The sequence below is a fragment of the Triticum aestivum genome, chromosome 2D, assembly GCF_018294505.1.
Source record: "Triticum aestivum cultivar Chinese Spring chromosome 2D, IWGSC CS RefSeq v2.1, whole genome shotgun sequence".
Classification (NCBI taxonomy): Eukaryota; Viridiplantae; Streptophyta; class Magnoliopsida; order Poales; family Poaceae; genus Triticum; species Triticum aestivum.
In genome coordinates, this window is record NC_057799.1 from 589,861,337 (window position 1) to 590,005,515 (window position 144,179).

The 144,179-nt window shown below is 45.6% G+C and overlaps 4 protein-coding genes and 2 pseudogenes across 4 annotated transcripts; 4 read left to right on the top strand and 2 right to left on the bottom strand.

Moving 5' to 3' along the window:
* Window positions 1–31,916: 31,916 nt before the first annotated feature.
* Window positions 31,917–33,859, top strand: LOC123050206 (transcription initiation factor IIB). The gene is made up of 6 exons (XM_044473031.1): window positions 31,917–32,418; window positions 32,703–32,857; window positions 32,938–33,068; window positions 33,219–33,307; window positions 33,488–33,573; window positions 33,664–33,859. The coding sequence occupies exons 1-6, from the start codon at window positions 32,060–32,062 to the stop codon at window positions 33,780–33,782; spliced, it is 939 nt and encodes a 312-aa protein (XP_044328966.1). The 5' UTR covers window positions 31,917–32,059; the 3' UTR covers window positions 33,783–33,859.
* A 2,908-nt stretch (window positions 33,860–36,767) lies between these two features.
* LOC123055993 (receptor-like serine/threonine-protein kinase SD1-8) lies at window positions 36,768–67,599 on the top strand (annotated as a pseudogene).
* A 991-nt stretch (window positions 67,600–68,590) lies between these two features.
* Window positions 68,591–76,132, bottom strand: LOC123055994 (receptor-like serine/threonine-protein kinase SD1-8). Its single transcript, XM_044479774.1, has 7 exons — window positions 74,765–76,132; window positions 70,000–70,224; window positions 69,675–69,888; window positions 69,335–69,560; window positions 69,115–69,247; window positions 68,816–69,028; window positions 68,591–68,614 (listed from the first exon to the last, which is right to left on the bottom strand). The coding sequence occupies exons 1-7, from the start codon at window positions 76,130–76,132 to the stop codon at window positions 68,591–68,593; spliced, it is 2,403 nt and encodes an 800-aa protein (XP_044335709.1).
* A 9,253-nt stretch (window positions 76,133–85,385) lies between these two features.
* On the bottom strand, window positions 85,386–90,177 carry LOC123050207 (receptor-like serine/threonine-protein kinase SD1-8). The gene is made up of 7 exons (XM_044473032.1): window positions 88,851–90,177; window positions 88,382–88,492; window positions 87,529–87,653; window positions 87,103–87,319; window positions 86,226–86,373; window positions 86,023–86,155; window positions 85,386–85,861 (listed from the first exon to the last, which is right to left on the bottom strand). The coding sequence occupies exons 1-7, from the start codon at window positions 90,175–90,177 to the stop codon at window positions 85,550–85,552; spliced, it is 2,373 nt and encodes a 790-aa protein (XP_044328967.1). The 3' UTR covers window positions 85,386–85,549.
* A 138-nt stretch (window positions 90,178–90,315) lies between these two features.
* Window positions 90,316–91,507, top strand: LOC123055995 (APETALA2-like protein 1; annotated as a pseudogene).
* A 32,957-nt stretch (window positions 91,508–124,464) lies between these two features.
* On the top strand, window positions 124,465–125,433 carry LOC123055996 (very-long-chain 3-oxoacyl-CoA reductase 1-like). Its single transcript, XM_044479775.1, has one exon. It carries the CDS (start codon window positions 124,477–124,479, stop codon window positions 125,431–125,433), a length of 957 nt encoding a protein of 318 aa, XP_044335710.1. The 5' UTR covers window positions 124,465–124,476.
* Window positions 125,434–144,179: the final 18,746 nt, after the last annotated feature.

Consider the following 144,179-nt stretch of genomic DNA (forward strand, 5'->3'; position numbering starts at 1 on the left):
ACTCCCCAATGAGCTCGGCAATATGCCAATCAAGCGGGTATCGACAGCTATGTTCTCTTTGGTTCGAATACGACCTATGTTTGAACAGGAAGCCCCCAAATGACCATATTTTTAGCGGCTAGATTCGAATACGATCATAAGCCGGATCAACCTCCAAGTGACCATGTAATATTACAATGAAAATAACAATGACACATTTACCTTTGGAGGAAAAAAGGACAGAGGTCCTGCTTTATTATTTATCACAATATATACATGGCTATAGAAGTATGTACATTATGAGAGCCGGTGGCTCAAGTGTAATAAGGCCGAAGCTGAGCTATATTCCACGGCCGGCGGGTCTCCTCCTCCGACTTACGTGAATCTTTATGCTCCCGAACATCGATGAGGTAGTATGACCCGTTGTGCAAGTTCTTGCTGACCACAAAGGGCCCTTCCCAAGGTGGGGATAGCTTGTGTGCATCTGTTTGATCCTGGATGAGCCGGAGCACCAAATCACCTTCCTGAAAGGCCCTGGACTTAACCCGGCGGCTGTGATAGCGGCGCAGGTCTTGTTGATAAATCGCCGAGCGAGCTGCTGCTACGTCACGCTGTTCGTCCAACAAGTCAAGAGCATCTTGACGCGCTCGCTCATTATCCGCCTCGACATAAGCCGCCACTCGAGGCGAATCATGACGGATGTCGCTAGGGAGAACCGCCTCAGCTCCGTAAACCATGAAGAAAGGCGTGTAACCCGTAGACCTGTTAGGAGTAGTATTGATGCTCCATAATACGGAGGGTAACTCCTCCACCCAACAACCCGGCGTCCGTTGCAAAGGGACCAAAAGCCGGGGCTTGATGCCCTTCAAGATTTCCTGATTGGCTCTCTCAGCTTGACCATTGGATTGAGGGTGAGCCACTGATGAAACATCAAGCCGAATATGCTCTCGTTGACAAAATTCCTCCATGGCGCCTTTAGACAGATTGGTACCATTGTCAGTTATAATGCTGTGTGGAAAACCAAAGCAAAATATCACCTTTTTCATGAACTGGACCGCCGTAGCTGCGTCACACTTACTAACTGGCTCTGCCTCAACCCACTTTGTGAACTTATCAACCGCCACCAAGAGGTGGGTCTTCTTATCCTTGGACCTTTTGAAAGGCCCAACCATATCAAGCCCCCAGACTGCAAACGGCCAAGTGATTGGAATCATCCTCAACTCTTGAGCCGGCACGTGAGCCCGTCTTGAGAACTTCTGACAACCGTCACACTTACTGACCAAGTCCTCTGCATCCGCGTGAGCCGTCGGGCAATACAAACCATGACGAAAAGCTTTGGCTACAAGGGATTTTGAGCCAGCATGATGACCACAATCCCCCTCGTGAATCTCACGTAGAATTTCTTGACCTTCCCCAGAGGAAACACAACGCTGAAAAGCTCCCATGACACTGCGATGATGCAGCTCCCCATTGACAACTACCATTGACTTAGACCGCCGGGTTATTTGTCTGGCCAAAGTTTCATCCTCAGGCAATTCTCCCCGGGTCATGTAAGCCAAGTATGCCACTGTCCAATCTGGGATAACGTGGAGAGCCGCCACCAACTGTGCTTCTGGGTCAGGAACAGCCAAGTCTTTCTCTGTAGGCAATTTGACAGAAGGGTTATGCAGAATATCCAAGAAAGTATTAGGCGGCACCGGCTTTCGCTGAGAGCCCAACCGGCTTAATGCATCACGCCTCATTCTTCCTGCGATCAATGTGCTCTACCTGGTAACCCTGAAAATGCCCAGCAATGGCATCAACCTCGCGGCGATAAGCTGCCATGAGGGGGTCCTTGGAATCCCACTTGCCTGATACTTGTTGGGCCACCAAATCTGAGTCACCAAAACATCTTACCCGGCTTAAGCTCATCTCCTTGGCTATCCGAAGTCCATGGAGCAAGGCTTCTTACTCAGCTGCATTGTTAGTATAGGGAAACATCAATCGTAGGACATAACAAAATTTGTCACCTTGAGGGGAAGCTAACACAACTCCAGCCCCCGAGCCCTCCAATTGCCTGGACCCGTCGAAGTGAATAGTCTAGTATGTATTATCCGGCTTTTCTTCAGGTATCTGCAGCTCTGTCCAATCGTTGATGAAATCTACCAATGCTTGTGATTTGATAGCCGTGCGTGGCACATACTTCAGACCATGAGGCCCAAGCTCAATGGCCCACTTAGCAACTCTTCTGTGGCTTCTCTGTTTTGGATGATATCTCCTAGGGGAGCAGAACTAACCACAGTGATAGGGTGGCCCTGGAAATAATGCTTAAGTTTCCGGCTTGCCATGAACACCCCATAAACAAGCATCTGCCAATGTGGATACCTTTGCTTGGACTCAATGAGTACTTCGCTGACGTAATAAACCGGCCGCTGAACCGGATGTTCCTTACCTGCCTCCTTACGCTCCACCACCATAGCCACACTGACGGCCCGTGTGTTAGCGGCTACGTACAACAATAAGGGCTCCTTATCGACAGGAGCAGCAAGGACTGGCGGCTCAGCCAGCTGTCTTTTCAAATCCTCAAAAGCAGCATTAGCAGCATCATTCCAGACAAAATTCTCTGTTTTCTTCATCATCTGATATAGTGGCATGGCCTTTTCGCCCAACCGGCTTATAAAACGACTCAAAGCAGCGATACGACCCGCCAAACGTTGGACGTCATTTATGCACGCCGGCTTAGCTAGAGAGGTGATTGCCTTGATCTTCTCTGTGTTAGCTTCAATGCCTCTGTGAGAAACCAGGAAACCCAAGAGTTTGCCTGCAGGAACACCAAAAACACATTTGTCCGGATTAAGCATCATCTTGTAGACCCGGAGATTATCAAAGGTCTCTTTCAGATCATCTACCAAGGTTTCCTTCTCTCTGGATTTTACCACAATATCATCCACATAAGCATGAACATTGCGCCCAATCTGATTATGGAGACAATTCTGCACGCACCGCTGGTAAGTCGCCTGTGCACTCTTGAGCCCAAAGGGCATAGACACATAACAGAAGGCTCCAAAGGGAGTGATGAACGCCATCTTCTCTTGGGCCTTAACTGCCATTTTGATCTGATGGTATCCAAAGTAAGCATCCAAAAAACTTAAACGCTCACAACCCGCCGTAGCATCAATAATTTGATCAATACGGGGGAGAGCAAAAGGATCAGCCGGACAAGCCTTGTTTAAATCCGTATAGTCCACACACATACGCCAGGTGCCGTTCTTCTTGAGCACGAGCACCAGGTTAGCTAACCATTCTGGATGAAAGACTTCAACGATGAACCCGGCCGCCAAGAGCCGGGCTACTTCCTCACCAATGGCCTTCCGCCTCTCCTCATTAAACCGCCGGAGGAATTGCCTGACTGGCTTAAATTTCGGATCAATATTGAGAGTGTGCTCAGCGAGTTCCCTTGGTACACCTGGCATGTCAGTAGGTTTCCATGCAAAGATGTCCCGGTTCTCACGGATGAACTCGATGAGCGCGCCTTCCTATTTAGGATCCAGATTAGCACTGATGCCGAACTGCTTAGATGAATCACCTGGAACAAAGTCAACAAGTTTAGTCTCATCGGCCGACTTAAATTTCATTACCGGCTCATGCTCCGTGGTTGGCTTTTTCAAAGACGTCATGTCTGCCGGGTCAACATTATCCTTGTAAAACGTCAACTCCTCTGTTGCACAAGCAGATTCAGCGTAAGCAGCGTCACCTTCCTCGCACTCCAAGGCTATCTTTCGGCTGCCATGAACCGTGATGGTCCCGTTGTGACCCGGCATCTTGAGCTGCAAGTATACATAACACGGCCGTGCCATGAACTTGGCGTAAGCCAGCCGCCCAAATAAAGCATGGTACGGGCTTCTTATTTTAACCACCTCAAAAGTCAGTTTTTCCGCCCTGTAGTTGTACTCATCTCCAAAGGCTACTTCCAACTCGATCTTACCAACTGGATACGCCGACTTACCAGGCACCACACCATGGAAAACAGTGTTGGACTGGTTGAGGTTTTTATCAGTTAATCCCATACGACGGAAGGTCTCATAATAGAGGATGTTGATGCTACTGCCTCCATCCATGAGCACCTTAGTGAATTTATACCCCCCAACCTGAGGAGCCACCACCAAGGCCAGGTGACCCGGATTATCAACCCGGGGAGGGTGATCTTCCCTACTCCATACAATAGGCTGCTCAGACCATCTCAAATAACGTGGAACCGCCGGCTCAACAGCATTCACAGCCCTCTTATGAAGCTTCTGGTCTCGCTTGCACAGACTGGTAGTAAACACATGATACTGTCCACTATTGAGCTGCTTTGGATTGGTCTGGTATCCCCCTGCTGCTGCTGATTACCCTGGCCAGATTGCTGATTAAAACCTCCTTGATTACCTTGAAAATTCTGAGAATTGGAATTTGAGCCGCCGCCCGGGCCATGAAAGCCGCCGCCGCCTGAGCCGCCGCCCTGCCCATTGTTGCCATTAAAAGCGTTGGAATTTTTGAAGGCTTTCATGATTGCGCAGTCCTTCCATAGATGAGTGGCCGGCTTCTCCCTAGAGCCATGCCTTGGACAGGGCTCATTCAACAATTGCTCAAGTGTCGGGCCTGACCCGCCGGATCAGGGAGGTGGTCTCCCCTTACGCCGGTGGCTATTGCCCTACGCATTGGTGTTGGCCACAAACTCCATATTGCCATCAGCCTTACGTTTGTTACCTCCCTGGTTCGCCGGGTTATGCTGCGGGCCCTTGTCGTTGCCATTCTTCTTTCCCTTCCCTGTCCTTTCATCATCAGACGTGGGATCCTTGGTACTGTCAGAGTCGGCGTACTTGACCAGAGCCGCCATCAGCATACCCATATCATTGCAATCGCGCTTGAGCCGCCCGAGCTTCATCTTCAGGGGCGCAAAATGGCAATTCTGCTCCAACATTAAGACTGCAGAACCGGCATCCATCTTATCAGACGAATGTATTATCTCTTTGACCCGGCGTACCCAATGGGTTGTAGATTCGCCCTCTTGTTGTTTGCAGTTAGTCAAATCCACAATTGACATAGATTGCCTGCATGTATCTTTAAAGTTCTGGATGAACCGGGCTTTTAGCTCTGCCCATGACCCGATGGAATTAGGTGGCAGGCTTTTCAACCAAGTGCGGGTAGTCCCATCCAACATCATGGTGAAGTATTTGGCCATCGCCGCTTCACTGACTTCCAGCAATTCCATAGCCATCTCGTAGCTCTCAATCCATGCTCCGGGCTGTAAATCCGCCGTGTAATTAGGTACCTTCCTAGGTCCTTTGAAATCCTTAGGTAGACGCTCGTTACGGAGAGCCGGCACTAGACAGGGGACACCTCCGGCCCTCGTAGCTACGCCTGCCTCGATAGGAGCCGTTGGATAGACCGGGAGGGGTTGGTAAGCCGTCAGCTGAGCCGCCTGCTCCACCTCTTGAAGTGCTCTGTCTTGGTCTACTGCATTAAAGGCTCCATTATGCGCCGGGCCATGGCCAACTGGCAAGTCATGGCGCCGGACGTTGCTTGAGCCGGTCGCTGAAACCATGTGTCTGCTATAACTTGGGCTCTGGCTCGGACGAGGGGTCGAATGAATCCTGTCCCGGCTGTATGAATATGCCTCCTGTTGCGCCAGAGCCGTCTGAAGAAGTTCTCTGACCCGACGGGTTTCGACCGCCGTCAGAGAGTCGCCCTCAACTGGGAGAGCCGCCAGTCGCGCCGCCGCAGCGATCATGTTCTCCAACGGGTTAGAATAATGACCCGGTGGTATTGGTACGTATTGGGGTGGGGTAGTAGTCACATGCGGAGGCCCCATCATTTGCGGCTGAACCGGCGTCCCAGCCCTGGGTACCGTGATCTCTGGCGGGTTACTGGGCCCTGCACCAGGCGTGTTGAAAAGGTTTCGAGGATCATAAACCGGAGGGAGTCGAGATTGAGCCTTCTGATGCCTCCTTCTCATGATCTCATTGGATGCGTTCTGATCCATCGTGAGCCGGAAAGACTGTGCCTGAACCAGCTGAGTCTAGGCGTCTAGAGCCGCCCGTTCTGCAGCCATCCTGATCCCCTCCGCTGCTAAGATCTTCCTTAGCTCGTGCTATATCCAGTTTTAACTGTGCCACCTCTGCATCATGTTGAGCTTGATCTGCCGGGACGATCGTGGCGGTTAGCAGGGCAGTCATCTTATCCATAAGATCCATCAGCACCTGAGCCGGCGAGTGCGCAGGGCCTCCTGCCCAAGCGGCAGAGTTTTGCACAGGTTGCGTGCCAGCCATGAAGATTCCAACCCAGCTTGGCGGCTCAAAAGCGTCCGGAATACTGCTGCCATCGGAACAACCCCCGGGCCTGCCATCTTGAAGTTGATATAACGAGTCCATCTCCCCTGTGGATGATTCTTCATCAGAGCCGATGGCCGTCTCATCGCTAGATCTAGATCCTTCGGAGAGTCCTTCGTGGATACATCCCACGAAAGCACGTTTCAAGGCGGGCAGAGTCCGGGCGGGTCTTGCACGCTGAGCTGTCTCGATGAGGTCGGTGCCGACGTCCGGCTCAGGGCCCGGCTCACCGATCTTGCCAATGAACACGTGGATTCCGCCGAAGGGGACCCGGTACCCGTACTCGATTGAGCCGGCGTCGGGGCCCCAGCCTGCGTCGTTGATGTAGAGTTTGCCATGACGACTCTTGGTCATCCGGCCCACAGCGTATCCCTTGAGCCCTTCGAAGCTGCCCTTCAAGAACTCAAATCCACCGTGCGCTGGCCCCACGGTGGGTGCCAACTATCGTGGAATTGTCACGGCAGATGTCCATGTGCAAGGACTTAGTCATGGAGCCATCGCAGCTAGGAAGCTTAAAGGGGTTAAACGGGACAAAAAGGACACGAGGGTTATACTGGTTCGGCCCCTTACGGTGAAGGTAAAAACCTACTCCAGTTGAGGTGGAATTACTTAGGGTTTCGATGACCAGGGAGCTAAACCGCTATGCCTGGTTATCGATCTGATGTTGCCTGTTCTGAACCGCCGCCGGGTCGTCCCTTTATATAGAGAGGTTAACGCCTAGCGGCTCTCAGAGTCCTGGCCGGCTCATAAACAATGTCCGGCTCAGACTCTTAACTATTCTTGCCTTACACTACAAGTCACGCCATAACGGCGGTTTAACACTACAGGCCTTAAGTCGTCTCTGGGCCTTGGGCTCATTACTAAGCCGCCATCTTTAATTTGTCCTTGGGCTTCTGAATGAAGAGCTGTCGCAACGTAACTCGGCCCATCCTGGGCGGGTTACACCAGTAGCTATATCCTCAACAGCTAGGGTTAGAGAGAAAGAAATTATTGAAACTGATAATATTGATGAAAGTGATGATGAAGACTCTCCTGTTATTCCTGAGGGTTATGTTTTTGAAAAAGAAGCTGCTTTAGCTATTTTAGCTTGCAAAGATAGATATGAGCTCAAGAGGTTATTAGCTAAATGGAAGCAGCAGTCTCTTAATGCTAGAATGAAACCTGACCCTGCTTTTGCTACTTCTCCTATATGTGTTACTGATAAGGATTATGAATTCTCTGTTGATCCTGATATAATTACTTTGGTTAAATCTGATCCTTTTCATAGCTATGAATCTGAAACTGTTGTGGTACATCTTACTAAATTAAATGATATAGCCACCCTGTTCACTAATGATGAGAGATCTCGCTACTTTTATATCCTTAAAATATTTCCGTTCTCATTAAAGGGTGATGCTAAGATATGGTTTAATTCTCTTGATCCTGGTTGTGTGCGTAGTCCCCAGGATATGATTTATTACTTCTCTGCTAAATATTTCCGTGCTCATAAGAAACAAGCTGCTTTAAGGGGAATATATAATTTTGTGCAAATTGAAAAAGAGAGTCTCCCACAAGCTTGGGGGAGGCTTCTCCAATTACTTAATGCTTTGCCTGATCATCCTCTTAAGAAAAATTAAATACTTGATATCTTCTATAATGGACTAACCGATGCTTCCAGAGATTACCTGGATAGTTGTGCCGGTTCTGTTTTCAGGGAAAGAACACCGGATGAAGCTGAAATTCTATTGAATAATATGTTGACAAATGAAAATAATTGGACACTTCCTGAGCCAGCTCCTGAGCCAATTCCTGAGCCTATTCCTAAACCAACTCCGAAGAAAAGAGGTGTTCTATTTCTCAGTCCTGAAGATATGCAAGAGGCAAAGAAATCTATGAAAGAAAAGGGTATTAAAGCTGAAGATGTTAAGAATTTACCTCCTATTGAAGAAATACATGGTCTTAATTTACCGCCTGTTGAAGAAACTTGTGATCTCAATCCTCCACCTATTGAAGAAACTCATGGTCTCGATAACCCGACACAGGTAGTAAAGGTAAATTCTCTATATAGCTTTGATGAAGGTGTTATTCCTCACTATAAGTCTGCTAGACAATGCTTAGAAGAGTTTGATAATTTTATTGTCAAACAAGAAAACTTCAATGCTTATTTTGGTAGACAATTGTAATACAATTCCGATACGCTTGAACACTTGGGTGATTATATGTCTAGAGTTAAAGGTGAACTTAAACTCATTACTAAACATGCTTCTATGGTTACCACTCAAGTAGAACAAGTACTTAAAGCTCAAAATGATTTGCTCAACGAATTGAATAGTAAGAAAAATGATTATGCTGTTAGAGTGGCTACTAGAACTGGTAAAATGACTCAGGAACCTTTGTATCCTGAAGGCCACCCTAGGAGAATTGAGCAAGATTCTCAGAGAAATAATATTGAGGCACCTAGTTCTTCTAAAAAGAAGAAAAAGAAAAAATGATAGGACTTTGCATGCTTCTAGTGAACCTATTGCTGAACCACCTGAGAATCCAAATGATATTTCTATTTCTGATGCTGAAACACAATCTGGTAATGAACATGAATCTAGTGATAATGTTAATGATGATGTTCATGATGATGCTCAACCTAGTAATGATAATGATGTAGAAATTGAACCTGCTGTTGATCTTGATAACCCACAATCAAAGAATCAACATTACGATAAGAGAGACTTTGTTGCTAGGAAACATGGTAAAGAATGGGAGCCATGGGTTCAGAAACCCATGCCTTTTCCTCCCAAACCATCCAAGAAAAAGGATGATGAGGATTTTGAGCACTTTGCTGAAATGATTAGACCTATCTTTTTGCGTATGCGTTTAACTGATATGCTCAAAATGAATCCTTATGCTAAGTATATGAAAGATATTGTTACTAATAAAAGAAAGATACCGGAAGCTGAAATTTCCACCATGCTTGCTAATTACACTTTTAAGGGTGGAATACCAAAGAAACTTGGAGAAGTACCCACTATACCATGCTCCATTAAAAGAAACTATGTTAAAACTGCTTTATGTGATCTTGGAGCCGGTGTTAGTGTTATGCCTCTCTCTTTATATCGTAGACTTGACTTGAATAAGTTGACACCTACTGAAATATCTTTGCAAATGGCTGATAAATCAACTGCTATACCTGTAGGTATTTGTGAAGATGTGCCTGTTGTGGTTGCAAACGTTACTATTTTAATGGACTTTGTTATTCTTGATATTCCCGAGGACGATAGTATGTCTATTATTCTTGGAAGACCTTTTTTGAATACTGCAGGGGCTGTTATTGATTGCAACAAAGGCAATGTCACTTTTCATGTTAATGGTAATGAGCATATGGTACACTTTCCGAGGAAACAACCTCAAGTCCACAGTATCAATTCTATTGGAAAAATTCCATCGATTATTTTTGGAGGTTTTGAATTTCCTCTACCTACTGTCAAGAAGAAATATGATATTCTTATTATTGGGGATGTGCATATCCCCGTTGAGGTAACATAGTGTTATTCGAGATTTCTCCGGTTTCATGTTATTCGGAATGAGTTTGTTAACAAGACTTGATCAACCTTGTTAGTGGATTCCTTTTGATGAGAATGAGATGGATGAAACTAGAAGGCACAACCTTCTATACCCTCCTTTCTACTTTCTGTTATTTAGATGAAATAAAGTAAAAATAGTATTTTCCTGTCTGTTTTCTGATTTATCCGTGCAATATAAAAATACCCCGAAAATAAAAGTTCTCCAAATGCCCTGAAAATGGAATATGATTTTTTCTAGAATTTTTGAGAATATCTGGCACTAAGAACACAGCAGGAGGGGCAAGCACCTGGCCACGAGGGTGGAGGGCGCGCCCTACCCCCCTGGGCGCCCCCTGCCTCGTGGGCCCATGGTGGCTCCCCTCCACTTATTCCTGCACCCACACACTTCTTCTTCCTCCCAAAAAAATCACCATCCAGCTCAAGCACGAGTTCTAGCTCATTTTGCTGCGATTTTCGATCTCCTTGCTCAAAGCACTTCTCACAAAACTGCTTGGGGAGATTGTTCCTTGGTATGTGACTCCTCCATTGGTCCAATTAGTTTTTGTTCTAGTGCTTTATTCATTGCAAATTTGTGCTGCCTAGGTGACCATGTTCTTGAGCTTGCATGTCAAATTTATATGGTTCCAAGTAGTTCTAATGCTTGATATAGGCTCTAGGCACTTGTAGGAGTAGTTGCTATCAATTTTATTGAGTTTGGTTCACTTTTATTAGATGTTACTAAAAATTTCAGAATTTTTCAGAAAATAATGAAGAGATTTTTGAGGGGCTCATCGAGCCGAAGCTCGAAGGAAAAGCAAAGTGAAGAAGCACAGAGGCCCAAATATAATTTGCCTCGCACCGCGGAGGTCCGACCGTGTGAATGGCCTTCCAATGATTTCTTGAGAGAAGCCGGGATTTATGATGATTTTTATGAATTGGCTGAGAATGCAGGCCTCACCGACTTCCTCCGCGACCAACGCAATCAGTATCTCTTACTCACCAATACTTTTGTGCAAAACTTCTACTATTTTCCTAAGGAATCACCTCCTTCAGTAGAGTTTCATTTATATGATGTTGTTAAGAAGATGCCACTAGATGAATTTTGCAAGGTTTGCAAAATACCTTTTGAGGGTAGTTTAGAGGAACCACATCGTAAAGATGTGGATGGGTTTATTGACACTATTGTTGGGGAACGTAGTAATTTCAAAAAAATTCCTACGCACACGCATGATCATCGTGATGCATAGCAACGAGAGGGGAGAGTGTTGTCCACATACCCTCGTAGACCGAAAGCGGAAGCGTTAGCACAACGCGGTTGATGTAGTCGTACATCTTCACGATCCGACCGATCAAGTACCGAACGCACGGCACCTCCGAGTTTAGCACACGTTCAGCCCGATGACGTCCCTCGAACTCCGATCCAGCCGAGTGTTGAGGGAGAGTTTCGTCAGCACGACGGCGTGGTGACGATGATGATGTTCTAGCGACGCAGGGCTTCGCCTAAGCACCGCACACGGCTAAAAGATCAAATCAATTGTTGTGTCTCTAGGGTGCCCCCTGCCCCCGTATATAAAGGAGCAAGGGGGGAGGTGCGGCCGGCCAGGAGGGGCGCGCGAGGAGGAGTCCTACTCCCACCGGGAGTAGGACTCCCTCCCTTCTCCTTGTTGGACTAGGAGAGGAGAGGGAAGGAGAGAGGGGGAAAGGAAAGGGGGGGGGGCGCTGCCCCCCCTCCTTGTCCAATTCAGACTTGGGGGGGGGGGAGGGGCGCGCGGCTGCCCCTTGGCCGCCTCTCCTCTTCCACCAATTGGGCCCATGAGGCCCAATAGCCTCCGGGGGGTTCCGGTACTCCGGTATATATCCGATAACCCCCGGAACCATTCCGGTGTCCGAATATAGTCATCCAATATATCAATCTTCATGTATCGACCATTTCTAGACTCCTTGCTATGTCCGTGATCACATCCGGGACTCCGAACAACCTTCGGTACATCAAAACTCATGAACTCATAATATAACTATCATCGAAACTTTAAGCGTGCGGACCCTACGGGTTCGAGAACTATGTAGACATGACCGAGACACGTCTCCGGTCAATAACCAATAGCCGAACCTGGATGCTCATATTGGCTCCCACATATTCTACGAAGATCTTATCGGTCAGACCGCATAACAACATATGTTGTTCCCTTTGTCATCGGTATGTTACTTGCCCGAGATTCGATCGTCGGTATCTCAATACCTAGTTCAATCTCGTTACCAGCAAGTCTCTTTACTCGTTCCGTAATACATCATCCTGCAACTAACTCATTAGTTACAATGCTTGCAAGGCTTATAGTGATGTGCATTACCGAGTGGGCCCAGAGATACCTCTCCGACAATCGGAGTGACAAATCCTAATCTCAAAATACGCCAACCTAACAAGTACCTTTGGAGACACCTGTAGAGCACCTTTATAATCACCCAGTTTTGTTGTGACGTTTGGTAGCACACAAATTGTTCCTCCGGTAAACGGGAGTTGCATAATCTCATAGTCATAGGAACATGTATAAGTCATGAAGAAAGCAATAGCAGAATACTAAACGATCATGTGCTAAGCTAACGGAATGGGTCAAGTCAATCACATCATTCTCCTAATGATGTGATCCCGTTAATCAAATGACAACTCATGTCAATGGCTAGGAAACATAACCATCTTTGATCAACGAGCTAGTCAAGTAGAGGCATACTAGTGACACTTTGTTTGTCTACGTATTCACACAAGTATTATGTTTCCGGTTAATACAATTCTAGCATGAATAATAAACATTTATCATGATATAAGGAAATAAATAATAACTTTATTATTGCCTCTACGGCATATTTCCTTGAGTCTCCCACTTGCACTAGAGTCAATAATCTAGTTCACATCGCCATGTGATTTAACACCAATAGTTCACATCACCATGTGATTAACACCCATAGTTCACATCGTTATGTGACCAACACCCAAAAGGTTTACAAGTCAATAATCTAGTTCACAGCGCTATGTGATTAACAACCAAGATTACTAAGGTGTGATCATGTTTTGCTTGTGAGAGAAATTTAGTCAATGGGTCTGCCACATTCAGATCCGTATGTATTTTGCAAATTTCTATGTCAACAATGCTCTGCACGGAGCTACTCTAGCTAATTTCTCCCACTTTAAATATGTATCTAGATCGAGACTTAGAGTCATCCAGATCTGTGTCAAAACTTGCATCAACGTAACTCTTTACGGCGAACCTTTTATCACCTCCATAACCGAGAAATATTTCCTTATTCCACTAAGGATAATTTTGACCGTTGTCCAGTGATCTACTCCTAGATCACTATTGTACCCTCTTGCCAAAATCATGGTGAGGTACACAATAGGTCTGGTACACAGCATAGCATACTTTATAGAACCTATGACTGAGGCATACGAAATGACTTTCATTCTCTTTTCTATTTTCTGCTGTGGTCAGGTTTTGAGTCTTTACTCAACTTTATACTTTGCAATATAGGCAAGAACTCTTTCTTTGACTGTTCCATTTTGAACTACTTCAAAATCTTGTCAAGGTATGTACTCATTGAAAAAACTTATCAAGCGTCTTGATTTATCTCTATAAATCTTGATGCTCAATATGTAAGCAGCTTCACCGAGGTCTTTCTTTGAAAAACTCCTTTCAAACACTCCTTTATGCTTTGCAGAACAATTCTACATTATTTCCGATCAACAATATGTCATTCACATATACTTATCAGAAATGATGTAGTGCTCCCACTCACTTTCTTGTAAATACAGGCTTCACCGCAAGTCTTGTATAAAACTATATGCTTTGATCAACTTATCAAAGCGTATATTCCAACTCCGAGATGCTTGCACCAGTCCATAGATGGATTGCTGGAGCTTGCATATTTTGTTAGCACCTTTAGTATTGACAAAACCTTCTGGTTGCATCATATACATCTCTTCTTTAATAAGTCCATTAAGGAATGTAGTTTCGACATCCATTTGCCAGATTTCATAAAATGTGGCAATTTGCTAACATGATTCGGACAGACTTAAGCATCGCTACAAGTGAGAAAATCTCATCGTAGTCAACACCTTGAACTTTGTCAAAAACCTTTTTCCGACAAGTCTAGCTTTGTAGATAGTAACACTACTATCAGCGTCCGTCTTCCTCTTGAAGATCCATTTATTTTCTATGGCTTGCCGATCGCCGGGCAAGTCAACCAAAGTCCACACTTTGTTCTCATACATGGATCTCATCTCAGATTTCATGGCCTCAAGCCATTTTGCGGAATCTGGGCTCATCATCGCTTCCTCATAGTTCGTAGGTTCATCATGGTCAAGTAACATGACCTCCAGAACTGGATTACCGTACCACTCTGGTGCGGATTTCATTCTGGTTGGCCTACGAGGTTCGGTAGTAACTTGATCTGAAGTTACATGATCATCATCATTAGCTTCCTCACTAATTGGTGTAGGAGTCACAGGAACAAATTTATGTGATGAACTACTTTCCAATAAGGGAGCAGGTACAGTTACCTCATCAAGTTCTACTTTCCTCCCACTCACTTCTTTCGAGAGAAACTTCTTCTCCAGAAAAATTCTGAATTTAGCAACAAAAGTCTTGCCTTCAAACCTATGATAGAAGGTGTACCCAATAGTCTCCTTTGGGTATCCTATGAAGACACATTTCTCCGATTTGGGTTCGAGCTTATCAGGTTGAAGCTTTTTCACATAAGCATCGCAGCCCCAAACTTTAAGAAACGACAAATTTGGTTTCTTGCCAAACCACAGGTCATAAGGTGTCGTCTCAACGGATTTTGATGGTGCCCTATTTAACGTGAATGCGGCCATCTCTAAAGCATAACCCCAAAATGATAGCGGTAAATCAGTAAGAGACATCATAGATCGCACCATATCTAGTTGAGTACGATTACGACGTTCAGACACACCATTACACTATGGTGTTCCGGGTGGCGTGAGTTGCGAAACTATTCCGCATTGTTTCAAATGAAGACCAAACTCATAACTCAAATATTCTCCTCCACGATCAGATCATAGAAACTTTATTTTCTTGTTACGATGATTTTCAACTTCACTCTGAAATTCTTTGAACTTTTCAAATGTTTCAGACTTATGTTTCATTAAGTAGATATACCCATATCTGCTCAAATCATCTGTGAAGGTGAGAAAATAACGATATCCGCCACGAGCCTCAATATTCATCGGACCACATACATCTGTATATATGATTTCCAACAAATCTGTTGCTCTCTCCATTGTTCCGGAGAACGGCGTTTTAGTCATCTTGCCCAAGAGGCATGGTTCGCAAGCATCAAGTGATTCTAAAATCCCATCAGCATGGAGTTTCTTCATGCGCTTTACACCAATATGACCTAAACGGCAGTGCCACAAATAAGTTGCACTATCATTATTAACTTTGCATCTTTTGGCTTCAATATTATGAATATGTGTATCACTACGATCGAGATCCAACAAACCATTTTCATTGGGTGTATGACCATAGAAGGTTTTATTCATGTAAATAGAACAACAATTACTCTCTAACTTAAATGAATAACCATATTGCAATAAACATGATCAAATCATATTCATGCTCAACGCAAACACCAAATAACACTTATTTAGGTTCAACACTAATCCCGAAAGTGTAGGGAGCGTGCGATGATGATCATATCAATCTTGGAACCACTTCCAACACACATCGTCACTTCACCCTTAACTAGTCTCTGTTCATTCTGCAACTCCTGTTTCGAGTTACTACTCTTAGTAACTGAACCAGTATCAAATACCGAGGGGTTGCTACGAACACTAGTAAAATACACATCAATAATCTGTATATCAAATATACCTTTGTTCACTTTGCCATCCTTCATATCCGCCAAATACTTGGGGCAGTTCCGCTTCCAGTGACCAGTCCCTTTGAAGTAGAAGCACTTAGTCTCAGGCTTAGGACCAGACTTGGGCTTCTTCACTTGAGCAGCAACTTGCTTGCCGTTCTTCTTGAAGTTCCCCTTCTTCCCTTTGTCGTTTTCTTGAAACTAGTGGTCTCGTCAACCATCAACACTTGATGTTTTTCTTGATTTCTACCTTCGTCGATTTCAGCATCACGAAGAGCTTGGGAATTGTTTTCGTTATCCCTTGCATATTATAGTTCATCACGAAGTTCTACTAACTTGGTGATGGTGACTAGAGAATTCTGCCAATCACTATCTTATCTGGAAGATTAACTCCCACTTGATTCAAGCGATTGTAGTACCCAGACAATCTGAGCACATGCTTACTGCTTGAGCTATTCTCCTCCATCTTTTAGCTATAGAATTTGTTGGAGACTTCATATCTCTCAACTCGGGTATTTGCTTGAAATATTAACTTCAACTCCTGGAACATCTCATATGGTCCATGACGTTCAAAACGTCTTTGAAGTCCCGATTCTAAGACGTTAAGCATGGTGCACTAAACTATCAAGTAGTCATCATATTGAGCTAGCCAAACGTTCATAACGTCTGCATTAGCTCCTGCAATAGGTCTGTCACCTAGCGGTGCATCAAGGACATAATTCTTCTGTGCAGCAATGAGGATAAACCTCAGATCACGGACCCAATCCGCATCATTGCTACTATCATCTTTCAACTTAGTTTTCTCTAGGAACATACATAAAACATAGGGAAGCAACAATGCGAGCTATTGATCTACAACATAGATATGCTAATACTACCAGGACTAAGTTCATGATAAATTAAAGTTCAATTAATCATATTACTTAAGAACTCCCACTTAGATAGACATCCCTCTAATCCTCTAAGTGATCACATGATCCAAATCAACTAAACCATGTCCGATCATCACGTGAGATGGAGTAGTTTCAATGGTGAACATCACTATGTTGATCATATCTACTATATAATTCATGCTCGACCTTTCGGTCTCCGTGTTCCGAGGCCATATCTGTTATATGCTAGGCTCGTCAAGCTTAACCTGAGTATTCCGCGTGGGCAACTGTTTTGCACCCGTTATATTTGAACGTAGAGCCTATCACACCCGATCATCACGTGGTGTCTCAGCACGAAGAACTTTCGCAACGGTGCATACTCAGGGAGAACACTTATACTTTGATAATTTAGTGAGGGATCATCTTATAATGCTACCGTCAATCAAAGCAAGACAAGATGCATAAGAGATAAACATCACATGCAATCAATATAAGTGTTATGATATGGCCATCATCATCTTGTGCTTGTGATCTCCATCTCCGAAGCACCGTCATGATCACCATCGTCACCGGCGCGACACCTTGATCTCCATCGTAGCATCGTTGTCGTCCCACCAATCTTATGCTTCTATGACTATCGCTACCGCTACTGATAAAGTAAAGCATTACAGGGCGATTGCATTGCATACAATAAAGCGACAACCATATGGCTCCTGCCAGTTGCCGATAACTCGGTTACAAAACATGATCATCTCATACAATAAAATTTAGCATCATGTCTTGACCATATCACATCACAACATGCCCTACAAAAACAAGTTAGACGTCCTCTACTTTGCTGTTGCAAATTTTACGTGGCTGCTACGGGCTTAGCAAGAACCGTTCTTACCTACGCATCAAAACCACAATGATAGTTTGTCAAGTTGGTGCTGTTTTAACCTTCGCAAGGACCGGGCGTAGCCACACTCGGTTCAACTAAAGTTGGAGAAACTGACACCCGCCAACCACCTATGTGCAAAGCACGTCGGTAGAACCAGTCTCGCATAGGCGTACGCGTAATGTCGGTCCGGGCCGCTTCATCCAGCAATACGGCCGAACCAAAGTATGACAAGCTGGCAAGCAGTATGACTTATATCGCCCACAACTCACTTGTGTTCTACTCATGCATATAACATCAACGCATAAAACCAGGCTCGGATGCCACTGTTGGGGAACGTAGTAATTTCAAAAAATTTCCTACGCACACGCAAGATCATGGTGATGCATAGCAACGAGAGGGGAGAGTGTTGTCCACGTACCCTCGTAGACCGAAAGCGGAAGCGTTAGCAAAACGCGGTTGATGTAGTCGTACGTCTTCACGATCCGACCGATCAAGTACCGAACGCATGGCACCTCCGAGTTCAGCACACGTTCAGCCCGATGACGTCCCTCGAACTCCGATCCAGCCGAGTGTTGAGGGAGAGTTTCGTTAGCACGACGGCGTGGTGACGATGATGATGTTCTACCGACGCAGGGCTTCGCCTAAGCACCGCTACAGTATTATCGAGGTGGACTATGGTGGAGGGGGGCACCGCACACGGCTAAAAGATCAAATCAATTGTTGTGTCTCTAGGGTGCCCCCCTGCCCCCGTATATAAAGGAGCAAGGGGGGCAGGTGCGGCCGGCCAGGAGGGGCGCGCCAGGAGGAGTCCTACTCCCACCGGGAGTAGGACTCCCTCCCTTTTCCTTGTTGGACTAGGAGAAGAGAGGGAGGAGAGAGGGGGAAAGGAAAGGGGGGGCGCCGCCCCTACTCCTTGTCCAATTCGGACTTGGAGTGGGGGGGGGGAGGGGCGCGCGGCTGCCCCTTGGCCGCCTCTCCTCTTCCACCAATTGGGCCCATGAGGCCCAATAGCCTCCGGGGGGTTCCGGTAACCCCCCCCGGTACTCCGGTATATATCCGATAACCCCCGGAACCATTTCGGTGTCCGAATATAGTCATCCAATATATCAATCTTCATGTATCGACCATTTCGAGACTCCTTGCTATGTCCGTGATCACATCCGGGACTCCGAACAACCTTTGGTACATCAAAACTCATAAACTCATAATATAACTATCATCGAAACTTTAAGCGTGCGGACCCTACGGGTTCGAGAACTATGTAGACATGACCGAGACACGTCTCCGGTCAATAACCAATCGCGGAACCTGGATGCTCATATTGGCTCCCACATATTCTACGAAGATCTTTATCGGTCAGACCGCATAACAACATACGTTGTTCCCTTTGTCATCGGTATGTTACTTGCCCGAGATTCGATCGTCGGTATCTCAATACCTAGTTCAATCTCGTTACCGGCAAGTCTCTTTAGTCGTTCCGTAATACATCATCCTGCAACTAACTCATTAGTTACAAGGCTTCCAAGGCTTATAGTGATGTGCATTACCGAGTGGGCCCAGAGATACCTCTCTGACAATCGGAGTGACAAATCCTAATCTTGAAATAAGCCAACCCAACAAGTACCTTTGGAGACACCTGTAGAGCACCTTTATAATCACCCAGTTACGTTGTGACGTTTGGTAGCACATGAAGTATTCCTCCGATAAAGGGGAGTTGCATAATCTCATAGTCATAGGAACATGTATAAGTCATGAAGAAAGCAATAGCAGAATACTAAACGATCGTGTGCTAAGCTAACGGAATGGGTCAAGTCAATCACATCATTCTCCTAATGATGTGATCCCGTTAATCAAATGACAACTCATGTCAATGGCTAGGAAACATAACCATCTTTGATCAACGAGCTAGTCAAGTAGAGGCATACTAGTGACACTTTGTTTGTCTATGTATTCACACAAGTATTATGTTTCCGGTTAATACAATTCTAGCATGAATTATAAACATTTATCATGATATAAGGAAATAAATAATAACTTTATTATTGGCTCTAGGGCATATTTCCTTCAACTATCAGTGTGGGGGAAACTAGGAAGGTTTCCGATACTAGAATCACTAGCATACATTTTCCTGTTTTACGCTACTTTGCCATATTTGCTAGTCGTTGCTTAATTGGTCGCGGAAACTGTGGAAACCTTAGTGTTCCTGATATTATCATTTTGTTCCATGGTTTATTCTGCGATAACACTGTTAGTTTGGGTGGTATTATTGCTAAACGGTTAAGTCTGAACCGTACAAAGGGCCCCATCTTTGGAGGTATTTATGCTTCACGCCTTGCTGCACATTATAACATACCTATTAGGCACTATGAAAAAGAAGAAAAATTGCTGCCCAATGCTTATTTAGATTATAAGAGTATGGTAGCGCATGACTTTATTGTTAAGAATAGGGAAGGAGCGCTTAAATACAAATTGTTCTTTCACCCTGAGACTATTACCTTGCCTGCTCCCTCCTTGTTTAATTTATCCGAAGGTCCTTATCTCGTTCGGTTGGCGGCCATTCATGCCTACGGGAACCCTACACCAGCCACGGAACCGGAACCACAATTTGAACCTACACGACAGTCGAACTACCAGTGGGATCCGGATATGATTGCCAACCAGTGGCAGTCAGAGTCTTCTTCATCTCAGTACGACCCCGGCTACAACTATGGATATCCGCCAGGCCATCCGTGGCAATAAACCAACTTAGGCCAAAAGCCTAAGCTTGGGGGAGTATGTATCTCTCACCGACATTACATTTATGTTCACACACTCATTGCTAGATGTCGGTGCTCATACTTTTTCATTGTACTATCCATGCTAGTTTATTTTCTTTTTCTTGCTTTCTTCTTGTGGGTTTCTTAAACCTTAAGAAAAACCAAAAAAATTAGTTGTAGCTTTTAGTTAGTTTATTTTTCTTGCTGTAGTAGTAATAATTAAAAAGAAAACCCAAAAAGATTTCATGTTCTTCTTTTGCTTGTTGGGAGCTTTCCCGTGTAAATAGTTTTATTTCTTTTCTTTTATTTGGGGGTTGTTAGGAGAAGACCATAATTAAAATTGTTGAAGTGGCTCTTATATGCATTATTTTTGATTTAACCAAGAGCCCATATTGCCTTGTCTTCTCCTGTTTATTGAATCGCAGATTCCAGCTTAGTCCAATGCACGTGCACTCTTATTATTTTCACATCGTTCGGTCGTTTAAGTGAAAGGCAATTATGACGATATATGATGGACTGACTAAGATGGGAGAAGCTGGTATGAACTCGTCCTCTCTTGTTTTTGTAAATATGATGAGTTCATCGTTCCCGATTCAGCCTATTATGAATAAACATGTTTGCAATGACAATTAGAGATCATAGTTGCTTATGCCATGCTTGATTAGCTATGAGTTATAATGGTTTACCTTGCGTGCCAACATGCTATTAAAATGGTTGTGATGTGGTATGGTGGGGTGGTATCCTCCTTTGAATGATTTAAGTGACTTGACTTGGCACATGTTCACACATGTAGTTGAAACAAATCAACATAGCCTTCACGATATTTATGTTCGTGGTGGATTATATCCTACTCATGCTCGTACTCAATGTCTATTAATTTTAATGCATGTTCATGACTGTTGTCGCTCTCTAGTTGGTCGCTTCCCAGTCTTTTGCTAGCCTTCACTTGTACTAAGCGGGAATACTGCTTGTGCATCCATCCCTTAAACCCCAAAGTTATTCCATATGAGTCCACTATACCTTCCTATATGCGGTATCTACCTGCCGTTCAAAGTAAATTTGTATGTGCCAAACTCTAAACCTTCAAATAAACATTCTGTTTTGTATGCTCGAATAGCTTATGTATCAACTAGGGCTGTCCGTATCTTCCATGCTAGGCGGGTTATTCTCAAGAGGAGTGGACTCCGCTCCTCATTCACGAGAAAATGGCTGGTCACCGGGATGCCCAGTCCCATGCTTTATGCAAACTAAATCAAAATAATTGCAAACAAAACTCCCCCTGGGACTGTTGTTAGTTGGAGGCACTCGTTGTTTCGAGCAAGCCATGGATTGATGCTTGTTGGTGGAGGGGGAGTATAAACTTTACCATTCTGTTTGGGAACCGCCTATAATGTGCGTAGCATGGAAGATATCGCCATCTCTTGGTTGTTATGTTGATAATGAAAGTATGCCGCTCAAAATATTATTTATCTCTATTTCAAAACCGAGCTCCGGCACCTCTACAAATCCCTGCTTCCCTCTGTGAAGGGCCTATCTATTTACTTTTATGTTGAGTCATCACCCTCTTATTAAAAGTACTAGCTGGAGAGCGTTGCTGTCATTTGCATCCATTACTATTAATTTATATTGGGTATGACTATGACTGGATCTCTTTTACCATGAATTACAATGTCTAGTCAGTCCTTGATCTTTAAAGGTGCTCTGCATTTATGTTTTGCGGTCTCAGAAAGGGCTAGCGAGATACCATCTTATTATATCATATCATGATTGTTTTGAGAAAGTGTTGTCATCCGAGATTTATTATTATCGCTCGCTAGTTGATTATGCCATTGATATGAGTAAACATGAGACTTAAGAGTTATTGCAAATGTGGTTAGTCATAATCTTTGCTGAAAACTTGAATGCTGGCTTTACATATTTACAACAACAAGAGCAAACAGAGTTTGTAAAAGTTTTTTTATCACTTTCAGTTTATCAACTGAATTGCTTGAGGACAAGCAAAGGTTTAAGCTTGGGGGAGTTGATACGTCTCCGTCGTATCTACTTTTCCAAACACTTTTGCCCTTGTTTTGGACTCTAACTTGCATGATTTGAATGGAACTAACTCGGACTGACGCTGTTTTCAGCAGACTTTCCATGGTGTTATTTATGTGCAGAAACAAAAGTTCTCGGAATGACCTGAAACTCCACGGAACATCTATTTGGAAAATAAGAAAAATACCGGAAGAAAAATCCACGTCAGGGGGCCCACACCCTGTCCACGAGGGTGGAGGGCGTGCCTGCCCCCCTAGGGCGCGCCCCCTACCTCGTGGCCCCCCTGACGCTCCACCGACCTCAACTCCAACTCCATATATTCACTTTCGGGGAGAAAAAAATAAGGGAGAAGGATTCATCGCGTTTTACGATACGGAGCCGCCGCCAAGCCCTAAAACCTCTCGGGAGGGCTGATCTGGAGTCCGTTCAGGGCTCCGGAGAGGGGAATCCGTCGCCGTCGTCATCATCAACCATCCTCCATCACCAATTTCATGATGCTCACCGCCGTGTGTGAGTAATTCCATCATAGTCTTGCTGGACGGTGATGGGTTGGATGAGATCTATCATGTAATCGAGTTAGGTTTCTTAGGGTTTGATCCCTAGTATCCACTATGTTCTGAGATTGATGTTGCTGTGACTTTGCTATGCTTAATGCTTGTCACTAGGGCCCGAGTGCCATGATTTCAGATCTGAACCTATTATGTTTTCATGAATATATGTGAGTTCTTGATCCTATCTTGCAAGTCTATAGTCACCTACTATGTGTTATGATCCGGCAACCCCGAAGTGACAATAATCGGGACCACTCCGGGTGATGACCATAGTTTGAGGAGTTCATGTATTCACTATGTGTTAATGCTTTGTTCCGGTACTCTATTAAAAGGAGGCCTTAATATCCCTTAGTTTCCATTAGGACCCCGCTGCCACGGGAGGGTAGGACAAAAGATGTCATGCAAGTTCTTTTCCATAAGCACGTATGACTATATTCGGAATACATGCCTACATTACATTGATGAATTGGAGCTAGTTCTGTGTCACCCTATGTTTTGATTGTTACATGATGAACCACATCCGGCATAATTCTCCATCACCGATCCAATGCCTACGAGCTTTTCACATATTGTTCTTCGCTTATTTACTTTTCCGTTACCACTACTATCATATTACTTTGCTACTAAATACTTTGCTGCAGATACTAAGTTATCTAGGTGTGGTTGAATTGACAACTCAACTGCTAATACTTGAGAATATTCTTTGGCTCCCCTTGTGTCGAATCAATAAATTTGGGTTGAATACTCTACCCTCGAAAACTGTTGCGATCCCCTATACTTGTTGGTTATCAGTTGATGACATGTTTGAACTTGAACAACTTACCGGCGGTACATCATAGGCGTGAGCTGGACGAGGACGATCGTAGGCATAGTTGGGACAAACAAAATATCTTCTTCCTTCCGTCCATGATTTCTTGCGGTCGGTGGATACCTTAACTTTGCAAACATCTCCACACCAACATGTTGGAGTTCTCATATCTTTGTCCTTCACCTTATCCAACTCGGCGTCTGTCCAGTTGTCCGGCATATCCTCGCGGTTAGCACACGGTGGCCTCGTCACGGAACCGGAAGAAGCCATGCCTATAAAGACAAATTTGGTAGTTAGTAAAGTCAAATAACATGTATGTATGCAAAAAAACAAATAAACAAGACCAAATAACAAGTACCATTCACCTTATTTCAACCATCTGGGTTAAGCAAGATGTCAATAGGCCTTCCTCTATCAACCCTTCTCGTCCTACGACCACGGCCACCGGTACCCGAGATCGTCCCCCGCGCCCTCTAATACTGTCTCCTCGTCCACTACCGCCAAGATTCGTCTGTCCTCCACGTGCACCACTCCTGCCTCCTCGTCCACTACCACTCCTACCTCCTCGTGTGCCACCGGTACCTCCTCTTCGGGCACCACTTTGACTAGGATCCGGAGTGTTGGCATTGGTCCGTGGCTTTTTGGTGCATTTCCTAACATTGTGTCCCGGCTCGTCACATTTACCACAACTGTTGATGCCCGGTGCCTCCATGAAATGGCCGCTACCAAATTGTTTCATTCCGGTGTATCCAGCTAGGTCATCCATGTCACCCCTAAACCTCTTCTTTCTTCTTCTTCCCTTTGTAGGCACCATGAGTTCGGGGTCGGGGACGATGTGTGGCCCATGATACTCAGGCCACTGTGACTGATCTAGGAAGGGATGAAACCTAGGAGCCCAGGTCAACCTCGTTCGTTCCAATGTGAACTCATGCAACCGCAAGGTGGTACCGTCGGATACTTTCAAGTTTCTGAACCTTGCGGCGGTCATCACATGCGAGCAAGGCCAATGATACTTGTGAGGTCTCTCGCACTGACACCACCGGGTCTTGAGGCGCACCTCATATGCTACTCCACCGTATGTCATGCCGTCCCTTGTTGTGCCACCCGGCTCATCGACTTGGTAGATTTGTTCTTTCTCATTGAAACTAATGATTTGTTGACGCCAAGACTTGCGCGCTTGATGCTTCAACCAATCCTCAACTTTGAAGGGAAATTCCATTTTCTCACCTATCCATTTAGCCGTCTCTTCGGAATGCCTCAGAAAATACTCGTTGAGCTTGAAGAAGGTATATTTCACTATTGCAGTGACCGGCAAAGAACGGACACCCTTGAGCACATTGTTGAAGCATTCCACCATGTTACTTGTCATGTCTCCGTATCGGAAACCTCCTTCGTCGTAAGCACGTGACCACTTATGCTTCTCTGGAAAATTCCTTGTCAAGAATTCTCTCCCTCCTTTGTTCTTCTCCAACGCCTTGAATAGCTTATCATAGCGGCTTTGGAATGTGTCGGTGTTGAATGCCACACAAACATGGGTAAGATCTTTGCAAAAATCCTTACTCTTGCATGCACGGTAAAAGTTTGCCACGAAATGCCTCATGCACCAACGGTGTTGGAGCTTTGGATAGCGTGGAATGTCAAGTTCTATTGCTTTGAGAATCCCATGATGGCGATCCGATATGATGCACACCTCTCTTTTGGGGCCAATCACCTTCGTCCTCACATGATCCATAAACCACTGCCAATTATCATTGTGCTCCGAAGGCACCAACGCAAATGCCACCGGCAACACATTGTCATTGGACGAGTGGGCCATTGCTACCATCAACGTGCCCTTGTACTTTCCGGTCAAGAACGTGCCATCAATTGACAACACGGGGCAGCAATGCCTAAATGCATCGATGCATTGCCCAAAGCTCCAAAAAGCTCGATGAAACACTCCCTCGATTGACTCGACCCTATGGCGCATGCCCGGGTTCCGATGAGCAATGGCTCCCAACATTCTCGGAAGAATGTTGTACGTGGCGACATAATCACCATGCAACATCCTTATAGCATTTGCCTTCGCCATCCATGCCTTTCCATACTTGACCGGGTACCCGAATCTTTCGAAGACCGAACTCATGAGGAACTTCACCTTCACGGTTGGATCATGGGATATCTCATTCAACAATTTATAGCCTAAATACTCAGATGTGAGTTGGCGGTGTCCCTTGCTTCGGTCCGCTTTCTCCGGCGGTATGCACTTGTGGGTGGCCACACAACTCTTCAACTCCCATTGCCCGGTTTCCTTGATCTTTCTTCCACGGACCTTCCATGGGCAACCTTCTTTGTCACATTTGATTGTCTAGCGCAATTTTTTGTTGGAATGACCAACAACCAACGGCCTATGGTTCTGAATGGCATAGTCACTCAACCATATCTTCAACTCTTGCAAACAACCAAACTTGATCCCTTTCTTCAAATGAGCATTCTCGTCCTCACCCGGTGGGCTTGGATCACCCATCCTCGAGCAAGGCGATGGTTCCATCAAGCCCAACCTCATGCCACCATCAACAACGGCCTTGTCGGCAAGGCTAAGATCACGAAACAAAGAGGGTCCTCTTTCCTTGCCATTGACCTTCTTGTAAATTTGATTTTCTTGCGGCGTGAATCCATCCTCATCCAATTCTTCCGGTGGACCCTCATCATCCGACTCATACCTACACATACGGCTATAAGGTAGGTTTCGGTCCATGTCTTGTTGATGCACAATGACATCCAAGTCACCAATGGGATTGTAATGAATCTCTTCTTCTTCTTCCGCATACACATCATCTTGAGCAATAGCATCTCCATCAACATGAGCAATGGCATCTTCATCAACATGAACATTTGCATGTTCATCAACATGAGCAACGGCCTCATCTCCAACATGATCATCACCTACAAGAACTATTGCTCTAGCATTGATGTCCTCTTCATTTGGTTGGCTACTTGGTGGTTGGCTAGCCACATTGTGATCATACGCCACGACAGCATCATGTATTGGGGAGGACACATTCCGGTTCAAGTCAAGTAGTGGTCGAGGAACTTCAACCTTTACTTGTCTTGTGGCAAATAACTCAAGTGACTTGTCTTGTGATCCCTCAACTTTCTCCTTATACACATCCCAATGCAATTGAGAGGTGATGGGCATACTCTTTAATCGGGATCTTACTCCGACTCCCACATCATACCGTCCAATAAGCTTCACACCATCACTTGGATTAATCCAATTGAGGACGTTTCTCACTTCCACGACAATATCATCATAGCTCGGGCTTGTGTCAAAAACCATGGCCTCCTCCCCTTTGTCGGCATTTCCATCCATGAAAGCCGCCTTGTCCAAATAATGCACATTCACTAGTTTATCCGTCTAAAAACAATGGAACAAAATTGAGTCATCCATGGACCGGTCATTTCATATGGATGAACTATCTAAAATATAAGATTTTGAATCTAACAACTAGTATACCTTAATCATAGCACTAACCCTAACTCTAACCCTAACCTAACTAAACCCCTAACCCTAACACTTAAGCTAGCTTGCCACAACAAAGAGTGACACATATTACTTAGATCAACCATAAATACACCATAAATGCCCCATAAATGTGCCATAAATGCACAATAAATGATAAACTAGAGGAAGAACTAGGGGGGTTGCAAAACTAGTTGATTCCAACAAAACTAGATGATTTGAACCAACCAAATCAAGGGGGGATGGGGGAGGTACCTTGGGCGATGCAAATGGCCTCGATCCACGGGACAAATCTCAAGCAATGGAGGGGGATCTAGTGGGTGCTTGGGTGGGGGAGAAAAGGGGGAGAGAGTGTGAGCTCGGGGAGGAAGAAGATGAGTGGAGTGGGTGGGTGGTGAGTGGACCCCACCAAACCTTATCTCCAGGACCCAACCGCCAGAGACCTCGGCGGTAGGGTGTTGGAGCCTACCGCCGAGGGGTGCGGCGGTAGGTCCCTTTGCCATGTCAGACCCCGTTAACGGCCAGACGGCCGTCAAAGCAACCTACCGCCAGGGAGGACGGTGGTAGCCTGTACATATCTACCGCTAAAGGTTCCGGCGGTAGCCAAAAGGGTCAAATGTCGAAAAAAATTCAAACCGAGGTCAGATCCTGATTTTATACGTGAAAAGGGTCAAAACACAAAATTTTGCCACATGCGGTTGGCTGAGATGGTTAACAGGTACTGTCAAACTCAGAAGTGTGTCTGCAGGTGCAGGGTTCGATTCCTCTCGTCAGAAGAAGTGTGTCTGCAGGTGCAGGGTTCGATTCCTGTTGGTGTATTTTTTCAGAAAATGAGACGGTGTCTTCATCCCGTACTTGGACGTACGTCCAGCCTGGGCGGCGTGCCAGCCTGGCAGTGCCAGAGTTGGAAAGGTGCTGACTGGCCCATGTATGAGGATTTTTCTTAAAACCTCATATTTTATTTAATCATGTAGGAAAACCCCACAAATTAAAAAAATGTGTTACTCGTGATTGTGGATTGAATTGCACTCATGGGTTGGTCACGATGCCATATTCTTGCTCAGTAGATATTGACGTGGTCGAACTCCATATACTGCATTGCTATGTGAAAAGTAATTTTGAAGCATGTGAACATTGTGTCCTTTTTTTTGAAGTTCAAAGAAAAGAATATTTAAAGCTAAAAAATTGTTTTTTTTGTACATGCACACATAGAAGTGGAATATATCTGTATGAATTTTCATCAAAATCTATGTTTGTACGTGAGAGATAAAAAAGACAAATACATTGAAAAATCAGCTTGTTTTTTTTTTGCCGGATTTTTGTCTTTCTTTGCAGGGTATAATATACCATAATTTTGAACGAAACTTGAAAGTCACTTAGAGCAGATTACGTTTTTGTGTCAAAACAAACAACTCTTTTTGAAACTTTTAGGTTCCAAGTTTTAGCCTTTCAGAAAAAGCATGGTCATTAGCTACCGTGCTCCAAAAGTCCGCTTTGGTTGCTACGTACCTCTTCAAGTGACTTTCATTTATATATGGTGCTTTTATGGACCCTCACAAGTTTTATTTTACTTTTTCAAGTTCTTCATTTTTATTTTTCATATTATTTTTATCATGAAAAAAGAAATGTAAGAAAAATAACAACTGCCATAAACTTAAAGAAAAGTGTTGGCGCATTTGAAAAATGTTCAACGTGTTTTTGGGAAATGTTTCAAATGTATTAAAAAATTAACAAGTGTTTTTGAAAAATGTTCATATTGCATTTAAAAATTGGCAATGTGTATTTTTTAAAAGTTCACTGTGTATTAAAAAATTTATTCTGTAGCATCTTGAAAATTTCTATTAAGAAGTTCAACACAATATTTTTTTAATGCATGTTGAGTAGTTTACAAAATATACAACTTTGTCAATTTGTTAATAATTGGGTATTGTAGAAATACAATGAAGATAAACAGTAATAGTGTGTGCTTGTTGTCCAGAATGAACATACATAAATTGACACAATAATTTATGATATAGGATGAACTAATTCAATCCCCATAAATTTTTGAAAAAGTTCATGTCTACCACTTCAAAGTTCTCAACAATGAAAATATAAAAAATATTTTCATATTGTATTTTTATATGGGAAATTTATGTGCCATGACACTAAACATGCACTTGGAAATAATAAGAGTAAAACCGATAGATAACACATTAGGAAAATTGCAGATAAATGCGTGGAAAGTGTCTACATAGTGTTGTAGCTAATAGGTAAATGCATGTCATATTTCAGCCGAGTGGACAAATCGAGCCGTATTTGGCCAGGAGCTGCCAGGTTTGAAACCCCTCCAATATGATTGCTTTTCCATGTTATTTCTCACTAGCATACACTATATTTCAGATCTTTCCTATGTGATTAAATAAAATACGAGTGGGTTTCTGTCCACTCGGCTAGTGGTCACCGCCACATGGGCTGGTGTTTGTTCGAATACGGAAGGAGGCACCGTATTTGCATGGCCGGACAAGTTCTAGCACCAGTTTTGTGTTAACTTTAGACACCAAACTGACCGTGCAAGCAAGTTGAGGCACCTCCAATGTATTTAACTCTTTTATGTTGGAAGTTTGAATCTTTTAGCCAATTGGTGTGCTAAAGTACTCTTTATATTGTTACAAGCTCTAATCGTCGTGAGAAAGAGACGGTCATATCTACGGCTTAATTGTCTTGAGAGTTTGCACTTCACACCACACATGGCAAGAATTTCTTTCCATGTTCTTTGTTTTTCGTTGGGTTATGAACTTGTTCTATTGTCTTTTCACACTATCATGTTGCCAATGAGGTAGAGATTACAAAGCAAACACAAAGAAGAAGAAACTACGAGAGCCCTTGGCTAAGGGAAGGATAGGAACTTTAGTTATCACTTACGCGGGGTCTTTCTCAAGTTGATCATCAGGTCAACAAACCATGCATTTTACCAAGCCAAATTATCGTACGCTTCAGCTCTTTATCAATTGCCTGAAAATAAAAAATTTGTAAGTCAATTCTGCTTGCGAGTAACAGTGCATAGCCGGAGGCCAAGACCAGGATGATGCAAGCAGTCGATGCATCTCAAAGAGGTCGAGCCAGGACCTTGTCGGAAATAGGGACAACGCGGTTAGCTGCGGTGTCGCCGATGTAGTCAACGATGAAGCTTATTTGGTGTGGATGGGGGTGGGGGCTATTCCTTTTGATTCCTTCTTTGATTAAACATCGCCTGATCTCGACCTGGTGACGCCATGGCCGGCAGCGGGGTCGCCGACGAGGGCTGGAACAGGGGTGAGGCATGTGGAGAGGAGGGAAGAGGCGGAGAAAAGAAACTCCGTATGTCGCGAGGTAGAAGATGAACAATAGCACTTGCCAGAGGATGAAGAAGAGGGGTGACCATTGGATTTCAATCCAACGAGATCTGTGTGGAGTCGCTAGGACTTCCCAAAAAATCAGTCGACAGATGCATAGGTGCATCCATTATTGTGTAACAACTAACAACCTATCTCTGAATTAATTGACGGACCTCCCGACTTACTTGTAGTAGCGTCGAGGTTGCAATATCTGAGAACCTATCACTGACATCAATTTTCTTAATTAAAACAAGAGAGATGTTGTTCTAATCAATCCACTAATGCATAGGCGCTTCTGTTATTTTGCGTAAAAGCCTATCGCTTTCATAGTTCTGTGCACACCTGGATCTCGATGCCATCAGAACGGTGAGGATAGAGGATACACCTACATGGGAGCTAAAAAGCCACACTCATAGCATTCTCAACCTCACTATGTCCAGCGTGGGAAGATGGTAGATTGACTTGGACCTTTGCAGCCATCACACCACTCGGACTACTGCACGATCCGGGTAGCATCCCAAATCAGACAAATCTTATATGCAAAGTAAAAAAGAAACAGAGAGAGTGCATTCTATTTAGTTACCGCCATGTAGATGTAATATGTATGATGTTTTAAGGTAAAGTTATGTAGAACTAAAAAATATGATCTGTTTCTATTTCACTTAGTCAGGTCTAATAAGAAAGTTTGTCCTATTTCAAAATACAACTCAAACGTGTGTTGTTATATGTTGATTATTGAGGGCTTGTACATCCCTCTTTCAGATACTTAACACGGTCTTTATGGCTACATGAAGACATAATAGATGACTACATGAATGAAGACATAATAGATCAAGTATTGTCCATCTACATTAACAAGAAAAGGAACAAAGTTGCAATCAAAGCTAAAGGGTGAGAGGCCTCTGTCCATGCAATAGACATATCTATAAAACCAATAGTCTTCAACTCATGCACACGTAAGCAAAACTACTGCTGATACATGGCAAACAACATGTACTCTTCTTTCGCACTAAATTTATTCAGTCCCTCTCAACTTCTTAAACAATATGTTAATTCCTTGCATGTGTATTTGAGTTAACAATGCTCAACTTTGCAAGGGTACAACGTGGAAGTTAAGCTGAAGTGCCGATAATACATGTTACATATTGGATTTCACTCAATTTCTTCTAGCAGAATCTTTGTTAAATTTTGATTTATAGCCAGAAAAATTGGTTACCCTTTGATATTATTGTCTTGTACCTTCATGCAATTTCTTCACTTAATTTACAACTTCAACTAAACTTCTACGTTAGCTAACTTGAAATATCTGACACAAACTTTCATAATCTACCAAACTGCATATAAACTTTTGTGTGTCAACGAGACAACCACCTTCTAGTTAAGTGGGTCTAACAAAATATCTACTATTCACAGTCATGCTTAAAACATTTTGGCTAAATGCCATATAAATGTGGAATAGCACACAAGCCATTAAAGCATTAGTGTAGTTGTTATTTGGTTATAGTCTTAGTGGTTTCCTAGCTATCTAACCTACTCAAACTGTGCCTCTTGATAACCACACATTCTAATGGAATCGTCATACTGTAAAGATTGTAACATTAGCACAGTGATAGTATTCGATCGCGCAACTGGAGACACCATATGCTCAGAGTGCGGCCTTGTATTGGATAGTCGTTACATTGATGAGAAAGATGATTGGCGTACATTCACCCCTTTAGCATCAAAAGATGATAATTATGACCCTATTTCTACAGTGAAATCCCCAAATAATCTGAAATCAAGGCATAATTCTACACCTGCTATGAGATTTGATAAAAACATATTTGATCACCACAACTCTTTCCGCGGCAATATACAGAAGTCTGTTGATTTTTCTTCCCATCAAGCCGACAATGCAATTCACTATATAGCTGATATGGCTGACAGGTGAATTCATATTCTTAATTATGTACATTTAGTTCAAATTTATTTTTTACTAATATGATTTTTTAATATTTCTTCACTAATATGATTGTCATATTAATATATTGGAATGAACTATTATATGTACATGTGAACTTTAAGATAATTAATTTTTTACTAATATATTTGTTATTTTGACTTGTCGAAAGTTCATTATAATATTTATAATATAGTGCACAAGAAAAATTAAGATAATTCAAACAAGAAGTGTAGCAAAAAACTAAGTGAACTAACCGCATTGTTTTTAGGTTGGGCATTGTGGATAACATAAAGCTTCAAGCAACAAATTTATACATGAAAGCTAATGATCTTAAGATATTTAATATAAGGAAGAAACATTCTCTTTGTGCTGCTTGCTTGTACATAGCATGCAGGCAAGCTAATAAGGCTCGAACTATAAAAGGTATGAAACTTATTATATTAATATATGAACGTTTTATCATACATTATCAATAAACTTCTTCATTTCTATCTAAAAAATAGAGATTTGCACCGTCACTAATGGAGTTACAAAAAAAGAAGTTTCTCGAGCAAAAGATTTACTAGTGCACCATATTGTGGAGAAGAAAGGCGAATGCATGGAAATCAGTAGTGTTCGTCCTAGGGATCTCGTGGTAAGTATTTTTCATAGTTACTTCATTACATCATAACATTTTTATGAAGTACGCCTAGTAGTTCATTTTTTGATAAATGGTAGCAGAATATAAATGTGTTCAAGTTAATAGTTTCAATCAAAAATTTACCCTATAATTCACACTTTGTAGCGACGTTTTTGTTCAACACTTGGAATGTCAAACAAAGCAATTCAAGCAGCAGAAGAAGCAGCAAATCGAGTGCAGAGACTTGATATAAGGTATATATTATCATATGTGTAATTACATTACTTAATCAATATATTCATACATGCACAAAAAAGTGAAACTAAAATTAATAATTGAAGGGTGTCAATTGTGGAATTACATAATTTAATATTTCCCAATAAACATGTTTACATTTTGCAATTGTATATTGAATAAATCTATTACTTGTGCAGAAGGAATGCTATATCAATAGCTGGAACTATAATATATTTAATATCTGAATCGTCCAAGGAACCATGTGACAAGGTTGCTATTAAAGGTAGTAGATTGTCATTGTATAGTATTTTGTTTGTATAGATTCTTTGCATGCGATGGATATTTTCTAACAAAAACAATTTTTGTTTTGTAGATATATGCTCTGTGGCTGGATTAACAGAAATTACCATTAGATATTGTCACAAGGAACTTTGTAATTATGCTCCATGGCTCTTAGAAATATACACAACACAACATGCAAAGGAAAAATAAGTATAGACTCCAACATGATGTCAAATATCACATCTCATATGAACTATGTTTTAACAAAATATATTATTATTATTTAACTGGTTGGGCCATCAATATATACAAAAATTGAATATGTACATTATTTATTGAAACCGAATTTATTTAATGCATCATTTGATATCTTAGTTCCTTTCATAAATATCGTTAACAAACAAAGAAGAACCCAGTCTCACCACTAAAGAGTAGACATATCGTTATCAAGAGGATACAAACACGATGAGCACACACTCGGCCTCTGCATGGTTAAAATGCACACACCAACACCAATACACACACACAAATACGCCAACAACTAGCAAAGTCATCTAAGACAAAGTTATGTGTAGACGAGAAAAAAAAGAAAAAAAACCAAAGCGATCAGATCCACGATTGCAAACTGCAAGAATGATCATATCCGCACCAATCATCTCATGACACCACACAGACAACAAGATTATTGAACAACAACATCTCCAGGATGGGAACACCAGTCAAGTGACGCCATCACCGGATCCAACCATAAGGCATGAATCTAGGTTTTCACCCTGAAGAGTTAGTCCTAACATATCCAAGCAAAACCTTCGACAAGGTAACATCGTAAAGAACGCGGCATTGTCAGGTATAACCAATTTGGGTCAGACCTAGGCTTCCTCCCCGGAGCTCGAGGCCGGGTCCATGACAACACCACCATTGAAGTCACTCGTGTGTTGTAGCCATCACTTTTTCATGATCCCAGCAACTACCTGTGATGTGTGACCATCGCCGATGCACAACCATCCTCATGCGTCGAGCCTTCATCCATCTCACCATCAAAGTCAACCACCGGATCTAGAGGGATAAACCTTCTTGAAGACCTTTCGGTGATCACGGCCGTCGTAGAGCCGCAGGAGGTCGTTACAGTACAGTTTGAAGCCACCACCATCCGGTTGACCAGATTTGGATGAACACCACCAAGCCGTCCTGACTTGAGTTAGTGTAACCACGTTGGGTCGACCATGGACGGCACTGATGTCACGGCCGCCCAACATATCAGACCCGATCGTCACGCCATCTGCATGGCCGTGGACAATCACTGCCACCTAGAAGCCCATGGGCCGCCATACAGGTTCCAAGACAGGGCCGGTCCTAAGATTATGGGGGCCCATGGCGAGACTAGAACAAGGGGCCCTTAGTATAATCTTTAAAATAATAGTCTACATATATAGAATGTTACTAGTGAACACTTAAGTGCCTCCAAGACGTTCCATCGCGCCCTATCGCTAGCACTCCCGAGCCGCGGCGGAGGAGAACCAGTGCCCCACGGCCGCCTTCTTTGGGGTCGGCCCAACCTTGCCAAGGAGCACCCTCCGACGGGGGCGAGACTAAGACAGGTTAGGGTTCTTGATCTTGTTTCCCTTGTTATATACAACACATAATCATAAGGGAGCAATGAAGTCAAACATTGGTGCATGCAAATATGCAATGCAAACTTTGTATAAAAGGTGGTTCTGTGGCTGCCTGCGCCGCTTCCATCTGTTGCCGACAACGACGTCTGGCCTCCGTAGCCGACTCCAAGCGGATGGAGTTTAGGATGGCGTGCTGCTCCGGCTACACGCCCACGTCCTCCTCCATCATCGGCGCCGCCTCCTCCCCCACATCCAGCAGCGGCGCCTCCTCCTCTTCCTCCGCCGGCTCCTGCTCCTCCTCCACCGGCTCCTGCTGCTCCTCCTCTTCGCCCCCTCCCCCCCGGCACCTCCTCCTCAACCTCCTCGTAATCCTCCTCCGGTTCCAGAGGTAGCGTCGCTTCCCTACAGATCCGGACCTGCTCAAGGAGGAAGAGACGGTGCTGGATCGTGTAGTAGCTGCGGCGTGGGGGCATGGCTAACGGGCTCGAGTGGCGGCGGAGGGAGGGAAGAGGCGGATGTGCTAGGGCTGGGGGCGCCGGCCGGTTTAAATGGCCCGCTACGGCCTGGGGCGGCGAGCCGGAGCGGCGCCACGCGACGGTCACACCGCAGCGACGGTCGAGGCGCCCGTCGGACCGTCTCGGGTTTCCCGGCGAGTCTGTGCGGGGCCACGCCGTCAGGTCGACGTGACGGGCGTGCCCGGGCACGCCCGGGCGCCCCATATCCGTCCCATATTTGGGCTGGATATTGGGGGTGCCGGTCAGCCCGGGCGTTTGAGGGGGGCCGTCTTGGTCAAAAAATCGTGACCAGACAGTGACCGGGAGGTCCGCCCGGGCAAATGAGGCGGGTTTGAGAGGTCCGGTTGTAGATGCTCTTACAACTAGTTGTCAAGAATATTGAACTGTTTTAAACCATTAGTTATGTAAATTTTTGATTGCATCTAGATTCATATTTGACTGTTATGAAATTTTGTTCATCGGACATGCATTTGTCAATAAAAAATTATACCTCAAATGTTTCGCCCGGCTAAGTTCAATTCCTTGATCCGCTAGTGATCCCAAGCACACATACATTACTGTCTACTGTGCCCTTTGTACCGCCGTATGCACATACTCTCTCCCTTCGAAAATACTTGTCATCAAAATGGATAAAAAGGATGTATCAAGAACGATGGATAAAAAAGATGTATCTAGAACTAAAATGCGTCTAGATACATCTTCTTTTATTTATTTTGATGACAAGTATTTCCGAACGGAGGGAGTACGTTTTACTGTGTTATATAGTTTATGTTAATCTAGGTACCGAACATTGCTAGTATCTTTCTCCCTCAGCAAACGAGGGCAGCGTGAAGTTGTCAACCGTTGAGTTGTTGCTGCCACTTGAAAACCATTAGAGAGCACCGATCTGAGCAGCAATCTCAGTTTGTGCAGTCGCGGGAGTGCTGCATGACCTTCGACTGCCAAAAACGAAGAAGCATCCACCACTCATGAGCTCAGCTGCAAGCCATGTCTGAGGCTCTCTCCTCCTCCTATTCTGCGTGTTCCTGTTTCACCTTCATCTCGGAACACCAGCCTACGGCGCAGACATGTTCGACAGCGGCGGCGACGTCACTGACGGCGAGACGCTTGTCTCTGCCGGTGGGGCGTTCACCATGGGATTCTTCTCCCTTGGGGTGCCAGCGCGGAGGTACCTCGGGATATGGTTCTCCGTGTCGGAGGACGCCGTGTGCTGGGTGGCCAACCGCGACAGCCCACTCACCGGCACCTCCGGCGTGCTGGTGCTCGGCAACGCCGGGAGGCTCCTCCTGATGGACCGCGGTCAGGTCGCGTGGTCGACGAACTCGACCGGCGCCGCTTCCGCGGTGGTGCAACTGCTGGACTCCGGGAACCTTGTCGTGCGCAACCAGGCCAGCGGCGCCCACCTGTAGCAGTCGTTCGACCATCCGTCGAACACCTTGCTGCCCGGCATGAAGACCGGCAAGAACCTGTGGACGGGGGCCGAGTGGTACATCACGTCGTGGCGCTCAGCCACCGACCCGTCTCCCGGCCCCTACCGAAGGCGCTGCCGGAGAACGCGCTTTGGCACGACGGCGTCAATAAGTACCGCACCGGGCCGTGGAACGGCGTGCACTTCAACGGCGTCGCGGAGATGGCGTCGTACGCCGACATGTTCTCGTACCAGGTGACGGTAAGCCCCGGCGAGGTCACCTACGCCTACCACGCCAAGGCCGGGGCGCCGTTCTCGCGCGTCGTGGTGACCGACGCCGGCGCGATCCAGCGCCTGGTGTGGGACACGAGCAGCCGGGCGTGGAAGACCTTCTATTTTTTTAAAAGGAGGATGACCTCAGGCCTCTGTATCTAGAAAATGCATGCGGCCACTTTGTTGATTATTCTCGATGACATTACAAAGTATTACAACAATATGGCTGTTAGAAGTATAAATATGATTAACTAGAGATAAGGAGAAAGAGATAGACTTTAGTTTAAACACACAATATCTTGCCTTGTACTCCAAGCCTCTTCTACCTTGTACTCTATATATACCCCTACGAAGGTCAGATCAATACAACATATAATTTTAGAGTTTCATATTTTCCACATGGTATCAGAGCGGTTAGTCTCACGACGCCGATTCTAGGACTTTCCATCACTTCCGCAGCGCGCCACCCCCGGGGAGATTAATCTCCTCTCCCCGGGGGGCGTGGCACCCGATCGTGTCAAAAATGAGATCAGTTCCATCGATTAGATCGATTCATAGGTTAGATTACACAAATTTCAAATTCCCAGTAGATTAGTTTTTTTTAGCCACAAATAAACCCGTAGCCAGATCAAATCCGGTGGAAAAAAGACGTGCAGATCAGAACATCGACGGCAGCTTCGCCCAGGCGCGTGCAAGTGCAACCGGCAGGCTCCATCCACGCATGCAAGCAGCGGCTCCGCCTCTCCACAAGCCTCGACGCGAGGTGGGTCACATGGACTCGATCGAATCCGACCTCTACCGGGCGACTTCCTCAATCTACATCAACACCAAGTTGACGTACACTCGTGGAACGACGACGTGCCCGGCGGCGGCGCGACACACCAGCAAGTCCGGCGCGTCTCCAGCTCCGTGGCCACGCGCCTGCAGCATCGATCCGGCGACAAACGGCAGCCACGAGCGATTCTGCATCCAGATCTCAAAGACCGATGCATCCATGGGGACCTGACCTGCAGGTCAGCGCCGCTGGAGGGCGTACGTACACGGATCTCCCGACGGCTGACATCAACTTGTATCTCCGACTACCCGTCTACGGCAGACTGAACACGCGACCGCGTGTTCCAGTAGCCGAGATGCAAGCCCAATGGCTACACCGCCCGGCCGCAGCTTTCTAGCACACGCCTCGACCCCAAGCAACAGGGACTTCATGCAGCAGATCGATCTATACTACAAGCAAGCACGGGCCATGCGCACGGTATGTACTTGCAAGTCCTAGGGCCATCCTGTATGTGCATGCATACTGCTGCACACCTGACTTTCCGAGGCCACATCCGAGCTCTTCAACGATACGTGCCACGCCCGCTCGACTCCAGCACTTGCGCGCGGGACATGAGCAACGACGCGCAAGACCTGCCTCATCTACACCGAGCCGCCGGCCCCGCGCCGAGGACGATCCACTTCTTCACCAAGCCGAACTACATCTGCATTAAGCTGTACGACTACGGTCAGGCTACGAACCACATACTTCGTCGAGTACATCCAGAAGAAGCATCAACCGCACGCAGATCGGTGTGGAACATGACTTCATCTCTGACAGCAAGGCATCGACACACGTTGCGAGTAAGGAACGCCTTCAAGCGATACACTATTTCACCCCTGCTGCCTCATCGCCGACACTTCAGTCTTCATCAACGTGGTCTTCATCAACGCGGTCTTCATCAACGCGGTCTTCATCAACATCTTCGTCAACACACCGCCGCTGCCTTGTCTACAACATGGACACCTAGCGTCCTCTGACAGGCTTTCTGCAAGACGCGACCACGACGACGACATCGACCGCGTCATCCACGACGGCACGACTGCATCGACACGGCGTCACTACACTGACGACCCTACATAGCCACACGGTTCTGGCGAAAACGATGTGTGCTCGATGGGCTTCCTCCGGTCTTGGCAAAACCGGCGAACTCATCGCCGACGACACCCTCTGAAATCCGCAAGGTGCATCGTCCACGTCTGCAGCTCCGTCATAGCGCATTTTTTTGCGCCTCCGGCTTTGTGCGGCTTCATCATCCACGACGACTACATCATCGACCACGACTACCTCGACCACGGCTACAACACCATGATCGGCTACCTCGACATCGACATTAATGGCTTGGTCTACAGCAACATAAAGGCAACAACTCCAGTCAACAGCGTCCGCGTCGTCACCAGCGTTCACGCCACTCCCGCTGTGACTGCGGGAGGGAAGAGAGAAGAGACAAGGAAGGCACTAGAAGGGGACGCAGTCACCGCCCTAGGTGCCGACCCATCAGAGATGCGGTTGATGATGGAGCAGCGGAGAAGACGACGGAAGCACAAGACTTCAAATTCAATCGTAATCGTCCGCTTCACTCCCGCTACGACTGAGGGGGAATGTTAGAAGTATAAACATGATTAGCTAGAGATAAGGAGAAAGAGATAGACTTTAGTTTAAACACACAATATCTTGCCTTGTACTCCAAGCCTCTTCTACCTTGTACTCTATATATACCCCTACGAGGGTCAGATCAATACAACATATAATTCTAGAGTTTCATATTTTCCACATTGGCAACGTATGCCACTACTCATATCCATATGATGAAGGGGTGCTAGGTGGGCCAAATACCCAGACCACTCACCTAAGTCTATCATCAAAAGCCAGAAGCCCGAGCCGAGCCATATACCGGGTCTGGGGCATAAACTGGTCTGACGTATTCACGTGTGTCGTCGCCGCCATCTTCCACAGGTCCATCTTCAGAGCAGATATTGAGGCTTCTACCTTGTCAGGCCACTCTGCCATCGACACTACCATGACGCGAGACAACTACCTCCTCCTGCACGAGTCCATCACCGTGCATCGGGCGCCGAGTCTCCACTGCACCACGCCGCCGAGATCCGCCATCGTCAATGTGTAGGATGAAGCACCGCTCCACCAAAAAAGACGCCCATTGGTCCCTCGATCCCGTGGACGCCTCCAAGAATGATGTCCCCAAGGAGGAAACGACACCAACGTGCCACCGTCATCCGATCTACTAATCTAGGGTTTTCCCTGAGATAGCGGATAGAGGCCTGAAGCTTCTTCACGACGATATCTTCAAGAATGTAATGACACAAAAGAGTGCCGCCAACGCCGGTCTTGGCATCAAGCCGAGAACGAGGTTTTCACCCGGATCCGCTCGAAGAACCTCCATCAAGCATCGTGTGCATGGGTCGCCGCCGATCTGAGCCGCCGCACATCGAGCAAGCCGCACCGGTCAGATCAGATCTGTTCGGAGGGCAAACCACGTATGACACCGACCCAACCACCAGGCCCTCCATGCCGTCACCGCCGATCCGAGTTCAGATGGTCCGTCGCGGCAGACCCGGCCGCCGCCGCCGAACGCAGCCAAGGCCGCTGCCCGAAGCAGGGCCGGCCGCCGCACCCGCCACCATGGCCGCCCTAGGCCGAGGCGGCCGCCGCGCCGCAACCGGTCAAGGCAGGCCCGCCACGGCACCAAGGCCAGATCGGCCGTGCCACCACACGCCACGGGGCTCCGCACCGCCCCCATTACGCAGGAGAGAGGGAAAGGCCCCCGCCACCGCCATCAGCCCCCGGGCTATAGGCCGGCGGCGTCCTTCGGCGGCGGCGGAGGGAGGGATGGAAGGACGGGGAGCCCCGGCGGCTATGGTTGCGATCCCGCCCGAGCGGGGGTGACGGGGGGGAGTGAGATCAGGTTCTTTTCTTTGTGCTGTTTCACTAGGGGTGAGCGCGCTGAGGGACGTGTGCGAGGCGTACGCCCGGTGCGGCGCGTTCGGCCTGTGTGACGTCAACGCGGCGTCCATGTCGTTCTGCAGCTGCGTCAAGGGTTTCGACCCCGCGTCACCGTCGGCGTGGTACATGAGGGAGACCTCCGTCGGATGCCGGCGGAGAGTGCCTCTGGACTGCGCCGGCGACGGCAGCATGAGCACCACGGACGGGGTTGCGGTGGTGCGCGGCGTCAAGCTCCCGGACACGCACAACGTGTCGGTGGACGCGGGCATCGGGCTGGAGGAGTGCCGGGAGAGGTGCCTCGCTAACTGTTCGTGCGTGGCCTACGCCCGAGGAGGAGGTGTTCGCCGTGGGTGCATGATTTGGTCGTATAACATCGTAGATATCCGGTACATGGACAAAGGAGAAGATTTATACCTTAGACTGGTAAGGTCTGAACTAGGCGAGGCCTTGGAATTTTTTGACTCTGTATGATGTGTAAAAAACTCTGAATTTCACAGAAATTTCTCCCAGTTTTTGTTTGTTTTCGGCAATCTCAAAGGTTTAACTTTAAATTTGGTAACGGAAATGTTTTGGTCTTACGAGATATAAAATTTTTCAGAGATTTTGAAAATTCTTTCGGATTTTATCTATCAATGTTCTTACTAGCATAGTACATAGTATTTGTTTAAAATTGGTTTGATTCTGGCCTGAAGTTTTGAGGTCACAAACATTTCGGTACTAACCATCGTGGAAGTCTCATTGAAATATTGAACCTTACTCTCATTCAGCTGAGGTATCCACCATCGTGGAAATTCCATTGAAATACTGAACCTTATTTTCATTCAGCTGAAGATACGAGGACGAGGAAGATTGGTGTGGCAGTTACGGCAGCCATTATAACCATATGTATCGTGTGTGTGGCGGTGTTCATCATTCTCTTTGTGGTCTTGATAATTTGGAGGAAGAGGAGACGCAGATTGTTGCGGCTAGTCTAGAAGCAGCGAAACCCCTGGGTCCTACGAATGTCGCCTCCATTGATCTGGCCACCATCAAGACCGCAACAAGAAATTTCTCTACGAGGAATGTGATTGGTCGAGGTGCTTTTTTCGTCGTCTACCAGGTCACATCACAACTCAGTTCCCTTGTATATATTGTGACAGTAGCACAAATAACAAACACTGATTAAGTACCTGAAATATAGGTTAGGGCTATCCTTCTTTTCGTGTAAAAAACCCCGATGTCATCATGAAATTCATGTCCTATCATACAATTACAGGGTCAATTTCACGGACAACCTTTCTGTTCATCAGTTTATTCTCCCCCGTTGACGTCTCCCCCGGGGAAATAGCCCGTCCCCCGTGCCGCTCCCGCGAGCGGCCTGGGCGGAAACCTAGATCGCCGGCGCCGCTCCCCTTTCTCGCCTTCCTTCTCCCTCGCCGCCGCCAGGGGACGCCGCCGGGCAAAGCCCGCGCGTGCGTCGGCGGCGGCGGGGCTCCATCCCTCCTCGCGAGGCTCCTGGGCGGCGCGGGACGGCCGGCCCTCGCGGCGGCGCTCAGCTCGCGGCAGGTCGGGCCGTCGGCAGATCTGCGGGCTCCCCTTTGGTGGCGCTGCGGCGATGGCGGCGGCGTGGTCTGCGCGGGGCGGCGAGGCGCGGGCTCCTCCTCTGTGACGCCCGGGTAATCAAGCTACAGTAACCCTCTGGTAATGATGCCACATCACCACGATTACTGTTGCTAATCTCGTGCTAGTTTAGAACCGATCCAAATTCAAATTTAAGATCAAGTCGAATAGTTAAAGTTTTCAAAAGTGAAAACTGAAATGTTGTAAATGTGTTAAATTAATCCTGGGTAATAGTGGTGAAGAAACCTAAATTTAATAAAATGATTAAGTGTTCAAAATAATTAAAACTGTAGGTTAAATAATAAAATAAATGCCTTTTAAATTTTATAAAATGTTAAACTATTTTAGTTGGGATAAGAATTAATGTGGCAGTAGTTTATTTAGAAGTACCAATTTAGGTGTTAGTGATAATTTTTACTAAAACTAAAATAAAATGTAACTAAAATAAAATAGGAAAGAATAAATAAAAATAAAGGAAATAAAACAAAGTCAAAAAAAACAAACAAACCCCCCTGGCCCACAGGGCCACGACCCAACAGGCCGGCCCACCCCGGTCCACCTAACCCACTACTACCCTCCCCCACTACTCCGTAACCCTGACCCACGACCGCACAACCCCCCACCCCCCCCGATCCCCTCTCCCCCGACCCCCACCTCTCCTCTCTGCCCCCCCCCCCCCGATCGGATCTGGATCGGGGCGGTTGGCCCCGACGCCGGTGACGCCGCCTCGTCTCCCCCCTCTGCACCTCGGCAGCCCCGAGCCGGCCCCGACGCCCGTCTGCACCGCCCCATCCCCTCCGCCCCCGATCTGGAACTCGGGCTCGGCCCTGACGCCACCGCCGCGCGGAGCTCGCCGTCGTCCGCCCCTCCTCTCCCTCGCCGGCCTGCTTCCTCCTCCCCACCGGTCTGCCTCCACTCCGTCCACGTCGTCCCCGTCCCCCCACCTCGAGCACCACGACCCTTGACCCTGCGAACCCCGGTGAGGCCCCGGGCCTCTCCCCCCTCCACCTCTTCCCCTCCGTCGCCGTGCACACTCACCGACCGGCCCCGAACGTGCTCACCGCATCGGCCATGGCCTCGCTCACCGACGCCCGCACGCGCCGGCCGCCCTGGCCGCCCCGCGCACCCCTGCTTGACGACGGCCCGCGCGCGCTGCCCCCTGGCCAGCGCCGGCCTTCGCCAAGCCGCTCGCCCGCGGCGACCGCATTCCCCGCCGGCGCGCCCTCCACGGCTAGGGCCCCGGCGTCCCCCACCGGCGACTGCCTGCTTCGCCACGGCCTCGCCCTCCTCTGCACGCTCCGTCGCCCTTGCTCCCCGCGCCTCGCCACTGATTGCCGTGGCTCGCCCGCCGTCGCCCGCCTCTGTCACTAGCTCCGGCACCGCCGCCCCGTCGCCGTCCCTGGCCTCGCCCCGTCCCCCGCGGATGGCCCCCCACTGGCCGGCGTTCTGGCTGCCGGCGCCCACGCCGCGGGCTGCGTCCGGGGCCAGCCCCGTTCGGTCTCAGGCACGGGCACCACGCTCGCACCCAGCGCCCGAACCCACTATGGCCCCTAGGGCCAATGACAGGAGGGGCCCAGCCCCTGAACGTTAAAAAAAGGAATTTAAAATAATAATAATAATAACTAAATATTAATTATTTAACTTAATTAATCTAGTTAATTAAACCTAATTAACCTGCTAATAAATCTAACTACTGTCAATTAGATAACAGCCTATGACATGCGGGACCCACCCATTTAGTTGACTGGTCAACGGTCAACTTTGACCGCTTGCATCACGCTGATGTCATGATGACGTCATAAATGCCTTCTGATTTAATTAATTCTCCTAATCCTAATAATGATTTAAATCTTTTAAAATTAATATAAAATAAACCGTAGCTCGGATGAAAAAACTTTGTACATGAAAGTTGCTCAGAACGACGAGACGAATCCGGTTACGCAGCCCGTTCGTCCGCCACGCATCCCTAGAATAACAAACACACAACTTTTCCCCTCCGATTCATCTGTCCGAAAACGCGAAACACCGGGGATATTTTCCCGAATGTTTCCCCCCCTTCACCGGTACCACCTCATACCGCGTTAGAACACGTCTAGCTCTGCCTGTGTCCTGTTATGCACTTGCTTGCTATGTATTTACTGTTTCTCCCCCCTCTTCTCTTCGGTAGACCCCGTGACGATGCTGATGCCCCTGTGGTCGACTACGTCACCGACGACCCCTCCTTCTTGTCTGAGCAACCAGGCAAGCCCCCCCCTTGATCACCAGATATCGCCTATTCTTCTCTATACTGCTTGCATTAGAGTAGTGTAGCATGTTACTGCTTTCAGTTAATCCTATTCTGATGCATAGCCTATCATTGTTGCTACAGTTGTTACCCTTACCTGCTATCCTACTGCTTAGTATAGGATGCTAGTGTTCCATCAGTGGCCCTACACTCTTGTCCGTCTGCCATGCTATACTACTGGGCCATGATCACTTCGGGAGGTGATCACGGGTATATACTATATACTTTATATACATGACACATGTGGTGACTAAAGTCGGGTCGGCTCGTTGAGTACCCGCAAGTGATTCTGGTGAGGGGGCTGAAAGGACAGGTGGCTCCATCCCGTTAGAGGTGGGCCTGGGTTCCTGACGGCCCCCAACTGTTACTTTATGGCGGAGCGACAGGGCGGGTTGAGACCACCTAGGGGAGAGGTGGGCCTGGCCCTGGTCGGCGTTCGCGGATACTTAACACGCTTAACGAGATCTTGGTATTTGATCTGAGTCTGGCCATTTGGTCTATACGCACTAACCAGCTACGCGGGAACAGTTATGGGCACTCGACGTCGTGGTATCAGCCGAAGCTCTTTTTGACGTCAGCGACTGAGTGGCGCGCGCCGCATTGGACCGTAAGCTCGCGCTTGTATTAAGGGGGCTAGGTCTTCTTCCGGCCGCATACGCAACGTGCAGGTGTGCAATGGGCGATGGGCCCAGACCCCTGCGCGCATAGGGTTTAGACCGGCGTGCTAACCTCTTTGTTGAGCCTAGGTGGGGCTGCGACGTGTTGATCTTACGAGGCCGGGCATGACCCAGATAAGTGTGTCCGGCCAAATGGGATCGAGCGTGTTGGGTTATGTGGTGCACCCCTGCAGGGAAGTTTATCTATTCGAAGAGCCGTGTCCCTCGGTAAAAGGACGACCCGGAGTTGTACCTTGACCTTATGACAACTAGAACTGGATACTTAATAAAACACACGCTTCCAAGTGCCAGATACAACCCGGTGATCGCTCTCTAACAGGGCGACGAGGAGGGGATCGTCGGGTAGGTTTATGCTATGCGATGCTACTTGGTGAACTTACCATCTACTCTCTTCTACATGCTGCAAGATGGAGGCTGCCAGAAGCGTAGTCTTCGATAGGACTAGCTATCCCCCTCTTATTCTGGCATCCTGCAGTTCAGTCCACCGATATAGCCCCTTTACGCAGATACCCATGCATATGTAGTGTAGATCCTTGCTTGCGAGTACTTTGGATGAGTACTCACGGTTGCTTTTCTCCCTCTTTTCCCCCTTTCCATTCTACCTGGTTGTCGCAACCAGATGCTGGAGCCCAGGAGCCAGACGCCACCGTCGGCGACGACTCCTACTACACCGGAGGAGCCTACTACTACGTGCAGCCCGCTGACGACGGCCAGGAGTTAGTTAGGAGGATCCCAGGCAGGAGGCCTGCGCCTCGTTCGATCTGTATCCCAGTTTGTGCTAGCCTTCTTAAGGCAAACTTATTTAACTTATGTCTGTACTCAGATATTGTTGCTTCCGCTGACTCGTCTATGATCGAGCAATTGTATTCGAGCCCTCGAGGCCCCTGGCTTGTATTATGATGCTTGTATGACTTATTTATGTTGTAGAGTTGTGTTGTGATATCTTCCCGTGAGTCACTGATCTTGATCGTACACATTTGCGTGCATGATTAGTGTACGGTCTAATCGGGGGCTTCACAAGTTGGTATCAGAGCCAACTGCCTGTAGGAATCCCCCTTTCCAACTCCTTGGCAGAAGTTGAGTCTAGTCAGTGAAAACTGTTTTACTAACATGGCTGTGTGGCTTACGGGCCCACGTCGCCATTGGGTGGTACTAGGATCTTTTATTCCTCAACCTGTACTCTGGGACTCTGACATCTCTTCTATTCGGGTTAAACGATTTTACTAAATATAACATTAGGATCTCGTTATCACTTTCACCCGGAGAGCCCCTTATTACTGATGATCGTCTGCTGCACGTGAAGACCCTGAAGATACTCTCCGCTGATAACCCGAGAACTTGTGTTCATCGCTTTTGCAATTCCCTTTCATCGATGAACTCCTATGGATAACCATGTATACTCGCCATTCATACAATGTTTCCAAGTTGATCTTGTTATTACAAGATACCCCGAAATTCTCTCTGTTGTTCCGAGAATCCTTTGAGCTTACTGCCTTGCTGTTCTTTGTCACCTGAATACCCTTACGGATAATTCTCACACTTACCGAGTATCCGCTCATCCCCAGTTGATTCAAGTATTTCACAAAAGTGTTCAAAATACCATTCGATCTTCCGAAAATCCTCAGGAGCCTTTTGCTCTTGAAATTCTTGCTTACTTGCATTATGATTAATCTTAAGTCTCGTAATCTTATTGGCATCTCTTGTCATTATCATTTTGAGTCCGTTGATTCAATCTGTTTTGAATGCTCGCAATCCTCAATCAGAGCCTAGAATTCATCCTTCCGGCTCAGACATCATTTGAAACGTGAGCTGGTTCTCGCCAATCAAATTGTCGTCGATTTTGCCCCTATGTCTATTGAACTTATCCATCCTTGATCAAAGCGTTGCTCCTGATCCCCTGATTTGGAAATCATAATTCTTTTGCATTTGAACTTTGAATTAGTCAGTTGTTTCTATAATCAGATCTCCTTGCATTCTTCTTCCTCTGGTTGAGTACCGATGCGCACATCAGATCCCTTGTGGACCATCGGTTCCTTTGTTGGATTTTATCCGACAGTGTCTGTCATATTGAATAACCTTGTGAGCCTTTCCATGGGTATATAATGCCTTTGGTAAATTGTATCATCTGCTTTTGAACAATGCTCTACTTTCGAGCTTGTAATATTTACTATTGAAGCTTGTGGTATATGTTTCCACGATACCCTAACGGTTGAACCTACGCCTTCCCTAATCCGTGTGAACCTGAAAGATTACACGGTTCATACTTATCTGGTATTGCACCAGGTAAAAACTTTCAACAACTAATGTCATTTTCGAAATACTAGAGGTGAATGAAAGGTTATGCGTTGAACTAGTGGGAGTCGACCTTGAACCCTGAGTTCATGCCCATGGACACGATGTATACCTTATCATGGAAGCTTCTCTTAAAATAATTATCCCCTTGTTATAAGTTCATCTGGTATCCGCGGACGTGGTTCCGACCATGTTCTCCTTTAAATACCATTTCTCGTGCAAGTTTAAGCACTTGTCCTCTGCAGAGCAATACCCCGTCCAACCTCTACTTTGGTCTGTCATCGAGTATTACCCCCTGGTATCTCGAGAATGCCAAGGAACTACTTAACTTCTTATGAGTTCTTCATCAACTAATATTCTTGCCGATTCCATTTTTCCAACGGGTTCTGAGTTGTTAGAACCCCTCAAGGACACCGATAAGTGAATCAATTCCACACTCCGATTCAATAACTCTAAGTAATTTTCGTTGCTTATGAGTTTAATAATCATTTAAGTCATTCCTAGCCTGATCGGCTATATCATTAGCGTGCTAAATTTTAACTGTGCTACCTGGTCCTTAACCGTGGAGCACAACTTTCGATGATGAGCTAAGCTTATGTCGATCTTCCTCATCTTATCGTTTCACCTCCAACAACAAGCTTGGTTTGGAGTTTGTGTCGTACCCTTGGTTCCAATAACTTTTCGCTTCACCATTCCTTTGACTTGATGTCATTGCCGATCGATTACATCTTCAAGAAACCTCTCGACAAGTGTGTCGTGATCATCGTCAACATTTTAACTTCTTCCGAGATATCAATTGAATTCATGATGAGAAATTCCATGCTTGTCCCTCGATGATCTGTGTTATCATCGACCACATCCATGCCTTCCTTTCAAACACAGACTTGGTCTTGTTTTGAATGAACTTTAAGTTCCTTGCTATCCAGCAATTGTTCTTCTTTACCTTGGAACATTAACATCTCTTTTGTCCTCAATGTTGTGAGAATTTCACCACCTCTTAAGAAATCTTGGTATGGTGATACTTCTCACCATCACCATTCCTTCTTGGGTCCTCGTGTTGATTCCAACCGGGGTACCAACGAGTGAGCGGTGCTGTTTGGATCCTGCCCTTCTTGCAACCCTATTGCTTTGAAGTTAATGGTCGGCCGTTCATTCTTAGACTATTGATTATTGAATCACCATTCTGACGTTGGTCGTGCAACCCAGCCCATATTTCGGGTGCACCTTTCAACCAATGTTTAATTGTGTATGTTTTCCTCGAGCATACATCATTATACCATTTGATCTGACAAATGTTATCTCCTTGTTCACATGATTATGGAAATCCATCTTTTTGGAAATCTCGAGGAATTGTCGCTGAGTCCATCAGCCACCCCCTCATCCTCTCCTTGAATTAATGATGAACTCTTGTTTTGAAACTCGCTTCCATGGTTTAATTCCCGAGAATCATACAATGTCACCTCGACAATTTGTGTTGCACCTTTTCTTCTCAGGCATCCTGAATCTGAGTTATCCTGACACCAATCAGATCTGAATCTCGGTCAGATATGATGGTTGGAACATATTTCCAAGAGTTATAACATTGGTCTATTTATGACCCGATAAGGTGATGTCATGCCTAACACACCTGGCCGGAGGACCTATTGTTATAAGTTTTCCTTTTTAGCAAGGCTATCCTTTTCTTCCATGAGGAAATTGTAAGACTTATTCTACAAGCGGTTCCCGATGGACCCTTTTTGTTTCTAAAGTCTGATCTTCACCTGATAACCATGTCAAGGCTATCTTGATGCATGTCTATGGTACTCCGATTTTCAACAGGAACATTTGAAGCCCAATGCTAAATGTTTCCTGCTCAACTATCCAAACACTGATGTATGGGTAACATCTCGATTAATCCTTGCCTCTTATCTGAATGGTTGGGTACTTGCTCTCCTACCCTGTATGCCATGTTCTGCTTGTGCATGGGAAGGATATACTCCTAATAATTGTGTGTTTAAACACATTTTCCTTTCCCTTGTTCTATTTAATCTGATAATCATATTTTCCTTTCCATTGGTTGGTTTAACGTTTCTGGTGATCATTATGATCTAAGCAGTATTAATTCCCTGCTTGTGCAAACACCTCGGTGTACAACTCTGTCACTAAGACCCTGTTACTATTGTTGTGACATTCCGGTAACCACCCATGGACGAGAACTTTGCCTATTGGTCCGCCTCGTTTCAACGAGCAGGAAAATGGTTCTCTTCGTCCCTCGCCCTTGGTACCGACGATGTTGCTGACATATAACTGACAGGCTACCCTCTGACATGCCTTGCTATCATGATCGTGCAAGATGTCACCGCCCTTCCTACTTTAACCACATGGTGGGCCCATAACCCACAGTTCCATAGGATCAAAACCTGACTCTCCTGTGCACCCCCTGTTCCCAACTTTATTCATCGCGCGTGGCCTCGTATGTAATTCACGGACCACCGTCCTACTGATCTATTCTAGTATCAGACGCAATACTTACTCTCGCTGCTTGAACCCCTTTCACACTTTGTTTCGGGCATCGAACGATTCACCCGCTCGAAACTTCTCATGGTACCTACTTACCTTGCTCTCGATATTGTCTTAAGTTTCCACTCAAGAGTTACTTTCCGCCACCATCCCCGATGTTATCAACCAGATAGTCAACCTTTCAGAGGTCCGTTTTTCCGAAGTTACCCCTTGTCCTTCATATGTACAATGAAAATCCCGAAGAAAGGATGACGACTTGATCATGGTGACTTGAAGCAGAGTAATGAAGACATCAACGAAAGGGATCAACCTCTTTGAAAGGGGCAGCCAAGACCGACAAGACTCGTTAGGTTTTCGCTACCAGCACTTTTTCCCCCTTACTCCACCGCTTAAATCTCGGGACGAGATTTCTTGTAGTGGAGGAGAATTGTAACGCCCGGGTAATCAAGCTACAGTAACCCTCTGGTAATGATGCCACGTCCCCACGATTACTGTTGCTAATCTCGTGCTAGTTTAGAACCGATCCAAATTCAAATTTAAGATCAAGTCGAATAGTTAAAGTTTTCAAAAGTGAAAACTAAAATGTTGTAAATGTGTTATATAAATCCTGGGTAATAGTGGTGAAGAAACCTAAATTTAATAAAATGATTAAGTGTTCAAAATAATTAAAACTGTAGGTTAAATAATAAAATAAATGCCTTTTAAATTTTATAAAATGTTAAACTATTTTAGTTGGGATAAGAATTAATGTGGCAGTAGTTTATTTAGAAGTACCAATTTAGGTGTTAGTGATAATTTTTACTAAAACTAAAATAAAATGTAACTAAAATAAAATAGGAAAGAATAAATAAAAATAAAGGAAATAAAACGAAGTCAAAAAAAACCCTGGCCCACTGGGCCACGACCCAACAGGCCGGCCCACCCCGGTCCACCTAACCCACTACTACCCTCCCCCACTACTCCGTAACCCTAACATACGACCGCACAACCCCCCACCCCCCGATCCCCTCTCCCCCCGACCCCCACCTCTCCTCTCTGCCCCCCCCGATCGGATCTGGATCGGGGCGGTTGGCCCCGACGCCGGTAACGCCGCCTCGTCTCCCCCCTCTGCACCTCTGCAGCCCCGAGCCGGCCCCAACGCCCGTCTGCACCGCCCCATCCCCTCCGCCCCGATCTGGAACTCGGGCTCGGCCCTGACGCCACCGCCGCGCGGAGCTCGCCGTCGTCCGCCCCGTCCTCTCCCTCGCCGGCCTGCTTCCTCCTCCCCACCGGTCTGCCTCCACTCCGTCCACGTCGTCCCCGTCCCCCCAACTCGAGCACCATGGCCCTTGACCCTGCGAACCCCGGTGAGGCCCCGGGCCTCTCCCCCTCCACCTCTTCCCCTTCGTCGCCGTGCACACTCGCCGACCGGGCCCCGAACATGCTCACCGCATCGGCCATGGCCTCGCTCACCGACGCCCGCACGCGCCGGCCGCCCTGGCCGCGCCCGCGCACCCCTGCTTGACGACGGCCCGCGCGCGCTGCCCCCTGGCCAGCGCCGGCCTTCGCCAAGCCGCTCGCCCGCGGCGACCGCATTCCCCGCGGGCGCGCCCTCCACGGCTAGGGCCCCGGCGTCCCCCACCGGCGACTACCCGCTTCGCCACGGCCTCGCCCTCCTCTGCACGCTCCGTCGCCCTTGCTCCCCGCGCCTCGCCACTGATTGCCGTGGCTCGCCCGCCGTCACCCACCTCTGTCACTAGCTCCGACACCGCCGCCCCATCGCCGTCCCTGGCCTCGCCCCGTCCACCGCGGATCGCCCCCCCACTGGCCGGCGTTCTGGCTGCTGGCGCCCACGCCGCGGGCTGCGTCCGGGGCCAGCCCCGTTCGGTCTCGGGCACGGGCACCACGCTCGCACCCAGCGCCCGAACCCAGCCCCTGAACGTTAAAAAAAGGAATTTAAAATAATAATAATAACTAAATATTAATTATTTAACTTAATTAATCTAGTTAATTAAACCTAATTAACCTGCTAATAAATCTAACTACGGTCAATTAGATAACAGCCTATGACATGCGGGACCCACCCATTTAGTTGACTGGTCAACGGTCAACTTTGACCGCTTGCATCACGCTGATGTCATGATGACGTCATAAATGCCTTTTGATTTAATTAATTCTGCTAATCCTAATAATGATTTAAATCTTTTAAAATTAATATAAAATAAACCGTAGCTCGGATGAAAAAACTTTGTACATGAAAGTTGCTCGGAACGACGAGACGAATCCGGTTACGCAGCCCGTTCGTCCGCCACGCATCCCTAGCATAATGAACACACAACTTTTCCCCTCCGATTCATCTGTCCGAAAACGCGAAACACCGGGGATATTTTCCCGGATGTTCCCCCCCTTCACCGGTATCACCTCATACCGCGTTAGAACACGTCTAGCTTTGCCTGTGTACTGTTATGCACTTGCTTGCTATGTATTTACTGTTTCTCCCCCCCTCTTCTCTTTGGTAGACCCCGTGACGATGCTGATGCCCCTGTGGTCGTCTACGTCACCGACGACCCCTCCTTCTTGTCTGAGCAACCAGGAAAGCCCCCCCTTGATCAACAGATATCGCCTATTCTTCTCTATACTGCTTGCATTAGAGTAGTGTAGCATGTTACTGCTTTCGGTTAATCCTATTCTGATGCATAGCCTATCATTGTTGCTACAGTTGTTACCCTTACCTGCTATCCTACAGCTTAGTATAGGATGCTAGTGTTCCATCAGTGGCCCTACACTCTTGTCCGTCTGCCATGCTATACTACTGGGCCGTGATCACTTCGGGAGGTGATCACGGGTATATACTATATACTTTATATACATGACACATGTGGTGACTAAAGTCGGGTCGGCTCGTTGAGTACCCGCAAGTGATTCTGGTGAGGGGGCTGAAAGGACAGGTGGCTCCATCCCGGTAGAGGTGGGCCTGGGTTCCTGACGGCCCCCAACTGTTACTTTATGGCGGAGCGACAGGGCAGGTTGAGACCACCTAGGGGAGAGGTGGGCCTGGCCCTGGTCGGCGTTCGCGGATACTTAACACGCTTAACGAGATCTTGGTATTTGATCTGAGTCTGGCCATTTGATCTATACGCACTAACCAGCTACGCGGGAACAGTTATGGGCACTCGACGTCGTGGTATCAGCCGAAGCTCTTTTTGACGTCAGCGACTGAGTGGCGCGCGCCGCATTGGACCGTAAGCTCGCGCTTGTATTAAGGGGGCTAGGGCTGCTTCCGGCCGCGTATGCAACGTGCAGGTGTGCAATGGGCGATGGGCCCAGACCCCTGCGCGCATAGCGTTTAGACCGGCGTGATGACCTCTCTGTTGAGCCTAGGTGGGGCTGCGACGTGTTGATCTTACGAGGCCGGGCATGACCCAGATAAGTGTGTCCGGCCAAATGGGATCGAGCGTGTTGGGTAAAAGGATGTTTATCTATTCGAATAGCCGTGTCCCTCGGTAAAAGGATGACCCGGAGTTGTACCTTGACCTTATGACAACTAGAACTGGATACTTAATAAAACACACCCTTCCAAGTGCCAGATACAACCCGGTGATCGCTCTCTAACAGGGCGACGAGGAGGGGATCGCCGGGTAGGTTTATGCTATGCGATGCTACTTGGTGAACTTACCATCTACTCTCTTCTACATGCTGCAAGATGGAGGTTGCCAGAAGCGTAGTCTTCGATAGGACTAGCTAGCCCCCTCTTATTCTGGCATTCTGCAGTTCAGTCCACCGATATAGCCCCTTTACGCAGATACCCATGCATATGTAGTGTAGATCCTTGCTTGCGAGTACTTTGGATGAGTACTCACAGTTGCTTTTCTCCCTCTTTGCCCCCTTTCCATTCTACCTGGTTGTCGCAACCAGATGCAGGAGCCCAGGAGCCAGACGCCACCGTCGGCGACGACTCCTACTACACCGGAGGAGCCTCCTACTACGTGCAGCCCGCTGACGACGGCCAGGAGTTAGTTAGGAGGATCCCAGGCAGGAGGCCTGCGCCTCGTTCGATCTGTATCCCAGTTTGTGCTAGCCTTCTTAAGGCAAACTTGTTTAACTTATGTTTGTACTCAGATATTGTTGCTTCCGCTGACTCGTCTATGATCGAGCAATTGTATTCGAGCCCTCGAGGCCCCTGGCTTGTATTATGATGCTTGTATGACTTATTTATGTTGTAGGGTTGTGTTGTGATATCTTCCCGTGAGTCCCTGATCTTGATCGTACACATTTGCGTGCATGATTAGTGTACGGTCAAATCGGGGGCGTCACATCCTCCTCCCGATCTGATGGCTCCGCGGTGGCGCCAGCGCTCGAGCGTGCGGCGGGGTCCGCGAGGGTGGTCGGTGCGCGACGTCTTCCTCCCCGATCTGATGGCTCCACGGTGGCGCCAGTGCTCGGGCGGCGGTTGGCTTCGGCAAGCGGTGGCGGGCGCTGGGCTCTCGGCGGCGCTCCGGCGTGTGTAGGCGGCGGCGGTCCCTGTGCACGGTCAGCGGCTCCGTCTCTGACCCGGACGGCGCGAGGGATGGCGGCGGCCCGGCGTGGCCGGCGATCTGGATGCGGTGGTGCTAGCGGCTCGCTGATCTGCCGGTACTCCAGGGTCTGCCTGGTGGTGCTGGTGGTGACGGCGGCCCGTGCACGAGAGTTGGATCCCCTCGAACTGATCTGGGTGAAAGCTTGCCTTCGGCTTTTGCTAAGGCCGGCGGTGGCGGCGCTATCTGCGTCGTTCCCTTCTTGAAGGCATCGCCATGGAGAAGTTCAAGGCCACTCTCTGCTACCTCCGGGGGAAACCCTAGATCGGATGATCGGATGACGGCGGCGCTCTGGTGTCGTTCCTCCCTTGGGGGCGTCATTCTTGGAGGTACACACGTGATCGAGGGACCAGAGGACGGATTCTTTGGTGGAGCGGTGCTTCATCCTACACACTGATGGCGACGGATCTTGACGGCATGGCGCAGTGCAGATTCGGAGTTTGCTGTGGGAGGATGGACTCGCGCAGGAGGACGACGCTGTCGGGCGTCATGGTGGCATTGATGGCAGAGAGACCTGGCACGGTACAGGCAACAGTACAGCTCTGAAGATGGATTGGTGGCAGGTGGCTGCGGCGGCCTCATACCCGGCAGGCGTCCCGGTTGAGGAGTGCACCGGACTGGTAGGTGCCCCATACCCGGCAGGCGTCCTGGTTAGGACCTCAGGTCTTAGATGTTTAGGTTTGGCTGCGATGTCTGTTTGGTATTAGGCCCAGACTATCTGCACCCCTTCATCAATTGGATAGGTGTAGCGACAGTTGTTGCTTAAACGGTGGCTTTAGTCTTGCTGTTGTATGGCTTTGTAAGGTCTTATGAGAATAATTAATAAAGTGACCATATGCATCGCCCAGATGCAGAGGCCGGGGATCATCCTCCTTTTCTAAAAAAACTACCGAGTGATCATTCTGTAAAAGGATTTCCCGGGAGAAAAGTCGCGGTCAAGAGGCTCAAAGTCTCTTCTCTACCCAACAGAGTCCTAAATGATTTCACAAGGGAAGTGGAGCTCGTGTCGGAGCTCCGGCATGACAATCTTGTCCGTCTACTCGCATATTTTTTAGAGGAAAGGCATACGCCCGACTTTATAAATAAAGCCAAAAGGCAGGAAGGTAGCAACAACCACACAGAAAAGTGTCAAAAACACCCAAGCCCCAACGACGGGCGAGACGACAGGGGAGAAAGTCAAGTACATGGCACCCTCGCCAGTACACGGCACGCAGGCCGGAATAGAAAGATCCAGCTAAAACTAAAGCATCCGGCCCAAAAGAAGCAATTAAGCATCCTGCTCTTGTCTGCATAACTGAGACGCCGTCGCCCGGATTTTGTAGATCAGCATAGAGAGCGCCTCTTGGTCGTCGACCTTAGTCAATGATTTCCACTGCTGCAGGAAAGCACACGATTTAAATAAGCAGTCAGCCGGTTTAGCCGGGAACACGTGCTCGATAGTAAATTTGTTCCTAGTCGTCCACAGGGACCAGCATAAAGCTCCCAAGCCCACCCAAAAGATGCGCCTGGATACACCGGAAAGGTTGGATGCCAAGTTGCGCAACTCGGCAAAGGAGGCAGGGGCCCAAGAAACACGTAGCCAGTCCCGCACGCAACTCCAAATGAGCTTAGCCAGGTGACAGTGAAAAAAAATATGTTCCATGTCTTCCACATCACCGCAAAGGGCACAAAACTGGGAGCCCGGTCCATTTCTCTTACGAATTTGACCAGCCGAGGGCAACCGGCCTCGGAAAGCTTGCCACAAGAAAATTTTAATCTTAGGGGGAATACGGGCCTTCCAAATTTGGGAGAAACGATTGGTAGGCGTGCCACCAACAAGCTTAGAATAAAGAGATTTAACAGAAAAGCGTCCAGAGGCAGACAACGGCCAAAGCACCGAATCCCTGACCGTCGAGAGCGTAGGGAAGAGGGCAGTAAGACGTTGCCAATCTTCAAACTCTACAGGCGACAGGGAGCGGCGAAAGGCCAGGTTCCACCCCTGGGAAGGTAGCTTCGCAATAGAAATATTTGGATCAGAGCAATAAGAGAAAAGGGTAGGGAAGGTCACCGAGAGAGGTGATTCTCCACACGACCAATCTAGCCAAAACCTAATCGAGGATCCGTCCCCAACAACAAACTTAACGAAAGATTGAAAACAGGTCTAACTTTGACCAGAGACTTCCAAAACTGAGAACCACCACGCGCCAGAGCAAACATCAGGCTAGAGGACGGAAAATATTTAGCCTTAAGGATCGTCAGCCAGAGGGGCTGATCCTCAGCGCTCATAATCTTCCACCACCATTTAATCATCAAGCATTGATTCATGATGGAAGTGTTAAGAATCCCTAACCCCCAAGGTTTCTGGGCCTACACATCAATTTCCATTTAACAAAGCGATATTTGTGACGATTGTCCGCCGCATTCCAGTAAAACGCCCCACGGTGTTTATCAAAACCAGCATGAATCCCAGCCGACAAGAGATAGAAGCCCATCAGGAACATGGGAGGGAGGAGAGGCAAGCATTAATTAGAGCCACTTTACCCGCATTCGTATTATATCTACCCCGCCAGGGAAGGACCCTGTTGCCCACCTTTGTGACCCGGGGCAAAATCTTTGGCATGAAGCACGTCCAGGGAAATTGGTAAACCCAAGTATTTGAACGGAAATGAGCCCAGCTTACAGTTGAGAAGGTGGGCCACTCGCACGGCTTCCGACTCGTCCACACCAGTAAAAACCACTTCGCTTTTGGCGAAGTTAATCTTAAGCCCCGACATCACCTCGAAGCATAATAAAATAAACTTGAGGTGGGCAAGGCAGGCCTCATTCAGCTCAACCATAATAATAGTGTCGTCCGCGTATTGGAGGTGGGTCAGACCATGGGGAATAAGATTAGAACTAACCGGAGTAATGTGCCCGCAAGTAGCTGCCCTGGAGAGCAGGCGGGATAAAGCATCCGCAACGAAATTGAATAGAATGGGAGAGGCAGGGTCGCCTTGCCGCAGGCCCCTACCATTGGCAAAGAATTTGCTAACCTGACCATTAACATTGATGGCAGTGTGGCCTCCCGAGACCAACTGCATAATTCTATGGACAAGGGGCCCCTCAAACCCTTTGGCCAATAGAACTCTACGTAAAAAAGGCCAACTCACCGAATCATAGGCCTTCTCAAAGTCTAGTTTAAGAATCACCGCTTTCGACTTGCGAATCTTAAGGTCATGCACGATTTCATGCAAGCAAAGAACCCCGTCCAGAATGAAACGACCCTTAATGAAAGCCGACTGAAAAGGGCTGATGATACGGTGGGCAATGGGGGAGAGGCGAGTGGCTAACCCTTTGGCCGGAAACTTGGCGAAGTTATTAATAAGGGCAATCGGCCTAAATTGCGAGATCAAGTCCGCGCCCTTGACTTTAGGAATAAGGGTAATGACAGCGTAGTTAAGGCGAGAGATATCCACCGTACCCAACCAGAACCCTTGGATAATTGTACAAATGAGAACCCGCAACTGCGGCCAAATTTTTTAAAGAAGGGGATAGAAAAACCATCAGGGCCGGAAGCAGCATTCGGGTTAGCCGAGCTAATCACCTGCCAGATCTCTTCGTCAGATAAAGGGACCATCAGGCCCAAATTTTCGCCCGGAGAAATCTTAGAACCCTCATCCCAGAAGCCAGAGCAGAGGTCAAGCCCAGGATCCGGCTTAGAGCCGAGTAGATTGGAATAGAAGCTAACAATGTGATTCATGATGAGGGACTGGTCCAAAATTCTGACGCCGTCAATCAACAGAGTGTCAATGAAACATCTGCGGCATCTGCCATTCGCGATCGCAAAGAAATATGCCGTCATAGCATCAGCCTTCAAGGTCCAATTGAGGGCACCTCGCATATTGTAACGAAGGCAATGAGCGAATACTAACATACGAGTATGTACAGAACAAGAGCCTGAATCTATATATATTCGGTATGTATTTCTTGCTAATCAAATTGGTAGAAGTGCAATTGCAAACATAATGATGATCTGATACCATAAACTGAACTATCTGTGAATGGTGGAACCGACAGGCACGCCCAGCGTACGGGCTTCACTCAATTGGATGAAGAGATTGGAGATAATTCGTGGGATAGCCCAGGGCGTCCGGTACCTTCACGACGGCTCAGAAAAAAATGTAGCTCATAGAGATCTCAAGCCATCCAATGTGCTGCTGGACCACCAGTGTAGACCAAACATAGCAGATTTCGGCACCGCGAAGCTGTTCCGCGACGATCAGACGGGAACACAGACAGTAGTGATTACACCGTGAGAAACCTCACACATTCAGTCTATTTCATGCCCCGTATATCCTTATCTATCACTTGATTATATTATACTCCCTCCATTCCTAAATATAAGTCTTTTTAGAGCCTTCAATATGAATTACATACGGATGTATATAGACACAGTAGAGTGTAGATTCACTTATTTTGCTCCGTATGTAGTCCATATTGCAATCTTTAAAAAGACTTATATTTAGAAACGGAGGGAGTATGTTCTTCAACATCCGAATGGTGAATTAATGAGAGCACTGAATATGCTAGCATTTTTTTTAGTCGGACTGAATTTGCTAACATGACTGAGTTATGTGTAGGGGATATGTGCCGCCGGAGCACGCCAGGGATGGGGATATGACGCTGAAGTGCGACGTTTTTGTTAGGTTGATCTCTCTCCCGTTCGAGCCCAACGGGTCGAACGGGCCCTTGACTCGCGCCCTGATCGGGGGCGCCCAACCAAACCATGGTTGGTGGGCCCCTGTGACCCGCGCTATATAAACAGAGGTGGGGCCGGGGCGCAATTCACGAGGTTGAACGCTGCCACAAACCCTACCTACACGCCCTACCGATCTAGGGTTAGCGCGGTGCTCACGGGAAGCACACCACCGTCACCTACTCTCCGCCATCGCCGTGCGCACTAGCACCACGATGGCCTCCAGCTCGAGTTCATCCTCTGCTGCACAAGGTAGGTTTACCGGATCTAATCCAGCCTAGTGATCCAGAGGATCTATCAATGGTATCAGAGCCATCTTGGCTAGATGATTTTCGGTAAAAAGATGAAAAAGAGAAAGAAAAAGAACTCCCTCCCCTCCCCCAAGAACCCTAGACAGGGCAAAGTAAACCACCAAATTTTGGCCTTGGGCCTCGACGGCAAAGAGTGCCGCCGCATCGGCCGCGCCTGTTCCTCTCGATCCCCACACGCATCGGCATGCCGAGGTGCGGGGACGAAGAACCACCGGAGCTACCAACCTCGCCGGAAAAGAAAGTCAAAAAGTCAAAAGAAAGGGGGGGCAGCGCCGCGGCCAAGTCCCTCGACAGCGGCGCGCCCGCCGCAAGGGAGGACGCGCGACCGGCGAGGAGGATGGCAACGGCGCGTCCTGGCCGAGCTCCGCTTCCTCTCGCTGAACCTCTCTATCTCTCTTGTGAAAACCGAAAAGGGAGGAAAAGGAAGAGACGGTGGCCGGGCTCGCGCGGCGCGGTGGTGGAGCCGTCGCCGGCGGCCGGCGGTCGGCGCTCTCGCGCGGTGGCTGGACGGCCGGAGGCGCAACGCTGCGGACCGGAGAAAAGAAAGGGAAAAAGGGGGAAGGAGAGCAGGCGCGCGCGGCGCGGTGGCTTTCGCCGCCGCCGCCGGCGGCCGGACCGGGCGGCCGGGGTGCAGCTCCTGCCTCCGCCGTCGAGAGAGAGAGCGAGAGCGAGAGAGCAGAGGAGAGCGGCGCGCGTGGAAGAGAATGGCCTAGGGTTTGTCCCGTGCGGCACGGTTGGTCGTTTTGTTCGACCGCAACGCGTGCGCGACCGTCGGATCTCTGCAGACGGTGCAGATTGAAAACCTAGCTCCGCCCGGGGCCTTTTGGGCCGAAAGTGGACGAGGCCGGCAGCGGCGCGCGCGCTGGCGCTGGGCCGAGGCCACAGCCGCGGGCGGCGCGCAGGCCAGGCCGCGGACAGGGGTTTTTCCGTTTCGGGCTGCGCGTGCTGGGCTCTGCGGCAGTTAATTTTTGTTTTTTCAGAGAACAAAAATTTTCTGAAAAGAAAAGTTCATGAATTTTATAAAGAAAATTAAAAAGCTCATGATTTATTATTTTGTCAAAGAAAAGTTTCTGTAAAGCATAAAAAGTTCATGAATTTTTATTCATGTTTTTCCGCTGCGTAAACAATTAATAGTGCTCTTTTACAAAGAAATAAAAGTTTAGATAGAATTAAGTTTTTAAGAGCATGTTAAAGTGATTATTAAAATGAATATGGTTATTTTATTTTTATGACCAACGTTGTTAATAACATGATCATGTTTATTATTGAAAATAAAAGTGCTCTTTTAAAAGTGAATAGAACTAAAGTAAAAGATTAAATTGTTGCTTCTGTAATGCATTTTTTAACCAACCGGTTAAAATTCCTTAAAGAGTAAAAGAGTACAGATTGTTTTTGAGTAGAATATTGTAAAGTTTCCGCTGCAAAGTAAAAGTTTTATCCTCCAATTAAATTGGAACCAACGGGAAAGTTTAATTGGAAGAAATGCTCTAAGCAATGTTTTTCCCCTGTGGGTGAAATAAGATGCAGATAGTTTCCGCTATGACAAAGGAAAAGATATTTGTTTTAAAGTTAAAAATATGGTATTGTTATTTTCTGACCAACGTTGATGATAACAATGCTATAATTCTATGAGTCTTATGTTTAAAGTTTAAATCTCTGATAAATTTGGTATCAAAGTGATCAATTTTTTAGAGAACGGATAAAGTTCAAGAAATGCTCTTGAACTAGAGAAATGTATATTGCTATGTTCCCGCTGCAATAAAGTTGATGATGATGATTAATTCTTAGCAAAGTTGTTTAATACAAATACTATCATCACATTGTTTATGAGTTATATGCATTATTTCCATTTCCGCCCAACGGTGATATGGGATTAATGTAGAAAGATGATGTTTATTCTAATTCTACCACAATGGTGATTTAGAATATAAAAGAAAGTTTCAAAATTTTAATGTGCATTTCTTTTAACTAGACCAACGTAGGGTTATTTTTATGCCCATTGTTGTTGATTATTGACTAAGTTTTCTCAGACTAAAAGTTTTCATGCTTTCATTCGTGAAAGCGAATGGCTGGGTACTTGTGACCCGAAAGATGAAAGAAAGGTCATAACGTGAGGGAGTATGTTCTCTCTAAAGAATGGCATCAAAAGGAAAGAAATATATCATTGAGAGTCTTGGTTGATGAATGTCTTTCATGTACTCTCTATGAAGAAGTTTCTTCAGTCAACATGATTTGAGATGAAACAAGTAACATGCGTGTTTAATTTGACCAACGTCGGATCAAGCATGTGTGTCAAAGAGCATTCGGATTTATTCCTAAATTTGATGATTGAATATGCAGTCAAAAGAGCCAATTCTGTCATTTATGTTCCCTTACAGGGAATTACCCGCATGGCGGGAAAAGATGATTATGATAAAACCTGCATGGCGGGAAAAGTTTGGGAAAATACCTGCGTAACGGGGTAAAGCTGACATAATATTATGTCAAAAATCCCGTATGGCGGGAGAAATTCTGGCAAGAGAAAGATATGATAACTCGTGTCCTTTTAATGTATCCCACTCTGGGAGAAAAGAATGGAGTAGCTGAAAGGTGCAACCGTACACTTATGGATATGGTGCGCAGCATGATGAGTTATTCCAACTTGCCATTGGGATTATGGATGGAGGTGCTTGAAACCGCCATTCACATTCTCAATAGAGTACCAAGCAAGTCGGTGCCCAAAACACCGTACGAGCTATGGACAGGAAGGATGCCCTCCCTACAACACTTCAGGGTGTGGGGGTGCCCTGCTGAGGCCAAAATGTTTAATCCAAACATTGCAAAGTTAGATCCCAAAACAGTAAGTTGCCACTTCATTGGCTATCCAGACAGATCAAAAGGTTTTCGTTTCTACTGCCCTGACAGATATACAAAGTTTGTAGAAACGAGACATGCAGTCTTCTTAGAGGACGAAATGATGAGGGGGAGCTTGGTAGCTCGGAAAATTGATCTTGAGGAGAAGAGGGTGCATGCACCTAATCCGATGATTCAGGAGCCATTTTTCTCACTACCAGTTGCAACTCCACCCATGACAGCTATGGGGAAGATCCGGAACCTGTCCGTCAGGAGCCGACTGAACCCGTTGTTGAGCATGAAAGGGAGGTGCAACAGCAAATTTAGAAGAAGTGCCAGAAGTTGAGGCACAAAATGTGCCAGAAACTGAGGCCCTTAGAAGGTCTACAAGACCAAGAAAGTCAGCTATTTCTACTGACTTTAAAGTTTATAACACAGAAATGCTTCATATGGAAAAAGATCCCACCTCATATGAAGAAGCCATGAGAAGCCCTCATTCATCGAAGTGGATGAAGGCAATGGAAGATGAGATGAAATCGATGAGTTCCAAAGATGTTTGGGACTTAGAGGAAATTCCCAAAGGAGCCAAAACAGTAGGCTGTAAATGGGTCTACAAAATTAAGTATGACTCTAAAGGGAATATAGAAAAGTATAAAGCACGACTCGTGGCAAAAGGATTTACACAAAGAGAAGGGATAGATTACAATGAGACATTTTCTCCAGTCTCATGTAAGGATTCCTTCAGAATCATAATGGCATTAGTTGCTCATTTTGATTTAGAGTTACATCAAATGGATGTTAAGACGGCATTTCTGAATGGTGATTTAAAAGAAAAGGTCTACATGAAACAACCCAAGGGTTTTATCATGGAAGGCAAGGAAAATATGGGGTGCCGCCTGAAGAAATCCATTTATGGATTAAGACAAGCCTCTCGGCAGTGGTATCTAAAGTTTAATCAAACGATTAAAAGTTTTGGATTTAAAGAAAATATTGAGGATAATTGCATTTATGCAATGTTTAAAAATGGGAAATATATTTTCCTAATCTTGTATGTGGATGATATCCTGCTTGCTAGTAGTGATGTTAGTCTACTACAAGAAACAAAGAAATTCTTATCCTCAAATTTTGACATAACAGATCTTGATGAAGCATCATATGTTTTTGGCATAGAAATTTACCGAGATAGGAACAATGGAGTCTTAGGACTATCTCAGCAAGCATATTTAGAAAAGGTTCTTAAAAAGTATAATATGCATGCGAGTAAAGCCACACCTGCTCCAATAGTTAAGGGCGATAGTTTTGGGAAATTTCAATGTCCCAAGAACCAGTATGAGATCGATCAAATGAAAGCAGTACCATATGCTTCGGCAGTTGGCAGCTTACAGTATGCACAAGTGTGCACTCGCCCTGACTTAGCTTTTATCACCGGGGTACTCGGTAGATATCAAGAGAATCCAGGCCTAGAGCACTGGAAGATGGTAAAGAAAGCATTACGTTATGCGCAAGGCACGAAGGACTACATGCTAATATACAGGAGAAGTGATTCCCTAGAGATAAAAGGGTATTCAGACGCAGATTTTGCGGGGGACAGAGATGATAGAAAATCCACGTCAGGATACATATTCACCCTCGCTGGGGGAGCTATTTCGTGAAAAAGCTCCAAACAGTCGATAGTTGCATCATCCACGATGTATGCAGAATTCATAGCATGCTTCGAAGCCACGGGGCAGGCGATATGGCTAAAGAAATTTGTACCCGACTTGAAAGTGGTAGATTGTATTCACAAACCACTAAAGATGTACTGCGACAACCAGCCCGCGGTATTTTACGCTCACAACAACAAGTCGAGTAATGCTGCCAAAACAATAGAGATAAGGTATTATGTTGTGAAAGATAAAATCCAGGATCAAACTATAAGTCTCGAGCATATAAGGACAAAGGATATGCTTGCGGATCCGCTAACGAAAGGCTTACCACCCAATGTGTTCAAGGAACACTTAGCCGGCATGGGTTTAAGGGAAAGCCTTATGATTCCTGGATAGGCCCAAAAGGAACAGAATTTGTTTCTGAACATAAAGTATGTTGTAGCTGTATGATTCTAACGGCAATTAAGCCGTGACGATGAAACATGCTCTATGTACCAATATGTAATGAAACAGATAAACTAGAAAGTATAAAGTTAAAGGTAAAGTTGAGATCAAGGGGGAGAATGTTAGGTTGATCTCTCTCCCGTTCGAGCCCAACGGGTCGAACGGGCCCTTGACTCGCGCCCTGATCGGGGGCGCCCAACCAAACCATGGTTGGTGGGCCCCTGTGACCCGCGCTATATAAACAGAGGTGGGGGCCGGGGCGCAATTCACGAGGTTGAACGCTGCCACAAACCCTACCTACACGCCCTACCGATCTAGGGTTAGCGCGGTGCTCACGGGAAGCACACCACCGTCACCTACTCTCCGCCATCGCCGTGCGCACTAGCACCACGATGGCCTCCAGCTCGAGTTCATCCTCTGCTGCACAAGGTAGGTTTACCGGATCTAATCTAGCCTAGTGATCCAGAGGATCTATCAGTTTTCAGCTTCGGCGTCGTATTGCTGGAGATAATGAGTGGTCGCAGAAATAGTGATGTGCCAAGCCTTATTACGTACGTTGGTAACTACACTAGACTACACCGAAACCATATTACTCGTGTTGCCTTATCAAGGAGATGAACCCATTCAGATAAAGCATCGCATTGTATCATGCTATTTTTTCATGGTCGGGTTGGTTGAGTTTTGAAGGCCTGGAAACTATGGGAGGAGCGCAGGATGATGGGATCTTCTGGACGTGAGGGTGGTGCCGGCAAGGCATCGCTTGGATCCCGAGCTCTCGGGTGAGTCGCGGAGGTGCATTCAAATCGGCCTCCTTTTTTTTTGAGCAACTAAAATCGGCCTCCTATGAGTGCAACGGCTACCTGGTGATAGGCCTGCTGCATATGACTGCAATTTGTTTGGTAGCATGTGCATATTTTGACATGCTGAGCTAAGATCTTGTATGGTGTGTTGTATCTACTGAGGCATGTTGTGTTGACACATTGTTTGGTAGTCCGTACCCGAGGTAGATGTGGTTACCACAATATTTATGATATATGAAGAAATATTATTTTTGTGCACAATTGAATGCATGTTTTGCGGTAAAACAACATTGTACCAATATTTAAACAATATTTGGACATGAAAAAAATATTTTGGCAATACATAATGCTCTGTTTCAATGTAGGCATTCAAAAACTTGTCGTTCAATTGGCTGCAATGCCAATTATCCCAGACATTGATATTGAGCTTCAATGCCAATTCAAATTTTTGGATATGATGTATTTGGAATTTGGAATCAAAAAGGATGCCAAAATAAATTGCTACCTACAATATAATTGTCATGGTAAGTCTAGTATATCTGCCATGGTAAGGCCGTGGTAAGTCTAGTATATTTGCCATGCTAAGTCTAGTAAATTTGCCATGTTAAGTCTACTAAAAATTTGCCATGATCAAAAAATGAAATAAAAAATTGTAATTTCTGGAGAATTGCCATCATGCATAAATACTACTTGCCATGATGCTCTAATAACAAATCATGTAGCATATTTGCCAAGGTGTCTACGAAAATGCACACAATATAATTAATAAAAAATGCCATGATCTAAAAAAGAATAAATTTGATATGGTACCTAAATTGAAATTGTAATTATCTGAATAAATAAAACTTGCCATTGGTAAAATAAATAAAATTGCCATGGAACCTACAAAGATAAACTACCATGGTGTAGTTTAGAAATTGGCGTGGTGTAACTAATAAATTTGCCATGGCCGAACTAATATAATTGCCATGGTCTAAGTAGTAAACTTGCCATGGTATTTTTTGACAAAAACCTTTCCATATATTAATTAAGTAAAATATTATTAAAATCATCCATTACAGCAATAGCCATGTAGGCCGAACAACTATTAAAAAGAAGACCGTCTTATCTATAACTTGCCATGGTACTGAAATTGCCATGTAACTATTACGGAAACAACAAACTAAGGCGTAGCCTAGTGGTGGAAAGGAAATGATGCCTTCCTACTCACCTAGGTTCAAGGAATGATACTTGTAATTTGAGCTTGTTGCACCAATTATACTGTAGAGGACTCCTTTACAGTCTTTGTGTCAAAAATATTATTAGAGAAACAATTTTTTTCTAAATTTCAATATCTTTATGAAAATGGCATGTACCTAGAATATATTTGCTTCGGAAAATGCCATGTATTTAGAATAAATTTGTTTATAAAAATGTCAGGTACCTAGAATAAATTTGTTTATAAAAATGGTTATGCATTGAAACAGTTAGCATGTGAAAATGCCATGTACCTAGAATAAATATGTTCCATAGTTTTATGAATATTGCCATGGATGTATAACATTTGAATGAATCTACACAAGAATGTTCAACTTCGTAGCTTTTGAATCAATGCATTGGAGAATGGAACCAGGAAAAAAGGAGCAGAGGCAGCATACTCGACATGCCGCTAAAAATGGCCGTGCCGCTGCGCGCCCCATGCCCGAGACGCCTCCGGCCGCTCCCGCCCCAACTCGCCTGCCGCGCCACCGAGGCCACCTCCATCAGCGTCGCTCCTTCGAGCTCTGACACTGCCGAGCTCCCCGTTGCCTAGCAGAGAGAGCGGCGCACGGTGTCGACGGAGCCGACGAGCAATGGGTGTGATGGAGTTGCGACTATGCATTTGAGAAAGAGGACCGACGGGTGGGGAATTGTGGCAGGTGTGGTGGACAAGGTGAGCGAGTGAGCCGTTCGCACTCGAGTTGTTCCGAGCGAACTCTCCTAAAACCGTCATGTGGCAATTTTTCTCACATCAAGATTAGGAATTCCAAACATCTGGTAAACCAAAAACAGTCTAAACAAGAAAGGATTTTCAAAATTGATCATAGATAATTCTAGCAATTGCCAATAAATCGAGGCCTTTTACCAATTCGATGGTAAGAAATACGGGGACTACTCACAATAAAATGGTGATTGAGTGGATATTTCTGCGGCAGGCTTTTGACTCATACTTCAAATTTCTTGCCCTCCTACTGCACTGACACCCGCTTGCTAGGAGTCGGGACTGCAACCGCCTTGGGCTTCTGCTGGACGCACATCTAGCTGCTCCGCGACGTACGGATGCTTGTTAGGTTGACACTCGGTGGCTTTGTTTTCTCTTTCTTTTTTGCTTCTTGGGCACGATTGTGATGTTGCTCCAGCAGTCTTCTTAGTGTGGGTGCTTGGAACTTGCTTGTGTGGATTCATGCTTTATCTATGAAGCGGGGCGGAAGCTTATTGAGAGAAAGAGAGAGAGAGAGAGAGAGAGAGAGAGAGAGAGAGAGAGAGAGAGAGATTCATTTCGTACAATTGAACCTTTTCAAACTGTTTCTTTTTTAGAACAAAAAAACTGGTGCAAAAATAACAGATGTGAAGAAGAACAAAAGGCCTCGGACGCGTAAATGATCCTGAAGCATGATCAGCAGGCGCAAAGTTCGCTAGATATCATTTCCCTTTCTTTTTCGGTCCAGGAGAGGTGAGACAGGTAAAACCTTTCTTAAAAATAGGTTGATTCGTCCCGAGCGCTCGCGAGCAAGATGCGTGCTAGAGGTATGTACAGACCACTGTCATTGTGACATATAGCCATTAAACTGAAATGGACAGTATGTTTAAACAAGAATTCAATCTGAAAGGATCCAGTCCAAAAAAAAATCACAAAAACTTGTTCTTGCAATGTTTGCCCGGGGTGCTTCTAGACCTCCCTCCCCTATTTATCTCTGTTCTAAACAGAGACAGTGTGCAAGAGAATAGTTCGATGTCTGTGGGTATCCGGTTGCTTGACCAGGGCCGACCTCGTGCTTCTTGGGCCTAGCGAGCCATGAACTGCTGTCGGTTAGCATTACGACCACCTCTGGCATGGTAGGCCTGTCATTGGGCATTGGTTGAACGCAGAGAAGCCCGATCTGGATAACCCTGGATAGATCCAACGAGAGCTGATGGTTAGGTTCAGCCACCTGCGAATCAAGAAGGGCCTTGATTTTTCCTTTGTTCCAATACCTCCATGCCTGCAACAAACGCACATGAGATATTTTTTAGATAAAGGAAATTTCATTCAACAATGTGGTGTGATACTGTACAGTACAGTACTTACATCAAGAAGAAACGTTTTTGCGGAAGTGATCTTTTTGCCAGAGACTATCTCTAGCAAGACCACTCCAAAACTGTATACGTCACACTTGAGCGTCAGGTTGCCTTCCCTTGCGTACTCTGGAGCAATGTATCCCCTTCATAAATCACAGACATGTCAGTCGGCTGAAATCTTAAATGCAGAAAAATAAGGGAGCATTTGAAATTTTAGGTTTAAACCATACGGTGTTTGTACTAATGTTGGGTTCGTCTGATCATCAATAAATAGCTTTGCGGTGCCGAAGTCCGCTATCTTAGGCTTTAGCTCGTGATCCAAGAGTATGTTCGGCAACTTAAGATCTCTGTGGATGACTTCCTTGTTGTGAAGGTACTCAACACCTATCGCAATACCACGGATTATCTCTAGCCTTTGAAACCAAGTCAACGATGGACGGGGTGATGAGTTTTCTCCTGTCAAGTAGTACAAATTAATAGGTCCATGTGCCAACGCACAGATGAGAGAATTAGCAAATAAATATATTTAGTCTAGCACAATTGTGTGTTCAAGTGAGTATTGAGTAGTACCAAATATGTAGGGGCTCAAACTTTTGTTGGGCATGTACTCGTAGACTAGTATCCACTCGTCCTCTTCCTGGCAGTAGGAAACTAGTTTCACAAGATTTATATGCGTGACCCTTGACATCACTTTCACTTCTCTTGTGAAGTCATTCTTGCCTTTTTCCGTTCGGCCAGATGGTCTAAGTCTTTTTACAGCGACGATATCACCATTTAGTCGGGCCTGATGATTGTGCAACAAAAATACAGTCAAGTCAACCAACAAAAATTATCCCAACTTACATTGGAGGAGTAATAGTAGTATATATAGAGAGGAATTAAAGAAAGAACATACTTTGTAAACCACGCCAAATCCGCCTTTGCCAATGATATTGCTATCAGAAAAATCGTCTGTGGCCGCCTTTATAGAAGGCAGATCTACTGCAGGGACACATATGCCGGCTTGGGAAAATTCTTCCGTGGCTTCAATCATAGTCGATGGATCAGCTGCAGGGACCGACCCGACAGTCGAAGCAGGATCTCGACGACTAGCAGCGGGGTCGGTAGCATCTGAAAGACTCTGACCATATGAGATGTAGTACAAAACTAGACAGTTTCCACGCGACATGTAGGTATGAAATATTATTACTGCATCATAACAGTCGTTTTGATAAGTTAGCAATTTAATGGTTCAAGGGATTTTCTAAAAAAATATTTTTTTCTAATGAAAAAACATCTCAAGTCAGACTGTCAGATTTGATATTCCTTTTTATTAATTTCCATAAACATATCTTCGAGAAGTCTAGTAGCATTGTAGTTATAAGAAAAAATATTTTAGTATTTACAAATGGACGACACACCATCGAATAATTGTATGCACGTATTGCCTTCCACATTTCATATTTTCACTCTTTAATCCATCATAACGATCAATTGCTACCACCAATTCTAGTTAATTTTGTATACCACATGAATAAGGTGGCATGCTAATGACAAATCATGATGTGGCAGACATGCATGACTTGGTGAGATGAGAGAGTGGATGTTGTAGGAATTAAATGTCATGGATGTGGTGCATGTCTCAAAAATAGTGCTAGTGGATGCGAACATGGCACACTTGGTGAGGCGGATCGCTACACGTTGAGAATTGCTTATAGTGGAGATGAACTTTTGAAGAATGTAGGATGCCCCGTGCAAAAGACAAAACAAATGGGACAACAAATTTTTGGCATTTCTCCATTGATGAAATTCTAATCTTGACAAGTTGGATGCTACATGAAGAAATGCTCCCGAGAGCCAAAACACCATGCCCATCTTCTATTCAACTATATAGTAGGTTGTCCTTCTTTAAGGCATGTGATGTCGTCGGCAGCTAGCGGGAAAACAGGAATCACAGTAGTGTTCTTATATACTCCGTATGTTTGTTTTTACTCAGTGTTTTAGGTTTGTCTACAGTCAAACTTGTAATGTTTGATCAAGTTTATATTTGAAAATATCAACATCTACAATACAAAATAATTATGATATGAAAATATGTTCCCTCATAATCTAATGATATTGACATTGTATTATGAATGTTAATTGTTTTCTAGAAACTTGGTCAAACTTACAATGAGTTTGACTTGGCAAAGTCTAGATGCAGACAAAAAGAAACAGAAAGAATATAATATATATACACTTTGCAGTTGAGAGACACAGTAATATATTGATCTACATAAAACACACTGATCAATGGGTGTGTATAGATTGACTATTCATCACACAGGATGCAGAATAAGCTACTCTTCACCCGAGGTAATCTTATGATTATTTCATAAATAACCTATATTTGAAATACAGATAATTGCATTCATATTGATTAAATACGTAAAATTTGACATAAGAAAACAGAAATATAGGTCATAAGCCCATAAAAATTGTATTTTATGTATATTTTACACGTAATTTTTACGTTCGTAATTTTACGTAACATAAAACATTTTTTACAACAATTTTATATTTTCTTACATTCCCTTTTACGTAAGAAATAAGACAAAATTTACATAACACGTAAAATTATGGTGCATTCATGTGAAAATAGAGGGGGGTGAAGAATAATTATTCCTGACCCAGGGTGACGAAATAGTCAATCTTGTGTGTCTATATATATATATGAGAAGCATTTTAACTGTACCTATAGGTGAATTGTTTTGTCGCTGCCCGCCATATCTCCAGACCGCAACTATGATCAACAGACAAACAACAAGGAAGGCTAGAGCTCCACCAATAACCATCGCATATGGAAACGAATGATGTGGCGCATCACCTGTGAGCAAAGTAGTTTCGCATTAGAACGAGTATTAACAAAAGAGCCCATCTGTTGCATCGGAAAAAAGAATACCACACTCTCCTAACCTAGTAATCATGACTCAAGACTCCAGTAGGTCCACATCCTTTATTTTAACACATAGCTTTTCATCTGTATTGCCACTTATCCTCCTTCCCACCCTCGCCGATGGTGGTTCAGTGCTCACACAATTAGAACGTATTTGAATCTTGTCAATCTTAAGGCGTCTCTCTCTCGGCATAAGATGAGAAATCTGCTTTTTCAATGAGGTTTTTGCGATGCTTGCATGCATGGTTATATATGATTTCTTTCATCTTCAATCCTAGTTTTGCTAGTATGTTTTCTATCCAGGTCAGCACCGGTATGAAAGAAATACGTATCATGCACTATTTATTAAGGTTGCACCCTAAATAGCTTCTTTTAAATGGTTAGCAGGTAAAATAATATCATATTCAGATTCTATACATTTTGCTAATAAAATTCCATATATAATATGTTAAAGTTGTTGGAGTTTGGATTTAAAAAATATGGATATTTTTAAAAAGCATTTGATTTGCACTGTGGGTTGATTAACCCAAATACCAGGGGCTATCCTGCAAAAGCGAAAATCTGACTTAAATTTGACATGTGGCATGATTATCAGAAACATCACAGGGTTTTCTCCAAAAATGAAAATCTGACTTAAAACTAGCCTGCGGATTGATTAATAGAAACATCAGAGGGTTTTCTGTAAAATAACATGGCGGACAAAGAATACATATTCTTTTATTAACAGGTATAAATAATAAGATGATGTAAGTGGGTTAAAAAGATTTAAATACTTTTTTTTCTTAATTGAAAGAAAGAGAAGAGGTAATAGAAGAGAAGTGCATTTAGATTAAGAGCAACTCTAGCACATACCTCAAATTCTCATACCACAAAATCTATTTTCAGTATACTGCAAAATGTTTTACAGTATGGCATGTGTTCCGTGCCAGAGCAGATACCATAAAATTGCTTCGGTTCAGATGTGCAGCCCACTTGTTAGTAGCTAAATTTACATCATGGTCCTTGAAAAATAGCACAAAGCACCCTCAAAACAAAAACCAATTAACAATTGGGTCCCTGGCCATAGCCCACCGTGTCTCTCGCCGCCGCAAGGCCACTCGATGCTCAACGCGGTGGTCCTCCATGACACACGGCGGTCGACAGTCCACTCCACGCGCGCGGCAGGCCTCCACGACTACGCACCCAATGCTCGCCGTGTCCCTCAACGATGGCGCACTCCACGCGCGTGGTGACCCTCCAGGACGGCCAAGCCACGACAGACGACGGTCGGCGCGCGCACACACCACATCCTCCACACACACTCCAGTGTCACGGTTGTGGTCGTGGCTACGGGAGGCAGGGGCGGATGCAGACTCGATTCCGATGGCGCGACCTCGGAACTAGATGCAGGAGGCTCCGGCTGCTCCATGGCGACGCGTGGCCGGCCGAGGGAGGTGCTACGGTGAGCTGCCGGCGAGGCTAGCAGCGGCAGAGGCGCAGGGGCGAACGCGGTTTCTCCTAAAACTTCCCTCCCGCCAATCATTTTCTAGTTTAGTAGGAGCTGGAAGAAAAAGCCCTCGAAAACTGAATTCATGGCACGAGTGTTCCCTGATACGAGAGCCCAACTAAACTAGTTTCATTTTGGCAACCCAGTCATGGCATGGACCACCCGAGCTTGCTCTCGGGCAAGGGCACGAGTGTTCCTCCTCTTTGGGGCAGCCCAGTCATGGCATGGACCACCCGAGCTTGCTCTCGGGCAAGGGCACGAGTGTTCCTCCTCTGCCGCTTCTGAGGATGTGTGAACGGATGGCTTCCTCTTTCGTGACAGCGCATGCTCCGCCTCCGCCACATCGGCAGCGAGCTGGGCCTCGCGCTCCCGCGCCCTCTAATTGTTACGGCGAACACCAATCCCTGTAACACTCATATACCGGCAGACCGGAGGGTGTCGTAGACGGACCTCGAGCTTCCAGCACCGCCGGATCCGAGCGCCAGTTGCGCCGTCACAATGGTTTCGTGACAGACAAACTTCAACATCGGTCGGACGCACTCCTCCCGGGAGCGGCGGACGGCCATAGCCTCCTCTGGCACGCATGGGAGGACGCCCCAGACGACGGATCGGCAGTCGTCAGAGTCAAATCCACTGCCCGGCATGCCGGAGAGGGCCAGAAATCATCAGAGGGGAGCTTGCGCGCGAAGTGAAGTGGAGTGGAGTGGAGTTATTAGGGTTTGCTTCAAGGAGCGGATGACAAAGATCCTTGACATTGAGTTGGATCTCATTCTTCTTCCCGGTTAGCAACGGGGTTATCTAACTTCACTCGCTCATCTACTTCTATGTATGTGGGATGGGGGTGGTCCAGCATGGACCGGATTCGATGTGGCGGACGCATCCATGCCTCCTCATATCTACTCCAAATTTGGGCCGGATATGTGGGGTGCCGGTCAGCCCGGGCGTTTGGGGCCGGTATGAGGCGTTCATCTAGGTCAGGTTTTATTGACCGGTTAGTGATGGACTATCTGCCCGGACATTTGGGGCTGTTATTAGGCGTCTGTCTGGGTCGGATTTGGCTTGTCAATGACCGAGCCGTCCGCCCGGGAGTTGGGGGGGGGGGGGGGGGGGGGGGGGGGGGTATGAGGCGTCTGTTTAAGTCGGCTTTTTTTATCGGTCAGTGATCGGGTTGTTCGCCCATGGTGCTCTTACACAAATGTTGAGTCGGTGACCGACCACTGGCATTTCACTTATGTGAAGCAAAATTATTTAACCACCCACTGTAATTGAAATTGTTGTTTTCGGTGAAAATGGCAAGAGGAGGAGGTTGTACGCACCTAGTTCAGACTTTGGCAGCCTCATGTACAAAGCCTGCCCTCCATCCACGTAGCGTAGGTCGGTGATGTTTCCTGTCCAGATGATGCACCCAGCGACAGCGCCTACCTTAATATCAGCAGGGGCATAGGCCAAGCAGGAGCAGTTGGCGAAGCACCTTGCCCTGCACTCCTCCACCGTGGTGCTCGCATCCACCGATGCGTTGAACGTGTCGGGGAGCTTCACGCCCTGGAGCACCATGAACCCGTCCGTGCTGCTGGTGCTGGCGCCCTCGTTCCCTTGGGCGCAGTCTAGCGCGGCACTTCGCCGGCATCCACCCGAGTTCTCCCTCAGGTCCCACTCCGCGGGGAACGCGGGCGTGAAGCCCCTGGGACAGCTGCAGAAGGACGTGGAAGGAGCGTTGGCGTTGCAGAGGCCGAACGGCCCGCACATGGCGTAGGCGTCGCAGACGTCCCTCGGCCCCTGCAAGAAGGTCTCCCATCGTTTCCTGCTCTCCTCCCACACCAGCCGCTTGACAAAGCCGGTGGACGTCGCCACGATGCGGGAAGGGGGCGTGCCGGGTGTCGCCGTGTACCCGAAGGTTACCTCCCCGTCGTTGATGGTGACGACGAACTTGAACATGTCGGTGTACGTCGCGTCCTCCGTGGTGCCGCTGAACCGTAGTCCGTTCCAGGGCCCTGTGCGGTAGACCTTGGTGCTCCCGTCCCAGAGGGTGTTGTCCGGTAGCCCGTTCGCCTCCGTGACGAACCGATAGGCCGGAGACGGGTCGTCGGCTGAACGCCACGACGAGAGGTACCACTCGGACCCTGTCCATCGGTTCTTGCCCATCTTCATACCAGGAAGCAGCGTGTCAGACAGATAATCGAAGGATTGCCACACGGTGGTGTGGCCGGCTTGTTCACGGATGACCAGGTTGCCGGATTCAAGAAGCTGCGCAACCCCAGGAGCTGCCCTTGTGGTGGAGTTGGATGTCCATACGGTCTGGCCTGAGCCATCGAGCAGGAGAAGGTTTCCGGTGTCGCTGAACACCAGAACCCCCGCCGTGCTGTTCACGGGCCTTTCACGGTTCGCCACCCAGCAGACGGTGGTGTTGGACACGGAGAACCATATCACGAGGTATCTGTTGGTGGACACCCCGGGAGAGAAGAAGCCCAGGATGAACGACCCATCGGCTGAGACCAGCGTGTTGCCGTCGGTGATGTTATTGCCCTCGTTGAGCAGATCGGATACGCCGGTTACCAAGGCTCCCGGAGAGAGGAGCAGGAAGAGGAACAGGGGAAGAGTAAGACCGAGATGGTCTCTGGTTACTTCCATTACGACTTACGAGTATGATTGACGGCAAAGATAGGGGCTTTTCAAGGCTGGCGCCGGAAAGTGATGTCCGCAAACTGACAAGCAATCATTCCTTGCGAGATCCCCATCCATTCTGAGGTTGCAAGATGAGAGTGATAATATCAACACTAATCTTTTTTTTTGCGGGGGAATATAAACACTAATCTTAATCCGGAATAAAACGGGCATTACAATGCCAGAATTAGTGTTTAAAATACATGCTACAACTCAACCGGCAACTAGGCTGAGAAGCACCTGGTAGAGGTTTGAACTTGTCAAAGAACAAGATGTACTCCAAGGTTACAAAAAAAAAAGTACTCCAAGGAACAAGATGCATCTTCAATGCTGCCAGGAAGGTTCATTGTCGGCAGTGGCGCAGCTAGGATTGGTCCAAGCCCTGGGCCAAGCGATACAAAAACAGGCAAAAAAGAACATATCAGTGCACCGTCGCCACGGCGCCCCCACCCCCTCCCGCCATGTTTCTGAGTTCTGACCTACCTACTGACGTAATTGCCTCTGAGACAAGCGTGTTGCCGTCGGTAATATTGCTGCTCCCGTTCAACAGATCAGATACGCCCATTACTGAAAAAAAAATGGTCTTGTCGAGTTCTTCTCTATTTGCCGAGTTAGAAAAATGGCCGTTGACAAGTTCTTTCCTGCTGTGCGCCGGTTACAGAAGGCCTAGCTCTCGGAGAAAGGAGCAGGCAAAGGAACAACAGAAGACCGAGACGTTTTCTTGTTGAGAAAGGTGTGGTAGCTCCCGGGTGTCCCTACACCTCCATAATAGTAAATTCAAACAAAATAGAAAACAAGATAAAAAAATTCTGAAATTTTGCGTCATCGAATATGCTCAAACGTTTTAGGCACATGCAAATTTTCATCAAGAAATACCATATAGAAAACAGCTTTGCTAAGTCTCAGTCGACTGAGACTTCGTTATGTCTTAGTCCATGGTATATCCCTTTAATCTTGCATGGAGATTCCTACAATTTTTTTTTCTTTTTTCTTTTTTTTTTCTTATATGCTATGTCACCTGACTGAGACTAGGTTAAGTATCAGTCGACTGAGACCTAGCCACACCTTTTAGAGAAAGGTGTACACACAAAAAAAAATTTGTGCTTAAAACTGTGAGCACTCAAATCTCTTTCTTGTATAGAGCTTCTTGATTTTTTTTGCATGAAATCTTACAAGCGCCTACAAAGTTTGAGTGTATATGATGTCGCAAAGTTTGAGCGTATTGTGATTATATGTGCTAAGTCTACTATAATCTCTACTCCTAATGAAGCAGTTGGTAGGATTCCGTTCATGGTTTTTTTTCGTCCGGTTTTTTTCCGTCTCACCTCCCACCACCACCCCCTTCACATTGGTTTTTTCATCGTCTAAAAAAAACTTTCCTAACTAGCCACTTTTTAAATGGGTAGGAACCGGTAGCACGTTATCAAACAATGAAATCCAGTTTCATGACAATCAATGCTAAAATCTTGACTTTCCTAATGCATCTCCTTACCTTTCCTAACAACCAAATCTTCTACTATTAAAGAAAAATTGGTGAATGATGATTCATCATTCAACTCTTCCATATAATGGTACGTTGTGGCCTTCCCACACTTATCAAAATAATTAATTGCACTTACCAAATCTTCTACTCGTAATGTCTCAGTTGGTAGTCTTGCCTCACTCTCACCTTATCCCACCACTCCTATTTTTCACCCACCACTTCTATGTTTCACCCGTCTTTCATAGCGGCCAACTTGGGCCGGCCCATTAACTCGTTCCTTGATGCACCACCCCGATTCTGCCGCTCCTATCTCCTTGACGCCCTCACTCATAGGGTTCCTCCAATTGCATCGCCACCGCTCCACTCCTCCCTCCGCCGGCCATTCGCCGCCGCACACAACCCTAGAACATCAGGTGAGATCCGCCGCTGCCACCCACGCTCGCAAAACGCGTCCGGGGCACCAGGGGCCATGCAGACGGCTGGGAGCGGGAGAAATCCGCCGTTGTGGTCGTGACCTCGGCGTCCCTATCATCCTCGGCACCTCCTCCACCCTCAAGCGAGCGATGGGGCGCTGCGACCAGAGTTTTGGATTTCGTCCGAGATTTTTATTTTTGTCCGAAATCCGTCAATTTCGTCAAGGCCCGGTATAAATATAGGCCGGCCAAAAAATTCGGCCCTTTTCAAACTTCTGGCCCGTTCCATGGATCCACCGTAGGTCGCTGGTGTACCCGATGGTATAAAAGTCCGTACTGAAGCCTTCCAACCCTAATTTCATCCTTTCGTCCTCCACTTCTGTTTACAGCGCGGCAGCGGTTGTTGGCGACGGAAGCCGAGCGAAGCACGGTAGCGCCTCCTCCTCCCATCATTCTCCTCCGGCAGTCCACATCCTCCTCGTTCTCCTACTTCGCATCCACTTCTCCTCTGGCAGTCGACAGCCTCGTTCACTTCGCATCTACTCATCACCAAATGTCTGCTCAGGCGGTGATAGAGAACGAGATAAAGGCCGGCGTTGGAGCTGCAGCACTACAAAGCCAGGCCTTTATCATTTATACTGCTTCTTTTAGCTTGATGACAATGAAAGGCCTAGCTTGTTCACTACTTTTCAGATTGATAATTCTGGAATTCGTTGATTTTGCTTCAGTATTCCCCCGGTATACGTTTTTGTTCTGCTTGGTTCGGACCTTTTTGAGAAATTCCGTTCATTTTCGTTCAAAATTTCAAATTTTAGTTTATGCATTTCGTCCAAGTTTTTCAAAAAAATTAGCGAAAACCGGATTTTGCCCTTTTCGTTCGGCCCGATAAAAAACCAAAAAGAAATCCAAAATCTTGGCTGCGACTGGCCTCCACTCCAGATCCGTCCGCCTTTGATCCCGTATCCTCCCTGGCTCCCTCCTGACGGGATCCGGTCTCCACCACTATGCAGGGGTGCGCAGTGGCGGAGCTAGCATTTGACATCAGGGTGGTCCGCCCCAAAAAAATTGACAAGAAATATGACATGTGAACATTTTAACTAGGCAAAGTCATTACCTAGCAAATGAATTAGGGAAGGTGATACGAGGGCTGAAGAAACTTTAGCCACGCTGCTCACCAAGGAAGTCTCCTGGCAAAGTCATTACCTGGCAAAGTCATTATCTGTATGCATCTTTATAGTGGTCCTCGGCTTGTATGTAGTACGAATTTTTGTTGGTGGTCTATGAATCAAGTCATCAAGTGCTACAACAGAGCACTTCGGGTTCGTTGGGCTTGGTACGAGTGGAGCAAAAAAAAACCAGATACATTGGAAAGACACTGCCATCCGTTGCGATTCCTCGGGCCGACAACTATTCTCTCCTTGCAACTTTCCCCTATGCCTGGCGGCTAGGGTTTCTCTCCTCTTAGGCGATCACGATCGCCTCTGAGTCTTGCCCGCATACTTTCCGCCCGATCGCCCCCGATATACATCCGCCCTCGCCAACCTTGTCCCTGTTGTGCCCGCAACGAGACAGAACCGGTGATGGCGACTCTTTCCGACGCCCACTCCGCCACGGGTGGCGGCGGCGCCGCCGCGGCTGCACGTTCGGATCTGGGTGACTTCCTCGAACAACTGGATCTGAACGATGATGACTTTGCTGATGTGGAGATCGATGAGGATGATCCTGCGATTCAAGAAAGCGTCCGCTGGCTTGCCCTAGCCAGGGTCCATACAAGCAGGAACTTCAGCCCATCTGCCTTCTACAAGGATATGAGGGCGGCATGGAACCGCTCGCAGAACGTGAGATTTCGGCCGGTTGGCCCTAATCGTTTTGTCGTCCAAGCTTCTTGGGGGATTGGGAACGCATCATGATGCAAGGACCTTGGCTGTTCCGCAATATGGCTGTGCTCTTGTGCCCGTATGACAGCTTTAGTAAGGCTGAGGACGTGGAGTTCTTTCATATTCCATTTTGGCTGCAGATTCACAAGCTACCAGACCCATATTGCAAGCAAAATATTGTGGAGAAGCTGTTGAAAGATGCAGGAGAGATTATGGAGATGCGTCTGAATGGGAACACCCGAGGTGGTTATGTTAGGGTTAGGGTGAAACATGATATCCGACAGCCCCTCACAAAGTACGTCAGTTTTGTTCGGGCTAAGGAGCGCCAGGTATACCTGGTTCGACATGAAAAACTTGCTAGGTTTTGTAAGTTTTGTGGCCTTATTGGCCATGAGCACAAAGAATGTGGCCTAGGTATCCATGATGAGAAGGCTCTCAAGTTTGGGGACTGGATCTATGCATATGCCCCCAATAAGCCATGGCCAGAAGGACGACCCACTAAGGCGACATGCAACGAGTCTAATCAGGCTGAAACCCGGAAGGATGGCAGATCTGATCCGGAACACGCACCATATGATCCTGAGGTCATGGATATGGCTTCGAGCCCGGTCAAGAAATCTGGAGAGAGATTAGAAGTTGATAATGTACCCAGGAGGAGACTGAACATGGATGAGGCCCAGATTATCCCGCGGGATGCCTCTGGGGCCCCGAAGGCGTTGTTGGCTATAACTGATGGCAATGGCAATGATCTGAAAGGTGGTGCCTCACCCACAAATAGTAGTTCAAGCAGCAAGAGGTTGAAAGTAACCATGGACAGCGACAACAACGAGATATTGGCGGCCTCCCGCGAGGAGGACCGCCGGACGCAATGAATATTTTGTCTTGGAACTGCCGGGGGGGAACCGCCGGACAGTTCGTGAGGTTTTGGCCCTCTCAAAAGCCAATAACCCCAAGCTAGTCTTTCTCTGTGAGACTAGACAAGATGCAACTAAAGTGGAGAAGTTGAAGTGGAGGTTGGGCCTAAAGGGCTTTCACGGTGTTAGTACTGATGGACGAAGCGGCGGTCTTGCACTATTCTGGGAGGAGACGCTTACAGTGACAGTGTTCGATTCGTGTAAAAGGTTCATTGATGTTCGAGTTCTTGATGGTGGTTCCGGTATTTCATGGAGAGGAACCTTTGTTTATGGCGAGCCGCATCTGGAAAATCGTCAGCGTATGTGAGATCATCTCTGTCGGCTGCGGGCAATCTCGCAAGAACATTGGGTGGTTTGTGGCGACTTCAACGAAGCTCTCTGGCAGCACGAGCATCTCTCAAGGACGACTCGGTCGGAGACACAAATGGAAGTGTTCAGGGACTGTTTGGTGACTTGCGAGCTGCAGGACCTAGGGTTTTCCGGCCTCCCCTACACATATAATAACGGTCAGGATGGGAATCGCAATGTTCAGGTGCGCCTGGACAGGGCGTGTGCGGATGAGGCGCTGCGGGATCTCTTCCCCGCGGCTAGGGTGGTGCACTTAGCTACCTCCTGCTCGGATCACAGCCCACTGTTGGTCAACCTAGAAGGGGTGCAGGAGCAGAGGCGCAGGCCACCTGCGTCACGTTATGAGATCATGTGGGAGCAGGACGTCAAGCTCCCCACGATCATCTCTGAGGCCTGGGCGAAGCACCGCCAAGATGGCAACTTGGGATCAGTGGCCCTCTCACTGAAAGAAGTTATGAACGATTTGAGGCAATGGAGAAAAGCTACCTTTGGGAATGTTTTGAAAGAGATAGAAAGTTTGTGTGGTCAGCTAGCAGAACTCTAGCTGTCAGGTGCGGACCGCACACAAATCTGTGCAAAGATGAATCAACTGGATGAGTTGTTGTATAGAGAAGAGATGCTTTGGCTTCAACGATCTCGTATTACATGGTTGAAAGAGGGGGAACGCAATACTAAATATTTACACCGCCGGGCAGTTTGGCGGGCTCGGCGAAACTTTATCCAGAGACTTATGAAGGCTGATGGTTCATGGTGCGTGGCTCCATCAGAGATGGAATGGATGGCCAATTCATACTTCAAGGAGGTTTTTACTAAAGATCTGACCTTGGATACGAACGAAGTGCTGGACAGTATCGCCCCTAAGGTCTCCGCGGAGATGAATGAGGCCTTGTGTCAACAATACACGGAGGAGGAGATATCCAACGCGCTGTTTCAGATCGGTCCGTTGAAAGCACCGGGTTGTGATGGTTTTCCGGCCAGGTTTTATCAACGGAATTGGGCCGTTCTCAAGGATGAGATAGTGGCATTTGTGCAGGAGTTTTTTACCACTGGTGTCATGCCGGATGGGGTTAATGACACGTCCATTGTGCTAATTCCCAAAGTGCCACATCCGAGAGAGCTGAAGGATTTCCGGCCCATTAGTTTGTGTAATGTGGTGTATAAGATCGTGTCAAAGTGCATGGTAAATAGGCTTCGGCCTCTATTAACTGAGCTTATTTCTGAAAATCAGAGTGCCTTCATCCCCGGGAGGCTCATCTCTGATAACTCCATCATTGCGTTTGAGTGCATCCATCACATCCAAACCGCCAAGGCAAATTCACCATCATTGTGTGCTTATAAAGTGGATTTGTCAAAGCCTTATGACCGTGTTGATTGGAGCTTCCTGGAGAGGGCGCTTTCTAAGTGGGGATTCTCTTATCAATGGATCTCCCGCATTATGGCATGCGTTACATCAGTGAAGTACTCAGTGAAATTCAATGGGAAATTGTTGGAGCCCTTCTCCCCTTCAAGAGGGCTCCGCCAAGGTGATCCGTTATCCCCCTTCCTCTTCCTCTTTGTGGCTGATGCTCTTTCTATTCTGTTGAATAAGTCAATGAGAAAAGAAGGACTACAAGGGCTCAAGATATGCAGAAGTGCTCCGGTTATATCACATCTTTTGTTTGCGGACGACTCCCTTTTGTTTTTTCACGCATCAGAACAGCAAGCTCGTTTGGTTAAAGGTGTGTTGAACACGTATACGGCGGCGACTGGACAATTAATCAACCCGTTGAAGTGCTCCATCCTTTTCTTAGATAATTGCTTGCCAAGTGTGGTGCAAGAGGTCAAATCTGTTCTGGAGATTACACAAGAAGTTTTTGAACCAAAGTACTTGGGTCTTCCGGTCCCGGAAGGTAGAATACACAAAGGAAATTTTGAAACCATCCAGGATCGATTGCGCAAGAAACTCATTGATTGGAGTGAGCAATATGTTTCGTCTGGCAATAAGGAGATTTTGATCAAGGCTGTGGCACAAGCCCTGCCTACTTATGTCATGAGTGTCTTTAAGCTTCCTGCTTCGGTTTGTGACAAGTTGACTCGTATGATCCCTCAATATTGGTGGGGAGTTGAAAACGGGAAGAAGAAGATGGCCTGGATGAGTTGGGACAGATTGAGGCTACCTAAATCTCTGGGTGGCATGGGGTTTAAGGATATGAGGGCTTTTAACCAAGCTTTGTTGGCCAAACAAGCTTGACGCTTGATTGACACGCCGGACAGCCTCTGTGCACGACTAATGAAGGCCAGATACTACCCCTCGGGACAGCTGTTGGATACGTCCTTCTCAGGCAACGGTTCCTCAGTTTGGAAGGGTATTTTACATGGTCTTGACCTGCTAAAGAGAGGTGTTATTTGGAGGGTTGGCAATGGAGCAGATATTCGTACGTGGAGAGACCCTTGGATCCCTCGCCCGTCGACGTTTCGCCCTATTGCACCCAAGGGTAACTGTCGTCTAAACCGGGTGGCGGATTTTATCAATGACAACAGTGCTTGGCGTGAGGATCGCCTACGGGAATTCTTTTGGCCTATGGACGTGGATTACATACTGAAAATCAGAACATCTCCCCGCAATCGCGATGACTTCGTCTCTTGGTTCCCGAAGAAGTGTGGCGCTTTCATGGTAAGGAGCGCCTACAAGTTGGCCACATGCGATCATAACGTCGCTTTTGCTAATGGATCATCTAGCTCAAATCCGGAGGGTAACCGCTCAGTGTGGAACCGTATTTGGTCGGCAAATGTGCCTCAGAAGATGAAAATCAATGCCTGGTGAGTGGCAACCGGTACATTGGCAACTCAACAGTGCAAAAATCATAGGCACTTGGCTACACGTTCTCTCTGCCCTCTCTGTGGGGTAGAGGAGGAGACTACTTTTCATGCTCTGATTGCATGCACACAGGCGAGGACCTTGTGGATTAATATGCGTAGGAGATGGCCGCTACCTAATGATGATGTTCTCATTGATAATGGGAAGGAATGGCTCATGTTCCTTCTCAGCTCCTGTTCTGAGGCGGTTGCAGGCATGGTGGTTTTGCTGATTTGGAAGATATGGCAGATCCGTAATGATATATACCATGGCAAGGAAGCCCCTCCTGTGTTGGCCTCGGTAGAGTTCTTGGATAGCTACTATAAATCCATTAACCTAGCGGGCAGGTTCACAGTGGAGGAGATTGTTAAAGGCAAAATGCCCTCGGTATCCCTGGTGTCGCCGCGCCAAAAAGCTTCAGCGGCTGTCACGCCGTGGCCGGCACCACCGCAAGGCTCCGTGGCCCTGTCCGTCGATGGTTCATTCCATCCGGAGGACGGCACTGCGGCGGTTGGGATGGTCCTAAGGGACCACGGAGGGGTGATTCTATTTGCATCATACAGATATGTCTTTCACTGCAATGATTCTCTGGAGGCGGAACTACATGCGATGATGTAAGGTATGGCGCTGGCTATTGAACATTCCGATGCTCCGGTGATACTACAATTGGACTCTTCTGAAGCGTTGTCATGCCTATCTACGGATGCTCTCTAGCGTTCAACTTATGGCCACTTAGTGTTGGAGATCAAGTACTTAGCTGGTAGTAGGGAGTTTGTTCCTCAAAAACTTAGTCGTTCTCAAAATAGAGTTGCCGATCGTCTGGCAAACTATAGCCGTACGGAGCGAGCCACCGCTGTCTGGCTACGCTCAGTTCCTCCTTGTATTGAGGATGTGTGGCCTCTCGACTGTAACTCTGTGAATTTGCAATAAAACTTCCTTTACCCTCGAAAAAAAATCTATTCTCTCCTGGCACTCAAATATTCATTGGTATGGAGCTCGCGCAAAGTTCTGGGTCGACAGATGGCTGCATGGCAACGTGCTCGCGCTGCTTGCGCCGGGGTTATTTTTGCTCGCTCGCCGAAAAAACTTGACAGTCAAAGAGGACCTGGATAGGATTCACTGGATGAATGGGCTGCAGGGGATTAGTTGTGAGGAAAGAAAGGAAAGCACCTTTGCCCGTTACCTGCCAAAAAAAGAAAGACTGACAGACAAATCCATGTCTACATATAGTACAGTAAGTAACTGCGTGTACTCAAGAATAACCACATGAACAAAGACAACTCCTATATGCAACTTAGACTACGTTTTACACTGCGCTGGATTCTCATAATCACGATTGCCCAACCAATTTCCACCCCCCATTTTAGTGTTTGCTTCACCCACCTTTTTTCAAAGTTGAACAAATTTTTTTGAGGGACCACTTTTGAACCTAATTTTACAAACACAAACCGAGCCTTTAGTAAATCGCCTGCAAGCGAGGCTGCAGCAACAACTAGTCGCACCCAATAGAAATTTACGTCAAATCAATAGTAGTGGGGCTCAAAAGATCCGTCTCAAGCCCAAGTGACGAATTCGAAGGTTGCACAACTCCTCCGCTATCCAGCACCGGCCTTCTCGGCCGATCGATTTGCGATGCCGTGCTAGTCAGCATAGCGACAACTGTGGACATGGTTGGCCTTTCGCATGGCGTCTCCTGGACGCAGAGGAGCCCAATTTGGATGCATCGTTTTAACTCAGACAATAGCTCAGGCTCGGATTTGGCGAGTGGCACCACTGCGGTGTCAAGAAGCTCCGCAGTCCTGTTCTGCTTCCACAGTTCCCATGCCTGCCAAAAAGATTTTGCCAAGTTATGTCTTGCTTCATCTCATGAAGAGAAATATTAAAATAAGACTGAGTGCCGGAACACCAACATCAATATATATTGTACATGGATGCTCATGCCTTAGTTTGCGAATAAATATGAATTCCTTAAGTATCTGAGCTTACATGAGAAAGGAGCCTCTGCAAGCCACCATTCCTTTCCCCGCTGAGCGTCTCGAGGAGTACAACTCCGAAGCTATAGACATCACACTTCAGCGTCATATCCCCTCTCCGTGCATACTCTGGAGCTGCGTATCCCCTTTTTAAACAACTCAACAATGTTAGGTATATATCTGGTGGTGAAGATGCATATATATTTGACTACTTACGGTGAAACTACAATTGTTTGATCAGGCCCCGCCTGGTCGACGACAAACAACTTAGCGGTGCCAAAGTCGGCAATTTTAGGCTTCCACTCATCATCTAGGAGAATGTTCCCAGGCTTGAGGTCCCGGTGGATTACACTCTCACCCGATCCTCCATGTAGGTACGCAACACCATGCGCGATGCCATGCAGTAACTCCAACCTTCTTGCCCAGTTCAGTAAAGCACGTAGTTTAGGTATACCTGTGAGTGCCAAATATGTGTTATTAGATACCTACACGGCTACTATGATAATATTCATAAATAATGCATTTGAAAAGGTAGAAGTTCATTTTACTCCCCTAATTGCACACACTTAACTCTCTAGTTGTTTCTAGCTCACTTAAACCCTGACTGTCCATCCTAGAGCACATCACCCTTTAAATATTTTTGAGATGAATTTTTTTGTAAAAAGATTTTCAAAAGTCCGGAGAAAATCATATATGTTAGTTGAACATGAAGTACATAAGAGTAACCATTTGAAGAAAAAATGCTACGGCAACTTCTGACCTAACGGACCTACTTAATTATTATTATTTTTGCATAGATAGCTGTATTTTGTAACCAAATGACACGTATATACTGACCCCATGACCGAAAAAATATCTTGGATGTGATAGCTTATGGTGTTAGGTGCGCTCAAATATAATTTGAGAGGGTAAGTGAGTCAAGCTAATAAGTCAGGGGGACAATTCGGGGATAAGGGAAGAGTGGACTTAGGAGGTGCATGCATGTAGACAGAAGATTAATAAAACTTGAGACATGGTACACACACCAGAATTAGACGGTCTAGTTTTCATGATAAGTTTGAGAAAATTCTCAAGTTCTTGTAGCAGTGTGTACCGAATATGTAGACGTTCAGGCTCTTGTTCTGCATATGTTCATAGATGAGTATTCTCTCCTTGCCTTCGTTACAGTAAGCAAGGAGACGAACAAGATTGCCATGCCGGAGCCCGGCCATCACTTCCACTTCTCTCCCGAAATCCTTCTTGCCTTTCGTGGTTAGTGCTGACTGTTTAAGCCTCTTGACAGCGACCATTCTTCCTTCAGGCAGTAGCCCCTGTTGATTTTGAAATTTTAGATGATAAGAATTGAGCTGTAGAGTTTGCAATGGATGCTTCCATATATGAAAAATCATGTGAAGGATATAGTCATGCCATGCATGAGTTTCTCGAACAGTACAAGATAGACCCACACACATCACAAACCCCACATCACACTTATACACGAGGTTTTGCTCATATCTCTTTAGTAGAAAAAAGAACTTACCTTGTAAATGATACTAAATCCTCCCTGGCCTATAATGTTACTTTCAGAGAAGTTTCCAGTGACATCCTTTATAATGCTTAGATTAACTGAAGGAACGGCCATAGCAGGATTCTGAGGGATAGCACCTGCAACAAGAACATATTGATTATTATGCTCGAAATTGTGTTACAACATGTATAAGTCTGGCAAGGCATCAGTGGTATGAGATCTAAGAAAATCAAGTCACGATTAATAGTGAGTTGTTGGATCTCCATTGAACAATCACTGACAAAAGAAAACAAATTACATGGGATAAAAAAAAAAGGATTTTTACGAGACTAATCTAGCAGTGGCTAAGTTCACTAGACCAAGACTTGGAGAAATTCAGGCCCTGCCAGAAGTTTCATGGCAGCCTATGCAACTGTTCTAAGAGAAATTGTTCCATAGTCTGAACGGCAAGAACATGTTAGGGATGCGCATGCGCTAGTTAAGTTTGTGACCTCCCTCTCTGAGGGCGGGCATATTTGGTTTGCCACATATCTCTAGCCCGGTTTGTATCCCTAATAACATTGTATCTCTGTTCCCTAAAAAAAGCTCTTAACGAGGTTATGGACTTGAGTGTTAAAATTCTAGAAATGGGGATATTTTTCCCTTGCCAAAATGACCAAAAAAATCAAAGAAATCATGAATATACTTTAAATCTAGTCTAGAAAATTCAAAGCGTTTTATATGTCACCCACTGTAATTTTTGATTTTTTTTCAAAATATGAAATCATGTTTAAGTTTAAACCAGTGCAATTATCTTGCATTTTTTTTCCTTTTCTCCATGTGAAATAACAGTAACAGTGAGCCATCCCATCAGAGTAGAAATTACCTATGATTCTGCGTTTCCGTCTCCACCAAATCAGAGAGACGACCAGAAGAACAATGACACCAGAAGCTACAGGTGCGACAATAAGTAGAGTAGGAAACTCTTTCTGGTCATCTGTTATGGCAGCAAAACGGTGAACTGTGAGTTCAAACATGCATCAACTAAAAATCAAAACTCTTTTTTTTTTCAACATGCATGTATAAATCGAGTCAATATTTTTGTCAAGGTGTATGACTGTGACTTGATTTACATGCATGTGTAAATCGAGTCAACAAGCAGAGTAGGAAACTCTCTCTGGTCATCTGTTATGACAGCAACCAGTTCAAACATGAACTAAAAATATAGAAACTCTTTTTGGGTCCAGTAGGTGTAAATCAAGTCAATTTGCCTCTCAAAAAATTGAGTCAATTTGTGTCAAGACAAAGAAGAAAGGTGCATGGCAACGGTAGGTGGTTGGATAATCTGTACATACCGAATTCTGATTTTGACAACCTCAGGTAGAGATCTTGCCCCCTGTCGACGAGACGTAGATCGACGATGGCATCCGCCCACATGACGCAGCCGGTGCCGTCGCCGCCTCCCCGGATATCGGCCGCGGCATAGGCCAGGCACGAGCAGTCGGCGAAGCACCTCGCCCTGCACTCCTCTAGGGTGACGTGCATGTCCACCGACGCGTTCTGCGTGTCAGGAAGCTTCACGCGCCGCACCACCGCGAAGCCGTCCGTCGTCGCCCCGCCGGCACAGTCCAGGTCCGCGTCTCGTCGGCACCCGCCCGCCGCGGTCTCGTTCACCTCCTGAGCCGACTGCGACGGGGTCCCGGCGGCGGGGCGGCTGAACCCCACGACGCAGCCGCAGAACCCCGACGACGCCGCCTCGGGGTCGCAGAGGCCGAACGGTCCGCACCGCGCGTAGGTGTCGCACTGGTCCCTCGGCCCCTTGAACAAGGGCGTCCACGCCCGGGTGCCCGCGTCCCACATCAGCCGCTCCACGTCGCCGGTGTAGTTCACCACGACGCGGGTCAGCGGCGCGCCGGGCTTGGCGGTGTACCCGTAGGTTACCTCCCACGGGCTCGTCGTCGCCCGCAGCGTGTACTTGTCCGCGTACGCCGTCACCTCCGGGACGCCGTTGAAGTAGAGCCCGTTCCACGGGCCCGTACGGTACCTCTTGACGTCTCCTTGCCACAGGACGATGTCCGGTAGCCCCTTGGTCTCCAGCGTGCGGCGGTAGTCCCCCGGAGACGGGTCGTCGGCGGAGCGCCACGCCGTGAGCTGCCACTCGGCTCCGGTCCAGAGGTCCTTGCCCAGCTTCATGTCGGGCAGCAAGGTGTCCGACGGGTGGTCGAACGACTGCCACAGGGCGGCGTTGCTGCTGCCATTGTGCACGACCAGGTTGCCGGAGTCGAGAAGCTGGACCACCGCGGCGGAGGCGGCCATGAAGTTCGGTGACCACGCCGTCCGGCGAGAGCCGTCGACCAGGACGAGGCTGCTCAGGTCGTCGAACACCAGCATGCCGGACTTGTCGGGCAGAGGCTGGTCGCGGTTGGCGACCCAGCAGACGGTGTCGTTGGACACGGAGAACCATATGCCGAGGTACCTCTTGGTGGACGCCCCGGGAGAGAAGAACCCCAGGGTGAAGGAGCCGTCCGGCGAGACGAGCGTGTCGCCGTCGGTGAGGTTCTGGCCCTTCTCGAACCTGTCACGGACACCGGAGGCGGCGGGGGTTTGGACCGAAAGGAGGAAGAGAGTGATCAAGAGCAGCTGCAGTAGGAGGTGTACCAGAAGTTGGCTGGTTGCCCTCATTGCTTTGCACTGGCCTTGCACAGTAGAGCTCATGCATGGGCCATGGAATATATACAGTCGAATTGAGAGGATGGTCATGCACTGAAGTTGGTACTCGGCTTGGACCGAAAACATAACAGTTTTCATCGAAAATATAACATGTTAGTTACTTTGGCCAATTTAGTTGGTATAAGTAAGAACATCTTCGATAGGCGGTCCATATGTAAAAATAATCAACATTTGGACTTCTGAAACAAAAAACAGCTCTCCAACAAATGGTTCATATGCAAAAAAAATTACATCTCCGTTTTCCGGAGATGTAAAATAGAACACCTCGCGATGCAAATTTAGATCTCCAAAGCCAGGAGATGTAAAAACCGCGGCGGCGCTCCAACGCCCAACCGTCCTTGAGTTCAACCAACCCCCCCCCCCTTCCTCCCGCCCACCGCCGCCCCGCTGCAGCTCCCCGATGCCGCCCCACCGCCGATTCCACCCCACCTGGGCCGCCGCCCGCCGTCGTACGGGCGGATCGGGCAGTCGTCGCACAGCGCCGCCCCGACCCCGTCCGCCTCAGCCCCGCCTCGCCCCGTCCGCCTCCGCTCCGGCCTCCGCACGCCCGCACCGCATGCCGCCGCCCTGCCCCGTCCGCCTCCGCCACGCGCCGCACGCCGCCGCCCGCTCCCCGCTCGGCCGTCGCCCCGACCTCTCTCCACCCGCCGCCTCCCCGACTCGCTCCAGCCACCGCAGCCACCCAATGGCACCGAAGAAGACGCCAAAGGGCAAGTCGGGTTTCTTCGGCGTGAGGGCGAAGCCCTCCGGGAACTTCGGAGTGGAGTTCTCCGACGCCGGGCGGCGTTGGTGGCTTGGCACGTATCCTACTGCCGACGAGGCCGCGCGTGCCTACGACGTGGCTGTGTGGCGTGCCGTACGGCCGAAGACGGATCTCAACTTCCTGGAGATCGAGACCCGGGCGGTGGCGGAGTGGCTCGTACCGCAGGGCATCCGGATGGAGGAGATGGCGGCGAAGAAGAAGAAGAGACCGGCGGTTGTCGTCACTCCCGGCGAGAGCGAGAGGCGGCGATGGCTCGGTTTGCGCAGAAGCATCCCGAGTACGTCCAGACCGAGCAGGAGTTCTACTGAAAGCATGATGCCGAGGAGAAGAAGAAGGAGAAGGTGAAGAAGGAGGACGAGGCCGGCCCCTCGACGGCGATCCCCATCGAGTTATTGTCGGAGGAGGACGAGGAGTTCTGGGGGCTCTCGGATGACTCCGAAGAGTCGTACTGGATGCCCTCGGACGACGAGTAGTTCTGCTAGTTTAAATTTATGTCATCTATGTTTGAACTATGTTTGAATTTGATGTATGAACTATGTTGAGATGAAGTAGTAGTTGGTCATTTTTCAGAATTTTACATCTTCGTTTTGGACCATCTGTTGGAGTTGCTCTTTTACATCTCCGTTTTGAACCATCAGTTGGAGTTAAACCTTTTTCGGAGATGTAAAAAGTATTTTTTGGTGATGTAATTTTTTACATCATCGGTTTGAAGCACCAAAATATACATCATTTATTGGAGATGTTCTAATAATACGCACTACTACCTCTGTAAAATATAAGACGTTTGTAAAGAGAGTACTTGATAGAGATGGAAGCAAGCTTACTATGGAGCTGGTCAAGAGGCAGTAGCACTGCAATTTCACTATTAGAAGAAGGGAAACTTCCCGCATATGGACCGGAAACCAGTAAAATCCAAACAAATACTTTCCGCCGTTCAACAGAAAGCCAATTTTCCAGGAAGGTGCAGTCTCAGTTGATTTCCTTCAGTTGTTGATGTGACAGGGGATGCATATGATGGGGCAATCATGGAGCCAAGAAAACTACTCCATCTCAAACGAGTGGTTCAAGAACAATGTAAGTGTGCATCGTTCTAGAGTCATTAGACTAGACCTAAGTGATATGGCTATTACTCCAGTAAAATGCAGTGCTGTGTCATCGATCGCTACTGCTACTGGAATACCAAGGATTCCGGCGAGGTAAGTTTCAACGTGATGTAACTGAAGTACTCTCGTTCAAACCTTTGAAGAGGTTAATTGGTCATCCTGTGATCCCAGTCCAGTTCAAGTGGATTCGCGAGAGTCCTTGTCAGTTTTAAGGCTCTAAGCACATACTTTTGTCTCGATTCTTATTTCGTCATTGGTTGAATACTCTCCTTGGAGTGATTAAAGAATTCCATTCTTGCTAATAGATTATTCCTGTTTGTCATTCTAAGCTTGGAAGTCGTGGTTGTTGGAGGCTTGGAGCCTATAGTGTTTCAATCACAGTGAAAAGGAAAGGCTCTTGGTGAGTTGAACAAAGTTGTAATATCCTAAATTTGGAGTAGGTCTCATAGCAAGTTCCATGCATGTAGATGATGTGGCACCGTAGTTGAAGAAATAGAAAAGATACCGGTGTTAATATGATATCATGCCATAACTCATCGAATGAGGAAATTTAATGGCAAATGGATCTCGTACACAACTTCCCATTGAGATTCCACATATGAATAAATAAAGTGGCACTAATTAACATACTAGGCAATGACACTATGGAGTGGGTAGGTAGTAGTAGTAACTAAGATAATATCCTTCACTATGATGTGGAAGGGTGGGCTAGACCGAGTAGTTAGTGATAGTTTAGGGTGGAAGGGCGTGCATGAAAGCAAGCGGGACTACTAAAAGGTGACATGAACAACTTCTTCCGTGATGTGGAAGGGTGGGCTAGACCGAGTAGTTAGTGATAGTTTAGGGTAGATGGTGGTGTTGGTGTTCATGTACATATAGTTTGTAACACTAACGTGAAGGGGCTCTTTACCTCATTTTCTCTCTTTATAATATAGTACGCACACTCGTGCGTATTCAAAAAAAAATATATCCTTCACTATGATAGTACCCACCATGAGAGACGTAGAAGCATCTATTGACCATGGTTATCCCGTTGGTCAAAAGACAAGCTCTCCTCCATCAAAGCAGTGGTTTTAGCTCGAAAAATGATCATAGTGACATATATTTAAAATGTATATAACTATGAGATGCAATTACTTCTCTTGATATAGACATAAGGTTGCATTTTATGTACAAATTGAATGTAAGCTTGATATAACTATCAACAATGCAGTGGGGAGTAATCTGTTGACCTATTGCAGTGGTTTAAAGAAGATAGTGTACACATATATCAAGGGAAGTAATTGCACCGCACGTTGCAATCCAGTGTTGTGTGATTTGTAAGGTTGCATTCTATGTACAAATTTAGCATCAAATTCCAAGGCTTGCTGACCTCAAAGGATGCACTTAATTTCAGTGTTCCTCATAGGCTTTCAGGTTTTTTTTTCAAGCCGGGTTTGGTGAATATAACAAAACATATTATCATAGTTCACCATAAAGGGAAAAATCAGGATTGCACTTGTCTCTCAAGGTGACTCGGGTGGCACGTCTAGGCCACCGGCACGAGAGCCTCCTTTTCTGTATCTCCTCCTCTTGCCGCCACCATTGATTGAGATTACGACCTAGAGGGGAGGGGGTGAATAGGTCTCCACAAAACTTACTATTTTACTTTGCAATTTTGGTTTTACGAATAAATAAGTTCACCTAAATGAAATTACATTGAGTACACCCTATATGATGATATAATATAACAACAAGGTAAATAACACAAAGCAAAAGAAGTCGTATAGGAATAAACGGGGTATTCGGAGAGAAGAGATGTGTCCCAATGTTCACTTCCTTGGAGTGAAGCGGGTCACTGTTTGAGAGGTACCAAAGGTTTTCCGACGCCACAAAGGCTCACCTTCATCTCTTTAAGCCTCCATTGCAAAGTAGGAGCTCAATCACTAATGGACGACCTTGGCATGGCTTCCAAACCTTCACAAACTAGAAGGAATCCAAAAACTTGGATCCTCATTAGAGACTCCTACGTCCTAAGGGTCTTCGACCTCCAAGTGTATAACAAGATTGATGGATAAAGCTTGAAGCTTCCTCAACTCATGAAAGTGATTGGTCAAAGGATAGGGGAATCTTGGAGCTTGGCTAGGGTTAGCTCCTTCCGCAAATATCTCACCAAACTCTCCAAGAATCAATGGATTTGAGCTTGGGAGAGGTGGGGATGAAATATCTCAGGTTTGGAATAAGAGGCTGAAAGTGGCAACCCTATCCCAAAGTGGTATGGTGTCGTTTATAAGTAGAGGAGAACTATCTGTTTTTTGGACTGAATTACAAGCAAGGACGGTCCGACCATGTAAATAACTCACCGTCAAAAACATGTCCAAGCCAGTGCACAGCGGGCTCGACCCAAAAGCCAAATGGTATGACTCGAGATCGAACAATCCCGGGCAGCCCTGAACAACATGCATGGATGGTCCGACCTGTTAATCACCCCACGACTTCACTTGGTCGCTACTCCTGACCTGGATGGTTCAGCAAACTGGCCTTTATTTCTTACTCAAGGCTGATCGACCTGGATGAAATTCCTGGACTCCGATGTGATGTTGAGTGACCCTGAACACGCCTGACTTCTTTTCTCGGACAATCTAGTAGGAGCTTTGCCCACGCCAGCCCAAAGTGCTCAGCAGTACGATCCGTCCTAAATGGTTCGGACAGTCCGGTCTCCTAAAAGGAGCATTTTGATAAGTTTTAAGAAAATAAGAATTTCGGCCTATGACATTGGTCTTTTTGGTGGATTGGTAGGCTGTATGTTTATACCATGATATGAGCAAGCACTTCGCTAACCACAATCCTAGCTCTCTGGCTATAACTCAAGAACAGAAAATAAAGGCTAAAAAAACAACCCTCGTAGTCCTATTGAGTATTTTCACTTTTGGTGGGTCATTGATGCTTGACGACCTTCATACATGGAACTAAAATTTGCACATAGTTTTATCAATCTCACTATTCCCCTTAATTTCTCATCATAAATGCCAGAACATAGTTAGGAGCCTAGGTGCGCTTTCACATCGGGGCAAACCCCACGTCATTGGCGACACTGGGACTTCCCACAGATAGAGGGCATGGCAGGCCTTAGAGGGTTGGGTTCCAAGTGGGGCGGAGATGATATGAGTATTAGCCCACGGTGTTGCTTCTAGCCGGTGCCAAGGGGCTACCAGTGAGGGCTCTCGCTCCTCCAACACCCCCATCATTTAGCAGTAGTTGCGGTTTTGATCAGGGTGGCAGCGCGCCTATTTTCCCTAGTCATTCCTTGTGGCAGCATGTGGACTCATGGCGATACGGTACCGAATTTGCTATCCAACACGTAATGCATCGGCGGCACCCATTAACGACGTTCGTCAGTGGTGCTTTACATTCAGTAGCATCACGTCAATCTGGCTGGTGGAGCCCGCGACATGTAGATCCCTGCGCTGATAAGAACAAATTTCAGTGAAACTATTCCTATTTCGCTCATGGGGCAATGGGTGTTGAGCCAATGTGCACCCACTTCCTCACGGAAGCGGATCCTCTAACATCCTCAAGGGATGTCACGAAGCTACAGCGAAATGCGTGTGTAAAGCGAAGAAGGGATATCAGGGTTACTGTAGCAACAACTGTGCGGATTTACTGTAGCATGTACAAAAATAAATCAAAAATTAATTTTATTGCACCATAATTTTGTTTGTATGTAATATTTGTAAATGTATACAGTAGATTTGTAATTTGTAAATTAATTATAATCATTTTAGGCTTAACCATATGGATGTGAAGAAGGGATGTCACGGTTACTGTAGCTTACATGACATCCCTTGAGGATGTTAGAGGATCCGGTTCCCTTCCTCACCCCCACCCCTACGCCAACAGTAAGTGGATGGGCCCACTACGACACCCCATGGCTCACCTCATTTTTTCTTCATTTATTTTCCCTTCTTTTATTTCTTTTTTGCATTATTTACTTATTTTCCCATTTAATGAACATTTCTCATAAATTCAAGAATATTTCATTACAAAATTTGGCATTTTTTATAAAACCAAATCTCTTGATATTGTGGACATTTTAAATATTAATTAGTAACATTCTTCAAACTCATGAACATTTTTCTAAAATTTTAAATCCAAAATATTTTTGTTGAAATTCAGTAACATTTCTCTGGATTCGTCGACAAAATGAAAATCTGAAATATTTTTTCAAAATTTCTGCATAAGCCGGTTGTGTGACCAAAATAAACCCTAGCTCGTAACTGCTACCAAACCAGTCGGCCGAGTCTCTTATAGCAGTAGCACGTTATGTGACCAAAATGAATGAAAAAACCATCCAAATCGGGTCGGCCCACTATGCGACTGGGGTGGATGTTTTCCCTAGGAGGTCTTGGCCGTCGCAGCTATACCTCGCTTATAGTAAGACGGAAACCTACCCCTAGTGGGTCAACCCAGTAGCAGGTTTGTGCATTTTCTCACTATTTCGGTCTAATTTCACTTTTTATCTATTTTTATTTTATTCTTTTTTACTTTTAGTCTTTTTTTTCTAAAATGGATACATATATTCCACAAAGAATTATTTAATTTTTGAAAAAAAAATGTTTAGGCAGTGTTAAAAACATGTTTGTGCAACTTTTACAAAATGTTGATTGCTTTTGAAACAAAATATTTCAAAGCATATTTGAAAGATAATTAAAACATATTCAAAAACATACAAAAGCATATATTTGAAAAATAGGTTAAACATGTATTTGAAAAATGTTAAACGAACACAGAATAATTTTTTTGGATGTATACAAAATTATCGATGTGTATAAAAATAGCAGACATGAAACATGTATCTGAAAAAAAACATTAATCATTTGATTTGAAAAAGGTTTGTAGTATATTAATAAATGTTCTTTATGCATATGAAAAATGTACAATGTATATGAAAAACATAAACTTCAAAAATATATATTCAAAATATCATGTATTTGGAAGATGTTAGACATGTATACAAATAAAGTTCATGTGTGTACGAAAAATGTACAACACGTATGAGAACAAGTAGACTTAAATAATATATAACAGGGAAAAAGACTTTAAAATATATATTTAAAAAATGTTATTCACATTATATAAAATTGGTAAACATGTAAAAAATGGTATTAATGTATTAAAATGTAGACATGAATAACATATACTCCCTATGTCCCATAATATAAGTGCGTTTTTGACACTTCACTAGTGTAAAAACGTTCTTATATTATGGGACGGAGGGAATATTTGATAATATGTTAAAATACAAAAAATCTTTATGTATGCCAAACATTTACATTGTGTGTTGAAAAAGTACATGTGTCGACATAAATAAAAATAAATAAATAACCAGAGAAAATCATGGAACAAAGTGAAAACCGATGAAAGCATGAAGGAAGAAAACCGAAGAAAAAGAAAAAGAAAATCGAATAAACCCAAAAAATCAACTGAATCCAATGTAAAACAGTGAAAAATCAGTCAAACAAATGCTAGAGTACTGTGCTACCCTAATAACACCGCCCTATAGGCGAGACGTAATACGTCTTGGTACGGGTGCTCTCAACTAGGACCTTCCCACAGACGCGGACAATCACGAGAGGGGCTTCATCTGACTCGCAGCGAGCGCGGGCAACCCCTCATCTCAAGCGACGAGCTTCTCGGACGGCCCAGAAGCGTGCTTCTTCATTAGTTAGTTAGTTACTTACTTTTTCATTTTTTTATTATTGTTTATATTTCGTAATATTATATACATGTATTAAGATATTAAACTAGTGAATATTTAAAACTATTCATCGCAAATTAAATCATGCAGTGAAAACAATTTCTTAACGCAATTTTTAGAAAACATTGATAACATAAAGAAAAATGTTTCATGACATTTGGGGAAAATGTTTCTGGCATTTTCAAACAATGTAAAAATATGTTTCCGTAACTTTGAAAAACTCATGGTATTATAAAAAATTCAAGTATTTCGAAAATATGTTGGTCACATTTTAGAAAAATGAATGTACAATGTAAAAACATGTTCACATCTTTGAAATAAAAATGTTTCACACGGTTCAAAGAATTGTTTGAGACATTTAAGAAATTTTCATGCTTTCCACGAATACATTCGTGACATTTTATAAAAACAAAATATACAATATAAAAATGTTCATATATTTTCGAAACAACTGTTGCATACCTTTGAAAAAAATACTAAATATTTATTATACAATGCTTCAAATTTATTTGTAAAAAATCAAATATGTATCTGAAAAAATGTTCATCATGTATTTGAGAAATATGCAACTTGTATCAAAAGAAAGTAAGCATATAATGAAAATGTTAAATGTTTATTGAAATATTTGATGTGAATTCCAAAAAATTTAAAAGGAAACTAAAGAATAATCTGATAAGAAAAACACATAGAAAAAAAAAGAAACAAACTGCCCAAAAGCTTCTAGAACCGGACCGACTGGGTCTATAGAAGTTTCCCAAACCGGCAACAAAGAACTTCTCTGTGCGACTGAGGTACGTGTATCCACTTTCTCAGCTTAGTTTTCCAGCCCAACTTAAACTAGCGCAGCCCATTTTATTTGGGAGCTCCTAGACAGCACATGTTGCACTCGGAGATCCTATACGGCGCATACCGCGCCCGCGAGCGCCGTGGCGCGTACCCCCCCTCGCCCGCTGCTGTTTCTATGGGCCGGCCCATTTCGGGGTTTAACCCCAACTGGTTTTGGGAAGGTTCTAGAACCTTCCCTCAACCGGGTTTTTATGTTTTTCTTTTCATTTTTCTTTACTTTTATGTTTTCTTTTTTATTCTTGTTTTCCAATTTCCGAAAATGTATTAATTCGCGATTTGTTCCTAAAATGGTATTTTTTTAATGATGAACATTTTTTCCAAAACCCTGGTTTTATTTTTACTAAATCGTTACTCTTAAATCATGAACATATTCTTGAAACTGTGAACATTTTATAAAAACACATGAACATTTCTTTTAAATCATGAATTTTTTTTTAGAAATTTGTGAACATTCTCTTAAGTCATGAAAATGTTTTTCAAATAATGGACATTTGTTTTTGAAATAATGAACATTTTTAAATTAAAGACTACTTTTTCAAAATCATGAACATTTTCTCTCAAATTCGTGAACATTTTCTAGAATTAGCAAACATTTTTTGAATCGTGAACATTTTTTTCTAAATTCGTGAACATTTTTCAAATTAGCGAACATTTATTTGAATTTATTAAATTACGAACATTCTTTAAGTTTGTGAACATTTTTTTACAAATTCGTAAACAGTTTTGAATTCCCGAGCTTTTTTCTGTAATCATTATTTACTTATTTTGTGAACATTTTTCAATTTCACGATCATTTTTTTGAAATCATGAACATTGTTTTAAATTCATGATCATTTTTTAAAATTGTGAACATTTTTTGGCAAATTCATGAACAATTTTTGAATTACCGAGCATCTTTTTGGAAATCATGATTTTTTTAAATCATGATTGTTTTATTCAAAATTAGCAACTTTTCTGAAATTTAGGATCTTTTGATATCCCGAATTATTGAAAAAAAGGAAAAGAAAAGAAAAAGAAAACATCCGCAAAAACAAATAACAGGCAGCGTCCCGGCCACACATGGGCTGGCCCAGAACGGGAGCGGGGGGTGCACGCCCGCTTCCTTCGCAGCGCGTGCTGGCCAGACCATCTACACGAGCGATCAGCCACTCGTCAAGAGAATAGGTCGGATCGCTTCTCTGTTGTTCGACTTAAAAAACTTCTTCATGGTTCACCTACATGTTTGACCTTTGACAGTTGACTTTTAAAAAATGGTACAACTTTTTGGAAAAATTCATGGATTTAAAAAATGCTTGCAGATTTGCAAAATGTTTACAAATATAAAAAGAAATCATAAATTGAGAAAAAATCATGAATTTGAAATAAGTTCAAGGATTTTGGTAAAACAAAGTTCAAGGATTCGAAAATTCTTATCAATTTTGCAAAGATATATCGAATTTGGAAAATGTGCATGAATTTTAAAAAAGTTAATTGACTTTGAAAAAAGTCATCGATTTTGAAAGTAAGTTCAATGATATGGAAAAGTTCATGTCTTTTTAAAAAAGTTCATGTATTTGAAAAAACTTCATCCATTTTAAACAAGTATGCAAAATTGAAAGGAGTTTGCACATTTAGCAAAACAAAACGGAAAATGAAAATGAAAATTCCAAACAATACTTTTCAAAAAAAAGAACAAGAAAAAAAAGAAATGAATGAAAAGGAGGTAATTAATCACATCAATTGAGAGAGGCTGGTTGGTTCTTGCGGCAAACTCTGAACTAGGAAGTCGTTGATTCGTATCCCACCACGCTCACAGTTTTGGCGGGTTAAAAATCAGAAGAAGAAAAAAGATTGATGGGTCGGACCAGCTCGCAGGAGGGGGTGTGCGCCCTTTTGCAAAATGACCTATAACGGCCGTGTGAAGCACCAAATAGGAAATGCCGGTTTTTATGGGTCTAGGTCTTTGGAAGAAGTTGTATGTATCGAACGCAAATATCACAAGAGGGTCGAGAGTTCCTCAAAGAACCGCAACAGCCACCACCGTCCCTAGTGAAAATTTGGTGCCCTCGCCTACGGCTGTCATTTTGGTTCTCAAAGGTGAGGGGACCTTGAATCTTTAAGAGTTATATGTTCTTTGCCAGTGTTTAGTGTGATCGTGGCTTTGTCAAAATAAAGTTAGTCTCGTTCTTTTTTACGGTGCCATGAAGCTAGAGAGTTTTATGTCCTCGCAGATCTGATTATTCAAATATGATGAGTTTATGTTATTGTGTCAAGCTTCTTTTGTTGGTTTGATTCTATCTGGGGTTGAAATATTTCGTATACGCCATGGTGAAGATATTGTGATTCGATGGTCTGCACGTCTAGGGGATACTCATTGATCCAAGTACGTTAATCGCTCAAAGCTTTTCATATTTGGATGGGCGACTCAAGACTCTTTCAGAAACCTTTACTAGTAATCAAGTTCGTTTTTGGATCTTAGATTCAAATAAGTGTATCTGTAATAGTTATGAGTATGAAAAAAAATTACTTCTGTTCTAAAAAAAGAACTAAAGTTTTCTCCCATCTCATCCCATTTCAACTAAAAAGTAAAATGAAAGACTAAACTTTTTTTTCTTTTGCAAAAGAAAAACAGAGGACCAGACTTGAATACCCAGTTTACGACCAAACCATTATGGGATCCTGCACTGCCCGTCAATATCCAGCGCCTAATGTATTTTTTCCAAAGATTCTGACATCTAATATTTGAAGTTATTGTCACATTATATTTATATAAATATATGTTGAACAAATTACTTTGAATATCAACATTGTATGAAGCCAATCTGACAGTACAGAGGTGGAAAATTTGAACACTATTGGCCGTTGGATATCATATTTACTCCACTGAATTTTGCCATGTGTATTATCTAGAAAATTCCATGGTTGAGTTTAATCACAATTCCCAAACACCAAAACACAAGCACTTCTCATTTGTTCTACAATCTTTCACTTTTATTATCCAAAAGAGTCTCCTAAATGAATCCCTTTTTTTTTACTTTGTGATTTCGAGCGCACAATATGCACAAACCGCAAAAATTAAGGCCTCCTCTTTGTTCTATAATCTTCCATACTAAAATCATCCCCAAAAAAATCTTCTAACTAAATTATCATGCCTTTTTTCTTAATTTATGATTTACAGTGCATAAATATGCACAAACCTCATCACAGACACTTCGCATATGTTCTAGACTCTTCTAGTCATTAATTCCCATGTTTTTTTTCCTTCTAAAGAATTGCCATTTACTTTTACTTTATGTGATGTTCAAGGCTATGACACGACTTCATCAATTTCATTTGTCTTTGAAGATTGAATATACTAGCTACTCAAAACTTGAATACGAGGTACCTAAAGACAATTGTGATGGGTATATTTCATACGAGGTTTGTATAGAATTATACCATGCAGTCTTCCAATATTTTTGTAGCTATAATTTAGTTTTCAACGCGATGAACTAAGGGAAATAAATCTACGTTTACGCCATGCATATACGATACTAAACTTATATGTTTTTTCTGTTATAAGGGCATCTCCAAGCCGACCCCCAAACCGCCCGTTTACGTCTGCAAGTCATCAGCGCCGACCCCATCGGTCTGCAGAGCTCTCCGGACCACAATTTCCCCGCAAATCGAAACCGAACGAGGGGGGCTTTGCGGGACTCCGAACCCGAACAACGTAGGACTCCGACACCCCCGGCCCACCTAAAATTGAGGCAGAGCCCGTGCTTTTATAGCTGGCCGCGCTATTACCGCGGCAAAATCCCCACTCTTCTCTTTCATCCCACCTCTTTCCACCTAGTTCTTGCCCTTTTTCCCATAAACCGGAACCAAATGACGCAAGAATGATTGTGCAAGCCATCCGTTTCAAGATGTTGAAGCGGCGGAAGGAAGAGTTGAAAGCAGAGGAGAAGGCAGCAGCGGACAAGGAGGCGGCCCAGATGGCGGAGAAGGAGGCAAATGTAGCGACGACAAATTGAGTGTGGAGGCTCGGATTGCATGTCTGGCAAGGCATGAAAATGCAATCTTTTGTCACCAGGCATATAAAAACTATGCATATTGCCCCTTTTTTGGTTGTGACCCGGTACGCGCTATGTAGCCGAACACTACTAGGGAAAAGCCTAGTAGTAGCACGGGATAAATAGCTAGTAGTAGCGCGGGTGCCCGCGCTACTACTACGGCGCTATAGCTAACTTGTAGTAGTAGCGCTGGTGCCACCCGCGCTACTACTACGTCTGTTAGTAGTAAGACCCGCTACAAATAATTAGTAGTAGCGCGGGTGCCACCCGCGCTACTACTAATTATTTGTAGCGGGTCTTATACCCGGCGCTACTACTATTACTTTCAAAAACAAAACAAAAATCTCGATCTCACGCGTGTTGTCAATGGCAGCAGTGGTTCGATCCAGCGATGGTTGAGGTCGCCGGAGGCATGAACGGCAGTGACAGACCAGATCCGGTGGTGGCTGTTGGAGAGGGCCCGTTTCTATGGAAGAGCAAGGCAGCGGCGTGGGGCTCCTCTTCCCGACCATGCCAAATAGCTCCTGGTCATCCATGGTGATGACCTGCACTGGCAGGACATGGGAGGGTGAATCATGTTGGGGAACGTAGTATTTCAAAAATTTCCTACGATCACGCAAGATCTATCTACGAAAAGCATAGCAACGAGCGGGGAGAGTGTGTTCACGTACCCTCGTAGACCGAAAGCGGAAGCGTTTAGTAACGTGGTTGATGTAGTCGAACGTCTTCATGATCCAACCAATCCAAGTACCGAACGTACGGCACCTCCGCTTTCAGCACACGTTCAGCTTGATGACGTCCCTCAAGCTCTTGATCCAGTTGAGGCCGAGGGAGAGTTCCGCCTGCACGATGGCATGGCGACGGTGATGATGAAGTCACCAGCGCAGGGCTTCGCCTAAGCACTACGACGATATAACCGAGGTGTGTAACTGTGGAGGGGGGAAACGCACACGGCTAAGAGATTGTCTGTTGTGCCTTTGGGGTGCCCCTGCCCCCATATATAAACGAGGGGAGGAGGAGGCCGACCAACAAGGGGCGCGCCAGGGAGAGGGGCGTCCTACTAGGATTCCATTCCTAGTAGGATTTGGCCCCACCCATTTTTCCTTCTACCGGAGGGGGAAAAGGGGCAGGAGAGGGAGTAGGAGAAGGAAAGGGGGGTGGCGCCCCCTTCCCAAGTCCAATTCGGCCTCCTCCCTTGTGGGGGGCACACCAGCCCCTTGTGGGCTGGTTAGACTCCCTCCTATGGCCCATAAGGCCCATATCTTCCCCCGGGGGTTCCGGTAACCCCTCCGGTACTCCGGTATGTACCCGATACACTCCGTAGCCCTTCCGGTGTTCGAATACTACCTTACAATATATCAATCTTTACCTCTCGACCATTTCGAGACTCCTCGTCATGTCCGTGATCTCATCCGGGACTCCGAACAACCTTTGGTCATCAAATCACATAAACTCATAATACAAATCGTCATCGAATGTTAAGCGTGCGGACCCTACGGGTTCGAGAACTATGTAGACATGACCGAGACACATCTCTGGTCAATAACCAATAGCCGAACCGGGATGCTCATATTGGCTCCTACATATTCTACGAAGATCTTTATCGGTCAAACCGCATAACAACATACGTTATTCCCTTTGTCATCGGTATGTTACTTGCCCGAGATTCGATCGTCGGTATCATCATACCTAGTTCAATCTCGTTACCAGCAAGTCTCTTTACTCGTTCCGTAATGAATCATCCCGTAACTAACTCATTACTCACATTGCTTGCAAGGCTTATAGTGATGTGCATTACCGAGAGGGCCCAGAGATACCTCTGCGATACACGGAGTGACCAATCCTAATCTTGATCTATGCCAACCCAACAAACACCTTCGGAGACACCAGTAGAGTATCTTTATAATCACCCAGTTACGTTGTGATGTTTGATAGCACACAAGGTGTTCCTCCGGTATTCGGGAGTTGCATAATATCATAGTCAGAGGAACATGTATAAGTCATGATGAAAGCAATAGCAATAAAACTAAACGATCATTATGCTAAGCTAACGGATGGGTCTTGTCCATCACATCATTAGAGCATCACATCATTCTCTAATGATGTGATCCCGTTGATCAAATGACAACACATGTCTATGGTCAGGAACTTAACCATCTTTGATTAACGAGCTAGTCAAGTAGAGGCATACTAGGGACACTCTGTTTTGTCTATGTATTCACACATGTACTAAGTTTCCGGTTAATACAATTCTAACATGAATAATAAACATTTATCATGATATAAAAATATAAATAACAACTTTATTATTGCCTCTAGGGCATATTTCCTTCAGTCTCCCACTTGCACTAGAGTCAATAATCTAGTTCACATCGTCATGTGATTTAACACCAATAGTTCACATCTTCATGTGATTAGTTCACATCGTCATGTGATTTAACACCAATAGTTCACATCTTCATGTGATTAGTTCACATCTCCATGTGACTAACACCCAAAGGGTTTACTAGAGTCAATAATCTAGTTCACATCTCTATGTGATTAACACCCAAAGAGTACTAAGGTGTGATCATGTTTTTGCTTGAGAGAAGTTTAGTCAACGGGTCTGCCATATTCAGAGCCGTATGTATTTTGCAAATTTCGATGTCTACAATGCTCTACACGGAGCTACTCTAGCTAATTGCTCCCACTTTCAATATGTATCTAGATCGAGACACAGAGTCGTCCAGATCGGTGTCAAAGCTTGCATCGACGTAACTCTTTCCGATGAACTCTTTATCACCTCCATAACCGAGAAATATCTCCTTAGTCTTCTAAGGATAATTTTGACCGTTGTCAAGTGATCCACTCCTGGATCAATATCGTACCCCCTTGCCAAACTCATGGCAAGGTACACAATAGGTTTGGTACACAGCATAGCATACTTTATAGAACCTATGGCTGAGGCATAGGGATGACTTTCATTCTCTTTCTATTTTCTGCCGTGGTCGTGTTTTGAGTCTTACTCAACTTTACACCTTGCAATACAGGCAAGAACTCCTTCTTTGACTGTTTCATTTTGAACTACTTCAAAATCTTGTCAAGGTATGTACTCATTGAAAAAACTTATCAAGCATCTTAATCTATCTCTATAGATCTTGATTCCCAATATGTAAGCAGCTTCACCGAGTTCTTTCTTTGAAAAACTCCTTTCAAACACTCCTTTATGCTTTACAGAAAATTTTACATCATTTCCGATCAACAATATGTCATTCACATATACTTATCAGAAAGGTTGTAGTGCTCCCACTCACTTTCTTGTAAATACAGGCTTCACCGCAAGTCTGTATAAAACTATATGCTTTGATCAACTTATCAAAGCGTATATTCCAACTCCGAGATGCTTGCACCAGTCCATAGATGGATCGCTGGAGCTTGTCCATTTTGTTAGCACCTTTAGGATTGACAAAACCTTCTGGTTGTATCATATACAACTCTTCTTTAATAAATCCATTAAGGAATGCAGTTTTGATATCCATTTGTTAGATTTCATAAAATGTGGCAATTGCTAACATGATTCAGACAGACTTTAAGCATCGATACGAGTGAGAAAATCTCATCGTAGTCAACATCTTTAATTTGTCAAAAACCCTTTTTGACAAGTCGAGATTTGTAGATAGTAACACTACTATCAGCGCCCGTCTTCCTCTTGAAAATCCATTTATTCTCAATGGCTTGCCGATCATCGGGCAAGTCCACCAAAGTCCACACTTTGTTCTCATACATGGATTCTATCTCAGATTTCATGACCTCAAGCCATCTGTCGGAATCTGGGCTCATCATTGCTTCCTTATAGTTCGTAGGTTCATCTTGGTCTTAGCAACATGACTTCCAGAACAGGATTGCCGTACCACTCTGGTGCGGATCGTACTCTGGTTGACTTACGAGGTTCGGTAGTAACTTGATCTGAAGTTTCATGATCGTCATCATTAACTTCCTCACTAATTGGTGTAGGCATCACTAGAACTGATTTCAGTGATGAGCTACTTTCCAATTCGATAGAAGGTACAATTACCTCATCAAGTTCTACTTTCCTCCCACTCACTTCTTTTGAGATAAACTCCTTCTCTAGAAAGGATCCACTCTTACCAACAAAGATCTTGCCTTCGGATCTGTGATAGAAGGTGTACCCAACAGTTTCTTTTGGGTATCCTATGAAGACACACTTCTTCGATTTGGGTTTGAGCTTATCAGGCTGAAACTTTGTCACATAAGCATTGCAACCCAAAACTTTAAGAAACGACAGCTTAGGTTTCTTGCTAAACCACAGTTCATGCGGTGTCGTCTCAACGGATTTTTTGACCATGCCCTATTTAACGTGAATGTAGCTGTCTCTCATGCATAACCCCAAAACGATAGTGGTAAATCGGTAAGAGGCATCATAGATTGCACCATATTTAATAAAGTACGGTTACGACGTTCAGACACACCATTTCGCTGTGGTGTTCCAGGTGGCATGAGTAGTGAAACTATTCCACATTGTTTTAAATGAAGGCCAAACTCGTAACTCAAGTATTCGCCTCCGCGATCAGATCGTAGAAACTTTATTTTCTTGTTATGATGATTCTCCACTTCACTCTGAAATTCTTTAAACTTTTCAAATGTTTCATACTTATGTTTCATTAAGTAGATATACCCATATCTGCTCAAATCATCTGTGAAGGTTAGAAAATGATGATACCCGCCGCGAGCCTCAACACTCATCGGACCGCATACATCGGTATGTATTATTTCCAATAAGTCAGTTGCTCGCTCCATTGTTCCGGAGAACGAAGTCTTAGCCATCTTGCCCATGAGGCATGGTTCACAAGTATCAAATGATTCATAATCAAGTGATTCCAAAAGCCCATCTGCATGCAGTTTCTTCATGCGCTTTACACCAATATGACCTAAACGGCAGTGCCACAAACAAGTTGCACTATCATTATCAACTTTACATCTTTTGGCATCAATATTATGAATATGTGTATCACTATGATCGAGATTCAATAAACCATCACCTTGGGTGTATGACCACAGAAGGTTTTATTCATGTAAACAGAATAACAATTATTCTTTGACTTATATGAATAACTGTATTGCAATAAACATGATCCAATCATACTATGCTCAACGCAAACACCAAATAACATTTATTTTAGGTTCAGCACTAATCCCAAAGGTAAAGGGAGTGTGCGATGGTGATCTTATCAACCTTGGAATCACTTCCAACACACATCGTCACCTTGCCCTCAACTAGTCTCTGTTCATTTTATAACTCCTGTTTCAAGTTACTAATCATAGCAACTGAACCAGTATCAAATACCCAGGGGCTACTATGAATATTAGTAAAGTACACATCAATAACATGTATATCATATATACTTTTGTTCACTTTGCCATCCTTCTTATCCGCCAAGTATTTGGGGCAGTTCCGCTTCCAGTGACCATTTCCTTTGCAGTAGAAGCACTCGGTTTTAGGCTTGGGTCTAGCTTTGGGCTTCTTCATGGGAGTGGCAACTTGCTTGTCTTTCTTTTCGAAGTCCCTTTCTTTCCCTTGCCCTTTTACTTGAAACTAGTGGTCTTGTCAACCATCAACACTTGATGCTTTTCTTGATTTCTACCTTCACCGATTTCAGCATCGCGAAGAGCTCGGGGAATCGTTTTCGTCATCCCTTGCATATTATAGTTCATCATGAAGTTCTAGTAACTTGGTGATAGTGACAAGAGAACTCTGTCAATCACTATATTATCTAGAAGATTAACTCCCACTTGATTCAAGCGATTGTAGTACTCAGACATTCTGAGCACATGCTCACTGATTGAGCTATTCTCCTCCATCTTGTAGGCAAAAATACTTGTCAGAGGTCTCATACCTCTCGACTCGGGCATGAGTCTGAAATACCAATTTCAAATCTTGAAACATCTCATATGCTCCATGGCGTTTCAAAACATTTTTGAAGTCCCGGTCCTAAGCCGTAAAGCATGGTGCACTAAACTATCAAGTAGTCATCATACCGAGCTTGTCAAACGTTCATAACATCTGCATTTGCTCCTGCAATAGTTGTGTACCTAGCGGTGCATCAAGGACATAATTCTTCTGTGCAACAATGAGGATAATCCTCAGATCACGGACCTAGTCCGCGTCATTGCTACTATCAACTTTCAACTTAGTTTTCTCTAGGAACATATCATAAATAAAACGGGGAAGCTATACGCGAGCAATTGATCTACAACATAGATATGCAAATACTATTAGGACTAAGTTCATGATAAATTTAAGTTCAATTAATCATATTACTTAAGAACTCCCACTTAGATAGACATCCCTCTAGTCATCTAAATGATCACGTGATCCATATCAACTAAACCATGTCTGATCATCACGTGAGATGGAGTAGCTTTCAATGGTGAACATCACTATGTTGATCATATCTACTTATGATTCACATTCGACCTTTCGGCCTCAGAGTTCTGAGGCCATATCTGCATATGCTAGGCTCGTCAAGTTTAACCCGAGTATTCTGCATGTGCAAAACTGGCTTGCACCCGTTGTATGTGAACTAGAGCTTATCACACCCGATCATCACGTGGTGTCTCAGCACGAAGAACTATCGCAACGGTGCATACTCAGGGAGAACACTTATACCTTGAAATTTTAGTAAGGGATCATCTCATAATGCTACCGTCGTACTAAGAAAAATAAGATGCATAAAAGATAAACATCACATGCAGTCAAAATATGTGACATGATATGGCCATCATCATCTTGTGCCTTTGATCTCCATCTCCAAAGTACCGTCATGATCTCCCATCGTCACAGGCATGACACCATGATCTCCATCATCTTGATCTTTATCAACGTGTCGTCACATGGTCGTCTCACCAACTCTTGCTTTTGCAACTATTGCTATCGCATAGTGATAAAGTAAATCAATTATATGGCGCTTGCATCTTATGCAATATAGAGACAACCATTAGGCTCCTGCCAGTTGCCGATAACTTTAACAAAACATGATCATCTCATACAACAATTTATATCTCATCACGTCTTGACCATATCACATCACAACATGCCATGCAAAAACAAGTTAGACGTCCTCTACTTTGTTGTTGCAAGTTTTACGTGGCTACTACGGGCTTCTAGCAAGAACCGTTCTTACCTACGCATCAAAACCACAACGATTTTTTGTCAAGTGTGCTATTTTAACCTTCAACAAGGACCAGACGTAGTCAAACTCGATTCAACTAAAGTTGGAGAAATAGACACCCACTAGCCACCTGTGTGCGAAGCACGTCGGTAGAACCAGTCTCATGAACGTGGTCACGTAATTTCGGTCTGGGCCGCTTCATCCAACAATGCCGCCGAATCAAAGTAAGACATGCTGGTAAGCAGTATGACTATTATCGCCCACAACTCATTCTGTTCTACTCGTGCATATAACATCTATGCATAGACCTAGCTCAGATGCCACTGTTGGGGAACGTAGTATTTCAAAAATTTCCTACGATCACGCAAGATCTATCTAGGAGAAGCATAGCAACGAGCGGGGAGAGTGTGTCCATGTACCCTCGTAGACCAAAAGCAGAACCGTTTAGTAACGCAGTTGATGTAGTCGAACGTCTTCGCGATCCATGTACCGAACGTACGACACCTCCGCGTTCAGCACACGTTCAGCTCGATGACGTCCCTCAAGCTCTTGATCCAGTTGAGGCTGAGGGAGAGTTCCGTCAGCACGACGGCATGGCGATGGTGATGATGAAGTTACCGGCGCAGGGCTTCGCCTAAGCACTACGACGATATGACCGAGGTGTGTAACTGTGGAGGGGGGCACCGTACACGGCTAAGAGATTGTCTGTTGTGCCTTTGGGGTGCCCCCTGCCCCCGTATATAAAGGAGGGGAGGAGGAGGCCGGCCAACAATGGGCGCGCCAGGGAGAGGGGAGTCCTACTAGGACTCCAGTCCTAGTAGGATTCGGCCCCACCCTTTTTCCCTTCTACCAGAGGGGGAAAAGGGGAAGGAGAGGGAGTAGGAGAAGGAAATGGGGGTGGCGCCCCCTTCCCAAGTCCAATTCAGCCTCCTCCCTTGAGGGGGGCGCACCAGCCCCATGTGGGCTGGTTAGCCTCCCTCCTATGGCCCATAAGGCCCATATCTTTCCCTGGGGGTTCCGGTAACCCCTCCGGTACTCCGGTATGTACCCGATACACTCTGGAACCCTTCCGGTGTCCGAATACTACCTTCCAATATATCAATCTTTACCTCTCAACCATTTCGATACTTCTCGTCATGTCCGTGATCTCATCCGGGACTCCGAACAACCTTCGGTAATCAAATCACATAAACTCATAATACAAATCGTCATCGAACGTTAAGCGTGCGGACCCTACGGGTTCGAGAACTATGTAGACATGACCGAGACACATCTCTGGTCAATAACCAATAGCGGAACCTGGATGCTCATATTGGTTCCTACATATTCTACGAAGATCTTTATCGGTCAAACCGCATAACAACATACGTTATTCCCTCTGTCATCGGTATGTTACTTGCCCGAGATTCGATCGTCGGTATCATCATACCTAGTTCAATCTCGTTACCGGCAAGTCTCTTTACTTGTACCGTAATGCATCATCCTGCAACTATCTCATTAGTCACATTGCTTGCAAGGCTTATAGTGATGTGCATTACCGAGAGGGCCCAGAGATACCTCTCCGGTACTTGGAGTGACAAATCCTAATCTCGATTTATGCCAACTTAACAAACACCATTGGAGACACTTGTAGAGCATCTTTATAATCACCCAGTTACGTTGTGACGTTTGATAGCACACAAAAGTGTTCCTCCGGTATTCGGGAGTTGCATAGTCTCATAGTCGGAGGAATATGTATAAGTCATGAAGAAAGCAATAGCAACAAAACTAAACGATCATTATGCTAAGCTAACGGATGGGTCTTGTCCATCACATCATTCTCTAATGATGTGACCCCGTTGATCAAATGACAACACGTGTCCATGGTTAGGAAACCTAACCATCTTTGATTAACGAGCTAGTCAAGTAGAGGCATACTAGGGACACTCTATTTGTCTATGTATTCACACATGTACTAGGTTTCCGGTTAATACAATTCTAGCATGAATAATAAACATTTATCATGATATAAGGAAATATAAATAACAACTTTATTATTGCCTCTAGGGCATATTTCTTTCATTATCCTATGGTGTCTTGCAGAAAAATTTGCTAGGTATCGCATCATAATCAACATAACTTCATAAAGAAGGTAGAATGAGTAAAAATGATACGCTTTGTACTACTTAGAGTGTTATAAGGGTAGGGTGTGCGTGTGCGCGTCATAGGGGTGAGTATAACTAAGCATCTGTGTTGTACTCTGTTGACAATGGTGCTTGCATTTTCGTGTATTTATCATGTAAACCTTAGTCGTGAAAAATAGCATGCGTGAGCATTTGAATTAGAGATGCATTATCAATTAAAATCAAACCTAATTCTCACAGTCTAAATGCTACTAACCTGGATACTCTAAGGCACATAATTTTATTTGATTTGCTTATCCTATGGTGTCACGCAGAAAAAGTTGCTAGGTATCGCGACATAATTAATCTAACTTTATATAGAAGGTAGAATTAGCAAAAAAATTGATATACTTTGTACTACTCATAGGGTCATAGGGGTAAGGTGCGTGTACGTGAGTTCATATGGGTTCGTGAAATTGAGCATATGTGTTGTGCTGTGTTGGCAATGGTGTTCGCATTTTTTCCTGAATTTATTTCAGGCTCTCTGATGATATTCGTTCAAAGGCGGAAGACGTTTCCGTCAACTATGAAGGTATCTACTGAGACTTTGTCAATCTTAGGATATTATACCAGTTTAGTATCTAAGCCGTTTAGGTAGGGTGCATGTGTATGCATTCTTAAGGGTGAGTAAATGTGTGTATATGTAAGCATCTGCAATGTACTGCGTTAAATAACGGTGGTAAACAAAAAAAAACATAGCAGTACATAATGTAGTGCTCACCCCTAAAAAACCAAGTACTACAAAGCGTTGTATTGTGTTCATCCATAAAAAATCTAATAGCATAAAGTGTAGTAGAACACGTGTCAACTTAGAATGTACTCACACCAAAGTGCTTCAAATGCATGGGAGCAGGGATAGCTTAGTAGCTTTAATTCTTTTATATATTTCGAGAGAGAAGTTTTCTACCCAAGCGCAGCTACAGTTTGTTTCCTTTTCGTTTGCGTGTAATAATGTGAGAGACACTCTCTTGAGCCATGGTTGCAAAGGTGGCGTACGTGCACAAGCTGTGTGGCTGTGGACAATGCCCCAACGGAGTCCATGCAATGTTCTTTCTTCCTGACGCCACCCCTTCCACAGCCCTCGTGTTCGCCGGCGAAGAGTCGAGAATTTCTTGTTCTGCCTCTTGAAACAACCGAGACTGAAATGTGACGTTGCCACGTTGGGTGTTTTTTTTAGGGTGCGTTGCCACGTTGGTTTAAGTGAATGGTTGGTGGTTATAAGCTGCCTTCTGTGAGTCAGAATCCACCTTACACGTACGCACACCATCTCACACGTCGCTTGTCTTGCTCTCTCTTTCTGCGTGTATCATCCGTCTATATTTATAGCGTGACAGGCCCTGCGTACACATATAGCCAAAGCTTGCAGTCTGCGGCTGGTCATTTTGAGAATGATGCCTTGGTCCATACACAGGCCAATTTGGACGACACATCAATAGGCTTAATTGACTCCGAACCAACTTGACGGCACTATGAGGTATCCACATGTGTGTCCTAAGTCCTAATCATCTGGAGTACTAGCTAGCCAGAATGGCATTTTGTAACGGACATGTTCGTTCACTTTGATTTTTTCTTTTTTTTGAAAAAGGAGGAAGATCCCGGCCGGCCTCTGCATCGAGCTATGCACATATTGGTCTTTATTATGTTATTTAACAAAGTCTTACAAAATAAATACATGATTCACTTTGTGTTTGTTCTATACTTGAACAAATTGAGTGGTTGGCATAAATTTTCACCGACATGTTAATCAATAGTTTACTTGAAATACTTTTAGTTTTGTCGAGGCAGATTTTTTCAAAACCAACATCGCGCACCTTATTATGCTTCGCCCTCGTCTGTCCCAATGTGGTTGTCACCTTTCCTCCACTCATGCTCCATTTCTTGAAAAAAGGCACCACCCCATATATTAATTAATTAAAAAGCTATTACAATCATTCAATACAGCATACATCATGTAGGGCGGAGCAGCACCACACTAATGCTCCATTTCAATCGCTGCAACCCTCAAAGCGTCGACAACGTGGGGTTTGGAGGTTGTTGGTGTTGGGGAACGTAGTAATTTCAAAAAAATTCCTACGAACACGCAAGATCATGATGATGCATAGCAACGAGAGGGGAGAGTGTTGTCCACGTACCCTCGTAGACCGAAAGCGGAAGCGTTAACACAACGCGGTTGATGTAGTCGTACGTCTTCACGATCCGACCGATCAAGTACCGAACGTACGGCACCTCCGAGTTCAGCACACGTTCAGCTCGATGACATCCCTCGAACTCCGATCCAGCTGAGTGTTGAGGGAGAGTTTCGTCAGCACGACGGCGTGGTGACGATGATGATGTTCTACCGACGCAGGGCTTCGCCTAAGCACCGCTACGATATTATCGAGGTGTAATATGGTTGAGGGGGGCACCGCACACGGCTAAGAGATCAATAGATCAATTGTTGTGTCTATGGGGTGCCCCCTGCCCCCGTATATAAAGGAGCAAGGGGGAGGCCGGCCGGCCCTTGTTGGCGCGCCAGGAGGAGGAGTCCTCCTCCTAGTAGGAGTAGGAGTAGGACTCCCCTCTTTCCTACTCCTACTAGGAGGGGGAAAGGAAGGGGGAGAGGGAGAAGGAAAGGGGGGCGCCGCCCCCCCTCTCCTAGTCCAATTCGGACCAGAGGGGGAGGGGGCGCGCGGCCCCTCCTGGCTGCCCCTCTCTCTCTCCACTAAGGCCCATAAGGCCCATTACTTCTCCCGGGGGGGGGGGGGGTTCCGGTAACCCTCCGGCACTCCGGTTTTCTTCGAAATCACCCGGAACACTTCCGGTGTCCGAATATAGTCGTCCAATATATCAATCTTTATGTCTCGACCATTTCGAGACTCCTCGTCATGTCCGTGATCACATCCGGGACTCCAAACAACCTTCGGTACATCAAAACATATAAACTCATAATATAACTGTCATCGTAACGTTAAGCGTGCGGACCCTACGGGTTCGAGAACTATGTAGACATGACCGAGACACGTCTCCAGTCAATAACCAATAGCGGAACCTGGATGCTCATATTGGCTCCCACATATTCTACGAAGATCTTTATCGGTCAGACCGCATAACAACATACGTTGTTCCCTTTGTCATCGGTATGTTACTTGCCCGAGATTCGATCGTCGGTATCTCAATACCTAGTTCAATCTCGTTACCGGCAAGTCTCTTTACTCGTTCCGTAATACATCATCTTGCAACAAACTCTTTAGTTGCAATGCTTGCAAGGCTTAAGTGATGTGCATTACTGAGAGGGCCCAGAGATACCTCTCCGACAATCGGAGTGACAAATCCTAATCTCGAAATACGCCAACCCAACAAGTACCTTTGGAGACACCTGTAGAGCACCTTTATAATCACCCAGTTACGTTGTGACGTTTGGTAGCACACAAAGTGTTCCTCCGGTAAACGGGAGTTGCATAATCTCATAGTCATAGGAACATGTATAAGTCATGAAGAAAGCAATAGCAACATACTAAACGATCAAGTGCTAAGCTAACGGAATGGGTCAAGTCAATCACATCATTCTCCTAATGATGTGATCCCGTTAATCAAATGACAACTCATGTCTATGGCTAGGAAACATAACCATCTTTGATAAACGAGCTAGTCAAGTAGAGGCATACTAGTGACACTCTGTTTGTCTATGTATTCACACAAGTATTATGTTTCCGGTTAATACAATTCTAGCATGAATAATAAACATTTACCATGATATAAGGAAATAAATAATAACTTTATTATTGTCTCTAGGGCATATTTCCTTCAGTCTCCCACTTGCACTAGAGTCAATAATCTAGATTACACAGTAATGATTCTTACACCCATGGAGTCTTGGTGCTGATCATGTTTTGCTCGTGGAAGAGGCTTAGTCAACGGGTCTGCAACATTCAGATCCGTATGTATCTTGCAAATTTCTATGTCTCCCACCTGGACTAAATCCCGGATGGAATTGAAGCGTCTTTTGATGTGCTTGGTTCTCTTGTGAAATCTGGATTCCTTTGCTAAGGCAATTGCACCAGTATTGTCACAAAAGATTTTCATTGGACCCGATGCACTAGGTATGGCACCTAGATCGGATATGAACTCCTACATCCAGACTCCTTCATTTGCTGCTTCCGAAGCAGCTATGTACTCCGCTTCACACGTAGATCCCGCCACGACGCTTTGTTTAGAACTGCACCAACTGACAGCTCCAGCGTCAATGTAAACACGTATCCGGTTTGCGATTTAGAATCGTCCGGATCAGTGTCAAAGCTTGCATCGACGTAACCATTTACGATGAGCTCTTTGTCACCTCCATAAACGAGAAACATATCCTTAGTCCTTTTCAGGTATTTCAGGATGTTCTTGACCGCTGTCCAGTGATCCACTCCTGGATTACTTTGGTACCTTCCTGCTAGACTTATAGCAAGACATACATCAGGTCTGGTACACAGCAATGCATACATGATAGAGCCTATGGCTGAAGCATAGGGAACATCTTTCATCTTCTCTCTATCTTCTGCAGTGGTCGGGCATTGAGTCTTACTCAATTTCACACCTTGTAACACAGGCAAGAACCCTTTCTTTGCCTGATCCATTTTGAACTTTTTCAAAACTTTGTCAAGGTATGTGCTTTGTGAAAGTCCAATTAAGCGTCTTGATCTATCTCTATAAATCTTGATGCCCAATATATACGCAGCTTCACCTAGGTCTTTCATTGAAAAACTTTTATTCAAGTATCCCTTTATGCTATCCAGAAATTCTATATCATTTCCAATCAGCAATATGTCATCCACATATAATATCAGAAATGCTACAGAGCTCCCACTCACTTTCTTGTAAATACAGGCTTCTCCAAAAGTCTGTATAAAACCAAATGCTTTGATCGCACTATCAAAGCGTTTATTCCAACTCCGAGAGGCTTGCACCAGTCCATAAATGGATCGCTGGAGCTTGCACACTTTGTTAGCTTCCTTTGGATCGACAAAACCTTCCGGTTGCATCATATACAAATCTTCTTTCAGAAATCCATTCAGGAATGCAGTTTTGACATCCATTTGCCAAATTTCATAATCATAAAATGCGGCAATTGCTAACATGATTCTGACAGACTTAAGCATCGCCACGGGTGAGAAGGTCTCATCGTAGTCAATCCCTTGAACTTGTCGAAAACCTTTCGCAACAAGTCGAGCTTTATAGACAGTAACATTACCGTCAGCGTCAGTCTTCTTCTTGAAGATCCATTTATTTTCAATGGCTTGCCGATCATCGGGCAAGTCAATCAAAGTCCATACTTTGTTCTCATACATGGATCCCATCTCGGATTTCATGGCCTCAAGCCATTTTGCGGAATCTGGGCTCACCATCGCTTCTTCATAGTTCGTAGGTTCGTCATGGTCTAGTAACATAACCTCCAGAACAGGATTACCGTACCACTCTGGTGCGGATCTTACTCTGGTTGATCTACGAGGTTCAGTAATAACTTGATCTGAAGTTTCATGATCATCATCATTAACTTCCTCACTAATTGGCGTAGGTGTCGCAGAAACTGGTTTCTGTGATGAACTACTTTCCAATAAGGGAGCAGGTACAGTTACCTCATCAAGTTCTACTTTCCTCCCACTCACTTCTTTCGAGAGAAACTCCTTCTCCAGAAAATTTCCGAATTTAGCAACAAAAGTTTTGCCTTCGGATCTGTGATAGAAGGTGTACCCAACAGTCTTTTTTGGGTATCCTATGAAGACACATTTCTCCGATTTGGGTTCGAGCTTATCAGGTTGAAGTTTTTTTACATAAGCATCGCAGCCCCAAACTTTAAGAAACGACAACTTTGGTTTCTTACTAAACCACAGTTCATAAGGCGTCGTCTCAACGGATTTTGATGGTGCCCTATTTAACGTGAATGCAGCCGTCTCTAAAGCATAACCCCAAAACGATAGCAGTAAATCAGTAAGAGACATCATAGATCGCACCATATCTTGTAAAGTACGATTACGACGTTCGGACACACCATTACGTTGTGGTGTTCCGGGTGGCGTGAGTTGCGAAACTATTCCGCATTGTTTCAAATGTAGACCAAACTCGTAACTCAAATATTCTCCTCCACGATCTGATCGTAGAAATTTTATTTTCTTGTTACGATGATTCTCCACTTCACTTTGAAATTCTTTGAACTTTTCAAATGTTTCAGACTTATGTTTCATTAAGTAGATATACCCATATCTGCTCAAATCATCTGTGAAGGTGAGAAAATAACGATATCCGCCACGAGCCTCAATATTCATCGGACCACATACATCTGTATGTATGATTTCCAACAAATCTGTTGCTCTCTCCATAGTTCCGGAGAACGGTGTTTTAGTCATCTTGCCCATGAGGCACGGTTCGCAAGTACCAAGTGATTCATAATCAAGTGGTTCCAAAAGTCCATCAGTATGGAGTTTCTTCATGCGCTTTACACCGATATGACCTAAACGGCAGTGCCACAAATAAGTTGCACTATCATTATCAACTCTGCATCTTTTGGCTTCAATATTATGAATATGTGTATCACTACTATCGAGATTCAACAAAAATAGACCACTCTTCAAGGGTGCATGACCATAAAAGATATTACTCATATAAATAGAACAACCATTATTCTCTGATTTAAATGAATAACCGTCTCGCATCAAACAAGATCCAGATATAATGTTCATGCTTAATGCTGGCACCAAATAATAATTATTTAGGTCTAAAACTAATCCCGAAGGTAGATGTAGAGGTAGCGTGCCGACCGCGATCACATTGACTTTGGAACCATTTCCCACGCGCATCGTCACCTCGTCCTTATCCAATCTTCGCTTAATCCGTAGCCCCTGTTTCGAGTTGCAAATATTAGCAACAGAACCAGTATCAAATACCCAGGTGCTACTGCGAGCATTAGTAAGGTACACATCAATAACATGTATATCACATATACCTTTGTTCACCTTGCCATCCTTCTTATCCGCCAAATACTTGGGGCAGTTCCGCTTCCAGTGACCAGTCTGCTTGCAGTAGAAACACTCAGTCTCAGGCTTAGGTCCAGACTTGGGTTTCTTCTCCTGAGTAGCAACTTGTTTGCTGTTCTTCTTGAAGTTCCCCTTCTTCTTCCCTTTACCCTTTTTCTTGAAACTAGTGGTCTTATTGACCATCAACACTTGATGCTCCTTTTTGATTTCTACCTCCGCAGCCTTTAGCATTGCGAAGAGCTCGGGAATCGTCTTATCCATCCCTTGCATATTATAGTTCATCACGAAGCTCTTGTAGCTTGGTGGCAGTGATTGAAGAATTCTGTCAATGACGCTATCATCCGGAAGATTAACTCCCAGTTGAATCAAGTGATTGTTATACCCAGACATTTTGAGTATATGCTCACTGACAGAACTATTCTCTTCCATCTTGCAGCTGTAGAACTTATTGGAGACTTCATATCTCTCAATCCGGGCATTTGCTTGAAATATTAACTTCAACTCCTGGAACATCTCATATGCTCCATGACGTTCAAAACGTCGTTGAAGACCCGGTTCTAAGCCGTAAAGCATGGCACACTGAACCATCGAGTAGTCATCAGCTTTGCTCTGCCAGACGTTCATAACATCTGGTGTTGCTCCTGCAGCAGGCCTGACACCCAGCGGTGCTTTCAGGACGTAATTCTTCTGTGCAGCAATGAGGATAATCCTCAAGTTACGGACCCATTCCGTGTAATTGCTACCATCATCTTTCAACTTTGCTTTCTTAAGGAACGCATTAAAATTCAACGGAACAACAACATGGGCCATCTATCTACAATTAACATAGACAAGCAAAATACTATCAGGTACTAAGTTCATGATAAATTCAAGTTCAATTAATCATATTACTTAAGAACTCCCACTTAGATAGACATCCCACTAATCCTCTAAGTGATCACGTGATCCATATCAACTAAACCATGTCCGATCATCACGTGAGATGGAGTAGTTTCAACGGTGAACATCACTATGTTGATCATATCTACTATATGATTCACGCTCGACCTTTCGGTCTCCGTGTTCCGAGGCCATATCTGTTATATGCTAGGCTCGTCAAGTTTAACCTGAGTATTCCGCGTGTGCAACTGTTTTGCACCCGTTGTATTTGAACGTAGAGCCTATCACACCCGATCATCACGTGGTGTCTCAGCACGAAGAACTTTCGCAATGATGCATACTCAGGGAGAACACTTATACTTTCATAATTTAGTGAAGGATCATCTTATAATGCTACCGTCAATCAAAGCAAGATAAGATGCATAAAAGATAAACATCATATGCAATCAATATAAGTGATATGATATGGCCATCATCATCTTGTGCTTGTGATCTCCATCTCCGAAGCACCGTCATGATCACCATCGTCATCGGCGTGACACCTTGATCTCCATCGTAGCATCGTTGTCGTCTCGCCAACTATTGCTTCTACGACTATCGCTACCACTTAGTGATAAAGTAAAACAATTACATGGCGATTGCATTGCATACAATAAAGCGACAACCATATGGCTCCTGCCAGTTGCCGATAACTCGGTTACAAAACATGATCATCTCATACAATAAAATTTAGTATCATGTCTTGAACATATCACATCACAACATGCCCTGTAAAAACAAGTTAGACGTCCTCTACTTTGTTGTTGCAAGTTTTACGTGGCTGCTACGGGCTTAGAAAGAACCGTTCTTACCTATGCATCAAAACCACAACGATAGTTTGTCAAGTAGGTGCTGTTTTAACCTTCGCAAGGACCGGGCGTAGTCACACTCGGTTCAACTAAAGTGAGAGAGACAGACACCCGCCGGTCACCTTTAAGCAACGAGTGCTCGCAACGGTGAAACCACTATCGCGTAAGCGTACGCGTAATGTCGGTCCGGGCCGCATCATCTCACAATACCGTCGAACCAAAGTATGACATGCTGGTAAGCAGTATGACTTATATCGCCACAACTCACTTGTGTTCTACTCGTGCATATAACATCAACGCATAAAACCAGGCTCGGATGCCACTGTTGGGGAACGTAGTAATTTCAAAAAATTTCCTACGAACACGCAAGATCATGGTGATGCATAGCAACGAGAGGGGAGAGTGTTGTCCACGTACCCTACTAGACCGAAAGCGGAAGCGTTAACACAACGCGGTTGATGTAGTCGTACGTCTTCACGATCCGACCGATCAAGTACCGAACGTACGGCACCTCCGAGTTCAGCACACGTTCAGCTCGATGACATCCCTCGAACTCCGATCCAGCCGAGTGTTGAGGGAGAGTTTCGTCAGCACGACGGCGTGGTGACGATGATGATGTTCTACCGACGCAGGGCTTCGCCTAAGCACCGCTACGATATTATCGAGGTGTAATATGGTGGAGGGGGCACCGCACACGGCTAAGAGATCAATAGATCAATTGTTGTGTCTATGGGGTGCCCCCTGCCCCCGTATATAAAGGACAAGGGGGAGGCCGGCCGGCCCTTGTTGGCGCGCCAGGAGGAGGAGTCCTCCTCCTAGTAGGAGTAGGACTCCCCTCTTTCCTACTCCTACTAGGAGGGGGAAAGGAAGGGGGAGAGGGAGAAGGAAAGGGGGGCGCCGCCCCCCCTCTCCTAGTCCAATTCGGACCAGAGGGGGAGGGGGCGTGCAGCCCCTCCTGGCTTCCCCTCTCTCTCTCCACTAAGGCCCATAAGGCCCATTACTTCTCCCGGGGGGTTCCGGTAACCCTCTGGCACTCCGGTTTTCTCCAAAATCACCAGAAACACTTCCGGTGTCCGAATATAGTCGTCCAATATATCAATCTTTATGTCTCGACCATTTCGAGACTCCTCGTCATGTCCGTGATCATATCCGGGACTCCGAACAACCTTCGGTACATCAAAACATATAAACTCATAATATAACTGTCATCGTAACGTTAAGCGTCTGGACCCTACGGGTTCGAGAACTATGTAGACATGACCGAGACACGTCTCCGGTCAATAACCAATAGCGAAACCTGGATGCTCATATTGGCTCCCACATATTCTACGAAGATCTTTATCGGTCAGACCGCATAACAACATACGTTGTTCCCTTTGTCATCGGTATGTTACTTGCCCGAGATTCAATCGTCGGTATCTCAATACCTAGTTCAATCTCGTTACCGGCAAGTCTCTTTACTCGTTCCGTAATACATCATCTTGCAACAAACTCTTTAGTTGCAATGCTTGCAAGGCTTAAGTGATGTGCATTACCGAGAGGGCCCGGAGATACCTCTCCGACAATCGGAGTGACAAATCCTAATCTCGAAATACGCCAACCCAACAAGTACCTTTGGAGACACCTGTAGAGAACCTTTATAATCACCCAGTTACGTTGTGACGTTTGGTAGCACACAAAGTGTTCCTCCGGTAAACGGGAGTTGCATAATCTCATAGTCATAGGAACATGTATAAGTCATGAAGAAAGCAATAGCAACATACTAAACGATCAAGTGCTAAGCTAACGGAATGGGTCAAGTCAATCACATCATTCTCCTAATGATGTGATCCCGTTAATCAAATGACAACTCATGTCTATGGCTAGGAAACATAACCATCTTTGATCAACGAGCTAGTCAAGTAGAGGCATACCAGTGACACTCTCTTTGTCTATGTATTCACACAAGTATTATGTTTCCGGTTAATACAATTCTAGCATGAATAATAAACATTTATCATGATATAAGGGAACAAATAATAACTTTATTATTGCCTCTAGGGCATATTTCCTTCAGTTGGGAGAATTCTCTGCCCCCCCTCATCTTCAAGCTCTAGTATGTTCAATCATAGTGTTTTGTGTTTGTAATTCAGTTTCCTTCTGACATTTTTTAAATTAACCGGACAAATCTCATTGAGCATTGAATGGCAAAGTTCCCGCTATTTATAGGGTGAAAACAAGAAACTAGTATGAATTGTTTCGTACGCGACCCTGCATCAACAAAAACAAGTTTGATAGGATGATGGTGCATCCAACATATCTTTCTGGCTAGCAATAGTGTTGTCATAATTTCTCATTGACAACAGAATATCACTACTTGGAGAAAAAATAGGTATAGAGTGCACATAATCGCAACTACTGAGGCGCCAACAGATGTTGATTTCATTGCTAATTAATGAAATCTCATGGCAATTTCTAAAATTTCAATCATTTCGACAAATACTGAAATTGTCGCCTTTCGATCAAAAAAGTTGGTAACATTTTTATGGAATTTATGTGATAATTCTGGTCATTTGGCTCAAATGGGAACCTAAATGGTTAAAATTTAGTGATTTCATTACGTTTGGGATATTTCTAAACACAAATACAAAAACAAGCTAACAGATGACAATTTTAATTTGTTTGTTCACCTTCATTGAATCCTATATACTATCTAGATAGTTTATTCTCACTGTTTCTATTAAATTATCTTAGCATGCACACATGCGATCTCATTAAATGTTCACCATAAAATGCATGAAAAAAGTACATTATATTATGCTAATTATATTCAATACATATTTTTTAACTATACAATAACAAAATTCAATCTATAATATTTATTTTCAGATTTAGTTCATATATTATTAATCCAAACATTTATGTTTCATACAACCAAATCTCATAATACTGCAGCCAATTCCCACAACAACGTGCTGGCTATCATCTAGTTAACCATGCCATAAAAACCCAGTAAAAGAAACATGTTCTACGACCAATAATTTCGACCATCACATTTCATTACTAGCAAGAGTGGGGCTCGTGCATCAGCATCTTATTGAAGATATTGTCTTCTTTGCATCTCTTTCCGATCCCCACAATCTCTTGACAATGATGAAATATGGTATGGTGTAAGATTAGTTAGTTGCAATAAAAATATGTTCTACAAGGATAAGAAAGAGGATATATAAGTCACCCTCAAGTGGGCTCCTCCCAAGTTAATAGGCATTGCTTTATTGTCTCATACTCCCTCCGTTTTTTAGTCTGTATATAAGATTTGGTCAAAGTCAAACTTTGTCAACTTTGACTAATTAAGTTTATAAAAAAAAAATCAAGATTCACAATATGAAATCAATATTGTTAGATGCATCATGAAATTAATTTTCAAACCATATAGCTTTAGTACTATAGATGTTGATATTTTTTCCAATAAAATTAGTCAAACTTTATAAAGTTTGACTTTGACCAAATTTTATATGCAGAGTAAAAAAGAAACGAAGCGAAGGGAGTACTTTGCTTGTCACATTAATACAGTTGTTCTAGAGAATATCATAATGTCAATTGGTGTGATTGCGGGGAGAGTCGCTGCGATCCATAATGTTGATTGGGTACACCTAGATGGGAAGAAGAGATATATATAGGGGTCACTGCCCAGCATGGAGTAGCAAACTAATTCCCAGCGGTCGGAGCTAGCTGCGAAATGGCGGCGGCAGTGCCGGTTTGGTTCGTCTCCCTGGCCGGACTCGGCGCCCTGTACTTGTCCGCTGCCTGCCTCCGTCTCCTCGCCCACCTCGCCCTCTGCCTCCGCCGGCCCATCGACCTCCGCTGCCACTACGGCTCGTGGGCGGTCGTTACCGGCCCAACCACGGGGCTAGGCCGATCCATGGCCACGGAGCTCGCCCGCCGTGGCATCAGCCTCGTCCTCCTCGACCTCGACGCGGCCAACCTGCAATCCGTCTCGGCTGCCCTCCACGAGGCCCACCCCGGGGTGGAGACCAAGACCGTAGTGTTCGACCTCTCTCTCGTCGGCACCGCTGCCGGCGACGAGGCGATGCGGCGGCTCAAGGAGGCCACAGAGGGGCTGGATGTGGGGCTACTGGTGAACAACGCCGCCGTGAATCGGCCCGGCGCGCTGTACGTGCACGAGGCGGACGTGGAGCGCCTGGCGAGGATGGTGCTGGTGAACGTGATGGCGCTCACGGAGGTGACGGCGGCGGTGCTGCCGGGGATGCTGGAGCGGGGGAGGGGCGCCATTGTCAACGTCGGGTCGGGGTCGACGGTGGCCGTGCCCTCCTTCCCGCTCTACACCGTCTACAGCGCCACGAAACGGTACGTGCAGCACCTGACGCGGTGCCTCAGCGTGGAGTACAAGCACAGGGGCATCGACGTGCAGTGCCAGGTCCCGTTCTACGTGCACACCGGCATGCTGTCGCCGGCAATAAAGGCGACCATGACATTCCCGGCGTTCGTGGCGACCGCCGACGCGTACGCCCGGGACGCGGCGCGGTGGATCGGCCACGGCATGCTCTGCGTGCCCGACGCGTCCCAGCAGCTGCAGTGGTTCCTCGCCGGCTTTGTCCCCGACGCCGTTCACGACTGGTACCGCCTCCGGCAGCATCTCAAGCACAGGGCCATCCTCCGGCCGAAGCTGGCGTGATACCACTCGTCATGTGTACATTCATGCATGCGCATGCGCATGGTCGCTGGCCGATGTAGACCTATCATATGGATTATGGAGGCAGCTTAAAATCATGCGTATATGCATTCTCGATCAAATTCCGTGCAATTCATACTCCTATATATTATATAGCATGTCATATGAATGGTTATAACAATGATGTACTTGGAATCTATACTTCTTATAAAAAAGCGAATATTTCTTTTTGAAAGCCACCCGGCAAATGCAGATGCGCACAGATTACCAGCATCGGAAATATATTTTTTGAAGTGCCCAGCAATTGCTGGTTTTTTCATTATGATAGGAAGGGAGAGATAATTACACGGCTGCCAGAGCAGTCATAAGGATGAAAAAAGAGAGAAGTTAAAAGACTATAGCCTATAGAGGTGACAATTCTGGGTTACATTTCACGGTGGGTCCCCGAAGGGAGACAGCAAGCAGGTGGCTCCTGCGAGCCTCCAGGCCTCGACGGATCGGCGGATATTTTGGATGATCATTGCCGTGCTCTCGCTCTTCTTTTTGAAAATCCTATTGTTCGTCTCGAGCCACAGCTCCCAAGCGATGAGGATTACCAGCATCGGATTAGCCCCACCTGATTAAATCTAGGTCCCTTAGAGCAACTCCAACGCGCCGACCTGAATGGACGGACACTTTATCTGCTTTTTGCTCATCGTTCGCCCTATTTTTTGTTTGGGTCAGCAGTGCCCCAACGTGCGGATCCATTTTTGCCCGTGCGGCCGGCTTGCCGTTGTTTTTTAAACAAAAAACAAATATTTTACATAGTTTCACAAAGCAAACAAATATAGCATAGTCCACAAGCCAAATAAATATATCGTAGTTTTATAACAAATAAAAATTAAATTGTCTCAAATACATTAAAAAAATACATCTATCGATTGCTAACATGAGCCTACACATGCTCAACCAAATCATCTTACATCTGAATGTGAGTTTACGGGCAAATGTTGCTGCTCTTCCATGCTCGGGCGCAACATTGTCACCCTGGAACTGAAACCCTTGGTCGTAGATATTTTACGGGCACTCATCCTCTAAGATCATATTGTGCATGATCACACAAGCAGTCATCATCTCTCACAACTTCTATGTGCTTCAAGTTCTAGTAGGATACTGAACGATACCCCATCGAGATTGCAGAACATCAAAGGCACGCTCCACATCCTTCCTAGCACTCTTTTGCTCTTGTGCAAATCTCCTCCTCTTCTCTCCTACAGGGTTGGAGATTGTCTTCACAATAGTGGTCCACTGAGGATAGATACCGTCAGCTAGGTAGTATCTTTTGTTGTAGTTGTGGTCGTTGATGTTAGCATTCACCGGCGGGCAGTTGCCTTCGGTAAGCCTTGCAAACACCGGAGAGCGTCGAAGCACGATGATATCATTGTGCGATCCAGAGAAAGAGTGCCAGATTCAGAGATCTTGTGAGGCCACGGCCTCAAGTATGACAATGCAAGCCTTGAAATGGCCCTATACTGCCCTTGCCAAGCAGAAGGATAGTTCTTTCACTCCCAGTGCATACAGTCTATGCTGCCAAGCATCCTCGCGAAGCCCATGCTAACATTCATCGCCGACAACCTGGCTGTATCTTCAGCATTTGGCTCTCTCATATACTCGGGCCAAACACTGCAATCACAGCCTAGCAGAACTTGTACATGGACTCTAGACACGTAGACTCGCTCATACGAACGTACTCATCAATGAGATCACCGGGCACTCCGCATGTAAGCATCTGAATAGCCGGAGTGCATTTCTGATAAGAGAGAAGCCAATCTTTCCAAGGGCATCCTCCTTGCACTCAAAATACTTATCGTATCCGACCACCACCTCCCAAATACGGTTGAAAACATGCCTAGGCATACAGAAATGGCGCCGGAATTGGTGATTTTAGAAGAGCGGGTTGGATGTCTCAAAGTAGTCCTTCCAAAGAAGAAAATGGCCGCTCTCTCGATTGCGGTTCAATACCGGAGTGCACCCCGGGATCGAGCCCGGGAACAACAACCGTTGGCTACTAAGGTGGTCATGCATGACCAACACGACAACTACCATCTCCTCATCGTCGGATGAGGAATCCATTTGTACCTTGGGGGCAAACTGTCGAATAACTTGCGGGCGTCGTCGAAGAAGTTGTCCGATGGAGAGATGCACGCCTCCCCCGGACCAGGTAGCTGGTCTGGCGTCTTAAGATGAGCGTGACGGCGTCAGACGAAGGAGCTGGCTGGGGGCGACTTCGTGCTCGCGGCGACGTCAGGGGGTGGGGGGAAGATGCGGTGGCGAGGCGGTGGTGGCGGCGTGCGGGGGAGGTGTGTGTGCGCGGACTGCTAGCACAGGCAGTGGAACTAGGCAACGGCGGCGACGGGGTTGGGCGGGCGAGGGCTTGCTGCCGATGGGGGTGGAAGAGAACGGCCTATGCGCCACCGGCTGACGGGCCAATGGGAGGAGTGCGCGGGCGTCTCGCACGTCCTTTTCTTGTCCGCCGCTGTAAATGAGGCCCAAATTTAGACCATGAATGAGTTGTCAGGCGGACGAAAAGCAGACGCACATTCGTTTGGATCGGCGCGTTGGGCCAACTTTTCTGCCTGCGGCTATCCAAACAGATATGCGCGGACGAAATGGGCCGGCGCGTTGGAGTTGCTTTTAGCCGGCGAACGTTTGGCAGAGGGGGTCATTTGCCAACATTTTCATGGTATTTTTTTTCTTCGTAGTTTTAGCGGTGTGTGGGGTGACGGTTTTTTTAAGAACAACATGGCATTTTCTGGGACACAGCGGGCTCGGAATGTTAGACTGTATGGCTACTGGGTTCTGCTGGTCGTTTAGTGAAAACTGGAAAGGGGACTCTGATGCGTCTCACTCCCTGTCACGCTCTCACTCTGACACTCCGATCTGGAAACACGTTCAGTTAACTTATTAATGTGGTCTATCCTGGAGCTTGATCACGTTTCCTTAACTTGTTATATCTTTTTATATCCTGGAGCTTGATCGCCGACTTCCCTGCGGGCATGGACGTCGACCTCGCTCCTCCTCCACCCCCTGCCTCCCAAGATGATGGTGGTCGCGTCGCGGAGCTCCCCGGAGGGCTCACCATGTGGGCTTCCCCGGCACCGGCAGTCAAGGCCAAGCCGCTCCTGGAGAAGCCGGCCAACGTCCTCATCTACATGCGGCCGGGCTTCTTCGACGTCGTCGTCGTCAGCTCCTCCGGTGATCGCGGCTTCTATCGCCTGCCCATGCAGGAGGTGGCTGCGGCGGCCGGCATGCTCGTCGCCAACTTTGCCACCGCGTCCTTCGGTCACCTCACCAAGGTGGCCATAGTGGGGCCTTCTAGAACCCCCATCACCTCCGTGGACGTCATCTGCCGCGACTCTAGGGCTCTGCCGGGCCCTGCGGTCGCTGCGGCCGGCGGCGATCTCAACCTCTCCTGGCCCGCCACCCCTCTGGTGCTGGACGAAGACAACGAGGTCCCTGCTCCCGTGGTGCCGCTGCCTTCTCCTCCGCCCGCCGCCGGAGCGCCCGCCTCGCCGGGATCGAGCCTCCGGAGTACGTCTCCATCATCCAGAAGGCCACTCAGTGCATGCGTGTCTTGAAGGAAGGAAAGATTTCTGTTGGTGGAAAGGCGCTCCTCCCAGTTCAGCTCATCGACATGGCGCCCGAGGTCTCCTCGCCCCTCCCTCGGCAGGACGTGCTGGAGCTTGCCGCTGCCTGTGACGTGCCCGCCTTGGCTCTCCTTGATGACACCGCATGTGTCTAATGTTGCGTCTTCAACTGTCAGCCCCGGATCCCCTCGCGGTCCTTCTCTGCCATCGCGCTTCGGCTCGTATCAGTCTGTCATCTGTATCCCGTTTTAGTCCTAGCTTTGCTCCGACCATAGGTCTTAGCTCTTCTGAGCTTGGTCGCAGCCTCTTTCCTTTGCTACTTTCACGTCTAGTTGCAGCTGTGGGTCTCAACCCGGCTGTACTTGGCCTAGACTTTTTCCATGTATCTGTTTGTAGGTGGCCCTGTCCGGCCATGTTTCGTTATGTTTTCGTTGCCCTTTATAGTTTCCATGAATCGTAAAACTCGTTTCATCTCTTGGAATGTTCGTGGTCTCGGTAGAAACAAAAAATGTACTGACGTCAAAGCTGCTCTCTTCGGCCTCGACCCCTCTTTTATTTGCTTGCAAGAAACAAAGCTTGATGATATCTCTACTTTCAAAGCCAGCTCCTTCTTACCCACTAGGTTGAAATCATTCCATTTCTTGCCTTCAAATGGTTCTGCTGGAGGAATACTAACAGCTTGGAACGATCAAGACTGCTCCCGCACTTCTGTCACTGCTCTTAAGTTCTCCTTAACCTTACACTTCTCGGCCAGAGCTAGCAACGATGATTTCTCGATCTCTAACATTTATGGTCCTTGCGTCAGCTTTGAGAAGCAAGCGTTTGTTGACGAACTTCTTCTCTTAGGATCCTTTGTAACCGGCCCCTGGGCTCTTTTAGGCGATTTCAACTTTACTCTAAAGCCTAACGAGCGCTCGAATGACAACTTTAACCATTCCGAAGCCTTGCTCTTCTCGTCTACCTTAAACCGTCTTAATCTTCAGGAGCTTCCCCATCTCGATAGGCTATTTACTTGGTCTAACCAACAAGACTCCCCGACTTTGGTGCGCTTGGATAGGGCTTTTGTCAACACAGCTTGGAGTTTCCTCCTCCCGGACTCCACACTCACGTCCGCTTGCCGGTCAACTTCTGATCATGTGCCGCTTGTTCTCATTGCTGCGTGCAAAGTTCCCATGCCTTCGGTCTTCCGGTTCAACAACGGCCTTCTGCACTTACAACCTTTCATGAACATCATTTTGCAAAATTGGAATAGTGTTGTCCCATCTACCCACTTGGGCCACTTATGTCTCAAACTTAAGAGAGTGCGCGCAGCTGCTAAGGCCTGGCCAAGCAAGCTAGATCTCCTCTTGTGATCACTAAAAACTGCCACACGGTCATCACCTTCCTAGACAAAATAGAAGAATTCCGCTCGCTCTCCTCCTTAGAACGCTCTCTTCGCACGCAGGTTTCTCTGTCCCTTCACCGGCACAACGCCCTAGCTGCTGTTTACTGGCGGCAACGGGCTAAAATCAAGGACTGTTTCTCGGTGATGAGAACACGGACTACTTCCACCTTTGCTCTACGATCAGGCTGCGTAAAAACCAAATTAAATCCCTCAACATAGATGGTAGCGAGGTCTCTTCCCACTCCGGCAAGCATCGTGCTCTTCGTGACTACTTTAAACTTGTCATTGGTACCCCTATAGCCTGTTCTATTCCTCCCAATCTAAACGAGCTAGTATCCGGTTCTCGTCTAAGACCCTCTTAGTCTCTCGATTTGACTCGCCCCTTCTCTCTCGAGGAGATTAAAACGGCTCTCTTCGACATGAACAATAATGCTAGCCCCGGACCAGACGGTTTTGGGCCAGCTTTCTACAAGGCCAATTGGGACCTAGTTAAAAATGACCTTCTATCCCTTCTCAACAGTTTCTACTCCTGCTCTGCAGATCTTAGGCGTATCAACAAAGCTTACATTGTCCTCATCCCCAAAAAACCTGGCACAACTGACCCTGACCAGATGCGTTCGATTTCCCTTCAAAAATGCTCGGTCAAACTCTGCTCCTAGTGCCTTGCTATTAGAGTTCAGCCGGTTATTCGTGATCTTGTCCATGCGGATCAATCCAGCTTTATCAAAGGACGGTGTATCTCGGAAAACTTCATTCTCACAGCTGATATTGTGCAAGCTTGCCACAAAAGAAAATGCCCGGACTTAGTCTTAAAATTGGATTTTAGGAAAGCCTTTGACTCTGTCTCTTGGGAGAGTCTTTATCGTATCCTTCAAGCCAAAGGCTTTTCAGAAACTTGGATTCGTTGGATTATGATGCTGAACGACTCTGACCAATCGGCTATTCTTCTTAACGATGTTCCCGGGAACTGGATTCAATGTAAAAATGGTCTCAGACAAGGCGACCCCATTTCACCTTACCTCTTCATCATTATTGCCGATATCCTCCAACGCATGATCCTAGAGGCCTCAACTTAGGGGCTGCTGCAGCACCCAATTATTCCCAACTCGCCATATCCCGTTCTTCAATACGCGGATGACACTCTAATTATCATAAAGGCAGACGAAGATAACCTTGCCTCCCTAAAATCTATCCTGCTCAATTTCTCCCTCGCCACGGGTCTCCAAATCAATTTTGCTAAAAGCACTTTTGCTCCAATCCATGTTGACCCTTCTGTGGCCGCTCGCATGGCAAGTATGTTGGGTTGCTCGGTCGCTACTTTCCCGCAGAACTATCTTGGTCTCCCTTTGTCTACCCACAAACTTCGTCTAATAGATTTCCACCCGTTAATTGCTAAGGTTGACAAAAGGTTAGCTGGTTGGCGAGGACACCTTCTCTCTGCGGCCGGTAGGGCAGTTCTTGTCAACTCTGTAATTCGAGCTCTTCCCACCTATGCTATGAGCGTTATGCTGCTTCCTGTTGGTTCTATTCAGGAGATTGACAAGCGGTGCCGTGCTTTCTTTTGGGCTGGCGATGACCACGTGAATGGGGGTCAATGCAAAGTTGCTTGGGCAGACGTCTGTGCCCCCACTAAGAAGGGCGGCCTGGGCTTTAGATGCCTTCGTACTCATAATATTTGCATGCTTCTAAAATCCCTCAGTAAAATACACCAACCCGGGCTTGGCTCTTGGGACTCTTGGCTTGCCTCCACGTATGGTTGGGAAGGCGGGCACTACATTGGTGACACTCATAGACTACACACAATTGTTTGGAAGGACCTCCTGTCTGGTCTCCCTTTCTTCCGCTCTATTACCCACGTCAAGATCAGTAACGGTGTCTCAACCGCGTTTTGGTTGGATCTATGGATCGGCAACGATACCTTGGCTGCTCGCTTCCCAAGTCTTTTCTCCCATGTTACAAAACCTAATGTATCTGTTGCGTTTGTTCTTTCGGCGGAGGATCTTCATCTTTCATTACAACCACGTCTGACCATCGCTGCTACTAACGAGCTTCTTTGCCTGCATACTGTTTTAGCCACAGTTAACTTGATGCCGCAGGTACCGGATAACCGTTTATGCAGGATCAACGATAAGCCTCTTTCTGTTGCTTCTGCGTATGGAGCTGCTTTCTCATCTCGGCCGGATGATCAGTTCTCTGAATTCATCTGGAGGAAGAACTATGCGACTGATCGGTGTAGGTTATTTATCTGGCTGGCGCATCGAGGAAGACTGTTTACCAACGAGCGTCGCTTCCGGAGGGACCTAACGGACTCCGATACCTGCCCTTTCTGTTCGGAAACGGAGTCTACTTCCCACATGCTAATTCACTGCCATGTTGCCGCTCAAGCTTGGATGACTGTGGACTCGCTAAACATCAACCCTTCAGATTGTTCTTCCATCCAAGACCTGCAAGGGCGTTCACCTGCTTGCAACTTTCACAATACGGTTACTATGTCCATCCTCTGGAGCCTGTGGAATAGAAGGAACGCTAAAGTTTTCAAGCAAGAAGATGAGTCTTTGGGCTGCGTTCTTCGGCGGGCATCGCAAGACCTCTTTCTTTGGGCCCATCGATGTGGTGTGGAAAGGAGAATCGCAAACAAATTCTGATCGACTGGGGAATCATGTTGTCCCGGCTAGATGTAGCATAGTAGTTTTTAATTTGATGTTTCCCTCTTTTCCTTTGCCCCTCCCTCTGTATATTCTCTTTTAAACATTAAAATTAATAAATGAGTTCAGGCTGGCTTTTGCCCGCCGTAGTTCCCTCAAAAAAATCAAAAAATATTTTTTCAGAATTTTTTAAAACATAAAAGTATATTTTTTGAATTGTTCAAGTGCTCCACGAAGCTCGAGTCCGATTTAGCATTTTCCATAGTTCACGTATGTCAATTCTCCGCTAAAGAAAAAAAACGTTCGTCAAGAACACTAAGATTATTTAATTTTGGCTTTCTTGATAGTACTCACTCCGTTCCCAAATATAAGACGTTTTGAACTATGTGAATGTCTTAGATTTAGGAACGGAGGGAGTACTTTCTATAGACTTTACCCCATATGTGAATAAGCTATAGAGTTTCTTTAAAGATGAATCACTCGAACAAGCGAATCTTTTTATGAATTGCTTTATTGTACTATAATTCCATTCGTTGTTTGCTTTCCATGTGATGTATCAGGCGTACAAAGGGTAGAAAATTGCCCATTTAATTCACGCAAAACTAGACGAAAACGGATACAAACCAACTACGTGGGGATTACTCACAAAGCATACAACTCCATAGGTGCAAGATTAGCCTAACAACCATACCCAACACATAACGATCACCCTCCACACACAGCTACCTCGTAAAAAAAACAAGAGTAACTCCGCTGAGGACCATTGGCACCTCTAAATCCACGGAGAGAAGCCAAGCCATAAGGACAACCCAAAAGAATGATGACCTTCCATCAAGCAGCTGCGGATGACTTTCCTGTGGCGCCGCTCATCTTTCTTTTGCTACTGAGAGCCTCCTCCACATTCGCCTTGCCAGATATAGGGCTAGCCACTTCCAATTGAGCAAGCTCTATCTGGAAGATAATTTCATCAACCTTGTCACGCAGAAATTTGTACAACAGTCACGAGCGAGTGGGTGACCGCAACATCGGAACCTCCACACTCCACAAAGGCGAGCGGTTGGCTGGCCTCCAAAGGATCATACGCCAACATACCGACCGCCTCAACATCATCAGCCACAGGTACCACTGACACAACGGACTCAAGCATCTCCGGTTGCTCACATGAAAGAGGCGAATCTTGTCCCATAGTGTCCTCAATGACGAATGGCGGGCTTGCCGCCAACATCGGCGGTGACACATCATGGGTATCACCAAGCCCATCACCTTTGGAAGCACTATCGACATAGGCGAAGAGGGCGCCTTACATAGCTCGTGCAGCTCAGACATAATCTGCAGCACTAGAGTCATGACATCGGTGATGTGCGTACCACGCGGAGAGAAGCAACCATAGAGGTCTACTTCACCCTCATATACAGACTTGGCTATCGGAGACACATCAGGTGTAATTGTGAATTTGCAAAGGACGCCTCAACCCAGGCAAAAACACTCCCAACTCTCATTAAGCGGTCTTGCAGCTCGGTGCGGAGCAGCTCAGCCTGCTCCATGAGGACCGACTCCTGTGGTACATATATCGGGGCAGCATCGTTGGTAGGAGCTTGGTGGATACAGTGGGGCAGCACGACTTAGCGGCGCATTCTGTTCGCTGGGGTGCTTTGCACGGCAAAAGCGAGCAATGTGGCCAAAGCGAAGTCAGTACCTGCTGCAAATTGGGTCCCTGCAAGAGTGGGCATGATGGCCTCTTGAGAGGCATAGAAAGCATCGGTCCCTCAGCCACGCCGGAGAAGCCGGTCGCACATTGGAAGCGGGATATCGGAAGGTTGTTGAACATGGAGAAACCAGTGAGACTTGGCCCTTGCTCCATGGAATGCGGTTACGATGAGACCGAACATTTTGCCATGCTTGGCAGCCTAGTGAAAAACAAAAACAGATGGGGAAATATAAATATTGTAGTAGAGATTATTGAGAGTTAAAAGATGTATACTAATTATAAAATTATCAAAACAACTTAATTGGGTAAAATTCAATAGATTTTATTTCTTGTTGCATTTTTAAAATTCCCTGTACTTTGAATAAATTTCCGGAATGTTCCATCTATTTCTAGTCATTTTCCAAATATTTCCAGCTATTTCAAATTGCCAGCTAAAAATGTATTGCTTCAACTCAGGTTCCCCAAAAAACATTATCCCCGTATATCTTTTCTACATACTAAAAAATATCATGCCAGTTCTCCTCAACTTATAGAGTTTTTTAAAGCTTTCCAAAATTTCCGAGTACACATTTTCCTTAGTTTGTAAAATTGTTTTATGGTGGTTGGGTTGCCATGTGTGCAAAATTGTCGCCCTTCTTGACACATAAAACAACTGTAAATGGGGGCAAAATCCCAAACCTAAATGGCTTGACAATTGGGAGATATTAAAGTCGCGTTGTGTTTTTATACTTTGGCACCAGTGATGGACCAAATTAAGCAAATATTTCTTAAAAGACATGAAATATATAATGTGTGGACTTACTAATTATTAAGAAGGTAACCATCTATGACATGTAAAAAGCAAAATAAAAATGTAAACTAGATTACAATATTCTTTCTAGCAAACAATCAGTTTTTAGGGCAGTATCCCAAATGTGTTATGGTTGTGCACCAATTTAACCGTAAACAAGTTCTTGCTCTCTTAATTCGCAAAGAATATGGAACTTGTTAAGGTAAAATGTTTGCTTGCTTTAATTTAGTGTTTTTTGTTTGATGCATTTGGCACACATTTGAGATAAAACACACAATAGTGAAACATGCATACTTTTAAGATCATATATGTTATATAATAAAATGGTATGAGGGAAGAGCTGAGAAGGCGGAGATAGGAACACACTCTATCCATCGTCCTCTTCCACAGAGTTACACGGTACAAACCTGGACCGGAATCTGACGGCGATGTCGTAGAGGAGCCATGAAAGAAGGCACGCACGAGGAAAACGAAGCGTTATGGGTGGATTAGTTACGTATTATTATCTGAAGAAAGAAGTAGACTATGAATAATAAGATGTACTGCTAAATGGTGGATCGAAATATCAATTTGTCATTGAAGGAACTTATCTGAAAATACCAGTTTTTTATGTTTGAGTAATTTCTATTTTTTACCCCAAAAATTCATTGAAAATTGATGCGAATTAGCCTTTATTGAGAAAATCCTCAATTTATAATCCTAATTTAGACATTTCTGGCACATTTTAGCCCTCTGTGGCAAGCTTAGTTAGTGCTAAAATTGAAAAAAAACAAAACTGGGCTAAATTGTGTCACAGGAGGTAAAATGTGGCCCAAATGTCTAAATTAGAGGTATAAATTGAGGAGTTTCTCAAAAAATGGTAATTCGTATCTATTCGGTGAGTTTTGGGGGTAAATCAAGTCTTTATGTTTATACTAAATATTTTTACTTTTATATGTCATTTTTCATTATATATGAACTTTCTTTTTTGATGAAACAATTTTAGTCTTTGTTTCTACTATATGTAACAACTTTAACCACAAGTACTCCCTTAAATTTAACTATTATATTTACTTTTCACCATTAAAAATACTATGTAATGGTAAAGTATTTGGCTCCATTAGTTGTGAAACTTATCTTAATTTTTAAAGTTTATTCGGGACATATGACTGAAATAAATTCCATATAAATCTAAACAAATTAGACGGTGCATTCTTACTCATAATAAATTGTGTGTGGTACTTAGATGTACTATAGTGTTTTGTGTCTAGTTTAGTTCCTTAAATATCGTGATAATATAGGTGCCTAGCAAATATCCCAGTAGAGATTTATTGAGTAAGATTATCTATGTTAATTATAACCATTAGGATAGTAGCTTAATCTTGCCATCCATCGTATTTACAATCTAGGGGCAGACATGTTGCAGCCAAGTTGCATGCCATGTTGATAGGACTGGGAGCCTCTAGCTAAGTACTACTTCCCTGGACCCAACAACCGAAGTACACGAGAGTTCAGTAATTCACATCCCCTCTTTGGTCTTCCCACTGGTTGCTTCTCTAACATCAATCTTGCAAAGGCAACACTACTAATGAAGTAACCATTCCACCCCATAAAAAAACAAAATGGTAAGTGCCACACGTCAGGTGTGTGGCACTCCAGCCCTGACGTTTTTCGATGAAAATTCCAGTCACGTAAGGATGGCAATTTCTAGTGACAGACGATAAGTTTCTGTCAAAAATATATTGAAGCACGAAAGTTGCCATGCTTGGCCACTAAATTGCCATCCTCGCGTACTAAACTTGCTGCCGAAAACGTTCGGAGTTGCCATGTGCTTGTAGCTGAAGTGTGACACTTACCAGGGTCCTCAAAAAGCAACCTAAGGGCTTATTTGGTTGCCCGGGATCCCTGCCCTTTCCCTAGGCGAGACCATCACGTGGAGAAATTACCTTGATTTTCTTGCTGTCACATTTAGTGACATAGGGGAGGGGATGTTCCCGTCCCAATCAACCCAAAATCGCCGGGCTACTGTCCCACGCCCCAGACGCTAGATGAATTCTCCCTTGCCACACAACGATGTGACCCTCCTGACAACATCTTCGACCTATCTCCTCTAGGTCCCTCCCACTACGACCTGATCCCTGATCTCTTCGAAGCCTCTTTCCTGACAACCAGATTTCCACGTTCATTGTTGAAACTGGCACATGGATAGGTGGAATCGTCCCCATGGCGGGAGGGTCGCTTGTGGATGTGAAAAATCACCCCTTGGGGTTTGTTACCCTGCTTTTCTGTTCCCTTTCAACCAAATGAGGCCTAACCAATTTTTTCACTATCATTTGGGATGAGTGGGACCTACATTCTTCTTCCAAAACGACTATTTTTTAATACATTTGGATGTGGTTAATCAGCGCCAGTTAGGACAACTCCAACACGCTGACACAAACGAATGCGGATTTGGTCTGCTTTTTGTCAGTTTGGGTCGGCCAGGTAGAAGTTAGTGTCTGGTTTTGTCCTTCAGTCCGTAGGTGTGTCCAACGCAGGCCGGCACATTTCAGATAAGCGGGCGGACATTGGAATTAGAACAAATAAAATACATAGTGCAGTCCATACATTAAATAAAACATAAAAATAAATTTCGGTTGCGCCGACGGATCTAGGGGCGGCACATCTAGGCGGCATCATCGTCGCCCTCATTGGTGAGGTCGACATACTTCGGTGCCTGCGCCCAGGAGAATGTCTGCTAGTAGGCAGCAAACACGACCGCCTGTTGTGCCGCATCCGACGCATGCTGCTGCTGCGCCGCCTCATGCTCCAGCTCGTTTCGCTCGGCCTCGAGGTCACGCTCCACCTCCATCACGCGCTCCGCCGCCGCCCTCTCGACCGCAGTGGCCGTGTATCCCACTCGTAGAGGTGATGCTCCTCCTCCTCCTCCTCGGCCGCGCCCTCCCAAACAGGTGGGCAGAGCACATAGATGGGCACTGTGGCTGTCCACGAAATGGAACGCCATGGCATGGGAGCGTTGGGCGCGGGTGGTGTTGGTGGTGGTGGGGGCATTGGCCTCCACGACGGGGATAGACTCGGCCAGCGCCTGCGCGAGGCCTGGCCACCTGGCCATCTGTTGGAGTTCGAACTCCTCATAGGCCCGCCTGTTGGCCTCCTCGAGCGTCGTGAGGTAGGTGTCCTCCTCCTCCTGGTCTCCTCCTTCACCACCACAGCGGGTGCACCCAATCTCTGTCGACGGCGGACCACGTGCTCACTAGTGTACCATTGGTCCCAGTTGGGCAAGTCCTCCATGTAGTTCAAGTGGCGGCGGAGAGTGCCCGAGAGCTCAGTACGACGGCTACAGAAATCCTGCAGTCGCGTATGAGCTGTGGGTTCCTCGCGATGAGCTCGCCATATAGGCCTTGTCGATGCACTCGTCCTCAAGCTTGTTCACAGCCATGCAGTTATTCCTCTCCTGTGCGCAGGAGACCACTATTAACAAGAGGCACAACAAGGTCTAGGTCGCAGCCTGATACGTCTCCAAGGTATCTATAATTTTTTATTGTTTCATGCTATTATATTATCCATCTTGGTGTTTTATATGCATTATTATGCTATTTTATATCATTTTTTGGGACTAACCTATTAACCTAGTGCCAAGTGTCAGTTGCTGTTTTTTCCTTGTTTTTGTCTTTACAGAAAATCAATACCAAACGGAGTTCAAACGGAATGAAACTTTTTGAGGATTTTTCTTGAACCCAGAAGACACCCATGAACCTTCGGGAGGAGCTCAGAGGGGCCACCAGTTGGCGACAAGCTCGGAGGACGCGCCCCAGGGGGCACGCCCCTAGGCTTGTGGGGCCCCTGATGCTCCTCTAACCCTAATATTTGCTCTATAAATAACCAAATATTCCCCGCATACCAGAGGGCACACCAAAAATACTTTTCTGCCACCGCAAGCTTCTGTTCTCGAGAGATCCCATCTCGGGGCCTTTTCTGGCACTCCGCCGGAGGGGGGTTCGATCACAGAGGGCTTCTACATAACCATTGCTGCCCCTCCGATGATGTGTGAGTAGTTTACCACAGACCTACGGGTCCATAGCTAGTAGCTAGATGGCTTCTTCTCTCTCTTTGATCTTCAATACAATGTTTTCCTTGATGTTCTTGGAGATCTATTTGATGTAATCTTCTTTTGCAGTGCGTTTGTTGAAACCCGATGAATTACGGATTTATGATCAGATTATCTATGAATATTATTTCCGTCTTCTCTGAACTCTTTTTATGCATGATTAAGATAGCTTTGTATTTCTCTCCGATCTATTGATTTGGTTTGGCCAACTAGATTGATTTTTCTTGCAATGGGAAATGTGCTTTGTAGTGGGTTCAATCTTGCGGTGCTTATACCCAGTGACAGAAGGGGACATGACACATATTTGTATTGTTGCCACTAAGGATAAAAAGGTGGGGTTTATTCATATTGATTGGATCTATCCCTCTACATCATGCGATCTTGCTTAAGGCGTTACTCCGTTCTTGTTAACTTAATACACTAGATGCATGTTGGATAACGGTCGATGTGTGGAGTAATAGTAGTAGATGCAGACAAGAGTTGGTCTACTTGTCACGGACGTGATGCCTATATTCATGATCATTGCCTTAGATATCGTCATAACTATGTGCTTTTCTATCAATTGCCTAAAAAAGCCTAAGTCTGAATCGTTTTTACACTTGGATCAATCAATGACGCTGGATGGAGAACCAATGCTGGATGGGAGGGCGCATGTTACGTCGTGACTGCCAAGAGGCATGTCACCTGATCCCAATCCAGGAATGCACCACCGTCGACGCCCATGACCACCGTTGCTGCCGTAATAGAAATAAAAAATAATGGTATAATTGGTTTGATACAAACATTTGGCATTCCAATATTTGGCAAGCCAACATTTGGCAAAATGAAAAGCTGTCAAAAATTGACGAGTTTTTATGAGGTTGGCAAGGAAAGTTGGTTGTCAACCAATCACTAGCCAACATTTGGATATGCCAAATATTGGCATGTCAATTTTTGTCATCAAACCAATCATTCTCAAGTTATCTAAGAAGGAAGAATGGAATTTTTGTAAAAGACAAAAATTCCTGGGAAGGAATTGATGAATGGTATTTGTTACCATTAAAATAGAAATAAAATAAAATAAAAATAATAAAGTTTTTCTCTGAAATAGTGTATTAGTGGCATTATATTACTCTTTAAGATGAAAAGAAAAATGAAAATAAAATAATGAAAAAAATTGCACATGATTTACATAGAAATAGAAAGGTTTATAGTCGCAAACGCACGCCCACGAAAGGTGGAATCGTTCGCCGCCATAGTCGCACACGCGCAACCACAGAGATGCACACTCTCGTCAACATACTAGCTCACGCACGACCGCGGGAGTTACACACGCGCTACGACATAGTCACACACACACACACATGGCCACCTAATTGCACACTCTTCTCAGTCTAGTAGCTCGCGCATGGCCATGGAGTTGCATACTCTCATCGGCATATTCGCACATATGCGCCTGCTGAGTTGCATACTCTCATCCGCATAGTAGCTCATGCACAACTCTGACATGTGCACACGCACAACAGCACAGTCGCACACATGTGGCCGCGGAGTTGCACATTGTCATCGACATAGTAGCTCACACATGGCTGCCCGGAGGTGCACATGCCCGCGGTATAGTCGCACACGCGTAGGAAAAAGTTGCACCTCGACTACCAGGAAATTGCACTAACATAGACTAAATTGCACATGCAAAAAAATCATAGACTGCAGAGTTGTACACCTGGTCTGTATAATTTCTCACGCACGGACTGCGGAGTTGCACACTCTTGTCGGATAGTTTCTCACGCACAATTGCGAATTTACACATTCTCGGCGGCAAAATAGCCCACACATGGCTACGGGAGTTTTACACTCTCTTCGGCATAGTTGCATAAGCACGACCACAAAGTAGAAAACTATCAGCGGCATAGTTGCTCATGCACGGGCCGTGGAGTTGCACACGCACGGCGAAGTAGTTTCTCATGCGCGACTGCGGAGTTGCACACCCTAGTCAGCATAATTGCTCACACACGAACTATGGGTTACACACTCTCGTGGGATAGTAGCTTACGCATGGTTGCGGATTTGCACACTCTCGACACCATAGTAGCTCATGCACGACTATGGAAGTTGCTTACTCTCGACGTTGTACTTGCACAAGGACAGGCGCGGAGTTGCATGCTCTCGTCGACATAGTTGCTCACGTACGGATTGCAAGAGTTATGCATGCGTGCGGAGTAGTTGCTGACGCGTGACTGCGGAGTTACACACCCTCGTCGGCATAGTTTCTTATGCACGGACCGTGGCTTTGCACACTCTCGTTGGATAACGGCTCACGCACAGCTATGGGAGTTGCACACGCACAACGACATAGTCGCACAATCATGGTTGCGGGAGTTGCACGCGGCAGCGTCATAGTCGCACACGCTCAGCCACATAGTTGTACACTCTCGTTGGCATAGTTGGCTGGGGCAACACACGAAGTTGCACATCTCACTAGCGTCGATTCTTTTGGATGCTAAAAATTGCACATCTCATGAGGGGTAGAGAAAAGTTATATATAGGCAGGGCGGTGAAGTTGCACATTTCGCTAGAAGGGGGTTTTGAGGGGGTGCTAGCATTGAAAACTACACCTCCACGGGGTATGAGCGAAAGTTGCACATCAATTTTTGGAAGTTGGCCAGGCGAAGCATCCTAAGTTGCACATCCACTGCTAGCCAATTGACTGAGGAAGGAACCGTGAAAACTATACATCCACAGGTAGAGGGAAAGTTGCAAATCGACTACTAGGCAGTTGGCTAGGTAGGAGAAGAAGTTGCAAATCTCATTGGTTGGGTATAGTTTGGGGTGGAGGTGTCATCGGTAAAAATTGTATGTCCACGGATAAGGGGGAAAGTTGTACATCGACAGTCGGTTAGCTGCACATCAACTATTAGGCAGTTGCACCAAACAAGACAAAATTGCACACAAAAAATTTGTCAGAACATACCTGATGGGATCCTGTACCGGGGGTGGCTAACAACCGGGAGCCCGGCCTCATCTACTACAAGGGGCCCACCAAGCCCATAACACGGAGTAAACCCTACACTACTAGGGAAAATCCTAGTAGTAGCGCGGGAAACCGCGCTACTAGTAAGGCGCTACAGCTATTCCTTAGCAGTAGCGCTTGCGACACACGCTACTGCTAAGACATATAGCCGCAGCATGTGTTTATTTCGGCGCTACTGCTAATCTAACTAGTAGTAGCGTGTTTCCTGTCCATCGCTACTAGTATTCTGTTTTTCATTTTTTCATTTTTAGTGTATTTATACACCGTTATACTAATTTTGGTACAATACCAATTATGAGGTTGTTATATCATTATGTTCATAACAGTGTCGGAAATGAAGGTGGATTAGGTTCAAGTGGAGGCAACATGTGGTGCATGTCGAAAGTATACTACTAATCCGAACTTGATCTAGTTTGGACTAGTAGTACTTTCGATGTGAACCACATGTTGCCTCCACTTGAATCTAATTTGCCAACACAAGCTATTTAACCATCATCATAGTCATTACCACCAACACTAGCTATTTAATCATCATAGTCATAGTGTAGCACATCATCATCTTCAAACTCATTCTAGCTAGCTATTCACCAGCAACACTAGCTACAATAGCTATCTAATCACCACCAACACTAGCTAATAATAATCATCATAGTCATTACCACCAACACTAGCTATTTAATCATCATAGTCATAGTGTAGCACATCATCATCTTCAAACTCATTCTAACTAGCTAATCACTCCTACTGCTCTCTCTCAGGTAAAATAGCATAAAACATGTGTAGCACTCCTGCTTCATCATATTGGAGCATGCAGATGAACCTGTCTCCTAATTGTGGGATGCGCTTCTGATTGCTGCCCCCTAGTACTTCTCTGCGATCCTTCAAAATTTTGCTCCAGTCTTTGTCTATTAAGACTTCCTCGCTTTGAGAAACCTTGAATGCACTAAAGTGCAATGTAGGATGTCTTGGCCGTAAACTAACCATTCTCATGCGACCTTTAGTCTCGATCCAATGAGGCAGAACATTCATCGGGAGTCCCTATTGAATGATACGTCTCCAACGTATCTATAATTTTTTATCGTTCCATGCTATTATATTATCCATCTAGGATGTTTTATATGCATTTATATGCTATTTTATATGATTTTTGGGACTAACCTATTAACCTAGAGCCCAGTGCTAGTTTCTGTTTTTTCCTTGTTTTTGAGTTTTACAGAAAAGGAATACCAAACGGAGTCCAATGGACGTGCCAATGTTTGACGATTTTTTATGGACCAAAAGAAGACCCCGGAGTAAAAGAGTTGGGCCAGAAGAGTCCCCGGCCATCCACGAGGGTGGGGGCGCCCCCCCGGCACGCCGGCCTACCTCGTGGACGACTCGGGCACCTCCCTGACTTGTTCCCGACGCCAAAAATTCTTATATATACAGAAACCCCTAGAACATAACCTAGATCGGGAGTTCCGCCGCCGCAAGCCTCTGTAGCCACCAAAAACCAAACG

What these genes read in the sequence shown, in the direction of transcription:
- LOC123050206 (XM_044473031.1), top strand. Translation starts at nt 32,060, where the DNA reads ATGGAATCGTCATACTGTAAAGATTGTAACATTAGCACAGTGATAGTA. An exon ending in GTGCAGAGACTTGATATAAG is followed by an intron (nt 33,308 to 33,487) that starts GTATATATTATC and finishes TTACTTGTGCAG; the next exon opens with AAGGAATGCTATATCAATAG. An exon ending in TGACAAGGTTGCTATTAAAG is followed by an intron (nt 33,574 to 33,663) that starts GTAGTAGATTGT and finishes TTTGTTTTGTAG; the next exon opens with ATATATGCTCTGTGGCTGGA.
- LOC123055994 (XM_044479774.1), bottom strand. Translation starts at nt 76,132, where the DNA reads ATGGAAGTAACCAGAGACCATCTCGGTCTTACTCTTCCCCTGTTCCTC. An exon ending in GATTTGGCGTGGTTTACAAA is followed by an intron (nt 69,889 to 69,999) that starts GTATGTTCTTTC and finishes CACAATCATCAG; the next exon opens with GCCCGACTAAATGGTGATAT. An exon ending in CCAACATTAGTACAAACACC is followed by an intron (nt 69,248 to 69,334) that starts GTATGGTTTAAA and finishes TGATTTATGAAG; the next exon opens with GGGATACATTGCTCCAGAGT.
- LOC123055996 (XM_044479775.1), top strand. Translation starts at nt 124,477, where the DNA reads ATGGCGGCGGCAGTGCCGGTTTGGTTCGTCTCCCTGGCCGGACTCGGC.
- LOC123050207 (XM_044473032.1), bottom strand. Translation starts at nt 90,177, where the DNA reads ATGAGGGCAACCAGCCAACTTCTGGTACACCTCCTACTGCAGCTGCTC. An exon ending in GATTTAGTATCATTTACAAG is followed by an intron (nt 87,320 to 87,528) that starts GTAAGTTCTTTT and finishes CAAAATCAACAG; the next exon opens with GGGCTACTGCCTGAAGGAAG. An exon ending in TGCAGAGGCTCCTTTCTCAT is followed by an intron (nt 85,862 to 86,022) that starts GTAAGCTCAGAT and finishes TCTTTTTGGCAG; the next exon opens with GCATGGGAACTGTGGAAGCA.